Genomic DNA, 129609 nt, shown 5'->3' with positions numbered 1-129609 from the left:
TTCCTGTTTACCTTTTCATGCTTCTCTTGATTCTTGTGTTTGAAAGTCAAATTTTCTATTCAGCTCTGGTGCATTCATCAAGAATGCTTGAAAGTCCCCTATTTCATTGAATGACCGTTTTTTACCCTGAAGTATTATGCTCAGTTTTGCTGGGTAGGTGATTCTTGATTTTAATCCTAGTTCCTTTGACTTCTGGAATATCATATTCCAAGCCCTTTGATCCCTTAACATAGAAGCTGCTAGATCCTGTACTATCCTGATTGTATTTCCACAATACTTAAATTGTTTCTTTCTAGTTGCTTGCAATATTTTCTTCTTGACCTGGGAACTCTAGAATTTGGCTGGAGTTTCTCTTTTTGAATCTCTTTCAGGAGGTGATCAGTGGATTCTTTCAATATTTATTTTGCCCGCTGGGGCGGAGCCAAGATGGCAGAATAGAAGGACACACATATGCTAGCTCTGAACCCACAGCCCATAAAATATCTGTAAAAAAGAACTCCCAACAAATTCTGGAGCAGCAGAAGTCACAGAACAACAGAGCAGATGAGGTTTCTGTTCCAGAGATGTTGGGGTCCCCTAGACCACTTACAGGAACCCCTAACCCCGACCCAAGGCTCTTGTCCAGCAAGAGGCCTTGATCTCGTGAGTAATGAATGGGGCGGGAGACAAAGATGGTGAAGACTCCGTTTTATTCCTCTAAATCACATGCATTTATAGTTTTACCTACGTACATTCCTAAGTACATTCCTAAGCCCTACGTAGGACCTATCACCTATCACCTTTTACATTGAACCTATCACCTATCACCTTTCCTTATATGGGTGTCTTCTCCACTGGACATCCGGAGCCAGGACAAAGAGCTGCCACGTTGCAAACAAGGACGAGACCCTTCCTCCTGAATCCATCTAGTTCCACCCCTACTGACAAGCCCCTAGGTTATCTAGGCAGGCTCTCAGTGTGGCGTCCTGAAAATGGATAGGGGTCGGCTCTAACTCGTCCCGTTACAACTCCCCCTTTTTGTTTTGGTACAGTTGTTCTTTCATAGCCAACACGGTATGTTTAGTGGAGAAGAGGGAATTACGGATTGTTAACAATATCCATTTTAATAATATTGGTATAATAGCAACTAATATAAGCAATGTTAGTACTCCTGATCCTAATGAAATTAGCCAAGTTTTTAGTGAGTGCCAGGGATCAGCATGTTGGAAAAAATCTAAGATATTTTGAGCAGTTTTATGTGGAAGTAGGTCTTCATGGGAAGCCTGATTGATATTTTCTGCCAATTGAATCAATTGTTGGAGCTCTAAGGTCATATTATCACTGATTACACCTTGTAATTGAGCCCGAATCTTTTCCCATGCCATTTCAGTTGCATCATATTGTTTTGGAGTAAGACAAAAAGTATTGTACCTATAATCACATTGCAACTTTGATTGTAATTCTAGATATGCAACTTCATGTCCCAAGAACAGTACTGCTTTCTGTAAAGCACGAATAGCATTGTAAAATTCCTTATCCATTTGAGCCTGACGTTGAAATCCTTCTGAGACATTGCGCATGAGATCACGAAGAGCATTTGCTTCCTGGACACTATTCTGTGTGTTAGAAACAGACATTGCGAGAGCAGTAGAACTAACAATTAGTTCAACTAATAAGGTTATACCTAACACTACACATGAGATACATCTTTTGAATCGCATCATACTTGTTATCTTTTGATCTAATACTGACATAATATTGTCAGCCGGAGTGTGATACCATCCTTGCGTTTTCACTACTGTGAGTGCATACTTTGGCCTAGCAATGATGTAAAGCCTTCCTTTATCAAATTGTGGCCCCATGCATTCATGTACCGAACAATTCGGACAAGTTAAATTGAATATCCCTGTCATATTCATATGTGGCACGAGTGTAGACTGACTTGCATGATCCCACATAAAGGCATGAGATGATCCTAAACACACTCGCGCTGTAAGACTAATATGGTTTGTAATTATTTTACCGTTTGGTCTTACAATAATAAATGGTCCTACAAAACTTTGTACTGTCTGCCCCCCAATAGCGGCAATCACCCGTTCAATCCCTGCTGTATCAGAACCCTTGTTAGTAACATATCTAGGACTAGGATATCCTGAGACATAGCAATCTGGCCTAAAATGCGATAGGTTGTGACATGAGGTAAGACTCTCATTATAATGCTCTAAGAATAACACAGTCTGTTGACATTGATGTTACTGACAATCTTCAAATGATACAAAACCTGAATAATTACGATAAATGGAGACATAAGGATCATTTCTCTTGCTACATTGTGGTCCAGATCTAGAAATCACTTCTCATTTTTGTCCCATGTCTTGTGCCCCATTCATTTTTGTACAATATGGTCTATGTCTCAAACCTATTTCTCGTTTTTTATCTATATCTTGTCCCTCAATGACCCAAGTCCGTAGGCGAAAAAGTCTAGAGTCCCCTCAATAAGCTAAAGTCTCATGTCCCAGAGTTCTATTTGCACACCATGTCGCATCGGCTGCTATATCATTAAAAACCCATGTAGTACCAGTCCATCGTCCAACAACCTTCTTTTGAAGACAGAGCGGTAATCCTGCGATCAATCCAGTAAAGTTCATCCTTGGCTGTGAACTATTTGATTTACCTATAGATTCAAAACCTGTACCCCCAAACATGCGTGATAAACTGCCATGTAATACTAGTGTTGGTATCTTTTCACCCCATCTTATGGCCCTCACCCACAGAGGATTCGGGATGAACGCCCAGTGATGTGCATCCCCACTTGTCTCCTGGATCGGAGTTGGACTTTCTCTGACCCCAAGAGTCACTAATAGAAACAGAATCAACTTCCTCATTTTGTAGACAAAGACTTCTTATTTGTTCTTCCAGCTTCTTTCTCCGCTTTGCTGCTCTCAGTCTCTTGCCCTGTGATTTTCTTCCCGTTGTCTCTCTCTTCTATCAGCCGAAGCCTGCGTACTGGTACCCACTGTTCTTTCTCTTTTCCTGTGGAAACACAAGCATAACCCTTTCCCCATATGATTATTTTTCCTGGACCATGCCATATTCCTTCTGCATCACGCCACATGGCCTGTTTTCCTTCATATGCCTGAGGGCCTTGTGTAATTCCCCCTTTTTGTTTTTGCAAGTAAACCTTGAGGGAATGATTTGGCCTTTCAACAATGACTTGGCCTGTGGGGTTATAAGGTATTCCTGAAATATGAAAGATTTATAAAGAGAAATGTGATATTAGAACTAGGGCCCAAGTACATGCACTCAAGCACCTCACCCTGTTCCCCTTTAAACTGATGGGACCCAACACATTTTGGGATAAGGGATGAAGGTCTCGGCTTCTGAAACTGCTTCCTGCTGAGATTGGACGTAGAGCTGACCCTGCCTCACAGGGTCCCAACATTGGAGGGGTTGTGTCTTTAACCAATATGAGGAACTTGACAATTCAGAGGGTGATAGGTGATGGTCTTGGACAAAGAAACCTAGAAGACACAAATCTGGCACAAAGATTAAACAAACAAGAACCAAAAAGGAGTAAGAATAAAATAACTAGAAGTGAGGTAAGTGTGAGAATACTGTCAGACTTCCTCACACTCTCTTGACATACTTAGTAACTATCTAGGATAGGAGGGGCTTGGATGATTCCCATTTGTCCCCAACATCCTTATCTGCTTTCTATATATTTTGATCACGCTTTTATTTAGCTTTCCAAATCTCTAGAACTGATCATTCAGACTACTTCATATTCCTTTATATTTCTACCATAGACAAGATAGTGCATAAGTTATTAGTGTTCACTAGCATAGCTGTATTGTCTTAAACAAAAGAGATTTCTAAGTTGAATCTCATAACTGAATAGATGATCATCGCTGTTTCATCAGCTTGTTTATCTTTTTCTGATTATATTCACTCTGGAAGAAAAAACTTTAGAAATTAAGCTGTTAATAAGTAGGTGAAACCTTTTAAAATGATAGTTGTCTTTTCACTTTGAAGCACAAATAAACCTTTTAAAATTAAAATTTATTAAAACTTAGTTGGTATAAAAATGTCCTAAGGAATATGAATTCCCAAAGTATTATAACAAAGCACATTCTTAGATATACCAGAATTCCTAGATATCACAAAATGTTTTAATAAAAGTGCATAAAAGAATCTCACATTGGTAACAGTAAGAGACCGCTTACAAAAAAAATTTACTGCTTTAAAACAATAGGGACATCTTAAGGTGAGTCTTAAGTCATTTACATAAATTTCTGAACACGTTCCAGTTTCAGATAAAAATAATATTGTTTTCCAGTAAGATTACACAAAAGGGCTCACATGTTATACTGACTACTTGTAATTGATCATAGAAGTTTGCTATAAAAGGAAAAAATACGGACATGTGATATAGCAAACATGATAGGATAAAACATCTTTGACTCTCTTTGAATTCAGATAGGAGTAAAATTTTCCAATCATGCAGTATCTGTATTATAGCCAGACTCAGGAATAGTCAGGTGGAAAACATTCCTTTATAAAAAGACACAATGGGGAAACTGACCAGGAGGATCCCATCCTAGATTGAGTCTAGAATTGTCCCTTCAGTGTTTCCTCTCCAGATACAAATTTCACCTGATAACAGTACAGGATGCAGGATCACAGTACCTCTGAGTAACTTGTGGCATATCCTTTCAGATACTGATTTAATGCAGACAACTATACCCAAATTCAAACTTAAACAAAAATATTTATGGTCTGAAATGCTTTTACCTTAAACAGCAAATTTCACTACTCCCAAGTTAAAGCCAAATACAGTTATTTGTATTCCCATGGAGTTGCAATAAGCAATGAAGATTAATAGGACTCACATACATAAGAGATTCCATTTAAGATCCTTCTTTCTCAAATTTAAAACTTGTCCTTTTATAAAAGTCAATTATTAAAAATATTTTCTTATCTATTACAACTTTTGTGCAAGTCACTTTCATTGTTTATGAATTATATAAGCCAAACAATCTTCTTTCCACACATAGTAATCAATTAACAATTTTAGGTTTAGCATAAAAACAGCAACTTCAAAAACTTAGTTAACAATCTTACAACTTTTAGACCTGATAAATTATTTTAGCTGTAACTTCTTAAACAGGCAACGGTGAAAATACCTGGTTTTCTAAATGGCAATTACAAAACATTATAAGATAAGGTTAGTAGGACTGATAAAAGTTTTAAATAACATAAATGGCTACACACAATTTTTCCAACATCTTTTAGTTTCAACAAGATTCAGATTACAAATTGCTTTCTCTAACACCATTTCTGGATAACGGAGTAAAATAAAAATCACAATGATTCTAATTTTTTACTCAAGAAAATTTCACATCTATGTCTACTCCTCAAAAATGTTTTTGAAAGAGAAAAAGTTGTAAAACTGCAAGTGGAAGTGAGGGAGACTCTGGAACAAAGTCCAGTGGCGCCAGTCCCCTCCTTTCCACTTGGGGGTTCAAGGCTTGATCTCTGAGGTGTCTTTTTTCATTTTCAGATTTATGCATTCTCAATTTGCCTTAGTGCCAAATAATACAATAAATTCTGACCTGTCTTAAACATCCAATTAGGAGTGACATGTTTCACTTGAAATATTACCAGAATAACTACCTTTTAGTTGTATCCCATACACAAAAACTTTTCTCTTTTATGTGAGGCATGAGATAATTAAAATGCTATTCAATCTGTCTTTCTGATATGAGGGAAAAAATTTTTTCCCCAATTTCATCTTGTCTTTCTCTCCACCTTCATAACTTGGCCAGAGTTAGAATGTAGAAAGAGAGAGAGAATTTTACCAACAACTTTCCAATAAATTCCAAAGCTTTTATGCTTTCCTTAAACTTCATACCCATGTTGTACTCCTAGTGGGCTTTGATTAAAGCCCCTTTAAAACTACACATGCATTATTTCCTTGTATTTCTTGTGTAAAACTGCATTTAGCAATCATATAAATAATATAAGATTAGTTTCTCACTTTCTCTCTCCCATTCTCCTCTCTGATGCTGCAGCCATCAGAGAGAAGGAATGAGGGGGAGGGAGAAGAGATAACATTCCAAATTCCAACTACAATGGAGCTGACCGTAATAACTCACATACACACGCACACAGAACATGTAAAGACTGAACACATACACAGACAATAAAAAAAAATTCAAAAACTGAGAAAAGATTGTCGGAAATCCTCTGCACAAATTAGACCTATGGCTTGATTTCTTTTACTTAGTTCCAAACATACTTTCTGAGATTCAAATTTCACAGTAAGTAATCTCCTTCAAGAGTGATTTTAAACTTGCTGGCTCCACTAGGTGTTTCCCTTGCGCTCTCTCTCCCTGGAGACCGTGCCAATTCCCTTTGTTTCCCACTCACTTTTGCTCTTTTCTTTGTTTCAGGGTCCTCCCGTTTGGCGGGAACTTTGACTTCCTCTTTGAACTTAACTGACTTTTCCTTTTCAACTTCTAAGTCCCGTAATCTACTCTTTAGCTCGTCTATCTCCTGCTGCATTCTTTCTCTCTCCTCCTCCCTCTGAGTCTGCTCCTGAAGCTGTCCTAAATTAGGATAAATTGAAGGTGGACTGGGAGAACTCGGACGGGATGGTTCAGGGGAGGAATCTGGTGAAACGGAAGGCGTTGTTTGTGTGGAGGCTGGGAATTGCCTGGGTTGCCGATCACAACAGCCATCCACAGCCTGAAGGGCTGCTTTTACTATATTATACATAAAGAAACTTGTGAGCTCCAGATCCCCAGGATTTTCCGAGTCATAGCTAGTTAACTGTTCCCCTACAACTTTCCACGAGCTTATAGAGACCGGAGGTCTCTGCTTTGTCCAGGGACAAATTCTTTCTACTTCATTTAAGAACTCCCTGATCACTTTACTTTGAATGACGACCCCCTGTGCCTTAGCTGATTTGTAAATTATCTTAACAAAAGTTTCTCTATCGGCCGTCTCTACTGATTCAACTAGCCCCAGAGTAAGATTAGTCTTACTTCACTGCTCCCGAAGCAGGTTACTCACAAAACTGGTGTCGTCTTTGTCCTTTTCTTCCTGAGGCTGAGTGCACCAAATTCTTCTCAGATTGGTCAGTCTGAGGCACCTCAGGGCACACAGGTACGTCTTTTCCCCGCTAAAGGACTACGCTTTTGGCCCTGTGCTGTGTTCCGTGGATTTTTTCTTTTCTTCTTCTTTTTCTGCCCCGCGAAATGGGCGCCAGAATGTTGGGGTCCCCTAGACCACTTACAGGAACCCCTAACCCCGACCCAAGGCTCTTGTCCAGCAAGAGGCCTTGATCTCGTGAGTAATGAATGGGGCGGGAGACAAAGATGGTGAAGACTCCGTTTTATTCCTCTAAATCACATGCATTTATAGTTTTACCTACGTACATTCCTAAGTACATTCCTAAGCCCTACGTAGGACCTATCACCTATCACCTTTTACATTGAACCTATCACCTATCACCTTTCCTTATATGGGTGTCTTCTCCACTGGACATCCGGAGCCAGGACAAAGAGCTGCCACGTTGCAAACAAGGACGAGACCCTTCCTCCTGAATCCATCTAGTTCCACCGCTACTGACAAGCCCCTAGGTTATCTAGGCAGGCTCTCAGTGTGGCGTCCTGAAAATGGATAGGGGTCGGCTCTAACTCGTCCCGTTACACAGAGAGTCATGAAAACAGACACCAAAGGGCCGTCGCGCTGTGGACCTGGAGCTGAGCCCAGCCCTGCCTTGGCCGCGTGGCTCCAAGAGGAGCAGATCCGAGCAGGCTTCAGGGACGGACTGTCCAGCAGCCACATGGGTCTCTCCACCCACAGGCCCCAAAGGTTGGTGAGAGGGTCTTCTCAGCTTGCTGAGCGGGGAGTGGGTTGCCCCCATAACTCAGGCCCCCTCAGGAGGTAGCGGAGGGAGCAGCAGAGGCGGGAGCAGACTGGGGCTCCCCAAGCAGGCAGGAGCTCAGATCCATTGTTCAAGGTTTCTGCATAAACCCCCTGAGGGAACTGAGCCCGTGAGGCAGCCCTGCCCCCACCTGAGCACCTGAACTTAATCTCACATTGAATAGCAGCCCTGCTCCCACCCAAAGCCCTGAGGCTGGGAAGCAGCATTTGAATTTCAGATCCCAAGCGCTGGCTGGGTGGATCTGGAGGCAAAGTGGGTGTGAAGAGAATACTCAGAAGTCAAGTCACCGGCTGGGAAAATGCCCAGAAAAGGGGAAAAAAAAAATGAGACTATAGAAGGTTACATTCTTGGTGAACAGGTATTTCCTCCCTTCCGTTCTGATGAGGAAGAACAATGCTTACCATCAAGGAAAGACACAGAAGTCAAGGCTTCTGTATCCCAGCCCACTCAATGGGCTCAGGCCATGGAAGAGCTCAAAAAGGATTTTGAAAATCAAGTTAGAGAGGTGGAGGAAAAACTGGAAAGAGAAATGAGAGAGATGAAAGAAAAGCATGAAAAGCAGGTCCACACCCTGCTAAAGGAGACCCAAAAAAAATGCTGAAGAAAATAACACCTTGAAAAATAGGCTAACTCAATTGGCAAAAGAGGTTCAAAAAGCCAATGAGGAGAAGAATGCTTTCAAAAGTAGAATTAGCCAAATGGAAAAGGAGATTCAAAAGCTCACTGAAGAAAATAGTTCCTTTAAAATTAGAATGGAACAGATGGAGGCCAATGACTTTATGAGAAACCAAGAAATCACAAAACAAAATCAAAAGAATGAAAAAAATGGAAGATAATGGGAAATATCTCATTGAAAAAACAACTGACCTGGAAAATAGATCCAGGAGAGACAATTTAAAAATTATGGGCCTACCTGAAAGCCATGATCAAAAAAAGAGCCTAGACATCATCTTTCATGAAATTATCAAGGAAAACTGCCCTGAGATTCTAGAACCAGAGGGCAAAATAAGTATTCAAGGAATCCACAGATCACCTCCTGAAAGAGATCCAAAAAGAGAAACTCCTAGGAACATTGTGGCCAAATTCCAGAGTTCCCAGGTCAAGGAGAAAATATTGCAAGCAGCTAGAAAGAAACAATTCAAGTATTGTGGAAATACAATCAGGATAACACAAGATCTAGCAGCTTCTACATTAAGGGATTGAAGGGCATGGAATAGGATATTCCAGAAGTCAAAGGAACTAGGACTAAAACCAAGAATCACCTACCCAGCAAAACTGAGTATAATACTTCAGGGGAAAAATTGGTCTTTCCATGAAATAGAGGACTTTCAAGCATTCTTGATGAAAAGACCAGAGCTGAAAAGAAAATTTGACTTTCAAACACAAGAATGAAGAGAAGCATGAAAATGTAAACAGCAACGAGAAGTCATAAGGAACTTACTAAAGTTGAACTGTTTACATTCCTACATGGAAAGACAATATTTGTAACTCTTGAAACTATTCAGTATCTGGGTACTGGGTGGCATTACACACACACACACACACACACACACACACACACACACATGCACACGCACACGCACACACACATAGAGACAGAGTGCACAGAGTGAATTGAAGAGGATGGGATCATATCTTTAAAAAATGAAACCAAGCAATGAGAGAGAAATATATTGGGAGGAGAAAGGGAGAAAGGGAATGGGGTAAATTATCTCTCATAAAAGAGGCAAGCAAAAGACTTATTAGTGGAGGGATAAAGAGGGGAGGTGAGAGAAAAACATGAAGTTTACTCTCATCACATTCCACTAAAGGAAGGAATAAAATGCACACTCATTTTGATATGAAAACCTATCTTACAATACAGGAAAGTGGGGGATAAAGGGATAAGCAGGGTAGGGGGATGATGGAAGGGAGGGCATGGGGAGGAGGGAGCAATTTGAGGTCAACACTCATGGGGAGGGACAGAATCAAAAGAGAGAATAGAAGTAATGGGGGACAGGATAGGATGGAGGGAAATATAGTTAGTCTTACACAACACGACTATTATGGAAGTCATTTGCAAAACTACACAGATTTGGCCTATATTGAATTGCTTGCCTTCCAAAGGGAAGGGGTGGGGAAGCAGGGAGGAAAAGAAGTTGGAACTCAAAGTTTTAGGAACAACTGTCGAGTGCTGTTCTTGCCACTAGGAAATAAGAAATACAGGTAAAGGGGTACAGAAAGTTATTTGGCCCTACAGGACAAAAGAGAAGATGGAGACAAGGGCAGAGAGGGATGATAGAAGAGAGACCAGATTGGTGATGGGGCAATTAGAATGCTTGGTGTTTTGGGGGGGGAGGGGACATAAGGGGAGAAAATTTGGAACCCAAAATTTTGTGAAAATAAATGTTAAAAGTTAAATAAATAAAAAAAAATAAAAAAATATTTATTTTGCCCTCTGGTTCTAGAATATTAGGGCAGTTTTCCTTGATAATTTCATGAAAGATGATGGCTCTTCTTTTGATCATGGTTTTCAGGTAGTCCCATAATTTTTAAATTATCTCTCCTGGATCTATTTTCCATGTCAGTTGTTTTTTGCAATAAGATATTTCACATTGTCTTCAATTTTTTCATTCTTTTGTTTTGTATTGTAATTTCTTGGTTTCTCATAAAGTCATTAGCTTCCATCTGCTCCATTCTAATTTTTAAAGAGGTATTTTCTTCAATGAACTTTTCAACCTCCTTTTCCATTTGGCTAATTCTGCTTTTTAAAGCATTCTTCTCCTCACTGGCTTTTTGGACCTCTTTTCCCAATTGAGTCAGCTTATTTTTTAAAGGTGTTATTTTCTTCAGTATTTTTTTGGGGGGGGGGCGGGTCTCCTTTAGCAAGCTGTTGACTCGCCTTTCATGATTTCCTTGCATTGCTGTCACTTCCCTTCCCAATTTTTCCTCCATCTCTCTTACTTGATTTTCAAAATCCTTTTTCAGCCCTTCCATGTCCTGAGACCATGGTCTCCGGAAAGGTTTATTTTATTTCTTTTGAAGGTTTTGGATGCAGAAGCCTTGACTTCCACTGATAGTATGCATTGTTCTTCCTCATCTTAAAGAATGGAAGAAAATACCTGCTCACAAAGAAAATAGTTTTCTGTAATCTTATATTTTCCCAGTCAGTTACTTGATTTTTGAGTCCTTTGTCAAGAGAAGGGTATACTCTGGGGACCTCTAAATTCTCAGTTCCTCTAAGGTAGCACAGTCAGGGTAGAGGAGTTTACTCTTCTTCTGGCCTGTGCTCTTGTCTATGAGGAACCACAAGTACTCTGTTCTGCCCAGGATCTACGAGTACAATTCCCTCTCCACAACTCCCTCCAGCTCCACAATGTCAGCACTCTTCCTCAACCCAGGAGAGTGACTCAGGACTGGGATTCAGATCAGCCACTTAATTCCCCCAGGGGCTTTAGGCTGAGGGCTCCAAAAATGGATGCTGCCATTGCAGTGGCTGCTGCTGGTGACCCAGACTGAGTTCCCTTCTCCTGGGTGAAAGCGTTTTCTCACTGACCTTTGAAACTGTCTTTGGCATTTATGGATTGAGCAATCTGGAAACTGCTGCTGCCAGTGGCTCCCTGAAGCCTGTTCTGGGTCCTATCCCTGCTGTGCCACATGGCCCATGCTGGGACGCACTCTGCTCCACTCTGCGCTCAGTGTGATAGACCTTTCCTGTCAGTCTTCCATGCTGTCTTGGGCTGGAAATCTCTTTCACTCTCCTTTTGTGACTTCTGCTGCTCTAGAATTTGTTTGGAATCATTTTTTACAGATATTTTATTGGCTATGGAAGGGAGCTTCTACAGGTCTGTCTTTCTAATCCTCCACCTTGGCTCCACCCCAAACATTACTTTTCTAATCATGGGGTCATGTGGTGACACCTAGTTTAAACCTTGTGATTCTGATCTTATCAGCAATAGAGCTAAAAGAAAAATGTTAAACTGGGGAATATATAGTTAACCAAAACTTTAGAGAATTTCAATTTTTAAATATCCTTTGCAATTTCTCTTCTTTTCTAAATCCTATACCTGCCATAAATATTGTCATAAACAGACTGAAGAATGTTAAAAATCTTTAAGAATCTGACTTGAAAATGAGTCCTTCCAGCAGGCCCATAGTTTCCCAGGGTTTGACAGATACGTTCTTTAAAGGCTCTTTATTGGGTATAATTTTTATTGTGTTGTTCTAAATAAAGGATCCTTAATATTTCTGCTTTTCTACATTTGTTCAGTGGGTTATCATGTCCTAGCATATCATCAATTTTTGCAAAAGTGTCTTACATGCTAACATACATGTGTGCACTTGTAAATACATTTACCCATATATGTGTACACATATTTGTACATATATGTGCACACATATTTGTACATATATGTGCATATATTTGTAAACATACATCTATACATCAATGTATATACTTAGATATCTGTGTGTATTATTTATATTGTTCCAGAAGTCTTAGTGAATTTTAAGCTACTAAGCTCTAGTTCAATATCTGTTCAGTAATTGCCAGAGATCTGTAATATTTAATTTTTAAAATAACCTATTTAATCTTTAACTTTTTTCATGTTTATTTTTTGTTACATTAGTCTCTAGGTCTTCAAAAGGAACATTGAAGTTCCCAACTATTATTGTTTTTATTGTTTTGCTATTTCTCCCTATATTTGGTTTACTTTTTCTTCAGACATTTAAATGCTATGCCTTCTATGCATATGCACATATACACATATATGTGTGTATGTACACATATATATGTGTAAATATGTATGTTTATGTGTGTGTATGTAGTTAATATTCACTCATTATCTATGGTACCCTTGAGAATAATGTAGTTTTCCTTTTTCTTTTCCTTTTACTGTGTGTCTGTTATTGTTAATTATGACCCTGTACTTTAAAAACTTTACTTGATGCATAATAAATTCCTTATTTAAAAAAATAAAAATTGCCTTGACATGCAATTGGAAAAAAAATAAAATAGCATTAAAAGTTTTGAGTTCCAAATTCCATCCTTCCCTACCTTCCCTCCCCTTTCCTCAGATGGTAAGCATGCAGATATAGGTTATACCTGTACAATTATGTAAATCATTTCCATATTAGTCATTTTGTACAAGAACACTCAAAACAAAAAGAATGAAAAAAGAAAGTGAAAATTAGCATTCTTCAGTCTGTATTCAAACAATATCAGTTCTTTTTTTGAAGGGGGGAAGCATGATTCATCATTAATTCTTTTGGATTGTCTTGGATTTTTTTATTGCTGAGAATCGCTAAGTCATTCACAGTTCTTCATCCTACAATACTGCTGTTACTCTGTAAAATATTCTCTTGGTTCTGCTCACTTCACTCTGCATCAATTAGTGTAAGTTTTTCCAAGTTCTTATGAAACCACTCTGCTTGTCATTTTTTATAGCATAATAATATTCCATTACAATCATATACTACAGCTTGTTTAGCTGTTTCCTAATTGACAGGCATCCCTTCAATTGTCAATTCTTTGCCACCAAAAAGAGAGCTGCTATAAATATTTTTGTACAGATAGGTCTTTTTCCTTTTTTATGTCTTTGAGATATAGAACTATCAATTGCATTGCTGGATCAGAGGGTATGCACAGTTTGGTTGCCTTTTGGGCGTAGTTTCAAATTGCTCTCCAGAATGTTTGGATCACTCCACCAACAGTGCATCAGTGTCCCAGTTTTCCCACATCCTCTCTGACATCCATCCTTTTCCTTTTCTGTCACATTAGCCAACCTGAGAAGTGTGATGTGATACCTCAGAATTATTTTAATTTCCATTTCTCTAATCAATATTGATTTAGGGCATTTTTATATGCCTATAGATAGCCTTGATTTCTTCATCTGAAAACTACCTGTTCATATCCTTTTACCATTTAACAGCTGGGGAATGTCATGTATTTTTATGCATTTGACTTACTTCTCCAAATATTTGAGAAATGAGGCCTTTATCAGAGGAACTTGTTGCTAATTTTTTCCCACAATTTTCTGCTTTCCTCATAGTTTTGGTTGCATTGGTTTTGTTTGTGCAAAACCTTTTTAATTTTATATAAGCAAGGTTATTTCTTGTACAATTTGTAATGCTCTCTATATTTTCATTGGTCCCAAATTCTTCTCTTATCCATAGATATAACAGATAAGCTATTTCATACTCTCCTAATTTGTTTGTTATCACCCTTTATGTGTAGATCATGTACCGATTTTGACCTTATCTTTCTTTAAGGTGTGTCTTTATTTAAATTTAACACAATTCCTTATAAATATGAGGCAAAATGTGAGTAGGACCATGGAAAAGGTACCAGCAAAGGGCTATGGATATATTGAGGAAGTAAAGTCACTTTTAAACTGAAAGTTTTGAGGAGACATCATAGAAAAAGCATCACTTAAAACAGATCTTGAAAGAAAGAATACAGGGGCCATACCAATTAAACTATCAGACAATTATTTTCTAAAGCTGGATAAAATAATATCAAAATTCATTTGGAAAAACAAAAGGTCCAGAATATCAAAGGGACTAATGAAAAGAAATGCTTGGGAAGGTGGCCTAGCGCTACCAGACCTCAAACTGTACTATAAAGCAGCAATTATCAAAACCACTTGGTATTGGCTAAGAAACAGAGAGGTAGACAAGTGCAATAGACTTGGCACTCAAGATGCAGTAGGCAAGGAATATAGCAACCTTCTGTCTGATAAACCCAAGGACCCCAGCTTCTGGGATAAGAACTCATTGTTTGACAAAAATTGCTGGGAAAACTGGATAACAGTGTGGTGGAAATTAGGCATAGACCCATACCTGACACCGTACACAAGAATAAAGTCCAAATGGGTACATGATTTAGGTATAAAGATTGATACCATGAATAAACTGGAGAAGCAAGGAATAGTGTATTTATCAGATCTATGGAGAAGGGAAGAATTCTTTACTAAAGGAGAGATAGAAAGCGTTATGAAATGCAAAATGGATAACTTTGATTACATTAAACTGAGAAGTTTTTGCACAACCAAACCCAATGCAACCAAAATCCGGAGGGATGTAGTAAATTGGGAAAGAATTTTTACAGCTAAGCTCAGAGATAAAGGCCTCATTTCTAGAATATATAGAGAACTGACTCATATGTATAATCATACAAGTCATTCCCCAATTGATAAATGGTCAAAGGATATGAACAGGCAATTTTCAGAGGAAGAAATTAAAGATATCTATAATCATATGAAAAAATGCTCTAAATCACTATTGGTTAGAGAGATGCAAATCAAAACAACTCTGAGGTACCACATCACACCTATAAGATTGGCAAACATGACAGAACAAGAAAATGATAAATGCTGGAGAGGATGTGGGAGAGTTGGAACACTAATTCATTGTTGGTGGAGCTGCGAGCGCATCCAACCATTCTGGAGAGCAATTTGGAACTATGCCCAAAGGGCTACAAAAATGTGCATACCGTTTCACCCAGCAATATCGCTACTAGGACTATATCTGCAAGAGATCATAAAAATGGGAAAGGGTCCCACATGTACAAAAATATTTATAGCAGCACTCTATGTAGTTGCCAAAAACTGGAAGTCAAGGGGATGTCCATCAATTGGGGAATGGCTGAATAAATCATGGTATATGAATGTAATGGAGTACTATTGTGCCATAAGAAATGATGAACAAGAAGACTTCAGAGAGGCCTGGAAGGACTTATATGACCTGATGCTGAGTGAAAGGAGCAGAACCAGGAGAACTTTGTGCACAGCAACGACCACAGTGTGCGAGAGTTTTTTCTGGTAGACTTGGAATTTTGTAATAACGCAAAAACTTCTTATAAAAGAAAAAATCCCAAAGGTGGTTCTCAAGGCAAAATGCCTTCCACACTCAGAGAAAGAAATATGGAAGTCATTCACAAAATGTAGCAGATCATGTTTGTGTATGTGTATGTGTTTGTGTATCATGTTTTGATTTGTTATATGATTTCTTTCATTTATTTTAGTCTGACTACATAGCATGAGTATAGTGATAATATACTCAGTAGGAAAGTATATGTAAAACCTATACAGAATTGTATGCAGTCATGGGGAGGGAGGGGGGTAGTGGGGGGTAGGTGTGGGGGGGATAAAATCTCAATTGTATGGCAGTGATTGTTAAACATTAAAAAATAATAAAAAAAAAAAGAAAGAAAGAATACAGGGAATACTATGAACTACAGAATGTAAGTGCTTGAAGAAATCATAGAATCATGAAACCTATTATGGTCAGAGTTGAAGGTAATTTTGCAAATCTAATCTTACCTCCTTCATTTAAAGCAAAATAAAAGAAATGTCTGTTCAAATTATGTCTCCTGATTCTAAATATCCCATATTTCTTCTATATAATTTTCGGGTTCAGGGAGGCAACCAAGTTTCTGATGAGTTCTAATAATGCATTTTAGTCTGGTTTGACTGAAACAGGAAGACTCAGGTGTTGTACTCCTGAATCTAACCCAGTTCATTCTGAGGCCTTCTTCTCAACAACCTTCAGGAAAGCCTTGCTGTTGTGACCAGAAACCATATTCTGCATGTTTTAACTCTTTCACTTCCAGAACTTCCATCCTAGGACCCTACTAACCTAATTGGTAACCATCTCATCTGGCCCACTATTTCAGGAAAGTTCAACTATGCCTCAATTCACTCTCTATTCCCAAGCGCTCTTCTCAACAGCCTTGGTAGCTATTTGTGGTTCCCCACAACATAAGCTCATCGTCTCCCTTCTGTCTCCCTCTTCCCTTCCTTTGGTATTTACTGGCTAGATGTCCTTTCCTTCCTTTCTTCTTTCCTTCCTTCCTTCTCATTCCCAAAACCTTAAACTCAGTGCACTCTGAAGCCTGTAGGTTGCACAAGTGGTCCCTACCCAAGCTCCACTTAATGGATGGCATAGAGTGATTATCAATAGTAACAGTTTCTCTTTTCCTCCCAGTTTGATTTATTTTATTTTATTTTTTTTGCTCATTGAAAGGGCCATTCCCTACTACTTCTTAAAGAGGCCTATGCATTCAATGGGTGTTACCTCCCTCAAAGTGAATATGTCAAAAGGTTTAGCCTAAAAAGGCCAAGGTCTCCCATTGCATCCTGGGCCATCTCCAGTTATTTTGATGAATATCTGGTCACTGGATCCAGATGGCTCAGGAGGAGAAAGGGAGGCTGGTGACCTTGCACAGCCCTCCCTCATTCAAAATAAAGTTAAGTCCAAGTCATGTCAACATTTCTCTGATGTCATGGTTCTCTTCAAAAATGAAGGAATAACACAACAACAACATACTCTTCAGTTCAGCAGGTGTGTGATCAAACCAACTCTGTCATTTTTCCTGAAAAGAGTTCTTCAATCTGCCTCATTTACTTTACCACTCATTTTTCCTGATTCCTCCTGGCCACTGTTCCTCTATTTGTTCAGTCTCCTCCAATTACTAGCTAAGCTACTTGAAACCAGAGACTATCTTTCTTTGTCTTTTTATATTATCCTTAGCACAGTGCTTGGCATCTATCAATATTTATTATGCTTAATAAGTGCCTTTTCATTTATTCACTCATAAAGAGTTTCCTATGTCCAGGGGCAGGTAGGTGGCACAATGGATGGGCCTCAGTCAGGAAGACTTAAGTTCAAATCCAACCTCAGATACTTGCTAGCTGTGTGACCCTGGACAAGTCACTTAACCTTAGTTTGCCTCACTTTTCTCAATTGTAAAATGGAGGCCCTGGAGAAGCAAATGGCAAATCACTCAGTATCTTTGCCAAGAAAATCCCATAAAAATGGGGTCATCAAGAGTGAGACAAGACTAAACAACTTAAAAGCAACAAATGCACAGGACAGCAGAAGTGCTGGGGAAGATACAAGATGCCTGTGGCAGTGTCAGTCCTCATGAAACATACACCCTAGTAGGACGAAATAAGATCCACATGCAAGTAACGTTACAAAGTGTTACATAAGGACTAGGAAGGAAAAAAGATCATTTCTAAACTGTGGAACACTGTGAATTTTATAGAAATCCTAGCAGGCAGGTAGGAAAGGGAGGGAAGGCAGAAAGGTAATTTGGAGTCAGACTATCGAGAGTCTTGATTTTTTCTTCTCTATAAACGGGAATGATCGTGTTATCAATTACCTAAAGTATTGTCTCTTTTACCCTAAGACTTGTTGGTTCTTTGGCCTGGGACTAGAAACAGGCCACGGGAGCGTGGAGGGGAGTGCATAGGGCATCCGGGAGACTCCAAAGAGGGGCAGAAGGCCTGAGCTGAGCTGAGTCTACCTTCTGACCAGGGTCTAGCCGAAGGTTGGGGCTCTGTGAAAGGCGGTCACGTGGTAGGGCGGGAGCCAGCCCACCTTCTCCAGGGCTACCGCCAGCCTCAGCTCTGCCAGGCCAGCAGCTACGCTGCCCGGAGCCCAGGAGGTGTACGGGGTTCCCGAACCAAACCCACTAAGCTGCGAGGACCAGTGAGACAGCTGTCATCGCTCAGGGCCAGAGACGAGTGAGCCACCACCTCCTACTCCGCCCCTCCAGATCCCAGCAGCTGGAGCTGCATCAGCAGCGGTGACAGTAGCAGCAACAGCAGAGAAAGCAGCAGCGAAGGCGGCGGCGGAGAAAAAAGCCAAGGCGGCATCACAGCAGCACCACCACACCATGGATCTTTCATTTATGGCAGCCCAGGTAATGGGACACTCCCCGAACCCCTAAGGTGGGACCACAACACAGACCCGGAGCCCCCTTTCAAGCCCGTCTCCTCCTATTTTCGCAGCAGCTAAAGGAACAAGTTTTAGTATGTTGTTCCCCCTTTTTCCGGTTCCCTCCACCCCTCCCCCGGCTGGGTGGCTAGCAAAGCTTTTCGAAGAAACCGCCCCTATTCATCCCCAAACCTGTCTAGCTTATCATTTCAGTCCTAATTCCTCTGTCCAGAGAGCTGGGATTTAAGGCAGTCTATAGGGATCGCTAGGAGTTTCAGTCTAGGTCTAGGACCTTTACTCCTTCCTTTTCTTTGTTCTCTCTTCCTCCCATCAGAAGAGGGGCCAAAGCTGGATGGGTGAGGTCAGAGCTGAAAGATTCGTGCCTGTGAGAGTGGTCAGGCGTGGGTTATCGGGGCACCTGAGGATGATCAATGGGCCTCCAACTGTGCACATCTGTGTTTCTCTTTCCCTACCCACCCCCCAAAACGGACGACAAACAAAGAAAGAGGAAGAGGCACTTGGGGCTCTGTATTAGCACCCGTCTGGAGGGAGTCTTCAGCTAGGGAGCAAGATTAAGTGTTGGATAGTAGGGAAAAGGGTGGGGGACTGCTGTGAGTTAAAACAAGGGTCCTTAATCTTTTTGTGTCCTAGACCCCTTTGGTAGTCTGGATAAGTCTATGGATCCCTTTTTAATTTTATTAAGTGTGTAAAATAGAATATATGGGATTATAAGAGAAGCCAACTATGTTAAAATGCAGTTATCATTTTTCAAGTTCATGGTCCCCAGGTTAAGAAACCCTGAGTTAAAGGCAGGATTCATATACATAGATTTCCATTTTGCAATACTCTCTTCATTCCCTAGGGCCAGGGAATTCATTCCACCTTCACTTTTCCCATCTGTCAACTATGAATAATATTGCCTGCCCTAACCCACAAGACTGTGACAAGGATGAAGTGAATGTGAAAACCCAGCAAAAACCAAACAAACCCTCTCTACTTGTGAGGTAATATGATAATAATAAGAGAGAGCCAGCAAGAGGAAAAGAGCTGAAATATATTGGCACCTGCTCTTGTATCTCCTTTTCTTTGAATAAGTAAGCAGAGCCTTCAGGTATCAGGCCTGTGTCTCTGGGAGAACTTAAAATACAGTCACAATGGCAAAAGCCTCTGTTGTAAATATCACTAACTGGCAGCCCATTTTTGTTGCCCCAGCCTCCTGGAGTCGGGTATCTCCAGTTTTGTTTCATGGGGGACATGTCTTTCTGTGCTCTGTGCATGTGGCTTCATTAGAGTCTTCGTTGTCTAGAGCGTATTTGCATGGTGTCTTTAAAGAGATTTGACTTGTTTCTTCTGTACATTCTAAAGAGAAAATATTCCAGACCCACCCTAACTATTATCTCTCAGAGGAAGGTGAGTGGGTATCTCCCTGTTGTTTGGAAGATTAATGTATTTAACAAGGGGAGCAGGGAAATCAGCTCAGAGACTTATTTTGAGTAGGAAGAAAAGATAATCTTTCCTTTTTTAATGGAATTCTGACAATTGGCCTGATGAAAGGCTTCTTTTTCCATGTCTGATCTCAGAAACTAGTAATACTGGGGAAATCATGATGCCTTCTCCTCAAGGTGCTATTCTCAAATAATGCTCTGAGCATTATAATAGGCACTTAAATGTTTTTTAATTGAATTAACTCTGTAATATATTTTTCTGAATAGAATTGGAAGAATTTTTGAGGCAGATATCATGCTAAATATTCCTTTGTATCCATATTCTTTGGTTCCATTTGCTTAATAAGAGCTTTCAGTATTCTAACAATGGATGGTTTGTCCTCCACTAACAAAGATCACAACCTCCCTATGGTTTGGTAGATTGTCTTTGACAGATGCTTTGACCAAAAAAAAAAAAAAATTATCACCTTGTGGTCAACTTTCTAGTGATGAGTCTGTCTATGTACCCTTAGGCTGTTCTTCCATAGAGATGACCCCATCTTTCAATAATAATAATAATGGTACATGAGTAATGACTAGCATTTATGTCGAGTTTTAAAGTTTGTGAAGGGCTTTACAAATATTTTACTTTATCACAGGGTCTTACCTGGGAGGTAAGTGCTATTATCATCCCCATTTTACTGATAAGGAGGGCCAAAAGAGTGGAAGTGATTTGCACAGAGTCATATTAGGCAGTAAGTAGCAGGGTCAGAATTCAAACCTAGGCCCAAATTTAGCGCTTCTCCTACCTGAACTATGTATGGTTATGCCTTTTCTATTGGGAGAAAACTGAAATGAAGAAACTTACTCAACATCCTACATCTGGTTACAATCAAAGGCCTGTTTCATTTGTAATGTTAAGCAATTTTTTTTAAAGTTGTGTCCCTAGCAATAAATGAAGTTGATTGAAACAAATATGGGAAAAAAATTCACCTAATTTCTTTACTTTCTTCTGAAAACAAAACATTTAAATCCAGTTTGCACTGATTGACAAATCAGATGATCCTAGAGTTGTTGCCTTCCCTAGAGTTCTGAAATCTTCAATGAAATTCCAGTTCTTTTGACAAGGATTTCCTCTTCCTAATTGCTCTGAAGAGCAGGGGTTTTTTCCTTCATTTAAATTTCTACCTCTTATTTCCTGAAAGGGAAGTCATTCCAATAGGAAATTATGGTAGTAAGCCACCTTTTCACTGTAAAACCTTTAGCCTATTTTCTGATGGAGAAGAGATAAACAATTACTGCCTCTTTGTCCCACTTTTGTCCCTCTCATACCACAAAGAGCTGATGTTTCCTGGGTAACAAGATAAATTGATTACCAAAATCCTTGGGGATGGCTATAGCAGTGGAAGTTGCTATGGCAACTTTACAAAATAAACTTGTTTTCACACCTGTTGACTTCATAGCCCACAATCAAACTGTTTATCTTAACTCAACCCTGGGGAAAATGAGGTTTCATGAGTTGGCATTGTGCTAGGTATTAAAGGAGTCCCAGAGAAGAATCAGAACTGGACTCCACCCTCAATCAATCAACAAATATTTATCAAATATTTGCTCTGTGTTGAACTGTGGTAAGTTTTGGAATACAAAGATAAGAAGCAGTTCCTTCCCTCAAGAAGCTTGCATCCTACTGAGTGGGGACAACATGTACATAGATGAATAGACCTAAGATATAGACAAAGTAAATAGATAATTTTGGCAGGAGTCAAGAGTAGCTGGGAGAATCAGGAAAATCATAGGAAATGGCACTTGAGCTGAGCTTTGAAGGAAATAGGAATTCTAAGAGGTGGAGGTGATTCTGAAGTTCTTTGCAGGCATGAGGGGAAACCTATACAAAGACATGAAGACAGGAGGTAAAAATCTCTTGTGTGAGTAGCAACAAGTTCATGCTCAGGTTAGGGAGACAAGACATAAATACATGAAAAGTCAAACAGCAGTATGAGGCACGATGAGTAGAGCCCCATGCAAGTTACAGAACTAGATGGTGAGGAGAGAGAGGCTTCACGGAGGACTTGGGACTGAAACTGGGTCTTGAACAAGGAGTAGGAATTGAAAAAACAGTGAGTAATAGGGAGAAGAAGCTAAATGTATGATTATTTTCTTTGTAAAAGTTGGGATGTGAAATTCAAACAAAAGCACAGCATATCAGTTCTAAACCTTTTTCACATGCATGATCTTACTTAACCCTCATACAGCAACCCTGGGAGAAAGGTAAGGCATGAATTATTGTCCCACTTTACAGATGAGAAAAGTGAAGTCCTGAAATAAGTTATTTGCCAAGCTTTTTATAGTTGTATAATTGACACAGAAAGGACTAGAATTCAGGTCTCCTGACTCTCACTCCTATGCTCTTCCTTCCATATCATGATTCATCTTTTCTTTTTCTTAAAAGTTTTATTGATATTTTGTTTTTATGCAACAAATATTTACAAATTGCTTCTATTTGTGCAAGATCTCCTGTAATAAAGTGAAATGGAGAAGTTAAAAGAATAATAAATATCATGACCTCATTGAAAAGTGAATACAATATTTCACATTTGTAGTTCAGTTGTTTTTTCAATCATGTCCAACTCTTTGTGACCCTGTCTGGGATTCTCTTTGCAAAGATGCTGGAGTGCTTTACCAATTCCTTCTCCAGATCATTTTACAGATGAGAAACTGAGGAAATCAACAAGGTTAAATGACTTGTCCAGGGTCACACAGTAAATATTTGAGGCTAGATTTGAACTCATGAAATTGAGTCTTTCTGATTCCAAGATCAGGGCTCTCTGCACTGTACTCCTTAGGTATACTTATTTTTTCAGTTAGCAGAAACACTACCTCCATCCCATTGGAAAAAACAAAGAAAAGAGAAACAAATTTCTTGTAACAAACACCCGTAGTCAGGCAAAACAAATTCCCTCCATGACTATACACACACACACACACACACACACATACATATATACACACACACATATACATACATATACACATGCACACATATGTCTCCTTCTGTGCCCTAAATCTGTCATGTCTCTGCAGTGATAACATATTTCATCACTGGTCTCCTAGAATCATGGATAGTGGCTATATTAATCATAGATTTCAAAGCTGTTTGTTTTTACAGTGCTGTTGTTACTGTATAAATTGTTTTCCCAGCTCTGCTCATACTTCATCAGTTTATTTTCATGTTTATGTTTGTGATGTTGATGTTATAGTATAAATTGTTCTTCTGAGTGTTATTCAGAGTGCTTACTTCACTCTATACCAGTTGATATAAGTCTTTCAGGTCTTTTGGAAATCATCTATTTCCTCATTTCTTAAAGCACAGTAGTTCCTTTAGTCACATTCATATCCCACAATTTATTCAACCATTCTTCGGTTGTTGGACATCCCCTCATTTTCTAATTTGTTTGTCGGGTTTTTTTAGAAAAAGTGCTGTTATAAATATTTTTGTGTGTATAGGACCTTTTCCTCATAATTTGACCCCTTTTGGATAAAGACAGTGATATATCTGCATAATTTCTGAGTTAGGTGTATTCTGAAAACCAGAAGTCAACAAGCTTGCCTGGAATGACAGGTTTATGCTGAGGAAAAACAGTATCAACTTAGCTAACCATAATAGTTGACATATATCCTTAATATTTGCAAAGCGTTTTAGAGATATTAGATCATTTGAACTTTCACAACAACACTGCGAGGTAGGTATGACGAATATTATTCTCCTTATGTTATGGATGAGAGGATTGAGGCTCAGTGACTTGTCCAGGGTCACATAGTAAATATAGAGTCAGGGTTTGAATCTAGGTCTCCATAGCTCAAAGTCCATCATTTATTCCACTATCCCATAGTTTCCTCATGTGTAAAACGAGAGGTCCCTTCCACCTCTAAATACCATTAGTGCGCATAAGGTTGAAGAGGCAGGCTTTGGTTTGAATTTCCCCTCCTTAATGTACTGCATCCTAATTAGATAATTATCCATGAAAATAATTTAAGAAATGTTATTTAACAAAATCTTATCACATTAAGAAATTCTATTTTCACAGTCGAGGCCTTTCTGGTCCTTCCTGCAGTAAAATATTTACTTTCTGTATGATCTAGTTAACTACAGCACCATACTTGAATGAAAACAACAATAAATTTCTGTTACCAAGTGATCACTTAATTTCTACTTCAACACAGTGTTGAAAACAGGATATAAGACAAGAGATCATGAGAGCTGTGGGACTGTTTTGGATAACGGAATAAGCCAGGGGAAGACAATAACAGGTTTCTTAGATTATTTTGGTTTTTGCCAGAAATTTTGTGAATATACATTCTGCCTCCTCAGCAGCATTAAGACCCTTGATAGCAGTCACATCAGATAGATCATTTACTTTTCTGGGTATCATTTTCTTCAGCTGCAAGATGAGAGGACTTGGATTAGGTGAATGAAAAAGTGAATGAAAAAGCTTTTATTAAACACTCACTATGAGCCAAGCACTATGCGTATGCTGGGGATTAAAATAGAAATGTGTCTGCCCTCAAGATGCTTGAATTCTAATAAAGGGGACAAATTATGTAGGCTAGTGGTGGCTAGGGAAGAATGTTTTGATCTGAGGAATCAAGGGTGTATTGCTAATCCATAGGGTAACAGTTCAATCTTCCTTTTGCAGGATCGAAGACATACAGTTAGATGAGTTCCAATAGAGCTAATGTTCAATGATTTCATGATCTTAAAGTTCCTTCCACCTATAATCTTTTATAGTTCTATGACCATTCTTGATGCTTCCTTTGTTTGCCTTCTCTTGGTTGGTTGTGTTATAATTTATAATTCTGTTGTCTTCTCTCAACGGGGTCCATGTATTATCCTACTCCAAAAGGCTGGTCTCATAAAACAACCTTTGCCCATGTTCTTCAAGTTATACAAAATCTGCTAAACAGGTCCCCCTTTAATTTGCTCATGTCTTGATCTTTACATAAAATTCTTCATTCACATCACTATCTGTGGAAATCTTAACCATCCTATAAGGATCAACTAAGATGCTACCCCTTTCAGAAAACCTTTCATTATTCCTCCCTACCCCCTATCCAGAAGTAAATAAATGTTTATTTATTTATTTAGTGCATACTGTGTGCTAAATACTGTGGTAAACACTGGAGATATAAGAACAAATATAAAGACAGTATGTGCCCTCCCACATTACAATGGAGGAGACAACATATACGACATAGAGAATACTAGCTGGAGAGTGAGTACTTTGAAAATTACAGAATGGTGAGTGGGACCATGAAGGAATAAATTCACATAAGTCAGAGTTGATTTAATCATGGTTATGGTGTTGGAGAGGGGAGGGGAGGAAGAAAGTTATGAGCAATTGGCAAAGAAGTTGGTATAGTTATAGAGAAGATGACAGGAAAGGAGAGAAGGTAGTGAAGTAAAATATGATTAAGGCTTTCCTGAAATAAGGATATAAAAAAGATAGTCCACAATTAGGATGGCAAAGCATCAGGGTACAGTTCCTCCAGGGCATAATCCCTTGTGTGAGTAACAGTGTGTTTGGTTCACCTGAAGAAGAGATAGCCAAAGAGGAGAAAGGAGTAGTCTTTTCCTACTCTAGACCCCTGGCAACATTTTCTTTGTGTTTCTCATGCTGCGAATATAACCTTCTACAAGGATTATTGGTGTGTTCTATTCATGTGTTATCACCCTTACTAATCTCAAAGCTTCCTCATGTCAGAAACTGAGACTCAGTTATCTTTGTTACTCTTCATGCTAGAGTATAGTAGCTACTTAATATAGTATTAGTTGACTGAATGGAACTGATAAGCATTAATACTCTTTGTTAAAAGCAAATGAACCAGGAACTGGAAATTAGAAGTCTTTTCTTTCCTATCTGCCAAACCATCATTTCATTTTCCTCATTTATAACTCCCATCACATCCCACTGGACATAAGAAACGTATTCTCATAACGCACATTGTTAGGTCTGCTTGTTTCCCAAAAATATCTTTGTCAAATATGTCCCCAGTCTGCCCAGATATATTCCAGATGAAAAATGAAAACCTAAAACTATTCAATAGAGCAATTGGTTTGAGTCAGTTCAACTGAACATTACTTAATTTGTGGGTTGGGGAAATGCGTCATGGTAAAGCCCTAAACTGGGAGCCAGAAGACCTGTGTTTCTTGTTCTGTTGCTAATACAATAAGACAAACATTTATTAAGATGAAAACTAAATGTTCCCAGCCTTCCAGGAGTTCACAATCTACTGGAGGAAATTGAACATGTACACAGATGAATAAGTACCAAATGTACATAAAGTAACTTCAAAAAGGGGAAGAGAACTGACACTTTGGGTAGGGGTAGGAATCAGGAAAAGCCTCTCATAGATCACAGTACTTGAATTGTACCCTTAAAGCATCAAGGTTGTGGTAAGGAAGAAATATATTCCATATTTGGAGGGTCATCTATGCAAAGGAACAGCAAGCAATCCAATCTCACTGTACTGTAGAGTACAAGAAGGGGAGCAATATATAATGAGCCTTAGGAAATAGATTGGGACCATATTGTGAAGCACATTAAAAGACCCTAGAGGCCTCTAAAGTTCATTAAGTAGGTCGATTCATCAGTTGGAACTTTTAATCACCTACTGTGTTCCAGGTATCATGATCAGCAAGGAAATACAAAGAAAAACAAAATAAAATGTGCTCTCAAGAGGCTCATAGTCTAATGGGGAAGACAATTTGCAAACAACTACCTATAAAGAAGATATGTACATAAATTGGGAATAATCTCACATGGAAGGCAATAAAATTGAGTAGGACTGGGAAAGACTTCTTGTGGGAGTGACATAGATATGAAAAACCACTGGGGTACCTATGGAAACTGTGGAAGAACTCAACTGATAGGGAGAACTCACAACCTTTTAGGGCATGCTACTTCCCTTCTGGATATCTCTGGTTGTTGGGAATCTTTTCTTTACATAGATCTGAAATCCATGCCCTCTTCAGCTCAATCCATTTTTCCTAATTCTGTCCTCTGAAGCCAAAAAGAATAAATCTAATTCATATTCCATGTAACAGAAGTCAGGATACCTGAGGTTCAAGTCCCAACTCTGCCACTAAGATAATTGCTTTGCAAGATGAGCAAGTCATTTCTCTACCCTGGTCTTGAGTTTCTCTGTCTATAAAAATAAAGTGATTGATAGCAGGTTATTTCTGAAGTCCCTTTTGATTTGGTGACATTTCTATGAGTTGATCATGGAATCATTCTAACATTCTAAAGTTAAAGCCATGCAGGTGTCCTCTCCCCTTTGGAATGTACTGCCAACTTAGGAGTTTGGACCAGCAGAACTCCCATCCCCCGGATCTGGCATGATTGCTGAGAGACAATGTTTTTGTCTAGGCAGTAATAATTTTTTTAGCAAGAATAATCATTTGCATACAAAAAGTCTATTTCAAGCATGTACTTTGAACTGGAGGCAAATCTTTCCGCACTTTCAAAGATTTGAATATTTTAGCATCAAATTAGATGGCTGTCATGGGAATTTAGCCCTTAAGTTTAAATATCAATGTAATGTATACCCATTAAGGGGGGCTTTCTTGGTGAGTTTGTTCAACCAAGCTTAGAGTTGATAAAAACCTGCTCATTTTGATTTGATAAAAATTGATTCTCAGTAGATGAAGGGAGCCACACGAAATCAATCAATAGACAAATACTAAACACCTACCTTTTGTTTAGCCCATGCTTTAATTATGAAAGTACAACACATAATCATTACTTCTAAGGAGCATACAAACATAGGCATATGATACAAATGAAGAAAAATATGAGATAATTAAGTAGCATCTCATTAATTAGTCTAGCATTGTTAGCCTAGTATCATCGAAGGATAGCTTTCTGATACAGTGTAGTCTCCGTAAAGATAGGGATTGAGTTTTATTCAGGTATGTTTGCTCAGATAAGATAATGGATAAAAAAGAGCTTTGCACCCTTTAAAGCTCCGTATAAATATCCGTTGCTGTCATTATTATTATTGTCATTATCCTCCAGTCACCAAGCGTCTAGTCTGGTAATGACTTCATTCCCTGGGTCTTCTACTGCATGCCCACTCAGTTTAAGCAGTGTTGATACAAGATGTGCTGGTACATGTTTTAAAAATGGAGAACATGTATACACACTTTTGAGTTTAATCGGAATTATTAACATTTTCTTAAGTCTAGACAACCAAAAAAGAACCAATAAATCAGGCCGTCATTTGTAGTGAAAGCTGATTTCTGAGGTGCAAATACTCACTTTGAAAATTTAACAACTGGGCTTTTGAAGACAGGGTAGACCAGGCTCCAGCACACCTTCCTCTAGTACACATGGAGGCATTTACGAAAATATACAAAAGTTAATTACTCAGAAAACTAGAGAGTCTCCTGTAAACAGCTGGAAGCTTTCTTAATTACTAAATTTTAAGATGCCACCTGTATTCTAAATTTAACAAAAGCCAGAAAAGAACATTTCCATATGCAAAGTAGAAGAGATCATACATGAAACTACACATTTCTGTTTAAATAATGGAAATCTTGTTTTTAGGTGTATAATAAATTTAACATGTTTCTTTCAAAATGGTTCTGTTTGTCTATATTTCCCTCTGAGCTTCCTTCTTTTCTCTTCTGTACATTTAGAAAATGTTTTGGTGACCTTCTTTTCTTATTTCCTTCTTTTTTGGAAACATTATCAACTAGCTCCTCCCCCAAATGAAAAAAGAAAGAAAAAAACATAATCTTTGTAACTAATAAGCATAGTCAAGCAAAAAGAAGCCACATACTTGATTGGTGCAAATAGGTATGTCTCCTGGCACCTCTGTCAAGAGATAACTTGAATGCTTCATGATCAATCCTCTGAAAATATGAGTTAGCCGTTTAATTGATCCAAGTTCTTTCCAAGTTGTTTTTGTTCAAGTGTTGTTTCTACTGTATAAGGTGTTCTGACTCTGCTCATTTCATTCTGCTTCAATTCATATCCCAAATTTCTCTCAAAATATTCCTTTCATCATTTCTTATGATACCAGAACATTCCACCATATAACATAATTTACTCAGCCATTCCCTAGTTCACTGCCTTTGTTTCTATTTATTTTCCACTAGAAAAAAAAGAGCTGCTATGAATAATTTTGTACATGAGTCTTTTTCTTCCCTCTTTGCCCACTTTCAAAGAGTTTCAAGATACCTAGTAGTGGTATTTTGTGGCATAGTTCCAAATTGCTTTCCAGAATGGCTAGAGTCCCAGGGGTGGTGAGCCTGCAACCTTGAGGTCACATGTGGCCCTTTAGGTCCTCAAGTGTGGCCCTTTGACTGAATTCAAACTGATTTGTTATGTGAAGTTTAGATTCAGTCAAAGGGCCACACTTGAGGATCTAGAGGGCCACATGTGGCCTCAAGGCTACAGGTTTTCAACTCCTGGTTGACAAATTCTAACAAAAAGTTTCTTAGTGCATCTATTTTCCCATAGCCCCTCCAAAAATTTTTATTTTTATTTTTTAATCAATTTTGACAATATGATAGGTGCAAGGTGGAAACTCAGAGTAATTTTAATTTGCACCTTTAAAAACTATGATTGATTTGGAGCATATCTTTGTATGGTTGATGACAACTTTTATCTTCAGTGATTATTTCTATACCATTTTTGCTCAAACAGTTTTTTATCCATAGCTACAAAAGTTATTGTATTCCCTCCTCCTCTATTTTGCTTAGGAGGTGACTTTTTATATCTACATCACATATCCATTTTGGAGCTTATGGTTGTACAATTCCCAAACTTGGGAATTGTATCAGCAAGGACCCCAGCATAGACAGGAGGGCTTGCTGTACAGTTTCTTAGATCTGCTTTTCTAAAAAGAAAGCAACTTTTGAGGGGCTAACAATCTACTTTAATCAAGCATATAAATCATTCACCTAGTTCAGGGGGAAAGTCAGCACCCTGAACTTCAGAGAAATAAAAATCAACAAACAGGGCTTCCAACTTCTGACCTTAAGCAATACATATGTAGTTGCCAGAGAGAGAAGCACCAACATCTGAATTTTCAAAGCTGGGGGGCAGGGGTCCCAAGACTTCACTTTGAAAATTGTTGTTTACACATGCTATAATGACTTTGGAATTTTTCTATCTCTGTGCTAGATTTTGTTTGTAAGACATAAGTTAGTTGATGAGTTATATATTCCTATTTTACTCAACTTTTTAACTGTTTCAGAGGTTTTTTAAAAATTTGAATCAGTAGGGTTCTCTTGTAGAGAATATCATCTGCAAAGTGATACTTTTTCTTCACTAAGTTTATTGCCTTAATTTCTTTTTCTTATCCTGTTACCATATCTAACATTGCTAGCACTGCCTCAATCAGTAAATAGGCACTTTTTCAGTACCTGCAATGTGTTATCAGGGATACATGTCTAAAAAGGAAATAACCCCTACACTCAACGAATTTGCATTCTAATAGGGAGACAAATACATATATAAGTACATAAGGAATAAAGGTAAAGAGAATGCAAAGTATATATGTACATATATATATAGAGAGAGAGAGAGAGAGAGACAGAGACAGAGAGACAGAGAGAGAGAGAGAGAGAGACAGAGAGAGAGAGAGAGAGAGGTAGATATCTATATATAGATATGGTATATATAAGATTATTTGAGACAGCTTTAGAGGAGAACTAAGACTGGTGACCTTGCACAGCCCTCCCTTACTCAAAACAAAATCAAGTGCAAGTCATGTCATCATTTCTCTGATGGCATGGTCTTCTTCGGCGTCGAAGAATGAACACAACACAGCAACATATAAGATTATTTATCTTACCTTGTTCTTTTTGTTAGGTTGTTTATTTTCATAGTAAATAGCTTACATTTACTTCTGCTTTTTCAGTTTTTAAAATATTGTTCCAATATTTCTTGTTGTCTCATGGAATCATAGAATTGTTTAGTATAATCTAATTTTCAAAGAGTCTGTTACTTGGATAAGGCATTCTACTTTCTGTTCTCCTTCTAATCTTTCCAACGAGGTTCTTATTTCACTTATAATTTCATTTTTTATCTCATGCTTCATTTCTTACAGGTTCTCTTATAGTCCCTGTAGCCACGGTATTTTTTCTTATATTTTGCTTCTATTTATTGTAGTATCTTTCTGGGTTTATCTCTTGGGCATCTCTGAAACTATAATATTTCTTTATAATGTTCAATGTTTTCTTCTATGGACTCATATAAACAATTCTTTATTTGGAATTTTGTGTTAAGGCCTACATTCTTGGATAGACCCTGACCTCAGTCTCCTGAGTCTGACTTCTAGTTTTCTTGATGTGTTTATACTTATAATGCTGACAACTTTCTCACTCCCTCTAGATCACTAAGTTCAAAGTGCTATGGCCTTCAGGGGTCTTTCTAGCATTACAGATCAGAGTTCTGTTAACTTTTTGTATCCACAGGGCATCATAGTCTGAGCATTCCTGACAACATGCCAAGGGTCAGAATCTTCAAAACACTGAGGGACCACCCTGGAGCTTCTTTACTGGAGCACTCTGGTCTGCTTGTCCCTGTATAAGGAGCGCTACAGGCTTTGGGTGCAACTAAAGCATCTCTGCTACATGCTCTCATGCTACTGTATTAGCAAGCACCCTAGCACACCCAGGAGGGGCTGTTAGCACAGGTTCTTTTGTCTGCTTGATAAAGGAAAGACAGTTTCAAAGGGTTAACAATCCTTTAATTAAACATATATGTCATTCACTAGTTCAGGGGAAAGGTTAACACCCTGAACATGGAGAAAATATGGAGAAATTAGCACAAAGATCAACAGACAGGGCTCCAACTATCTGACAAAGTAATACAACCATCTAATTATACTAACAGATGGGGAAGCACGAATAACATCTGAGTAGTCAGGGGGACTCTTAACAAACAGCTACTCAGTCCTATCCAGGGAATCAAAAGGTCCTTCTCATAAGCAAAGCCCCCAAAGAAAAATACTAACCTCAAATATTAATTAGTTTACACCTGATAGGTTCAGAGCCAGAAGGCATCACAACCCACATGCCTTAGCACAGCTGTGAACTACTGAGGTTCAAAGGGAATGGAGCCTTCAGATGTTTTCAATTTAGCCGGAGCCTAGGAAACTGAACTCCAAAAAGAAAACAACAAAAATCCCACGTTGCTTTCTCTTACACCTGCCTATGGAAGTGCTGGTTTTTCTGGTAAGACTTTTTCCCTAGTGCTTGTAAGCTTTCTTTTGTACAGACCTGGGGTGAGGGAAGATGCCAAACCAGAGTTTCTCTTTAGATTTCTTGTTCACTGTGTTGCTCTTTTTAGATGTTTTCTGGAGTGCATTTTGAGAGCTAGGCCATGCATCCATCTTAACCACAAATGGCCCAGTCTATTGAAGGAAATAGAGAGCAACTTACAGAATTATCATTTGTATTTTGATATATTTCCTGAAATTCGACATCACAGAATTCCAAAATTGGATTTAAAATTCTCTACCAGGCCCCTGAGCTGAAGCTATCTGGGCTTTTTAAGTGTGGTAGGGATGGAGTGGTCAGACCTATGCTTTAGGAAAAATCATTTTGGCAGATAAGTGGAGGATGGGTTGGAGTGGAGAGACACTTGAAATAGAGAGGCCAGTTCAAGGCCAGGAAAGAGTGCTGAGGGCCTGCACAAAAATGGAAACTGTGGGAATGGAGAGAAGGGTTCATTTATGAGAGATTTTGTGAAGACAAATACAATAGGATTTCACCATAGAGCAGATATGTGTAACGAGTACATATGAGGATTCAGAGATGATACTGAGATTTTGAGCTTGTATTACTAGAAGAAAGGTTGACAATGATAGAAAAGTGGAGAAGAGGAAAGACATTTACATTTATTCCTATTGAACTTCATTTTAGTAGATTAAGCCCAATGCATTATTCTAGAGGTTCTTAACCTCTTTTGTGGCTGGAGAAGTCTATGTATTACTTCTTAGAATAATGTTTTTGAATGCATAAAATAAAACATATGGATTGCAAAGAAAACTAATTATGTTGATATTTGTTGTTGAGTCCTTTTCAAGTCAAGTCATGTCTGATTCTTCATGACCCCATTTGGAGTTTTCATAGCAAAGATACTTGGCATTTCCTTCCCCAGTTCATCTTAGAGATGGGAAAATTGAGGCAAACAGGGTTAAAGTAATTTGCCCAGGGCCACACAACTAAGTTTCTAAAGTTGGAGGCACTCATGAAGATGAATCTTTCTATTTCCAAGCCCAGTGCTCTATGCACTCTGCCACCTAATTGCCCTATGTTGACATGTATATCATATATGTGTGTATGTATATATGTATATGTGTGTACATGGGTACATATGTATATATGGGTATATATCTACAAATATGCATATCTATGTGCACACACATACATACAGATATAATTCAGGGACCCTAGATTATTAATCATTTCTCTGGGTTGGAAAGATATTTTTGGATCCTAACTCCTAATAAACTAATGGCCCCTCCCACATTTGTGTCATTCACAAATTTGATGAACATACCATCAATGCCTTTATCCAAGGCAATTATGATAATTCTCAATAGCACAACATCAGGGACTCCACTGGAGACTGCATGGTCTCCATACATTGACATTGAACAATTTAACAACTATTCTTTGAGTACTACTATTTGACCATTTCTGAATTCTTCTAATTACATTATCATCTGTTTCATTTAGTTTGACATGACCTTTTTAAAAAACTTTCAATTCTGAATTTAAATGTCAAATAAAATGGGCATATATGCATTACAGAATAGGCAAAAAGGGTTATATGTTAAATTTTAAGTCTTCGTTTTGTACAAGCATAAGTATGCTTTTTTTTTCAAAACAGTGGCATGGCCTGTCGTTGATGAAATCATGCTTGCTCTTTATAACTACTACTTTCCTATCTAAAAATTTGCAATTTTTTTTTAATGATCTAGAATTTTCCCAGGAATCAAAGTTAAGCTCACTGGTCTATAATTTGTGAAGCTATTCTCTTCCCTATCTTGAGAAAGAGGTAAACATTTATCTTTCACCAGTCTTTTGGTATCTTCCCATTTTCCATGATTTTTCAAATATCATTGACAGTGGATTAGTGATAACATCTACCATTGGATTGTGGCTCATCCAGACCAGGTGACTTACATTCAAGGGCAGGTCAGTGATCTTTATCTCTTTACTTATCTTGGGTATCAACTCCCTGCTATTTTTCTTTGTTCTGCCCTGTCCAGTATAGAAGTAATGGTCCCTTGCAGAGAAGATGAAGCACAATGGGAATTTGAACAGCTCTTCCTCCTCTACATTGTCAGTTATCATACCCACAGCCACTCCAAGCAAAGGGCCTTTCCGGAAGTGGTAAATAATTAATAATGGAGGTGACAGTGGGGAGAAATACATGCACAACACTTTTAAGTTTAATTTTCATTTTAATGTTTCTTAAGTATCAAAAATCAACAGAACAAGAAATCAAGCCTTGATTTGTAGCAATAAATTATTTCTGAAGTGTAAATGCTTCTATTGGAAATTTAACACTCCATCCACACCTCATGGCCTATCATCTCTTTGATCCTTCTTTTTATCCCAATTTAGCTTTTAGGGAGAAAAAGCAGCATTTTTTTACTTCTCCTGCCAGCCTCAACTCATTCTGAACTTTGGGATTCATACCACCATTTTTATAGGATCATATCACAACCTCATATTCATCTTCTTTTTACTTGCCTTGCTTACATCTTTTGTACATTTCTTTCTTTTTAAAAATTAAGTTAGCTTGTGAGTGACTTGGGCAGCCACACAAGTATCTTCCCCCAAAAAATCATTTTTCTTTCTTACTGAATTGTTTTCCCTTGTGTCTTCAGAACATCATTCTCGAACATCTCCCATCATTCCTGGGTTGACTTCCCCATTAGTATTTTAATCTCTCTAAAGATGGGAGCCCTTAAAATCTGCTTTCTCCAAATCTATGGTACATCTCAGATTATGCTCAAATTCCCTCTGGATGGAGTAGTTGATTCCCAGTAGAGTTCCCATCTTTTCCACCTCAGTTCCCACATCCTCCTTTTTCAAGAGAATCAGACTCAGAATAAATTTCCAGTTGTTGGTTCCTATATTTTGTGAAGGATTAAATTATTACATAATCAACGGGGAGTAAGAATTAACTCTGGGGTCCTGGCCTCATAATCTGGCTTTCTATCTGCTATACGACATTTCCTTTCAGTATACTTAGGAAATATTCATCAAAATGAATTGAATTTATATCTTGCCCTTTATGCTTTATGCAAAGTGTGGGCATTACTCACATTTCCAAGTCTTGATTCTCTGTTTTTGTTTCTGTCATCTCTAATTCACAAAAATGAACTAAATATCCTTTCCTCAGGAATATTCAACTTCTCAGTTTGCTTATCATAAATTTATTCTAATTTGCAGCACCAATTCTTCTTGTCATCTGTGATTTATCCAGTACCTTTATCCTTCATGCCAGTTACTAAGTCCTACTGAATTTTTCTGAAAATGACCCTCATAAAATCAGAGTTTGGAAGAAATTTCAGAAGTTTTAAGATTTAAGAGTTAGGAGGAACTTCAGAGACAATGTAACTGAACTCCCACCTTTTAGAATTTAGGAAACTGAGGCAGGGAGGGCATATTTTGTATCATCCTCTTTCATCTCCAGGCAATTGCATAAGGTGGAAGGCTATCTCTTTCCCGGAACATTTACAGCACAAATGAGATTGCACAAAATGTGGCTTAATTGAAAAACATTTAATTCTGAATACACCATCTGAATCAGAAAGAACATTTTAATAATTTGAGGAAAATCAGTTAATTTTGTTTCAATCTATTATGGACATATAAGTATGCATAGTCAGTGTTGCTTGATCAGGTAATCTTTTAAATGGAAGCTTTTATCCTCTGACACTAGAGGATATTGACTAGTTCATGTTCATAATGATTATTTCAACGTTGTAAAATATCAGATGATGCCTTCTCAATTCTCAAATAAAGCCCCAGTTTCATCAATAAAATATTCATATGAAACCCCTACATGACATGCAGCCATCACTGTTCCTCTCTAGGCTGGCTCACTCATCTCAACCTGCCTTCATACTATTATGTCTGAGATTCCCAGACAGAGGCAACCACCACACAGCTATAACTCAAAGGCTCACAGTTTTAGGGTTAATCCTAATGTGGAATTATACTCCCGCTGGACATTCTAGCTCCAAAATTCCTACAAGTGAGCTTCCTATTTACATAATATCAATTACCATGACACTATTAACTAATAATTATAAAACATTTCCTTAATGATAAGGCAAAAGCAAGAATAATTTTAATAACCCACTCATATGCTTGGGTCACGCTTTCCCATCAATGTACATGGAGGAAAGTAGGAACACACATACATCTGGACATTCATGAATGCCGTAAAGGGGGGCACATGGATGAGGAAATACATGTGCTTGAGAAACTCATAACTCTGGACTACAGGCTTTACAGGCTTTAATATTATTGATTCCTTCAGAAAAAAAGCCACTTCACTTACTGCTATTTCCCTTTTGGTCCTTACCTGTTAACTGCTGTTTCTATAGTGCTGTTGAACTGGTGAAGCAATCATTAGTTCTTTTAACTCATAGCTGAATTTAAAAGGGTTGCTGAGAACAGATTGTCCTATTAGAGTATCCTATTAGAGTAAGACAGAAAAGTACAAAGTTTCTCAAGTTGGCTTTCTGGATAATTCAAGAAAGCGCAGTCAGTTCCTCTATTCAACAGGATTTTGCTTCATCCAATCAGCTCTCAGAATCTTGTAACAGCAAAATAGAGGTCATAGCCAAACTCATTAGGCTGATTTTCTGGGCAATGCAAACAAGACCAGCCAGCACTTCACTCAACAGAGTTCTGTGTAGTCAAGTCAGTCAATCAGTGGATCAGTCAATAAGCCTTTATTCGTTGTATTCTATATGCCAGATGCTGGGCTAAACCAGCTAATCAAGCCTGTTTTCATAGCAAAAGATAAGTCTTCTCCTCCTCATTCTCCGTCTCAGACTAGATGGGGCACTAGAGGGAAATAACTCAAGTTGAAGTAATTCTCTACATGGTCCTCAAAACAGTCTATCAGTAAAAACTTCTGCTTGATCAGTTTTTCATACATGAAACAATTTTTCTCCTCCTTCCAGCAAAATATAAAAGGGAAAGAGAAAGAAAGGAAAGAGGAGGTGAGAGGGGGAGAGGGAAAAGAGAAAAAAAGGAAGGGGAAGGGGAAGTAAATTGATGATCTCTTCTATGCCAAGTGATCCCATGTCTGAGGGCTAAGGGATTAGAGTGATATTTTTAGAGAGCAAGCTTTTGGATTTTGAATCTCCTTGGTCCCTTAAAGTTATAACCCAGTGAGGAAGCACATAATTTTGTGTTTGCAGAAATTTAGATAAAGATGAAGACAGAGAATTTTGAGGCAGTGTGTGTGTGTTGAAAGAGCCCTATACTTTGAACCAGAGGACTGAGATTTAAGTTTTGATTCTGCCACTTACTAGTTGCATAACACTGAGTGTCACCTCTCCTCTCTTAGTCTCCTTTTTCCCATCTGTAAAATGGTGATATTAATATTACCCTGCCTCAGCAAAATTTTATGGTTCCAATGAAATTTTATGTACAGCTATAGATAGCTTCACAACCATAACATGAAATGAAATGTAAATGCCAAATATTATTAAGAGGTCCTCAGTTCAATCATTGGCATCTCTCTTTTTTGAAGCAGTGAGAAAAAGGACATTGTGTGGTGAATTAAGAGACCCAGATAAAATATGAGGCTTACATCTCATATATTATGCAACTTTCCAATTACAGGGGATTTGGTATTCATATCTGACCGCTACTCATCTGTCAGGTGTGTGTTCTGAAATTACAGAACCATAGAATATGAGTTAAAAACCGCAGAATGTTAGCACTTGAAACAAATGTCCAATTGTAGATGAATATCTTGAGGGTATCTTAGATGATATCTAGGTCAAGGACTTTACTTTTCAAATGTCGAACCTGGGATTCCAGGAGTTAAATCAACTTAACCAACATCATACTTATTACTGTATTCCATTTACTTTGGCCTGTAGATTGATAGCATTGATTGACAACTGAAAGCATGTACCACAATAAGGAAAAACAAAAATATTTTTGTGCCTCTCTTAACACCTAGTGGAGAATATTTATATAAATAATCATGCAATAAATACTTGTTGAATGAAAGAGCCAAAGGCCTAATTTAAAGTATAAAAATGCCTCTATGAATTAAAGAAAATGCATTGCAACAGCATGCTTCAGAATCTTTGTTACCAGAGGTAAAACCATTAGAGCAGGTTGAGGGCTGAGTACCAGGATGGGGACTCTCTCCTTGAGCATTCTTTCCTTCTATGGTCACTATGAGAAAGTGACTACTCCCCTCCTCCATGGTCACAAGACCTGTGGTTTCCTAGACTTTATAGGCTTCAGCTGTCCTCTGACCTTTTTTTAGGAAGGTTCTTCACTGTGGGAAATCAAATATGACAATAATCCATGTGAGTCCTCAGAGCATGAACTATCCCTCTGCTGGGCCCTTGGTTCAAATAGAGAGGCTAATGTGTGCTCATTCTTCGTTGCCAAAGAAGACCATGCCATCAGAGAAATAATGACATGACTTGCACTTGACTTTATTTTGAGTGAGGGAGGGCTATGCAGGTCACCAGCCTCACTTCTTCTCCAGAGCCATCTGAATCCAGTGACCAGATATTCATCAGGATGACTGGAGATGACCCAGGATGAGGCAACTGGGGTTAAGTGACTTGCCCAAGGTCACACAGCTAATGAGTGTCAAGTGTCTGAGGTGAGATTTGAATTTAGGTCCTCCTGACTCCTGCATTGGTGCTCTATCCACTGCACCATCTAGCTGCCTCTAGAGAGGCTAATAATAACAACAACAATAGCAATGATAAAAATTTTAATTCTTATTTGCATTCGAGATTTACAAAACACTTTATATCCAATAGTTAATTTGGTCCTTATAATAATCTTGTGAAACAATTGGTGTCATGTGTGTTACTTTCCTTTTTGGAGACTGGATCTCCTTATCTCACTGGGCTGGAAGTGCACTGGTGGATACCAGTGCTGATCAGTACAAGGATTGAATCTACTCTGTTTTTCTACTGTATATTACCTTTATAAATAAAGAAACCAAGGTTCAGGGGGTCAAAAAGGGGAATACCATTTTCCAAGGCTACACAGCACAACCAGGACTCAAACATGGTTCATGTGACAAAATTCAGTTCTCTTTCTGTGATACATATTGCTTGTATCTTGGAAAATGCCTCTGATATTTCCTTCTCAGCTGCTGCTACTGTCTTTGAAGCAGCAATAAAAACAAGTGTTTTGGTCAGCGTCCTAAGTGCCCAAAATACTTATGAAAGACAGATTTATTTCCAAAGGAGTTATGAACTGAGGTATCATTGTAGACTATTAAATAAGTCATTATTCAGCAAACACTTGTTAAACTTCTACATTGTGGGACATATTCAACAAACCTCACTTCAAAGTGACTCTAAACACAAATAGAATGACTAGTAATTCTTTTCCTGTTCTGAAAGGCATCTATCATATTAGAAAATGCTTTCCTGAGCCAGTTTTCTACAGTTCTTTGAAGCTTGCAAAAAGATCAGAGAATCACAGGAATGATTTATGCAACAGCCTCGGCTGTAGAACAGATCACAATGGATGGCAATAAGAATGACGATGGCATGGGGCTGCCTTTCTTAGGAGGATAAGATGTGCACTTCTTTGGTCAGCACCATCCCCAAAGAATTTGTGGTGGGGTGATAACCCTCATTGCCCTGGCATCCTGCAATTGAATCACTCCTCACTGAGCAGAATATACAGATTAAAAACAGACCTTTCAATAGTCATATAGTAAAAATGGAGGAAAAGACCTTGAAAGCTAAATTGTTGTTCCTTTATTTAGTTCAAACACCAGTTAATTCTTTAATGAAGTGAAATGTACCTAGATTTCCATCTCACCTTCCTCTCTCTTGGAGAGGATTTGTATTAGCTAAGACTCCAACCACCTGCTCCTTGATGTTAGAATTCCTGGTTGTTTTCATGCACAAATAAAATCTTGAAAAGGACTATAGGTATGCTTAAAACTTTAGAAATCCACAAAGCAAACCTTTCTAATACATCTGCTCTAACCTTTGTCTGTGGCAACATTTAACCAAAGCTACGTCAGGATGAGAGGAGTCTTTGGTAAGTGAGGTTGTATTGTGGAAATACCCCCACTATATCTGTGATGAACTCTAGACCATTATTAGAATTGCCCAGATTCCTAAATCTTTAAATGGGGTGGGGGCACGGTTTCACTCTGGAGAATTTTATATGTATTTGACAAAAAGAAAAACATGATGATAAAGTGGATTGAGAGCAGGCCACAAAAGCAGAAGGCATAGGTTAGAGTCATGCCTCTGACACATACTGGCTATGTGACCACTAGACAAGATTATAAATTGCTGATGCCAATCTGCATGAGTAGAACAAGTTGCTCATACAGTAACTCCCTATACCAATACAATTACAGGTCCAGGCTCTGTCTATAATTTTTTTTTTTTACAAATAAAACATGTATATTTAATATCAGTGTGAATCAATTATTGATTAATTATTGAATCAATTATTTTTAAAAAGAAAGGAGTAAGGAGAAAAATGGGGAAAGGAAAAAAAGAAAGTCATCAAACAAAAAAACATTTAAGAAAGTGAAATAGGGAAGGACAATTTTTTAAAAATCGACACATAAAAGTACTTATTGTGTGCAAGACATTGCTAAGAAAGAAAGGAAAGAGAAATCTAGTTTAAAGAATTTATCTACCCTTTGTAAGACACTGGACTGGGAGAGTTGGGGACAGGAGGAGGAAGGGAAAAAAATAAGGAAAGAGCTAAACAAAAACAAGCCAATCCTGAAATAGCCCAAGACCAAGTATTGGCAGAATTTAGAGCATTTCTCAGCAAGACACCTCAGAGTAAGGTCAGAAGGAAGGAGGTGGGGGTGGGGAAAGAAACCATCTGTTAAGTGTACAAATGGATTTCTAATTAATTGATGAGCTATTTTGGCTCCCTTTTCCTTTCTCTAAACAGGAATTTTACATAGAGGGAAGAATTGTATTTACCATGATATAGTGAGAAGAGTATTGAATTGTGAATCATTGGCTCTAGATTCAACACCCAACTTTCTCATTAACTTTCCACATGACTACATGCAAGTATGTTCCTCTTTTGGGGTTCATTTTCTGAAACAAAACTATTGTATTAGATGCCTTTAGGTTCTTTCCAGCCCTAATGTTCTGTGATTCTGAGGTTCTGCTCAATTCAACCTTTGGAAGACTCAACCTCCAACATCATATTTTATACAAATGGACAAGAAATGAACAAAAACAATATCAGCTTTGGCTATACTACATGAAATCAATACTCGAGAGACAAATGCCATCAAATAGAATGAAGGCTGGTATTCAGAAAACTACTTTTCCACCTATGGGAGTCCAGGAAATGACATTTGTGAAGAAGGGCTTTAGGAGGTCTCTTCCTGACTCTAAGATTCTCAAACTTGTTTAGGAATAGCAATGATCATTGCTTTTTAAATGTCCAAATTTAACTTTAACTCATAGGTCAATGGTTTTCTTCTGTTGTGAACAGACCAGATTACTTTGGCCTCCTTCTACTTCTCTATGACTAATCTGGTCCCACTCAGCAGTGTACTGGTAAATGTTTAGTAACTAGCTATGTAAATGGGTGGAGAGGAGGGAATTTGCACATAACACATTTTTAAGTTTAATCTTTAGTATTTAAGTTTAATCTTTATTATTAACATTTTCTCCATTATTTTCTTAAAGTTTAGAGACAATAAAACAGTAAATCAATCCCCTATCTGTAGCACTTGCCGATTTCCAAGGTAAAAGTGCTCACTCTGAAAATTTAACAATCAGCTTTTCCAGATTGGAACTGGCCCAGGCGTACCTCTAGTCCCACCTAGGAGGAATCAGTCTCAGTCTCATTTACCTCCATCCAGGAGACACATGTGAACATCAATTTGGCATTCCCACCAAGGTGACCACTAACTTTCTTCACAAGTGTTTAAAATTAAAAGACGACAAACACAGCTCAGATTTATTTCCTGCTGTAAATAAAGTGGAAAAGATTTAAACATATCCCATAGGAAGTCCCGTTACCAATGGGCCCTTTCCCTCCCTACCCAAATGGATACCCCATGACTCTTAGTACTGTCCTGAATGAGACTAGTCAGGGTTTGTTCCTCTTGTTAAAGAGACCGCAAAGATAGGCAGAGTGTTAAGATTCTTCCTCTGCTTATACTATGTTGCCTCAAACTCATACTATATTTGATGGTGTCACTGTAGATAACCTTCTTACCTAGACCAACTGTCACTCAAACTTGAACAACCTTGTCCTCATAATTATTCTCTGCCCAGGTCACATTAGCATGCCAGGAACCAGACACACCCAAAGTATTATGGTCTGTTCTCTGAACACCAACCTGGATAGGTGTAGAAAAGCTCATCACCAGAGGGACAGCATCAGGTGATTTTTAAAATATTTTTTTCCAAAATAATCCATGAAAGTGTTACTATCTGTGGAGAGAGCATTCTCACCAATTAAATCACAAATATTTAGAAATGTGGAGTTTAAGTATGCTTTTTCATTATTTCAACCTTCTGTAATGTTGTTGCTATTATACTACTTCTTTCATAGAAACAGATCTCAATCTGTTCATTCAGTAGACTTCAGGAGTCACTCTGGCTGAAAACTCATTATTCTGGGTATACCTGGTGCTCAGCCTACGAACTTAAGCCATTCCTATCAGAGGGGGATGTGTCATCCATCACGAGGTTCAGATGCAAAGGAGATGGTGAAGTAGTTTTTGAATATGGTAACTTTAAGTTACTAGCAGAATATACAAATGGAATTATCCAGAAGGCAAGTGGAAATGTGGGCCTAGAGCTCAGGGTACAGGTTGGGCCTTGGAGATAGAGATTGGGGAGTTGCCAGCATAGATGTGATAACTGAAGTGATGAAAGCAGATCCAATTGACAAAGGATGAAGATGGAGAGAGAAGAAAAGGATGTCAAGGACAAAGCCTTTGCCAATGCCTACATTTAGGGTCAACAGAAGGATAAAGAGCTAAGCGAGCTAGTAGGATGGGATTGCTCAGAAAGTTAAGATTATCTGCTGAAATTTTTGTTTCTGAGACAGAGTTTCCCCAGCACATACCTTAGCCACTTCTACCTGCCATCATTTGATCTTTTCTTCCAGGGAAAGGCATTCTTTCTCTCTTCGGAATATTAATTTTTGTAAAATACAATTAGGCATGTAACATATTGTCCCTCTCCCAAGTAATATTAAAAGGAAATGAAATTATGGATATGAAAGTGTTTTTGACCATTTTGAAGGGTGTAAATGGAAGATAGGATTAGTTATACATAAAAATAGGTGATTTCCTCTTTATAGTATTCCCTCCATCTACATAGACTATTACTAACCAATCCCAACTTAGTAGAGAAGTTTTAAAGAATTGTCTGAGACTCAGAGATTAAGTGACTTGTGTGAGGTTACACAGCTAGTAGGTGTCAGAGGCATGATCTGAATCAGTCTTCCTGATTCCAAGTCCATCATGCTATCCACGAAGCCATACTTCTTCCTGAAGATGATAATGATAATAATGATACCAAACATTAAACATAAAAGAATGATAGTGGGATAGTGAACTATTTCTATTTGAACTCCGTCAAATATAAAACAACAATAATAGTCAGCATTCCTCAAGACTCTGTCCTTAGCATTCTTTTCTTCTTTCTCTACATCTTCATCCTGGCAAAGTAGTCTGCTTTCATCACTTCAGTTATCACATCTATGCTGATGACCCCCATATCTCCATCTCCTGTATCCTAAACTCCAGGCCCACATTTCTACCTGCCTCCTAGGCATCTCCACTTCTATGCCGCTCCAACATCTTAAGCTCATCTTGTCCCAAGTCTACTTCATCATCAAATGGTCCTGCTTATTCTTCCATTCCTCTTTCTAATAATGGTACCATGCTGCACTCAGTTTCTATTTCTTCCTCTCCTTTACCCTCTATACCAGTTAAGTCACCAAATTATGTTACTTCTGTCTCTGCAAGGGCATATGTATCCATTTTGTCCTTTCTGTTTGGACTGACATGACCTCATTGCTTCTGGCCTGGAGTATTGAAATAGCCTCCTTAGAATTCATTTACCTCTAGTTTCTTTTCCTCTCAATTCATCTTTCTTGAGCAGCCAGAATGATCTTCCTAATGCACTTCTGTGTTCACATCACTTATCTCTTTAAAAGTTTTTTATAAGGCTCCCTGTTGCCTTATGGGATAAACTCCTTAGCCTTTCATTTGATCTGCCCCAGCCTACTTTTATTTGCATACCTTTTGTCCCTGTATTCACACTGTATTCTTGTCAGTCTGGATTATTCTTCATTTCCTAAACAATCCATGAACTCTCCAGGCTTCATGCTGTAATACCCTCTCGATTTCCTGTCCTCTTCTCTCATCATTTCTGTATGTATAAATCCTTCAGGACCCAACTTGAATGCCACTTCTGGTACATTCTACTGGGAAGCATTCAGTACCTTAGTGCTGTGTGCTTTTCTTGCAGCACTTTTCATATCCTACATTCTCATATCATAGACAAGAAGTGGGAGGAACATCAAAGGTTTTTCAATGGAAGATGCTCATTTTATAGATGAAGAAACCAAAAACAAAGAGGTTAAGGGACTTCCTCAGCAAGTCTTAGTGGTCTGTAGCAGAACTGGGATTTAGGTTCACATCTTCTAGCTCTTAATACAACTTGTTTTTTTTTTTTTCGCCATGCCACTGTATGCATATGTATACATACATACATATATGTGTTTGAGTATGTATATTTATATATGTATCTGTAAATGGAAATAAATATATAAATTTTTTACCACTCAGACTATATTAGGGAAGGAATATGGTGTAGTGGAAGAAGCATGGGATGGGGAGTCAGGGACCATTTGTTCCAGTTCCATTTCTGAAACTAATAAGTTTTGTCACCTTGGGCTAATTCTTTTCCCAGGTCTAAATTTTCTTGTCCAAAAAAAGATGAAGTTGAACTAGATCAGGAGTTCTTAACCTTTTTTTGTCATAGAACCCTGTGACAGGCTGTTGAAGCCCATGGACCTTATCTAAGAATAACATTTTTTTGAACTCTCATTATTGAAAGCAGTGCTAAATTTCAATTAAAGATTAGTGGGGGGGGAAGATGCAAATTTTTTTTCATCCAAGGTCATGGCTCCCCTAAAATCTATCAACCTATTTGGGGTCCGTGGACCCTAAGAATCCCTAGTTTATATGATCTCTAACAACTCTTCCAACTGTGACATTCTATGGTTCTATGAGGTATTAACTCCTAATAGAACTAGTTTTAAGTTTATACCACTCTTACACCAAACATAGTTCATTGCAACAATAAGAATTTGATAAATGTTTGTTGAATGAATTAGTGTTTAATCCATAAATATGGATGTATTAGAGTATCATTCGTCCTCTTTGAAAATGAAGTACAAACAAACCACATTATTATTAATGGTAATTATAATAATAATCCATATTAAAATGCAGTTAGCCCAGGCCTGACTTGGATGTCATACTTGCTAGATGAATTTGATGGACAGCTACATATTGCAATAGCTCCAGAATGTGGGTGACCTCCTATTACCAGGGTGATATTTGTTCTCCAGAGGAGTAAATTCATACAGATTCAGTGCTAACAATTCAACTAATGTGATTAAAAGCTTCTGGTACATTCTCAGAGCTTGAAATTTCCTGTAGTGACCATTTGTGAGCCTGAATGATTAGAAGAAAAAGCTTTTTTCTCTTTAAAACTAAAATTTATTGATATTTGATAAATCTTACAACATTTTATACATTTAAAAAAATTTTTACTGTGCAATAAATCCTGAAGTAATCACTTGTTTTATAATTTGACAGATTTCGTAAAATTTTGATACATGTTTTCAAATTCTTTATTATGAAATCACACTTTTATCCACCACATATTGAGCATAACTTTGAAGAAAAGTAAATTTTTCTAAGTCCACCCTTGATTATAGCTCTCAGTCTTTCTTTATTTAGAAGTTTTTTTCTCAATCATTTTTTCAGCCTGTCAATCGATCAACATGCATTTATTACATCTATATAATGTGCCAAGCATTATTCCGAGGTTACAAAAAATTTAAACAGTCCCTGTCCTCAAAGAGCTAGCCTTCTATAAGGGGAGACAACATATACATATACATATATATGTGTGTGTATGTATGTATGTATGTATATATAAAACATGTGAAAAATGACTGCAAGGTAATCTTGGCTAGGAGAAACTAGCAACGCATGGAATAAGGAAAGGCATCATGTAGTAAATGGTGCTTGAGCTGAACTTTGAAGGAAAATAAGGATCCTAAGATGTAGAAGAGGAGAGAGTTCATTTCAGGCAGTGCTGAGGTGACTAGTGGCATGGATATTGAAGACATCATCTAACTAAATATTTCTATAAAGAACATTCAAGGTGGCATGGTTTAGTAGAAAGAATACTGGAATTGGAGGGGTGAGCCTTGGGTTTGTGCTCTTGGGGAGCTCACCATATTGCTGCCAGACATAGTGTGAGTATATAATTAGCTCTAGGCCTTTTAAGCCCTTCTCGCTCAGTGCCAGAGAAAGAAAGAGATTATCAGCCCCTGTCTCCTCAGCAGCAGGAAGTAGAGGGCCTACAGTCATTGCAGCCAGTGGGAAGCCATTTGTTAACTTTAAACTGTTATAGAAATGTAAGTGATGAGAAGCTTAGGTTCAGAATTTCTGAGTTGAAAAGGTTTGTAGTAATATTTTTATATTTTTTAGGAAAAATCTATCTTCTCTCTCTCCTGTCCTACCTTTATCGAAAAAGAAAAAATAAAACAAATCCCTTGAAACTTATAGGAAAGATCTTAAGGAAAAGTCTGGCTTTGGCAGTTCATCTTCTGTTTGCAAAAAAAGTGGATTTTTTGTGCTAGAGACAGTTTTGACACTTTTCCCCTTGAAATGGGCAACAGGTTTCCTTGAAGGAGGAAGAAGGTGTGTGATTCAGTGTAAAGCACACATACCTTTCAGCCAAAAGACCCAGGCTTGAGTTGCGAGCTCTGCCATTTAGGCAAATTTTTTCTGCTCTCTGAAACTCATCTTTCTCATATGTAAAATGTAGATACTTTCTTTCATCTGCTTTCAAGAGTTGTTGTGAGGAAAGTGGCTTGTAAACTGGAAAATGACCTGAAATATGTGCTATAATTATTATAAAGTGACTTGGACAGGATGCCATCAATCAACAGAACAATACTGGAGGGGTCCTTGTTGGAGTTTGACCAATAATAAAGACATAATAGCTATCATTTATACAGGAATTACTATGTCTAGGCTTGATTATTGTGATTATGTTAAGGGCTTGATAATTATTTTTTCATTTGATCCTCACAACAATACTGTAAGTAAGTGATATTATTATCCCCATTTTACAGATTGGGAAACTCAACCAAACAGATGGCAAGTGACTTGTTCAGGGTCACACAGTTAGGATGTCTGTGAGGCCACATTTGAACTCAAGATTTACTCACTCCAGACCTGACACTGTATCCACAGCACCACCTAATTGCCTAAAGTGATTGGTTTTAGAGCTTGAAAGGGCCTTAGAAATATCACCTTCTGAAAGAGATCCAAAAAGGGAAACTCCTAGGAATATTGTACACAAATTCCAGAGTTCCCATGTCAAGGAGAAAATACTGGAAGCAGCTAGGAAGAAACAACTTGAATATTGTGGGAATACAATCAGGATAACACAAGATCTGGCATCTTCTACATTAAGGGATAGAAGGGCTTGGAATATGATATTCCAGAAGTCAAAGGAACTAGGATTTAAACCAAGAAGCACCTACCCAGCAAAGCTGAGTGTAATACTTCAGGGGAAAAAATGGTCAGCCAATGAAATAGAGGACTTTCAAGCATTATTGATGAAAGACCAGAGCTGAAAATAAAAGAAAATTTGACTTTCAAACACAAGAATCAAGAGAAGCATGAAAAGATAAACAAGAAAGAGAAATTACAAGGGACTTACTAAAGTTGAACTGTTTATATTCCTACATAGAAAGATAATATTTGTAACTCTTGAAACTTTTCTCAGTATCTGGATAGTTGGAGGGATTATACACACATGCAGAGAGAGAGAGAGAGAGAGAGAGAGACAGAGAGAGAGAGAGAGAGACAGAGACAGAGACAGAGAGAGACAGAGAGAAACAAAGAGAGACAGAGAGGGAGGGAGGGAGGGAGACGGAGAGAGACAGAGAGCACAGGGTGAGTTGAATAGGGAGGGATCATATCTAAAAAAATAAAATTGAAGGGCGAGAGAAGAATACATTGGGAAGTGAAAAGGAGAAATGGAATGGGGCAAATTATCTCTCATGGAAGAGGAAAGAAAAAGCTTTTCCAATGAGGGGGAAAAGGAGAGAGGTGAGAGGGAAAAAGTGAAGCTTACTCTCATCACATTTGGCTCAAGGAAGGAATAACATGCACACTCAATTTGGTATGAAAATCTATCTTACACTACAGGAAAGTAGGGGAGAAGGGGATAAGCAGGGTCAGGGGGATGATGGAAGGAAGGGCAAATGGGAGGAGGGAGCTATTAGAAGCAAACACTCTTGGGGAGGAACAAGGTCAAAAGAGAGAATAAAAGAAATGGGGGGCAGGACAGGATGGAAGGAAGTATAGTTAGTCTTACACAACATGACTATTATGGAAGTCATTTGCAAAACTATACATATATAGCACATATTGAATTGCTTGCCTTCTCAATGGGGATGGGTGGGGAGGGAGGAAGGAAGAGAAGTTGGAACTCAAAGTTTTAGGAACAAATGTTGAAAATTGTTTTTGCATGCAACTAGGAAATAAGAAATACAGGTAATGGTGTATAGAAATTTATCTTTCCCTACAGGACAAGAGAGAAGATGGGGATAAGGAAAGGGAGGGGTGTTAGAAGAGAGAGCACATTGGTGGAAGGGACAATCATAAAGAATGGCATTTTGGTAGGGGAGGGGAGAGATGGGCAGAAAATTTGGAACTCAAAATTTGGTGGAAATAAATGTTCAAAACTTAAAATAAATGAATAAATAAATTTCAATAAAAGAAATGTAACTAGTTCTCTAGGCAGTAGAAGGGGAAAGGGGAAGAAAAGGAAGGGGAGGCTAAAAGGGAGGGAAGAAGTAGTAAGGGAAAAGGGAAGTAAAAGGGAGGGGGCTGAAGGAAGGGAAGGAAGACTGTGGGAGTTGGTGGTCAAAAATTATAACTCTATTGTGGAGGGGAAGTGAGAAGGGAGTACTAAAAGCATAAATGGGGGGAAAAGGAATGGAGAGAAAGGCACAGATAGTAATCATAGCTGTGAATGTGAATGGGATGAACTCTCCCATAAAACAGAGATGAATAGCAGAATGGATCAAAAAACATAATTCAACAATATGTTGTTTACAAGAAACACATTTGAAATGGGAGCATACACACAGGATAAAGGTAAAAAGTTGGAGCAGAATATATTGTGCTTCATCTGATGTAAAAAAAAGCAGGGGTAGCAATCCTAATCTCAGACAAAGCAAAAGCAGAAATAGATCTAATCAAAAAAAGACAAGAAAAGAAACTATATTCTGCTAAAAGGCACTATAGACAATAAAGCAATATCATTACTAAACATATATGCTCCAAGTGGTATAGCATCCAAATTCTTAGAGAAGAGTTAAGGGATTTACAGGAAGAAATAGACAGCCAAACTATACTAGTGGGAGACCTCAACATCCTCCTCTCTGAACTTGATAAATCTTACCTCAAAATAAACAAGAAAGAGGTGAAGGAGGTGAATAAAACTCTGGATAAGAAAGCTATGGTAGATCTCTGGAGAAAACTGAATGGGGATAGAAAAGAATATACCTTTTTCTCAGTGGTGCATGGCACATATGCAAAAATTGACCATGTACTAAGCCATAAAATTCTCACAGTACAGTGCAGAAAGACAGAGATAGTCAATGCATCCTTCTCAGATGATAATGTAATAAAAATTATATGTAATCAAAAGCCATGGAAAGATAAAGCAAAAATTAATTGGAAACTAAATAATCTAACCCTACAGAATGAATGGGTTAAACAACAAACCATAGAAACAATCAAAAACTTTATTCAAGAGAATGACAATAATGAGGCAACCTACCAAATCTTATGGGATACTGCAAAAGCAGTTCTTAGGGGAAGTTTTATATCTTTGAATGCCTACATGAATAAAATAGAGAAAGAGATCAGTGAATTGGGCATGCAATTGAAAAAGTTAGAAAAAGAACGAATTGAAAATCCTCAAGTAAATACCAAATTAGAAATACTGAAAATCAAAGGAGAGGTTAATAAAACTGAAATTGAGTAAACTATTGAACTAATAAACAAAACTAAGAGTTGGTTTTATGAAAAAAACAATAAAATTGATAAACCTTTGGTCAATTTGATTTTAAAAAAATAAAGAAGAAAACCAAATAACCAGTATCCAAAATGAAAAGAGTGAACTCACCTCCAAAGTGGAGGAAATTAAAATATAATTAGAAATTACTTTGCCCAATTGTATACCCATAAATTTGGCGATCTAAATGAGATGGATGAGTATTTTTAGAAATATAAATTATCCAGATTAACAGAAGAGGAAGTTGAATACTTAAATAATCCCATCTCGGAAAAAGAAATTGAACAGGCAAGCAATGAATTCCCTAGGAAAATATCTCCATGGTCAAATGGATTTCAAAGTGAATTCTAGCAAACATTTAAAGAACAGTTAATTCCAATACTATGTAAACTACTTGGGAAAATTGGTGAAGGAGTCCTACCAAATTCTTTTTATGATACAAATATGGTTTTGATACCAAAACCAGGAAGAGCCAAAACAGAGAAAGAAAATTATAGACCAACTTATCTAATGGATGTAGATGCAAAAATTTTGAATAAGATATTAGCAAAAAGAATACATCAACTTATCACGGAAATAATACATTATGATCAGGTAGAATTTATACCAGGAATGCAATGCTGGTTCAGTATTAGGAAAACTATCAGCATTATATTCATTATATCAACAACAAAACTAACAGAAACCACATGATTATCTCAGTAGATGCAGAAAAAGCTTTTGACAAAATACAACACCCATTCCTATTGAAAACACTGGAGAGCATAGGAATAAATGGAACTTTCCATAAAAATAATAAGCAGTATCTACCTAAAACCATCAGGGAGCATTATATGCAATGAGGATAAACTAGATGTATTTCCAATAAGATCAGGGTGAGACAAGGATGTCCATTATCACCACTGTTATTCAATATGGTACTAGTAATGTTAGCTTTACCAATAAGAGAAGAAAAAGAAATTGAAGGCAAAGAAGAAACTAAGCTATCTCTCTTTGCAGATGATATGATGATTTACTTAGAGAATCCCAGAGAATCAAGTAAAAAACTACTTGAAACAATAAAAAATTTTGGCAAAGTTGCAGGTTACAACATAAACCCACACAGATCATCTGCATTTCTGTATATTACTAATAAAGCCCAACAGCAAGAGATAGAAAGAGAAATCCCATTTAAACCTATGGTAGACACTATAAAACATCTGGGAGTCTACCTGCCAAAACAAACCTAGAGACTATATGAACACAATTACAAAACACTTTTTGCACAAACAAATTCACATCTAAGTAAGTGGAAAAGAATCAGTTGTTCGTGGGTAGGCCAAGCTAGTATAATAAAATGACAATTCTGCCTAAATTAATTAACTTTTTCAGTGCTATACCAATCAAACTACCAGATATTTATATCTAGAGCTAGAAAAAATAATACAAAAATTCACCTGGAAGAACAAAACATCCAGAATATCAAGGGAACTAATGAAAAGAAATGCTAAGGAAAATGGTCTAACCCTACCAGATCTCAAATTGTATTATAAAGCATGCCATCTTGGGGTAGGGGAGAATAGTTTGAAGGAGAAAATTTAAAACTCAAAGGTTTGTGGAACTGAATGTCCTATATTTAAAATAAATTAATTTTTTAAAAAAAAAGAAAGCTATTTCAGTTCAATATGCATGTATTAAGTGCCTACATATGCAAGGCCCTGGGCTCAGTACTGGGGACCCAAAGATGGAAAGTGACCATCTCTGTCCATGATGAGCTTCTATACTTCTAGATAGGGGAGATGACATGTGCACACTTTAGTGTGGCACAGAATTAGAATACGATTGGGGTGGAGTACTAGAATCAATGGGCGAAAATTTTACAAGACTAATTTAGGCTTGAAAGAAAGAAAACTTCCTAACAATTAGAGTTTTCTCAAAGTAGAATGGTCTTCCTTGGAATGTAATGAGTTCACTGTCACCCTCATGCTCACTTGTCAGGTATATTACAGGAGGAAATTCTTGTTCTTGGATGGGTGGTCCTAGAAGGCCTCCAAAGCTCCTTTCAGCTCTGAGATTCTGTGGTTCTAAGAAGTCGATTATAAGAGCTATAAAAATTGTTAAGAGAATGATTCAACTTCATATGAGGTAATCATCAAAGACTTCCTAGAGGAGATGTCACTTGAAGAAAGAGAAGGATTTTAATGGGCAGGATTACAGAAAGAAGATTCTAGATTCGTTCAACAAATATTCACTAATGACTTCTATTTGACAGGCACTGTACTAGGCCCTGGAAATACAAAGACAAAAAGGGAAATCTTAATTTGGAGGAGAACTAGAGTACATGGAAAAGTAAAAACAAAATAATATGTAGCATAATAGCAGGAGAACACCAGCAACCAGGGAAATCAGTGGAAGTTTCTGATAGAAGGCAGCATTTGAAGTGACCTTTGAATGACTCTAAGGATTCATTCATTTAAGGATTCTAAATCTTTTTGTATGTCATGGAGTCCTTTGGCAATCTAGTGAAGCTTATGGAGCCCTTCCCAGCATAATGTTTTTAAATGCACAAAACAAAACACATAGGATTAGAAAGGAAACTAATTTATTGAAATACATTTATCAAAGTATTAATAAAAAGTTCACAAACCCCAGGCTAAGAGCCCTGGATGAGATGGAGTCCAATTAGAAGATTGTTAGAATTGTCTAGATGATAAATGATAACAAAGGATGAAATTATAAATAGAGAGGAGGTGGTGATGAAAGAGTTTATAGAAGTAGAACTCAAAGAATTTGCTACCTGATTGTACATAAAGAGATAAGAATGAGTCACAGTTGGCCACATTCCAAGATTTAGTGATGGAGACAAGGGAAGTCCTATTAACAGAAACAGGAATGTTGGGTGGATGAGCAGGTAAGGGTATTATAATGAATTCAAAGGAGTCTAAAAAACCAACAAAGAAGCCTAGGTAGTATCAACCATAGATAGAAGGAGAACCCCAAAATGTTAAACTAGGAAATTAGAGATCCCTTTACAGGTGAAAGTGAAGCATTGAGGAGGGTGAGGCACTATGAGGTTCAATGACTTTTCTAAGGTTATACAAGTAGGAGATTCAGGATTTGAATCCGGGTCCTGATATCCAAATACTAGTTCTTCTTGGCCTAGTTTCTGATGCTGAGTTGAGCCTGTATATTTTTTTTATATCCTTCAGTTCTGAAAAGGTCCTTCAGACTTCTTGGTCTTCACAAAATATCTAGAAATGCTTGTGGATCCATTTAAGTGCCTAATAGAGCAACCCTCTGTCCTCAGTTCCACCTTAGATAATAAGGTCTTCACCTAGCCCTAGGGATTAAATACTAAATAGTAACTGTTTCTCTTTTACCCAGGAATCCTGAGGGTCTTCCCCTCCCAGTTTGATTTTTTTTTTTATTTAAGGGGTCATCCCTTGAGTAACTACTTAAAGAAGCCTATTCATTGAATGGGTATATCTCACTCAAAGTGAGAATGGATTTATTAAGCTTATATACCACATATGAGGAATTGTGGTAAGTGCTGGGGATAAAAATATAATGATTAAATTGTCCCTGCTCTCAAAGAGTTTATATTCTACTGAGTCTGAAGGGAGGTGAGAATCATAGAACATAGGATATCAGCCTATTGCTTAAGATCCTTCAGTGACTGCTTATCCCTCCTTCCTTCCTTTCCTCCCTCCCTCCTTCCATTCTTCCTTCCTTCTTTCCTTCCCTCTCATTCTTGAGACCTTAAGCCCAGTGCACTCTGAAGTCCATAGGTTAGACAACAATAGGTCCCTACCCAAGCTCCACTTCATAAGCTTAGAGTAATTATCAGTGGAAAGAGTTTCTCTTTCCCTCACAGTTTAATTTAGTTATTTTCTTTTGTTCATGAAAAGGAGCATTCCTTGACTATTTCTTAAAGAGGCCTATTCACTCAATGGGTATTACTTCTCTCAAAGTGAGTACATCAAAAGGTCTAGCCTAAAAAGTCCAAGGTCTCCCATTGCATCCTGGGCCATCTCCAGTCATCCTGATGAATATCTGGCCACTGGACCCAGATAGCACTGGAGGAGAAAGTGAGACAGGTGACCTTACACAGCCCTTCCTCACTCAAAACAAAGTCAAGTGCAAGTCATTTTATCATTTATCTGATGATCTTCAAAAATGAAGGATGAACACAATTGTCACTAGCATAAAATGCAAACTTCTCAGCTTGGTATTTAAACCCTTCCTATCTGGCCCTAGGATGCTTTGCCTTTCCAGACTTATTCCATATTGTTCCCCTTCATGAAAGATACGTACCAGCCAAACTGGTCCACTTGCTCTGCCCTATGCTCAACTTTCCATCTCTTGCCTCCTTGCCTTTGCTCACCATTCTATGAGCCTTGAGTGCATTCCTGACTCACCTTCAACCCTTAGAATCTCTGTTTTCCTTCACAGCTCAAGTTAGGTTGCCATCTTCTATGGGGTTTCCCTATCCCCCTTAATGCTAGAGCCTTCCATCTGTTGATTGTCTCCAATATATCTCGTCTATATCTTGTTTGTGAATAGTTAGCATGCTGTTTTCTTCATTAGACTGTTCTTTGAGAACAAGGACTGCTTTTTTTCCCCATGTCCTCACCCCTGACATATTGCTCTTGTTGTTCAGTAGTTTCAATTGCATCTTACTCTTCCCAACCCCTTTTGAGATTTTCTTGGCAAAGATACTGGAGTGGTTTGCTGTTTCCTTCTCTAGCTCTTTTTACAGATGAGGAAACTAAGGCAAATAGAATTAAGTGATGTGCCCAGGGTCAAATAGCTAGTAAGTGCCTGAAACCATATTTAAACTCAGAAAGATGTGCCTTCCTGACTTCAAACCCTGCACTCTATTCATTTTGTCACCTATCTGCCCACGCTTAATAAATCCTTGTTAGCTTGATTTTAAGCATTTCCGATCCTCTCTCTCCCCTGATTAGCAGGAATACACTTATCTATTTATATGTTATATGCTCCCCATAGAATAAAAGCCCCTTGAGGGCAAGGATGATATTTCATTTTATGTTGGTATCCCTAGCATTTGGCCCATAGTTGAATTTAATAAATTATTTTTGGACCCTAGTGACCATCAAGTCTCACTTGATAGTCATTCACTCACATATTCTATATATCATCCATCTATTTATGCAGCTATTTATGTCTATTTATTATCTATATGTCTGTCTATGCATGTATGCATGCATTATGTATATCTCTGTCTCTGTCTATGTGGGCTTCCAGGTGGCACAGTGGTTGGAGTGGTGGGCATGGAGTCAAGAAGATCTCAGTTGAAATCTGGCATCAGACACTTACTAGCTGTGTGACCCTGGGCAAGTCACTCAAACCTATTTGCTTCAGTTTCCCTATCTGTAAAATAAGTTGGAGAAAGAAATAGCAACCCACTCCAGTGTCATTATTAACAATGAACCCATTAAAAAATAATCATACACAGTGCTGTACTCCAAAGGATTTGCTTATTTAATGAAGGTACTTATGAGGTGAATATAGATGTAGATAGATATGTACGTGTATGTTTTATTAGTCTTTCTTGTTAGCGATAAATAAGAATGCTTACACTACTCATTTCACAAGGTGTTCTGGGGACCCAATGAGAAAATATATACAACAGCATTCCTAAAATGCTATATGAATGTCTTGTACTACCTTAATATATATACTATATTAATTATAGCTGATATTTAAATAGCACTTTATGATTACAGTTTGTAAAAGTATTTTACACATACACACACACACACATATATACATATATACATATATATATATATATGTAAAAACACTTGTAAGATGTGTACTGGTACCACGTTACAACATTCCTACTTTAAATGAAAGGAAACCAAGGCTTCTTGAGATAAAGTGACTTACCAAAGATTTCATATTTGATAAGTGGCAGAGACAGTACTCTAACTAAAGTCTTCTTACTTTAAAGACAGTGTTCTTCCATGAATTTGAATAACAAAGAAAGACAGAAAAACAAGTTTCTAATAAGGAGAGATTTTGTCATTCTGTTCAGCCTGAAGTGCTCACTTTAGAAGGGCTTATCTACAAATGGGCAAGTTTAAGTATATAGTCTATTGTGTCTCACAGACTAATAGAATCTCAGAATTTCAAAGGAATTGTGGAGGTCATTTAGTCTTCTTGGTCATCTCCTCACCATACTGTCTCCAGATATCATATCCATCCTCATTTCCCTCCCATCAGAATTTTGGACTCTATCCTTGGGTCTCCTGGCTCTGATAAGTGAGGGATAATTTTTGCCTTGTCTTACCAGAGCCTAGTACTCCACATTACTTCCTGTTCCCTCACCATGCTCTTATGTCCCACTTCCCCCCTTACAGTACTCCTTTATACAGTGTCTTCTCCCATTAGAATGTAAGCTCCTTGTGGGCAGAGACTATCTTGCTTTTATTTATATTTTATCCTTAGCATGGTGCCTAGCACTTGAGTGTTTATTAAATACTTGCTTGCTCTATCTACCTATTTATCTATTCATCTATCTATCTATCTATCTATCTATCTATCTATCATCTACCTATCTACCTATCCATCTAATACAGTCCTTAGTCTAGTCCTTATCTGATCAAAAATCCCTTTTACAACCCTGCCATTAAATGATTACCCAGGTTCTGCTTAAAGGGTGAACTTCACATTTCTTGAAGCAGACAGTTTCCCTTTTGGATGGCGTTAATTGTGAGGAAGTCTTCTGTGTCACCAGGGTCAAACTTGTTTTTCTATACCTTCTATCCAACTCTCCAAGTTCTTCCCTTTAGAGCCAGGTAGAACAAGTATAACCCCTCTTTTACATGACAATCCTTCAAGTACTTGAAGATGGCTATCATGTTCCTGCCTAGTACTCCTCTTTACCAGGCTAAATATCCTCAGTTCCTTCAACAGATCTTCAATTGGCACAATTGTGATGCCCTTCTACTTCCTGTTTACCTGTGCCCTGAATGCTTTCTAGTTTATCACTTTCCTTCCTAACAGGTGACATCCACAATTGAATGCAATATGTCCTATCTACATCACTTGAAGATGACTTTAATTTTTTGAGTGAGATGTGGGGAAATCAGTTTTATAAGTACAAGATGGATAATGTATAGTTAGCAGCAGTTTGTCTGAAAAAAAGACTTGAGTTTTAGGGCTCCACAAACTAAAATTAAGAGTCAACAATGTGAAGTGACAGCCAGAAAACAAACCTAATGGAACCTTGCACTACATTGATAGAGATATAGAGTCAAAGAATAAGTTGATAGGCCCTCTGTACTCTTCCCTTATCAGACCTCAATTATAGAATTGCATGGGTGCCATGGGTGTTACAGTTTAAGGGTAGCAATATACTAGAGGTTGTTCAGAGGAAGGCAACCAGAATAGTAAAGGGCCTTGAGACCATGGTGTGTGAAAATTGGTCAAAGGAACTGGGGGTGTTTTATGAAAGGTGAGATGACTCGCAGAGGACATACTCATATTTAAAGGGTTACCATGTAAAGGGGAATTAGATATGTTCTGTTTGGCCCCAGGGAACCAAAACAGGAAAAGTTGAAAAAGACAAATTTAGGCATGATGATATGAAAAACTTCCTAGTAACTGAGATTTGTGGATGCATAATGGATGTCTTAGGAGGCAGTGATGGCTCCGTCATTAGAAGTTTTAAAGTAGTGGTTGGATATTTATCTTATACCTCATAGTGAGGATTCCTTCTGAGAATAGTCTGAAGTGCATAAATGCTGAGGTGCCTTCCAACTCCAATATTCAATCCCTAAGTGTCATTCTGGATGTGAAATAATTTGGTTTTCCCTGCTGAACCTTTTCCCATATTGACTTCCCTTCCCTGAAAATGACATTTTCCTGAAAATGTTTGCCCAAGATAGGAGTGACTTGGGAGTAGTGAGTTCCCATCTCTGGAGGCCTTTAAGTAGAGGAATACTACTTGTGCACATTGTAAACAGGATTCATGAATTGAGTACTAGTTGGAATAGATGGTCTCTGGGGTCTACTCTGAAACACTATGAAAGAGCACAGAGTCAGGAGATCTAGATTTAAATTCTGATGATGCCAATTACTATCTATCTATTATGTATATATATGTATGTATGTATATATACATGTATGTATACATATGTTTACACATAAAATCATAAGCATTTTGATTCTCAGTTCCTTCATATATAAAATGGATTAATAGTACCTCCCCTTATTATGAGGAAAATACTTCATAAACCTTTAAGTATAATAAAAATGTGAGCATATTATTTTTAAAAATATTATGTATTGTTTTATTTTACTGTGTCTTATGAAACTTTCTGTTAAACATCCTTTTCAAAACTGGAAGTTTTGTTCCTTCTCCAGTTGTGCTTGGTAACTTAGAATTTAAAGTTTTGATGTCTATATTCAGATGACAGAAGCATTCTATAGTTGAGGAAGCCGAAGCTTAGAGGAGAGTAAATGATTTTCCCTTAATCATGTTGAGAGTTAAATGATAATGATTATAATAGCTAATATCTTGCATTTTAAGTGGTATTCAATGTTTTAACCCAGTTCTTCTACCTCTAAGTGATCAAATAATTAATGTTATTGATTATAAGTTTTTCAAAAGAATGTTGCACTTTGCTATTACATAGCACTTTGCATACGCTAACTCATTCAATCCTCATAATGTCCTATGGAATAGATAAGAAAATTAGGGACTAGAGAGGTGAAATGACTTATCCAAAGTCAAACAACTACTGAGCGGCAGAGGCAGGTCTTCTGACCCTAAATCCAATGCTTTTTTCCATTATTTTATCCATTTGAATATTTCTTGTATGTTGGTTCACATGTTTTAGAAGTTTCCAAAATGGCACTAAGAAATAAAATATGCCCATCTGATTAAAGATTCCTTCTGTTCCCTGATAATATACTGTCTGTTTGGAGGCAATTTCTTTCCTGTCTTGAGTCACTCTAAAAATCAAATGCAAAAAGTACAATATTAGAAGTCAAAGGACTTGGATTCAAATGTAGTCTTTGACAATCACCTGTAAAACCTTGAGCAAGTCACTTCTCATTGGCCCTCAGATTTTCATCTTTCAAATGAGGGGATCTGGGCTATCACTTTCCAGAGTAGTAATCTGTTACTGATAGTATTCCCTCCCTCCCTCCTTTTTTGTTCTGAGTGGCACAGAGTGAGTTGCACTGGATGATCAGCCATGGAAAACTTGCTAGCTACATCAATCTCATTTCCTTGTCTTGTCCCTTAAATCCAATCCTCTTCTAAATGTCTGTGATTTCTATAAATGACAGATCCTCCTAGTCTCCCAGTTTTATAACTATGTGTCATTCTCAATTCTCACATACTCAAGCAGTTTCCAAATTCTGCCAATTTGATCTTCCCCAAATCTACCACATCTGTCTGCTTCTCCCTATTCACACAAACACCCTAGTTCAGGTTCTCATCACCTATCTCCTGGAAAATTCAATACTCTCCTAAGCCCAGCTTTCTTCTCTCTCTAATTCATTTTCCACACACCTGTCAAAGTGATTAAAAAAGTGATAAAGTCCACATCTGACCATGTGTCTAAGCTACTCAATTAACCCTAATGTCTCTCTATTAATGCTAGAATCTCTATTTGCCACTTAAAGCCTTCTACAACCTGGCCCCAACCTGTCTTTCCACAATAGCTTTACTGTATGTTGCCTTTTGTAGGCCACATAAGTTCTGGGCACCACATTTAGGAAACTGGAATATGTTTAGAAGAGAGTAACTATAATGGTGAGAGGTCTGGAGAACATGCCATAAATAACTGACTAAAGGAAGTAGTAAGGTAAAATTTAGGGAGATATGATGTCAGTCTTCAAGTTCGTAAAAGAGAATTACATGTGTTGTCTTGGTCTACAAAGGAAAAGTTTGGAGTAAGGGACAGAGAAACATTTAAATGTTGTTAACAGGATTTTACTGAGCCAGTCTCTAACCTGAAAATCATGAAATAGCAGACTAGAGATAAAATGTCAGTAATCAGGTAGCCAATTAATTAATTAGTTTCATTGTGAGGTACAGATGTGCAAATCAGGAATTCTTCTGATCAGAGTTCCACCTTGCTGAAGGAAAGACAGAGATTATATACATAAACCATAATGAGAAGGGAGGGGGAAAGGTGAATTACAAACAATGATTTCCCAGGAATGAAGTTATTCCCCATGACAAGCCCTCAAGTGGAATTCTGGAGTGCTGTGGGAGGAATATTACTCAAATCTTTTGGGGTCATTACTTGGCGGGTCACAGGACCAGAGTTCTGTGATGTAAATAAGTTCTACAAACTAACCCAACTTCTTCATTTTACAAAGGAAGAAACTGAGGCCAAGAAAAGTTAAGTGATGTACTTAATGTCACATAGCTATCTAAATGAAAGAGAGGGAATTTAAATACAGATTTACCAGTTCTGAGTCCATTTTTCCATTATAACACACAGCTTCTCAAACAGAGTATTGATTATATTAGGTTACTTTCCAGCTTGAGAATTCTGTGATTTGTACTTATTTTTCTATGAGTTTGTGATGCGGATTAATCTTAATCATGAGGTGATGTGACTATCTTAACCATTAAACATTGGATTTATTGTGACAAGGAACACTGAACCAAAGGTCAAATTGTCTTGTGTCTCACGTTGGATTCAACTGTCCACTTAAATAAGTGTAAATATATTCTTAGGCAGCTTTCAGAGATATGTTTATTAACTCAATGCTGGCAAGGAATTTCTGAGTCAGACCTTTTGTTAAGTGGAAAAATTGTGAAAATGGCAGAACGCAATGAATGACTGATAGAAAAACAGTTCCAATCCCTCCACATTTTCTATATTTTCTCAGGCCATAGTTCCTACACTAATTTCACATCCTCCTCTACCCAGTCTCAACTCTATAGCTAACCAGTTCAACATCATGCTATCTTCTATTGCCCAATCCCCTCCCACTTTGCCCTATCACCATCACACATCTTTTGCTAAATCCCAACAAAATTTCACTTCTATTATACATCTCCCCTCAAGAGTTGTTGAATAGAGCTAGAGAAAGTCATACAACCAAACTGATGGAGTACACTACAAATTTATTACCTAATCTTTTTTTTGTTTGTCTGTTTAAGATTTAAATTTATTTTTAGTTTTCAACATAACTTTCCACAAGATTTTGAGTTCCAGATATTCTCTCTATCTTCCCCCTCCCCCCACCCTGAGATGGCATGCATTCTGATTACCCCATCCCCCAGTCTATCCTCCCTTTTATCATCCTCCTTTCTTATCCCCTTCCCATTTACTTTCTTGAAGGGCAAGATAGATTTCTATATCCCATTGCCAGCATATCTTATTTCCCCCTTGCATGTAAAAACAGTTTTTTAACATTTGTTTTTAAAACTTTGAGTTCCAAATCCTCTCCCTTCTTCCCTCCCCACCCACCCCCATTGAGAAGGCAAGCAATTCAATATAGGTTATACATGTGTAGTTATGCAAAACACCTCCATGATAGTCATGTCGTGAAAGTAACTAAATTTCCCTCCATCCTATCCTGCCCCCCAATTTTTCTATTTTCTACTTTAAACCTGTCCCTTTTCTAAAGTGTTTGCTTCTGGTTACCCCCTCTCTCAATCTCCCCCCCCCCCTTATCCCTTACCCCCTACTTTCCTGTAGGATAAGATACCCAATTGAGTGTGCATACTATTTCCTCCTTAAATCAAATCAGATGAGAGTAAGGTTCACTTATTCTTTCTCACATGCCCCCTCTTCCTCTCCATTGTAAAACCTTTTTCTTGCCTCTTTTATGTGAGATAATTCACCCCAGTCTATCTCTCCCTTTTTCCTCCCAACATATTCCTGTCTCATCCATTAATTTTATTGTTTTAGATATCATGCTTTCATATTCAATTCACCCTATGCCGTCTATCTATCTACCTACTTATCTGTCTGTCTGTCTGTCTGTCTGTCTGTCTATCTATCTATCTATCTATCTATCTATCTATCTATCTATCTATCTATCTATCTATCTATCTATCTGCTTCAACTACCCTAATAGTGAGAAAGGTATCATGAGTTACAAATATCATCTTTCCATGTAGCAATGTAATCAGTTCAACTTTAATAAGTTTCTTATTTCTCTTTCCTGTTTACCTTTTCATACTTCTCTTGATTCTTGTATTTGAAAGTCAGATGTTCTATTCAGCTCTGATGTTTTCAGCAAGAATGCTTGAAAGTCCTCTATTTAATTGAGGACTTTAATTTTTCCTCTGAAGTACTCAGTTTTGCTGGATAGGTGATTCTTGGTTTTAATCCTAGTTCCTCTGACCTCTGGAATATCATATTCCAAGCCCTTTGATTCCTTAATGTAGAACCTGCTAGATCTTGTGTTATCCTAATTGTTCTTCCAAGACAATAAAATTGTTTCTTTCTGGCTGCTTGCAATATTTTCTCCTTGACCTGAAAACTCTGGAATTTGGCTACAATATGGCTAGGAGTTTTTCTTTTAGGATCACTTTTCAGAGATGATTGGAGGATTCTTTCCATTTCCATTTTATCCTCTGGTTCTAGAATATGAGGTCATTTTTCCTCAGTAATTCCTTGAAAGGTGATATCTAAGCCCTTTTCTTGATCATGGCTTTCAGGTAGTCCAATAAGTTTTAAATTATCTCTCCTGGATCTATTTTCCAGTTCAATTGTTTTTCCAATGAGATATTTCTCATAGTCTTCTATTTTTTTCATTCTTTTGGTTCTGTTTTATAATTTCTTGGTTTCTCATAAAGTCATTAGCTTCAATTTGCTCCATTCTAATTTTGAAGACATTATTTTCTTCAGGGAGCTTTTGGATCTCCTTTTCCATTTGGCCAATTTTGTTTTTTAAGGCATTCTTTTCCTCATTGACTTTTTGGAGTATTTTTTGTCACTTGAGTTTTTTAAGGTGTTATTTTCACCAATATTTTTGGATCTCCTTTAGCAAGCTATTGACTTGATTTTCATAATTTTCTTGTACCACTCTCATTTCTCTTCCTAACTTTTCCTCTACTTCTCTTACTTGATTTTCAAAATCCTTTTTGTGCTCCTCCATGGCCTGCAACCAATTCCAAGCCTCTTGGAGGCTTTTGATGTAAGATCTTTGACTGTGCTGTCCTCCTCTGGTTGTATGCCCTGATCTTTCTTTTCACTAAAGTAAGATTCTATATTCTGAGTTCTTTTATGATGTTTGCTCATCTTTGTAGCCAAACACTTGACTTTCTAACTTTTTGTCAAGATAGAACTCTGCTTCCAGTTGGGGTGAGTGTATTGTCCCAGGCTTCAGAAATTTTGTATCAGCCACTCATTCCTACATCATCTGTGGGCCTAGAGCTCTAGAAGTAGCCTCTACCCCTGTTGCTGCTGCTCCTGCTGCCACTGCTGGTCACTGGCACTACCCACACAGCACTGGGACTGGGGCTGTACCTGGCCAGACTGTATGCTCCTTTCTCACCCAGGTCCTACAGAGTTTTCCCACTGACCTTTTTGGCGTTTGTGGGTTGAGAAGTATGGAAACTGCCACAACCACCAATGATTTAGTCCCATGATGCCTGCTCCAGCCAGCCTGTGCTTTTGTGGCCCATTCTGGACTACTCTCTGCCTAGTGTGAAAGACCCTTCTTGTCAACTTCCCAGGTTGTCTTGGGCTAGGGATTTGTTTCACTCTGTCTTCTTGTGGGTTCTGTTGCTCTAGAATTTGTTTAGAATCATTTTACAGGTATTTGGAGGACTTTGGGGGAGAGGTCAGGGAAGTCCCTGCTTTTACTGTGCCTTCTTGTCTCCACTCCCTCCCTTTATTACCTAATCTTAACTAAGCCTTCAATGCAACAAAGTAATTCTTTTGCTCCTTCCAAATTGATTCCCAATCCCATTCCCTATAGAAGCTCTTCTAAACTTTATGTTCTTTTTTTACAGCCTCCCACACTTCCTCTTCCCTCTCTTTCAGATATGGGGGAGGGGGGCTAACCTTTTACTTTAGAAAGAATTCATTTACCATGTTTTCTCTTCTCTCCCCTTCCTCTTAAAACCCCTTGACATCTTTCTCTCCTCTTTTCCTCCTGATACTGATAATGAAGTGGCTCTTCTTCCTGCCAAAGCCACCTCTTCTACCCATGTCCTTGATCTTGTTCCCTTATACCTCTAGCAGATTCCCTTCTTTGTCTTGCCCATCCTCCACCTTAGATCCAACTTCATCAATCTCTTCCTATTTACTGACTCCTCTGCTCCTTTCAGGGGCAGCTAGGTGTTGAAGTGAATAGAGCACTGGGTCTAGAGTGAGTAAGACATCTTCCTCAGTTCAGGAGTTTTGTATCAGCTGCTCATTCCCACACCATCTGTGGGCCCAGAGCTCTAGAAGCAGCCTCTACTCCTGCTGCTGCTGCTATTACTGCTGCCACTACTTCCTCTAGTAAGTAGAGATACTTACTAGCTCTCCAGGATTAGAGGGTGGTCATGAGCATCAAATAAAGCAGATAGAAAAGCATAAGGGCTAAGAAAAGATGGTCAGATGTGTTGATTAAGAGATCACTGGTAATATTAAAGAATTTCAGTTGAATAATGAAGGGAGAAAGTGGATTGCAAAGGATTGAGAAGTATTGAGATGAGAGAAAGTAGAAGTATCTAGAACAGACAATTTCTCAAGGAAGAGAGGAGAGATACAGGATGACAGCTAACGGATATTATTAAATCAAGTGAAGGCCAAGTATAGAGAAAGCAACACATAAGGTAACTGGTAGATTAGAAAAGAGTAAAGATTAGGAAGAGAGTGGGGATGACAGTAAGAGAAATAAATGCTGCTAGAAAATAAATGAGGAAATTGGACAAGGGATGCATGTAGAGGAGTTTGTCTTGGTAAGGAAAAGTGCTATCATTGTCTTAGGCAAAGGTGAAAGAGGAGATAATATGGGGAAATGTTTGAGTGATGAGATATGAGGAGGAGGACTGAAAAGGAAGCTTTTTGCAAATGGCCTCAATTTTTAGGTGACCTATGAAATGAGGACTTTAGCTGAGGGGGTGAAAGGAAGAAATGTCTTGGGAGGCATGAGGAGGGATGAAAAGGTTTATAATAGTCACTATGATGAATAGGATATTGAAGTAATTAGGGAGGTATAAAAGGATTTCCCTGTTGAAGTTAGTGAGCATTTGAGATTATGTAACAAAAATTTGTAGTGGACTCACTTAGTATGGGTTTTCTCTAGTTACATTCATTAACATTTAAATAAGAGGAAATGAGTTAGATGGTAGGAGTAATCCAAGATTGAGATTCAGCAATGTGTGATCTGTGATAGGGTGAGAGAATGAGAGATTCTTAGAGGAGAGGATAGTATAGGTTGAGTTGGTTCACCAAGGAACTGAGATGAAGGAGCAGAATGTAGACAGAGTCAGGTTGATGGCCCTATCATTTGAGGATCAGGTAAAGAATTAAGAATGTTTAACTTGGTAAAGAAAAGATTCTTGGGAGAAACAATTGCTCTCTTCAGATAATTTAAGGGGCTCTTATGCCCTCTTCCCTATTTAATGCCAGGGAATGGAGAGAGAAGTAAATGAATTCAATTTGGGACAGGTTGAGTTTGCTTTGGTAATGGAACACCCAGGTAGAAATCCCTCATGAGTAGTTAGAAGTGTGTGGCTGGAGTCTGGAGAAAGATCAGCACTGATGACCAAAATATAGGAGTGACCCAAATAAAGATGATCATTGGAATTGTCAGAGTTAATGAGATTGTCAGTGTAGAAAGCATAAAAAGAGTGAGGAGAGAGCTAAAGGTAGTGAAAAAAGGTAGAAATACTCACATTTTGGGGAGAGGGGAGAAGAGGAGGAAGATCCAAAATCAGTGCTTTAGCACTAGCTGTGTGCCATTGGGAACATTACTCAACCTCTCTGATCCTTGATTTCCTTTGCCACAAAATGGGTATAATAATACTTGCATGTATTTCATGGGGTAGATGTAAGATGTCTGTCTCATAAAGGAAAGGTTCTCTTTAAATTTAAATAAAAGGATCGTAACTCATATTTCACAGCATTTTTGGTTCACAAAGCAGTTTGTCATAGCAATCCTAAGAGGTACATAGTCCAATATTGGTTGGCTAGAGTGCTTTAAGGTGTACGAAGCAGTTCAGTTATGCTATTTGAGCCTCATAACTGCACTAGGAGTGCATATTGTATATATTATTTTTATTTTAAGAATAAGGAAACTGAGGCTCAGAGAGACTGAGGAACTTGACCTTGATCATATATCAAATAAGTGTGTTCTAGGAGTAGGATTCAAATCCAAACCTCTCCTAACTCCAAGTCCAACGCATGTTCCAGTACCATCATCATTTTCAAGATGATAAAATTGAGCCATACAAAGACAAAGTGACTTGCTCAAAATGCTTAGACTTTGCATAACTCTTTCCCATCCTTTTCTACAGATTCCTGTTATGGGAGGGGCTTTTATGGATTCACCAAATGAAGACTTTAGTACCGAATACTCCTTGTTTAGTTCATCTGCCAATGTCCACACAGCCACTTCGGGGCCAAACCAACTGGAAGACCCACCTCGTTCTTCTAATGATGCCATCTTATTATGGATTGCCATAATAGCCACCATTGGGAACATTGTGGTGGTAGGCGTTGTTTATGCCTTCACCTTCTGAGTAAAACAAAGATTGAGCAGCTGGTGAGCATGAGGCCTGACCCTGCTAAATGGAAGGAGTACTGGTGATCACATGTGAAACAGAATCCTGCTGGCATGGACAGCCAGTAACTATGCGTGCTTCTTCTCCCTATCCTTGTAGATAGAATTAGGCCATGCCATGCCAAGATGCTGTTTGCCTCATCATTTAGTTCTTACAAAGGTCTAGAAATGAAAGGTGACAAATAGGGCCAGCCTTCAGTTTTTATGTAGTCCTTTCAAAGCCTGGTGGTAGAAACTTGAATAGTGCTAAAAATGAGTATAGTACTTTGAAAATTCATAGTTTGATTTTGATCGGCAATTGCTATGCCTTCTAGAGGCTCAAGGCTTATTTGTAAATTTAGGGAAAATAGATTAACTTGTATATTTTTCCTGCTTTTTTCCCCTTCCACCTGGATTTTCTGAGGTTTTTTGTGGGTGGAGAAGGAAGGTACTTAGAAAATGAGATCTGTCACCAAAAAACTAAGTTATAAAGTACTCAAATACTAGTATTTTATGATAGGAATAAAGATGTTTTCTATCTCCTTTTGAAAATTAGAGATTGTTGTAATCAGATACTACCTTAAATTTGATGTGGTCCAAACCCTTCATTTTCCAGATTAAAAAAGTTGAGGCTCATACAAGTAATGCCTAAGGTCACATAGCTAATCAACAGCACAGAGAATAGAACCCAGGTTTCCTGGTTTCTCAGCCACTATTGTTTTCATTTCCTGGTTCCTCTTTCAGAAAGGAGAACTGGTCCGTGATAAACTGATTCAGGGTTACTTAAAACTCTTCCACATAAAAGAACAGACACTGTAGCCCACTGGCTACATTTCAAAGTTTGAAATGATCGTTATATGATTTGATATCTCTTGAATATACTTTTGCATGCCTCATTTTATTCCCAACTGAGGAAAGTGTGCTAGTTAAAGGCAATTCCTGGATGAAAGAACAGGTCAAGAATTGCTAAGGGCAGAATCTCTCCCACTGAGGCTCAAATCAAAGAGTTCTCTTCCTTCAATAGTAATGCTGTTGCCCCCAACAGCCTCAAGACAGGCAGCACCTCTAGGGAGCCCAGAGAAAATGAAGGGGAGGGGAGCTTCTTTCCAGGAACCTGGAGTTCTTTCTCTCATTATTATAAGTCTACTGTATGGGTACTGTTTGTGATTAAGAAAATTAAAACAGTCTTCTGCCCTTGGGGGTGGCAATTGTTATTACAGAAAACTTAAAATTGCCCAGGCCATCATCCAGGGGAATGAGTGATTTTTAGGACTGAGAAAGGAAAAGCCTAATTTTCTGAGCAACACCATTAAGGGATTGCTGCTGAGAAACTATGACAACAGAATTATCAGTCTGACTGTGCCTGCAGTTTGACTCCAAAAGAGAATTGGCTATATCTCTTTTTTTACAGCTGGACATCCAGGACTTAATATTCAAGTGGAGGTCTCTGAAAGTTTGCAAAGCATGGCTCATGATATCGTTGTACTCTAACCACCAGAAAAATCATCTTTGTATGAAGAAAGAAGATTTGCTAGGCCAGTTTGTGCACAAGATTTATATAGCTATATCTGTGGATTATTCCCTGGATTTGTGGTTGGGTCATATTTACTTACTGTGTTTTTTAAGATTATTTCAGGCCTCTATACTCCTATAAGGGAAGGCTTTCCTGACCACTGAAGACTTTGTTGTAAGGATCATTTATCACCAAACATTTATTTAGTGTCTCCTCTAAGTACTATGCTAGGCACTGTGGGTGCAAAGACAAAAAAAATCAAAAGTGAAATAGTCCCCGCTTTCTAGAAGCCCTTTTGATCTTTGCAGACCCAGAGAAACGGTGCAAGTTACTAATGCCCAGGAGACATAGTATCTTGAGACTGTGGAAAATCTCTCTGGGTTCAGTAAACATTTGTCATTGGCATGGTTTCCCATTCTCCAGGATCACAGAATCTTAGATCTAGAAGAAGTTGAAGAGTCCATCTAATTCAGCTCCCACCCAAGGCATGGATCCAATTCGTAGCATCTTCATTAAGTGGTCATCCATTGGTCTGATGGTCTCTTGGAGTCCAAACGGGGTGGGAGAAAGGGAAATCAGGCAAATCAGGAGAGAGAAAGAGAGAAGGAAGCATTGTATAGCTCACAGCCTTTGGAGGATAATTTGGTGATTCAACACCACCCCCTTAATTATGGTTTTCTCCTGTCTTCTTAGTCTCTGCTAAGTATTAAGGATCCTTAGGATTTTGGAAACATATCAAAATCCAATTCCAAATATGATTCCACAATTTTCAGGTTCACATTTAAGTCCCCCTATTTCCTCAAGTAGATAAAATAAAAATGGTAGTTGTACACTAATAATAATAGTAACAATTATATATAACTGACATTTATATGAAACCTTAAGATTTGCAAAGAATTTTATATGTATTTCATTTGATCCTCACAATAATTCTGGGAAGTAGGTGCTATTATTATTATCAGTGTCCAATTAATGAGAAAAGGAAGTGAGGTATGATTTTCAGAACACTTAAACAAAGTGAGTTAGGGTTAGGCTATGAGGAGTCAGATGGTTCCTTTAGTTCAGCCTGTCACCTTTTGGATGATAAAACATGACCTGTTCTAGCCAGAGAAAGTATATCCTTAGTTCAAATAGTCCTCCATTTTTAAAAGACTAAGCTACCAAGTGATCAGAAAAGGGGTTTCAAAACCATTAGGTCCATGCAGCCCTAAGTTTAGGTAATTTAGAAAATAGTTTTTGGATCTTGGCCTAAACTAAGACTGGATATGCCATTAGCAGCTAATAAACTTTAACTCCAAAGGGCAGAATAGGGCAAGTGAGTGGCATTTCACAGGACCCTATGACTTATAACTAGAAAACATCTTAGAAATCTTGTAATCTAACCTGATAATTTTCCAGGCAGTAAACTGAGGCTTAGGGAAAATAATTGGTATGTTTAAATTCACACAAGTAGTAAGCAGAACCAGAATTTGAACCCAAATTCAGTGATTCCAAATTCATTATTCTTGAATAGGCAGATTTAAATTCAATATGAGGAAGGATTTTCTAATAATCAGAGATATCCAACAATACTATGGGATGCATTAGAATAGGTAACGAGTTCCCTGTCACTGAATATTCACTCCCATTAAAGAATCATTTATTAAGTATTTATGGTGTGTAAGCACTGTGACAGACACTTGAGAAAGAAAAACAAAAATGAAAGTCCTTTCCCTCACATTCAATTGGAAGGCTATAACATAAGTACCCAGACAAGTAAGTATGAAGTAATTGGAGGATGGGTTCAGGAAAAAACTGTAATAACTGAGAAAATTAGGAAAGATCCAAGTAAGGACCTTAGCTGAGCCTGGAGGGGAGTGAAGAATTCCAAGAAGCAAAGATGAAGAAGGAGAGCATTACAAGTACCCTCTGCAAAAGCATGGAAGTGATTCATGTTAAATATCAAGGATGTTCTTCCTTGAGGAGATTCATGCACCAACTGAACCTTAAGTTTTTTCAGACTTTGAGATTTTTATCATGATACACAAAATTATTTATAGGATTGTAAATCCTCAAATGGGATCATAGATCCCTAAATGCTTCAGCTCTCACACCTTGGGTCTTTTAGATGTATGGATCTGTTTCTTCACTTCTGGTTAGAGAATGTTGACTGCCAGAGTCCACTATGGATCCCTTGGAACTTATAGAGGTACTGTAGTCATTCGGATACTCTCCTGATCCTTCCTACTTTGCCACCAGTGCTATATATGGGGTAAATTGCCCCCTGTTTTATAAGATTCCATCACTGGTCCGTCTTACGTATTTTATAAGCTCTGTTTCTAAGGGGATCTTTTTTTTCTTTTCCCAAAGGAATATATTAAAGCATATATTCTTCATACCACTCTTGTATAAATGTGTGGCCATGTTTTTCTTTGTAGTTTCAGATGATTGATTCCAAAGAGTCACTGGCTATCTTTAAATCATAACACTCTGAAATCTTTGAACTTGAAGGGACACCAGAGATCATCTAGGCTAACTTCCTATTCATATTATTAATCATTCACAATAAGTGATCATCTAAATTAAATGACGGTGAACTCACAACTCTTTGTGGCAGCTCATTTCATTTTTTGTTAACTCAGATATCAAGTAGTTTTTATTTACATTGAATCTACAGCTGACTCCCTGTCTTTCTACACACAATTCTCAGAATTAGAGTAAGAGGGTATTATGTTCCCACTACCAGATTTGACAAATTACTCATTGCTAATGGACCAGATACCATTGATAGAGGGGGCAACAATAATTTATTTGACTATAATCTCATAATCTAGAGTCCTTTTTTACCTCCTGAGCTCTCAAAATGCACAAAAATGGTGAAATGACAGTTTCTGGGCTGTGACTACAACCTTCATAATGATCCCCTTTTCTACAATATGTACCCACAAATATTCATTCTTATTACCCTGTTTCCCTTCAAATTAAGGGTCTGCAGACATCTATCTTTTAACCACATTTGCTGGAATTATTTCCATGTTTTAATTCTTCATCAACAGCTTCATCATAACAATGAGGAGCCTCTTCTGCCTTCATCAACAATCTGTCACCCTAATTCATGTGTCTTTTGTCTTCATGTCTCAACCTTTGAAAACCATCTGGAGGGTTTGCCTGGTACCTTTGGTCTGGAGCAGGAGTTCTTAGCCATGTTTGTGTCATGTAGCTTTTTGGCAATCTAGTGAAGTCTGTTGACCTCATTTCAGAATAATGTTTTTTTAAAGAACCTCATAATTGAAAGAACTAAATTTCAGTTAAAGGCCAATTAAAATGAAGATGGAATTGTTTTCCCACCTCAATTCAAAGACCCTTTGAAACCTATCCATGCTTGCCAATCTAAAACCACTATTTACCCCCACAAACATACACCTCCTAATCTGGAAGAAGCACACCAGGGCTGTGATAATTCAGTATAATGGTGTGTTGACTATTTCCTTCTGAACAGTGGGGGAAACCTCAAGAAATCAAGGAGGTCAGCACCCTGCCTCCAGGCAGATTGTTATCTCTTCTTATTCAGGGACCTACTGGAGAGTTCTGTTACCAATTAGCTGGGTTGGCATCTGGTCATTTTCAAAATAAGTTTTAAATGGACTCCCTGGAAGGCAGCCAGACCACTTTAGCATAGGATCCTTGTGCAGGAAATTCATTAGATACAGCCCCCATATTACAGCAGCCTCTATTGTCTATCAGATTATACAGAACAGCTCCTCTCCAGTATTGTGACTCATAACAAAAAAATCTCAAAAATGAACTCTGCTTGTACCAATGCTTCTGAGCATGATAATAAAATATAACCTCCAGGAAGCCTTCAGTCAGCTTCCCAGAAATCTCATTCTTGAAGAACATGAAAGGGAGAAATCTTTTTCTGCACTTGGAAAGTAACTATATTTGTATATGTGTATACATATGTGTGTATATATGTATACATATGTATATTTATGTATGTATGTGTGTATGTCTATAGTGCAGAAGGAATAAACAAGACAGAAGAAAATTATGAAATAAAACATAGTCCCAATCAGAAAGGAGATTGTAGTGTAAATGGTTAAAATAAGACATAATATGTATGAAAATATAACAAATGAAAATAGAAGCAATATGACACCACAACACAAGAGGTATCATAAGGCAAAATATCTCAGCTTTTCAATACACTTACCTATAAGACATTTAAATCACTTAACCTCTCTGGGACTAACTTTCCTCATCTATAAAATGAAGGGGTTTGGGTTAGATGACTCTGATATCTCTTCTAGCTCTAAATCTATGAATCTATGACATGAATGAGTATCACAGACAGGACTATGAGGTCATGGGACACTGAGTTCACACTCATTAAATAACAATTCATAGAATAATTAGACAAATAGCTCACTTTTACATAGAAGTTTGAGGTTTACAGGGTGAAGTTGTTTCAATGTTCCCTGAATAGCCCACCCTATTTTCATTATTAAATTTCATTTTACTGAGCAATGGAAAGACATAAAGTGACAAACAAGAGTCAGGATATTTCCAATGATGACTTGGATGAAATAAGTGGCATAGAAGATGTCATCAAGGGTATGTGTGGTAGGAAAAGAAGTTTATCAGTCATGTGTCAAGAATGAGGTGTAACAGGTAACCAGAAAGTTTGGATGCTGAATTGACATCCTTGAAATATTAAAAGAACCAGAGAAAAGTGTTTAGTACCTTGGACAGCTACTCAGTGGAGGGCTTGTGGATAAAATTAAGGAAACTTTCACAGGATGAGAAGGTACAAATGAATGGCACTTTGCAATAGTAAAAAGAGTATCCACACAGATGAGATCACAGATCCATTGAAATATGGCTGGCATTTATATGATACTTAATAGTTACAAATCTCTTTACCTCTATTAGCTTCTCTGGTCTTCATATTAAACCTGGGAGAGTATTATTATCCCCATTTTACAGGTGAGAAATCAAGGCTCAAGAAGATTGAGTGGTTTACCCAAGAAACATAAGGAGGATTTAAACCTCCTTAGACTAGTGTATACTTGTTTTTATACTATAGGGTACATTATAGGGTTCCTCAGATCCTTTAATTATTATCACTGAGCTGATCAATAAACCCAGGACATGAACTTGTAGCAAACTGTGACATAGTTGCGTTTCTCCTAAAATTTCTTGTAATTGTTGCTTAATAAGAGCAATTGTAAAATTCTAATTCTGAAAAGACAGATTTGAATCAATTGTTGAGGTACTCTATACCAAACAACAAGAAAATCTATAATGAATAGGGTTTTTAGTTATATCCATTAGTTGTATAATTTTGAAACAATATGCATTTTTATGTAGTTGTATAATTATTAATATGATATGGATTTCATTGAGTCATTGAATCTGGGCTTCATTTTTTTTAAAACTTAATTTTTTACTGAAAGTATTGCAAATGGAGTAGTGGCCCAAACTTCAAATGTCCACATTTCTCACTCCACATCCTCTAATATTATACTTTGTCCCCATTGCCTTCATGTTCTATTTGGCACAAGGGCAGAGTCCCATAAAGCAGTAATTCTTATGCAATTGAAGGCTATGAGGCTTTAGTTCACCTCACTCCCTCCACTAGAAAGTCGAGACAAGAGTACTTCAAGACTGGGATTACATTTCATATACCCACATAACCTGTCAGAACTGGAAAGGGTCTTATAATTACAGAACATAGAATGGTAGAAATTTGAGGGTTTCCTAGAGATCATAGAACCATAAAATATTTAAGCTTAGAAGGCGCTTGGACCAAAGAAAAGAATGCTAGATGGAGTTGGAAAGTACTTTGGAGATCATCTCACTTAATCCCTTTGTTTTAAAGATGAGGAAACTGAGTCTCAGGGATCAGAAGTCATTTTTCCCAAAGTCACTTGTCTTCTCTGGGAATCATGTTTATGTAACGTCGGGCCAACCTGTGAATTCAATCAATTGGTTATTTCATTGGGAAAAACAAATCCGACAAACAATATTTATTTGGCACCATGTTGACCCTGGGGTGGATAGAAGAAAAACTCTTCAAAAGAGATCCTGTTAGTATAATCCTCCCAGAAATGAACAGACCTTTTTGTATCACCCCAGTGTTTCTGAAACTGCTTGACATACTCTTTGCTTAGTCTATAAAAGGGCTTAAGTAGGGGAGTCAATATTTGTTAGCAGACTATCTCACTCACCTGTTAATGACTTTTATGCATAGTGTATGCTGTGAATGCTAAAAAAAAAAAGAAAAAAAAGTACGTTAATACCCAGTGGCCATGAATTAGGATCATAGAATACAGCTGGGATGACAAAATTCATAATGAATGTAAAAATATAGCTAAGGAATCAACACAGTAAAAAAAAAAACAACTAATAAGTAGGTTAAATGATATAGGAGTTCTGGATAGTGAAAGAGCACTGTCAACCAGTAAGAATTTAGAGGGCTTGAGAGTTGAGCTGGGTCTAAATGGATGGGTAGGATTTGTGTAGGCAGAGATGGTTACTTAACTGGGGAAGAGGTATGGAAGTTGGAGGTAAAGTGTGGAGAATCATTTAAGTGAAGACAAAAGGGATAAAGTACTAATGATCTTAACATAAAAGGTTGTCTGATGCATTTTATAAATGTCTGTAGTTACTCAACAGCAATAGGAAAGGATCTGATAAATGGACACACTGAGAATCAGATTGGTGGCTAGAGCGTATGTAAGCTGGAGCCTGAACAAACTGCTTGCTCACAGTTCCCCTATCTATGACCCTTTGAGAAATTCCTTCTTCGGTCCTGCAAGTCTGAGAAACATTCAGGAGGTGTGTATAGTTTATTTATTTACAAATATACAGCTAGGTATCATGGATTGAAAGTCAGCCTCAGTCAGGAAGATTTTGGTTCAAGTCCTCCCTCTGACACTTACTCTGTGACCTCTGCCAATTCATTTAACCTCTCTCCACTTCTATAGGCATGTCTCTAAGACTAAATTTGCAGAAGATTTGTTAATCCACATTAGCAGAAGTTTTCTCATTGGGAGCTACCTAGATCTATTAAATTCCAGGTCTAGGCAAAAATAAAATAAAATAAAATGACTCGTTGCTATTAGTTTCTTTTCCATGGCCATGGATCTTTTGTGGTTTCGAATGGGTCGAGGTGATATCTGTACAGATTGATATTCTACTGAAACTTCATTCCTGATAGGAAATGTGACTGATACATAAGGCAAACACTGGGATTTGGTATTTCTTTGGAAACTTTACTAGTTTATTGGATGAAAAGATATTTTAACAGTTTTTGAATGTCCTTTCCTACTTAAAAAACCAGGGAATTTCCCTAACAGTGTAAATATTCTCTCTCTTTTCTTGTCTTTTTAACTTTGTTTAAAAATAATATTGATTAAAGTAATATTTACATGTGCTTTTACAGATCAAGTTCATAAAGCTTAAAGGTGGGGTTTTTCAATGTAGACTATTTTGCTTAGTTGGATTTATATGGTGTGCTTATTATTCTCCTATTATTATCATATCACAACAAACATTTTCTTCATAAATGCTTGGTACTAATTTGTCTGTAGATACAGAGCTTTCAATAAAGAACATGGTCAAAAAAATATCTGATGCCAACAAAAATGTAGTTGAATCAATAGGGTTGTACATTTCATAAAAATCAAGCATTGCCCAAGGACTCTCAAGCATCCTGACTTCTCCATTAGTGAATACACAAGTTATGGAATAACTATATTTATCCATATCAGTTTGGAATAAGCAGTTTAGGTATCTAGATCAGCCAGAGATTCAACAATTTGGGAAAATACTTATTGAGCACCTATACTTGAGAAGATCTTGTGCTCAGCAAAGGAAATACAAAGGTGCATAAGACTTGATCCCTGTAACCAAGAGGCAAATAATATAGTAAGAGAGATAAGACATGGATACACATAATTGTAATTTAAAATGTAATGTGGGAGGAGCACAACATGCTATGAAAATACTGAGATTGGAAAAGTCTCTCCCAGCTTGAGAGGGATGACTTCTTGAAAGAGGTGGCATAGGAGTCAGGCCCATCTGGCACTGGAGGTAGGCCTTGGAAGATGGGAAGTATTTCAATTCAAGAAGGAAGGGTTGGTGGAGGTGGAAGGTTCTCTAGGTACAGGATAGGATGACACAAAACAGTGTTGGATAAGTTCAGAGATAAGTGAGTTTGGCTGGAAATACGACAGGTGAAAAAGAGGAATGGTAAATGTGACTCATAAATTAGAGTAGTTTTATATTTTGGAGGGCCCTGAACTCTAGGAAAAAGAATTTGGACTTTTTGTATAGGTAGAGGGAATCCAGTGAAGATCTTTTTTTTCATCTTTTTTTAAAGTGTTTATTTATTTATTATTAGTTTTCAACATTTATTTCCATGAAATTTTGAGATCCAAATTTTCTCCCCATCTCTCCTCTCCCCCACCCCAAAACGCCGAGCATTCTGATTGCCCCTTCCACCAATCTGCCCTCCCTTCTAACACCCCTCCCTTTCCTTATCCCCATCTTCTCTCGACGTGTAGGGAAAGATAAATTTCTATACACTATTACCTGTATTTCTTATTTCCCAGTTGTATGCAAAAACAATTCTCAACATTTGTTCCTAAAACTTTGAGTTCCAACTTCTCTCACTTCCTCCCTTCCAATGCATCCCCACTGAGAAGGCAAGCAATTCAAAATAGGCTATATATGTGTAGTTTTGCAAACGACTTCCATAATAGTTATGTTGTGTAAGACTAACTATACTTCCCTCCATCCTATCCTGCCCCCATTTATTCTGTTGTCTCTTTTGACTTTGTCCTTTGTCCTTCCCCCAAAATGTTCACTTCTAATTGCTCTCTCCTCCCACTTTCCCTCCCTTCCATCATTCCCCCCACTCTGCTTATCCCCTTCTCCCCTGCTTTCCTGTAGTGTAAGATAGGTTTTCATACCAAATTGAGTGTGCATGTTATTCCTTCCTTGAGTCAAATGTGCTGAGAGTAAGTTTCACTTTTTCCCTCTCATCTCTCCCATTTGCCATGCCACTTTTATGATTTCCATTTTGCCCCATTCCATTTCTCCCTTTGTCCTCCCAACATATTCCTCTCTCACTCCTTAATTTTACTTCATAAGATATCACCCCTTCCTATTCAACTCACCTTGTGCTCTCTGATATATGTGGTGTGTGTGTGTGTGTGTGTGTGTGTAATCCCTACAACTACCCAAATACTGAGAAAAGTTTCAAGAGTTGCAAATATTATCTTTCCATGTAGGAATGTAAACAGTTCAACTTTAGTAAGTCCCTTATGATTTCTCTTTCCTATTTACCTTTTCATGCTTCTCTTGATTCTTGTGTTTGAAAGTTAAATTTTCTTCTCAACTCTGGTATTTTCATCAAGAATGATTGAAAGTCCTCTATTTCATTGAATGACCATTTCCCCCTGAAGTATTGTACTCAGTTTTGCTGGGTAGGTGATTCTTGGTTTTAATCCTAGTTCCTTTGACTTCTGGAATATCATATTCAAAGCCTTTTGATCCCTTAATGTAGAAGATGCCAGATCTTGTGTTATCCTGATCATATTTCCACAGTACTCAAATTGTTTCTTTCTAGCTGCTTGCAGTATTTTCTTCTTGACCTGGGAACTCTGGATTTTGGCTACAATATTCCTAGGAGTTTCTCTTTTTGGATTTTTTTCAGAAGGTGATCAGCGGATTCCTTCAATAGTTGTTTTACCCTCTAGTTCTAGAATATCAGGGCAGTTTTCCTTGATAATTTCATGAAAGATGATGCCTAAGCTCTCTTTTTGACCATGTCTTTCAGGTATTGCCAGAATTTTTAAATTGTCTCTCCTAGGTCTATTTTCCAGGTCAGTTGTTTTTCCAATGAGATATTTCACATTATCTTCTATTTTAAAAATTATCTTCTAATTTTTAAAGAACTATTTTCTTCAGTGAGATTTTTGAACCTCCTTTTCCATTTGGTTAATTCTGCTTTTTAAAGCATTCTTTTCCTCATTGGCTTTTTGGACCTCTTTTGCCAATTGAGTTAGCCTATTTTTAAAGGTGTTATTTTCTTCAGCATTTTTTTTGGGTCTCCTTTAGCAAGTTATTGACCTCCTTTTCATGATTTTCTTACATTGCTCTCATTTCTCTTCCCAATTTTTCCTCTACCTCTCTTACTTGATTTTCAAAATCCTTTTTGAGTTCTTCCATAGCCTGAGGTCATTGCATATTTATTTTGAAGTCCTCTGATGGTAAGCATTGTTCTTCCTCATCCAAAAGAATGGAAGGAAATACCTGTTCACCAAGAAAGGAACCTTCTATAGTCTTACTTTTTTCCCTTTTGGGGCATTTTACCAGCCAGTTATTTGACCTTTGAGTCCTTTGTCAAAAGGAGGGTATACTCTAGGGACCTGTAAGTTCTCAGTTCCTCCAAGGTGTCACAATCAAGGGAGAGGAGTTTACTCCTCTCCTGGCCTGCACACTGGTCTGGGAGCAACCAAAAACTTTTCTGCCCAGAATCTGTGAGTAGTAGAATTCTCTCTCCACAACCACCTCCAGCTCCACCACGCCAGCATTCCTTCTCACTCCCAGGCTGGGAGTTTCAGATCAGTTGCTCAATTCCCTCAGAGACTTTAGTCTGAGGGTTCCACAAATGGGCACTGCAGCCCCCACTTGCCTGGGGCCAGGCTTAGGGGAAGGCCCTGCTCTCTTTTTGCCTAGTTAAAAAAGTCCTCTCACTAACATTTGGATTTGTCTTTCGCATTTGTGGGCTGAGGGATCTGAGAACCACTGCTGCTACTGGGGATTCTGCTCTGAGGCCTGTTACAGTCCTGTTCCTTCCAGTGCCATTCAGCCAAGGCTGGGCTGTGCACCGTTCTGTGCCCGGTGCAATAGACCTTTTCTGTCAGCCTTCCAGGCCACCTGGGGCTGGAAATCTCTTTCACTCTGTTGTTCTGTGGATTCTGCTGCTCTAGAATTTGTTAAGAGTAATTTTTTACAGGCATTTTATGGATTGTGGGGAAAGAGCTAGAGTATGTTCATCTTTATACTCTACCATCTTGTCTCTGCCCCATGAAAATCTTTTTAGTAGGATAAGATGACCAAATTTATGCATTAGAGGGATTGATCTGGAAGTGAGATATAAGATCAGTTAAAGGTGAGAGAATAGAGAAGAGAGACAATGAGAGAACATTAAAAGAGTCCAAATGAGAAGGAATGACTACCTGAACAAGACTGGTAATAGTGGAGATGGAAAGCTAGGGAAAGATGTGAAAAATAATGAGGTAGAATCAACAGTATTTGACAAACAGATGTAAGGAGTGAGGGAGAAGGTGGAAATCTGATTAAAGAAGGATTGTGGGTTAAATGAAATTGCAATGAACACTGCTGGGGATCTCAGCATAAAAGTTCTGGAGCCTATCAAAGTATAGATTATAACAGATTTCTAAAAGACTGACTACTATGCACAATTGTTTTTGTAGATCTACTTACAGACCAGGCAAGCCATGGGGATGTACAACACATATTTGGGGTGAGGTGGCATGTGGGAAGGGGACCTAATTATTCCAAGAAGTCTTGAGGTAGTTAATCTGGTTCTGACCCACCAGAACCAGGAACCAGCTCAGTCCAGAGATGTCTGTGCATGGCCCTGATCCCAAGAGGGTGTGAGGAGAAACAGCTTCCATCTTTATTTTGAGGCTGTCTCTGTTGGAACAGTCATTCCAGCTTTTGCTTGGACTAGCATGATGGAAGAGGATTTCTCTTAAGACACCAAGGGATCATAAAAAGCCCACAGGACATACCATCTTCCTTCCTTGCTGCCTGCTACTGCAGTTAGCTGAATTAAGGTTATTTTCTACAAATCTACAGAGGATGAGCTAAGTCTCAATGAGTGTGAATGATGAATCCCCTGAAGTTGTCATGTGTTCTATTTCACTCTAGTTGAAAGCATAATTATGTTAAAATGTGATCATTTTTCCAGTTCAATGGAAATATATTATGTGAATTTGTACAATATGATCTTTTCAGGAGGGAATCTAGTTTTTGTCCTAATCAAGAGCTAGCTCTGTATCCTACTATTTTTTCTACCACAAATAAACAATTATTTTGTCTGCTTGCAATGTAAAAGAATAATAACAGCATATGGTGAGTTATCCCTGAATCCTTTCAATCTGAATTCCATTGAAAAGATGGGAAGAACTTTGATAATAATCATAATTATCATAATAACTCATATTTATGTGTTGTATTATGGTTCATGAAGTGCCTTGGGAACAGGAAGTCTATTGGGCTTGTTGATTCAGAAGAGGGAGGGAGGAAGGGGAGCTGTTTATTTATTTATGTGACACGTAGTCATTTTGTGTCTCAAGCCCACACTGGGTATTTTTCCATCTTGCCTAAAGCAGACTGTCTGCCCTAATTGCTCTGAATTAGCCCCATTTGATTTCTGAAGGGCTGCAAAAAGAGCATTGTCTGTTCCACAGTTAATATTTATCAAGCATCCTCTGCTCCATGGTATCTGGAATCACATATTACATTATCCTTCCATTAAGCAAAGGGATAATTATTCTTTTGTGAAAACAGTTTGCTGAAACCAGACACTTTGTGTCTCACACTGTGCTCACTGGAAAATAATTTCCTAGGATAACATTTTCCTTTGTACCATCCTGGCTCCCCCAAGCACATTTCCTAGGAATTTATTCAAAGAATTGGAAATAGATCTTGGTGTTTCAGGACTGTCCCTGGGATAACTACTGAGTCAGCCAGAGGCAGAATCATTGTGGAGTGGAAAAAGTACTGACCTTAGGGGGAAAATACTTGGATCTGAGGCCCAGCTCTACCACTTACTAGATGTGCTGTCATACATGTTACCTTCAAACCTCAGTCTCCTCTCCCCAACTGTAAAACAAGAATAAAACATGTCCTTCTGACACAAGTGGCATTCAGGATTATAAGAGGATTAGAGACCATATCTTATGAGGATAAACTAAAATAAGTGATGATATGTAACTTGGAGAAGGGAACACTTAGAACACAGACAATCTTTGAATATCTGAAGAGGGATTAGGCTTATTTGGCCCAAGGGACAAAGCTAATGTCAATAGGTAATAGTTACAAAGAAGAAGTTTTTTACTCCATAAAAAGAAAAAAAATCCTAACAATTTCAGCTGTCCAAAAATAGAATGGTCTTCCTCAAGAAGTAATGAGTTCTCCCTTACTAGAGTTCTTCAAGTGCAGATCATCTAACCAATTATCAAAAATATTCTTCCTACATTGGGCAAGGGTCACATTTTATACCTCTGAGGTTTCTTGCAACTCTGAAGTTTTGTTATGCTATGAAACTGATCATAAGAGGTTGTGTGGGGTAGTGGGTAGAAAGCTGGCCTTAGAACCAGCAAGAGCTGAGTTCAAAGCTTACCACAGATGCATCCTGGCTGTGTGACCCTATGATGATTACTTAACCTCTCAGTGTATCAAAGGAAATTGCATTCAAATTCAAACAGAAATGAAGCTCTCAGACTGCAAAGATCCTTGTGACTATGTATTGACTTAGAATAACATATATTTTTCTATGTTCTATTACATTATTAGTTGTCTTGTTAAACATCTCTCAATTATATTTTAACATAGCTCTGGCTATTGCTGTTCCACGTGTTTGACAGTTCTGCTCAGACAACTCTCTAAGACTATCAGGTGCTGACTTGCGCTAAGATAGGGAATTTCCTTTCATGGGAGCTTCATATAACATATAACAATGAAATCACAGGTTCCGTCCCTGTCTCTATAAAATCAACCACATACCACTTTGCATACATCCTCTTAGGGTTCTAAGGCTCCACCCATATTTACCACTATAGGGAATTATTCAGAGAAGAATGCTCACACCAGTTTCTGGAATCCTACCTCCCTTTAATTCACTAGTCTGGGTCCTAATTATTTGGAAATGGGAAAGTTTATTCTAAGAGTCGGCTGCAAATAAAATAAATGAAAAAAGTTTCTGACCATTTCATTAGACTAAAGCATTACAAATAATAACAATAATAGCAACAAGAATAGTAACTGTCACTTTCGAGTTACAAAGTGTTTATTTAATCCTCACAACAACCCAGTGAGTGAGCTAGGCAGGATAAATGAGGAAACTGAGAATAAATGAATAAATCGGTTCCAGTTATTTAACAGACTTGCCAGATCACACATATAATAAATGGCAAAGGCAGAGCTAGCTTCTTTCTCACTTCCTTGGTTTCTGAAAATAAATCATATTTTTGTAGAAAAACTCACTAGATTATGTTCTGACTAAAGATCAAATTGAAGCATGAGAAAATAAAAATCAACAAATCCATAAACCAGTGTTTACATAATTACAGTGAAAGATAATCTTTCTTTTAGTTTAAATAAGATCTCAGGGATGGATTATAGCTTAAAATGATAATGTTGATCAACTCAATTTAACATACATTAAGCCCTTTGATGCAGGGAACTGAGCTCTAAAAATCAAAAATAAAATAAATGTGATGCAGGATTGCTTTTATCAATCTAACAGGAAGAAATGCATATATATATATATATATATATATATATATATATATATATATATATATATATATATATATATATATATATATATATATAGTTATGATAAATGTAAGGGAGAATGAGGTTGAGTGTGAAGAAGTCCTGATAAAATGTTATGGAAAATGTGTGGAGATAAAAATCAGTTTCAGCGGGAGAGTTAAGGGAGAGGAGTAAGGGAAGTGTGGTTTGTGTGAAAAAGACAGTACATGAAAGACAGTAGTATGAGATAAAGTTGAGTAGGTAGTTTGGAGTCAGATTATGAGGGGCATTAAAAGTCATCATGGAGTCTGTGATACACACACACACACACACACACACACACACACACACACACACATACACACTGCAAGGCAGATATCCCAGCATAAAACTATCCCAGATTTAAGTAGGCCTATTCCACTAAAATAAGCCCCCATTACATGCTTACCTTAAAACTCAGAGGACACAACTAATACAACACAAAACCATATGATGAAGTGGCAAAGAATGAAAGACAAACAAAAAATTTCCCCAACAACTAGGTGTTCACCATCCCATAAACAGCATTAGTGGAAAGAGGAAACACATCCATGGAACATGTGCTGAGAAATCCAAATGTAGAAAACACATGTAGCAAGGCATACATGTAGTAAGGCATGCATATAGAAAGATTCATACTTCTGCTTTAGAGCTGAGATCTTCTAGTGGTGTTATCACAAAGTTTCCACCTACTACGAGACTCATAATTTTCCTTCTGGATGCTGTCCTGAAGGAGCTGTCTCAATTCCCAAATGCTTCTCCACAGGACTTGTGTGCTTTGTGGGATGCTAGTCGACTTTAGTCTCCACTGTCTCTAGCTATTGGGCCAGCTAAAATCACAAGCTATTTTTTCCTCAGGAAAGAACAGATGCTGTCATGTACTTTTAGCATAAATGAAACCTACATGATTTTTTCTGACTCTTTTAAAAAAGGCAGAAGATCCTGACCTTACGAAGACATGATTTTTTTAAAAAATATTCCCTTCTTGTTTCCTCTGAAACTTGATTCCTGAGGCCTCTCTCTACCAAGAGATTCCCCTTCCAAGTGTCAAGCCACCCTTTAGAACAAAGAGCAAGGGTCTTTCCAGGTAGCTAATTCCCTTAGGTTTAGTCTTTCCTTTGGACTTCTCTTTCTGTAGAGGAGTCTGAGTCTCTCTAAAATAATAGTAATATCAGCTAGCATTTACATCACATTTACTATGTTACAGGTACCATGCTAAGTGCTTTATGAATATTATAACATTTGATCCTCCCAATAACCAGTCAAGGTAGGTGCTATTTTTATTCCCTTTGTATACTTGAGGAAACAGAATCAAACAGGGCTTAAGTGACTTGCCCAAGGATACACAATAATGAGTGCCTGAGGTCACATTTGAACTCAGATCTTCCTGGCTCCAAGTCAAGTACTGTATCCAATGAGCCCTGTTGTTGCTGAAGAGTTGGTGTGCAAGACTGCAACTAAGCTTGTGTTGCACTTTTAACATACTTCCCAAATTTTCTTCTCTGAAGGCTAATCCGAAAATCGGTCATGGTTATTTGCTCAATGACTACCCAATAGTTCTGGTGTTCAGGGTTCCCCAGTTTTCAAACCCAATGGCTCTTCTACTCTCCTATATAGGTGGGATAGATAGATAGATAGATAGATAGATAGATAGATAGATAGATAGATAGATAGATAGATAGATAGATAGATATAGATACTTAGTCATGTAGAGGAACTAGTTCCAAAGGACTAGGTCACTGATTTTGCTACTTGCCTAACCACATTCCTGGCCTTTTCATATGCAGATATATCATGCTCACTGATGAGTCAAATTCCCAAAATGTGACCATTCTATCTCCCCTCCAAGTTGCAGGTAGTCTTGAGACTACAGTTTTCAAATCCCTATTGGGTGTACTTATACACACACACATACACACACACACACGCGCACACACACACACACACACACACACACACACACTCACATTATCGGTGATATCAACTAGTAAGCCAGACCTAATTAGCCTTTAGAAAGAGATTTTATTAAGGTGGCATAGTTAGAACAATTAGTATAAATGTCCCACTAAGTCTTTGACACACTTTCCTACATAGCCCATACAGAGTCCAAAGGAAAGTGGATTAAACTCATACAGCACATGCAACAACGGGAAACTCAGAGATACTGGAAGTATTGTTTTGGGTTTGGTTTGGTTTCTATTGAGGTCCTCAAGATGGTCTTCCTTAGGCATGGTGTAGCTTTTTTTTTCTTTTTGTTTTGCTTTTTTTGCTAGACTCTTTATAGAGCCTTGAATCTATTTCTTACTTTCATCCATTGTGAACTTTACTCCCACTCCAGTAGCTGCTATCCCTGAGTGAGACAAAAGGTTGATGAAAAAGTCCAGATCCTCTGGTTTTCTGAGGTACTCTTCTAACCAAGGTGGGAGGAAGAGATTCAGGCTGGGATCAAGGTGATCTTCTCTCCCCTAAGAAATCCTTCTGAGGGCTGACTAGAATACCCTTTCCTGCCTCACCATTCACTCTAATCTCCCTCTTTGCTGGCAAATGATCAAATCTCTGATTCCCAATAACTCATACTGGCCCCAGAGACTGTGATCAAGTCTCTCTGCTGATAGGAACAGATTTCTTTTGTTACCTAAAGAGATGTCTAGGATTAGTTCACAGTTATTAAAAAATGTAGATATGTTCTGACCTGATAAATATATCAGGGTCAAGTGGGTTAGGGTAGTTTTGATCCCACGATTATAAAGGCAGCCAAAATCTCAAAGGGGATTTGGGGGAACTCCCTTACATCAGGAGGAGGAGTTTGTACTTTATTTAATAGGCAATAGGAAGCCACTAATGGTTTTAGCCATAATACTAATAGTAGACATATACCATTTTAAGTTTGCCAAGGTTATTTACATATCATTATTTTATTTGATTGCTAATAGGAAGTAAATGCCATCATTGTCCTCATTTTATGGATGAGGAAACTGAGTCTTACAGAGGTTAAGTGAACTTCCAGAGTCAAAATGCTACTAAGTATGTGAGGTTTTCTGGTCCTGAGTCTATCTTTCTAGCCACACTACCCCATAATGTTTGGAAATTCAGAAAGATTTTTGGTCATCATTAGGCACTAATAAGTGAAATGAGGATAAGAGACTTTATCACAAAGGATTAGAGTTGATAATAAGAACTAAAAATAGACATTTAATTAAGGAACTCATTATTTTTCCCACTACAGATATTAATTTCTGTTTTAAATAGCATAGCTACATTTCAGAAAGTTTGACATTGTTTACCATGGATTAAATGTAGCATTTACCAGCATTCTTAAAACAAGCAGGGTGTCAGATCCTTGGGTACGAATATTCTCCTTTACCATAGCATTGATTCAATCAGAAGAAAAAAAAAACAATTCAACTTCAATTGCTATAAGGACCTCTCTTCCAGGAACAGATGCCATGTAAGTTCAAGGACTATTTGCTATCCCCTAAGTGCTCTGCTGTTCATCTCTCAAGATAGCTGGAGATGCATGTAGTGTCCTCAACACCACAGCCAAGAGAATTCAACTAAGTAGCAGGCAGGTTACCCTACTGCAAAATGTAGCAAATGTGTTTGGGGGGATAAATATTATTTGGCCGAGAGGCAGTGTTGTGCAGGCTTAACTTCAAAACCAAGACACCTGAAGGATTGAAGCTCCAGGTTTCATAGATCTGGTTTTGCGATTCTGGTCGACACAACCCGTCAGCGATTGAGGGAATTCTCTGAGACTCCTAGCTGCAGAGAAGGCACTAACCAGCATCGGTAAAGGGACATTCCTCATCTGGGAGATCCCTATATCCAGGAAAACAGAGACCCAATCTCTATCCTCCATTATTTTAAACAAAAAAATAAGCGAAATTCAAATATACAGGTTTCTCACACAATTACTGAATCTCCAACTTGGAAGAGAATTGACTGTGTAACTGAACAGGAAGCTATTACACAAGTTAGCCTCCACTGAAGGCAAAATCCCAGACAGTCCATGCTATTTTTGAATAGTTCAATTATTAGGGAGTTTTCCCTTACATTGAGGCAAAATCTCCCTAATATGAAATTTCTACCCATTGCTCCTAATTTTGCCCTCTGGAGCCAAGCAGAATAAATATAATCTCAATAAGACTTGAAGATAGTGATTGTGCCCTACCTATGAATGAATTGTTTTGTGTTCTTCCTTCATTGCTGAAGAAGACCATGCCATCAGAGAAATGATGACACGACTTGCACTTGACTTTGTTTTGAGTGAGGGAGGATTGTGCAAGGTCACCACCCTCACTTCTCCTCCATAGCTATCTGAATCTGGTGACCAGATATTCATCAGGATGACCAGAGATAACCCAGGATGCACTGGGGACCTTGGTCCCTTTAGGCCAAGGTCTTTACAGGTACTCACTTAGGGTGAGGTAACACCCATTAATTGAACAGGCCTGTTTAAGAAGTAGCCAGGACATGGTCTCTTTAATGAGTCCAAGAAAAAGAAAGGCATCAGGTTGGGAGGGAAATAGCAACAGTTACTATTGACAATCACTCTAAAGCCAGGAAGGTCCAGAATAGCCCTTAGGTAGGGGCCCATTGGCATCCCAGCTTCAGAGTGCAGTAGGTTTAAGGTTTTGGGAAAGGAAAAGACAGGGAACGACAGGGAAGGGAAGGGAAGGAAAGGGAAGGGAAGGGAAGGGAATGAAGGGAAGGGAAGAGAAGGAAAGGAAAGGAAAGGAGCCAGTAAAACCCAAGTCAACTGGGCATCTTTTGGTCATCCAAATTTACCTTCCTTTAGAGAGAAGGAAAGGGAGGGGGAGGCAGACAGGAGAGGAGAAGCTGAGTGACTCAGCTAGCTGGGTCACTCAGGAATAAAGAAAAGGATTTATTAAAGGAGTAGGCTATTGGAGGAGAAGGGAAAAGATAGGACCAAGGGCACATACAGGAGAAGACCACCTCTTCCTCAGACACAGAAGTGAAGGAGAAGAATTATAAACCTGTATAGGAGTTTTGAAGTATGAAGTAGAGGGGATGAGGAAGTTCACAATACATTAGATGGGTTTTATCTGAAGTGGTAAGAGAGGTTGTTTGCTTTGATAAAGGGAGTTGGCATGGCACTGGGAACTTGAGAAGTGAAGAAGTCTGGAACAGCAGTTAAAGGGAGTGGGCTAGTCAATTCAGTGAGAATTAAAGGATTGGTATATCCCATGAAGAGCCAATTGAGATTTATAATATGAATTTCAGGGCAGCTAGGTAGCTCAATGGATAGACTGCTAGGCTGGGAGTCAGGACCTCAGACACTTACTAGCTTATGACCCTGGGCAAGTCACTTAACTCCATTTGTCTCAGTTTCCTTGTCTGTCAGATAAGTTGGAGAAGGAAATGGCAAACCACTGCAATATCTTTATCAAGAAAACCCTAAATGGGGTCTCAAAGAGTTGGACATTACTTAACAATTACATGAATTTGCAGTGTGATGGAGTTTCCTCCAGGAACATTAGCTCCTGTGGTGTACATGGATGTTAGAGGTGACTCAGGGTTTAAGAGTGGCATCAATGACATGGCATATAGATACATCACATAAGGCATGTGTAGGTGAATTAGTCAAGTTAAGAAGGTTATGATTTAAGGGAGGAAAATGAGGACAGATGAGAGATAGTCAACTGCAACAACAACAACAAAAAAAACATGGACGAAACTGTGAATGAATAAAGGAGAATTAGAGAGTAGAACCTCATAATGAGAAGGCCCAGGTCTTACATAGCATGCTCAGATTCACCCTTCCTAGTGGATCATACAGATCATGTACAATATTCTCTGACTGATTTCAACCCAACACAAGGAGGGTTGGTGAGCCTACTTTCTGATGTGAATGACTAGAGAGGTGGTGCTACGTGGTGTCAAGAAGTTTTCTATTTGGCTGAGGAACTAGAACTGAGTATAAATACAAAAGGATCTATATACCTTTTATATTTTTCCTCTCTATTCCTAGGTTATTTCAGAGTGAAAAAGATTACTGTAAGTCAGAGGAGCAATGGTAAGCTATATTCTCAACAGCTGGCTGCCACATGTTCCAGATCTTTGATAAATGAATATACAAAAAGACAGTTCGCAAGTGGCCAATGAAATTGGGAGCACCATCAGATCTTCACAGACAATGGAGCTAGTAGTAGCAGCTATCTAGTCTTATGAGGAACCAACATAGCAATCAAGTGTCCTGTTTGAACCAGTCCAACAGTAGAAGGAGCTGTCAACAAAGCCACCATATCATGGAAGGAGCCAACCCAGCTGAGCAAGAGAATAAGGTATCCATTGACAAACCAAATGAACTGAATGAATCTATGAAGATATAAAGACTCCCAGGACCAGGAGTCCTGAGATACTCCTTGGTCTTGTGTGTTCCCTAAATTTGTATCTCACTACCTTTGTATGTGTACAAATAGGGCTATGTGTGTGCAGAAGGGAGAATCTCCCTGGATTAAGAGACATTTTATGCTTTCTGTTTCTGCTGTACCTTCTCAATCAATAAATATTCCTTTGTAAACACCAACTGATGCCAACTGATTGATTGATATTGGGGAGAATACTGGCATAAGAGTTAAGTAGCAATAGTGTTAGAAACCCTAGCACCTCAGGATTACCTGATAATAAAACCCAGGCAGCTCAGTGGATTGCTGGACCAGGTCAGGAGTCAACAAGATCTCAGTAAAAATCTGACTTTGTATATTTATTGGCTGCGTGACCCTAGACAAGTCACTTAACCTCTCATTGTCTTAGTTTCCTCAACTATAAAATGGAGTTAATAACAGCACCTACCTGAAGGTTTGTTGTGAGGATCAAAGGAGATAGTAGTTGTAAAGCACTTCACACAGTGCCTAGCACATACTAGGTACTATATAAAGGATTAATCCCTTCCCTCTCTTCTCTACTTCTCAGGGAAGAAGTAAGTCAACTACCCTCTGGGGTGGATCCCAACTCATCAATGCAAGAAGAAGTTAGGGAAGTAGACAAAAGGGAGGTCATTAAATCTGAAGAGGTAGACTTAAGGAGAAAGAGAAGAGAGTTGGCAAGGCTACATGTTAACCTAGCTGGTGAGTGGGATAAATGGGTGAAAAAGATAAAAAGTTGGTACAAGGCCAAGGGCAAGAATATGTGTTTGTGCCTCTGGATTTGTTGAGATAAAGGAAAGGAATTCAAGTGACTTATCCAGTTATTAAGAGATGATTTTCATCTGTAAAGGTTTTAACCAGATGCTTAGGGTTGAGGTGTAAACATATAGAGATGACAGGTCATCTATTAAGGGTCAGAGGAAGGAGAGAGGAGTAGCTGTAGTGGGTGATTTCTTGCTCAGAGGCACTGGGGCATCTCTTCATCAACCTCATAACAAAGGAGAGGTCTATTTTTGTCACCCAGGGCTGTATTTAAGACAAATACACCAGATGTTTTTCATACAAATGTTGTCTAACCACTATATATGTGTAGTTGATTTTTTAAGATCCAGAGTCCCTACAAAATTTCATCTAATTAGGTGAAAATAGGATATAAAGAATTCATTAAGATATTCGTAAAATTCATTAAGATATGATGAAATTGATGAGTGAGAGGATGAATGAAGAAATAAATGAAAAAGCATTTATTTAGCATATACTATGTGCCAAGCACTGTGATAAGTGCTGAGGGTACAAATACAAAATGGAGATGGTCTGTTCCATAAATGATTTTACATTCTTGCAGGGGAGAACAACACACGCAGGAGGGCAGTGGCCAGAGAGAGTTGTTTTGTTTGAGAAATCCCAGGAATGGTGAGTGAAACTCTACAGAAGTTGGTTGACATACCCTTTTCAATAACAACAACAGTATTGATTTAATTAAGATTGCTGGGCTGGAAAGGAGACTAGGATAAAAGAAGATGGCCAGGAAAAATGTGAATCATAACTGGGGCCATCTATATATAGTGGGCCATATGACATATTCAACAATATTGGACATTAAAGTCTGGGGAAGAGAGAAAGGGTTCTAAAACTGAAAAAGTACAGTTCACCAGGAAAAGGGAATCATCCATGAGTTCAGAGCTTGCCAGGCCTAGAGGCCTGTGTGGGCTACCCGAGTCTTCTTACCTCACTTCCGAGGTCTTCGGTTGACCAAAACCGGATGCTCATATGAGAGAAAGGACGTTCCAGAGTCGAACAAGAGTTGAGCTTTATTTCAGGGTCTAGTTACAAGTGCAGGGGAGTCTTCCTTAGGAGGAAGAGGGGGAGATTTCCTAAGGAGGCTAAGATCTTAAGGGATTGGAAGTAGAAGTACAAGCGGGGAGAGAGGGGGAGGGGAGAGAGGAAAGAAGAAAGTGGAGCCTACTGTCCTCTTGGCTCCTCACGTGCTAAGAGAGCTTTCAGGCTTCCTCAATCCTACTTAACCTTCAGCCACACAGTTTGCATCTCAATACCGTGCTGTTAGATAACAATAGTGTGCCCAGATCCGGGACCATCTCGAGGGCGGGGAGATCTCTCTCCCATCACGTTTCTCACGGGAAGAGGCGGAATTACTCGAGATAGCTCGGTTCACCTCTATTCCCTGCCGTTTCCTGGGAGGGTCTCGTGAGAGCTCTAAGATTTAGAAGCTCCCACCTTTACCCGCCCGAGACTGTCCACACGGAATTGAGCTTCCAATCCCAACAAGAGCTAAACGAAACTTAGAGATCATCTAGTCCAGGGCTTCTTAAATTTTTCCACTTGAAACCCCCTTTCAAGTTGAGGCAGCTTTCAGTAGGCATTACCTGACCTCAGGGCATGCAGAGTGAAAAGTGTGTATGCTTTGTGTTCAGAATCAAGGCTCCAAAGAAGCTGCCCAATGCAACATGGGCAAGCACTGGCCGAAACATCTCAGATTCACTTCATGTTTGTTTTTAATTAACTTTTGTTCATTGCACATTTAGAAACCTTTTATTGCTGCCAAATATTTCACGACCGATATAGGGTTGTAACCCATAGTTTAAGAAGTACTGACTAGTCCAACCATACCGTTTTACAGAGTAAATTAAAACCCATATGGAATATGTGATTTGTCATGGATAGCAAATAGCAACTCAGTCTCAGAGAGTTGGTCCCTAATGTTATTTGCAGTGTAACACTAGGTATTCCTATAGAAAAGCACACATTCAGCCAGCCAGCCAACCATCCATCCATTCATTGATCCACCTGAAAAGGGCTGGAAAGGGAGTGTGAGACCCCCTCACAAAGACCAGGATACCAGGAGCAGGTTGTCTGGAAAAGCATTCACAGACTCAAGCATTGTGGAAATCAAAATAAAGATTTATTATGCTTTTCAGCAGGCAAGAGTTCTTAGGGAGCCTGCATCCTTAAAGGGGTACAGGGAAAGTTTATATAGGATATTCTACAGTATCACTTGCACCAAATATGCTAACTAGGTGTTTTGGGGTGGGATTAGGGAGCGGTTAAGCAGTGGTCAGTTCTTAAAGGAACATGCACTTTTGGTATCTACTGAGCAGATATTTTACCCAAAATTCATCAGGAAATAGCCCAAGCGGGGGTCAGGGCTACTTGGAGGTGTGGTTTCAGGCCTGAAACATCACTAAATCAACCAAGGCTCAGGGCTGACCAGGAAAAATCAGGCTTCTCTCGCCAATGCTTTGCTAGAAAAGATTAATGTAAGGGAGTATAGATGTTTCTAAGTCCAGGATACATATGATTGGTGAGTGAGTAGTAAACCTTGTTATGACCCAGTACATAGCCCATTAAACCAGTACACAGCTGGTTCAAACTAATGAGTTCTATAAGAGCAGCTGGCTACTATAGCAGGGAGATAAAGGTTCCTGCTGGGACAGGCTGTCCTTGGGCTGAGGAGAAACTGCCTGAGATAGTATTTTGAGGCTAAGGAGAAATGTGATTGTTAAAGAAAAATGTGATTTTAGAATTGGGGCCCAAGCACATGCACCCAAGCACCCCATCACATCCATCAATCTAGGCCAGGCCAAGTCACATTCAAAGAGGCCTGCATACCTTCCTAAATGAGGCTGGAGAGGGGAGTGTTTGGCTTAGGTGCAGGGGCAGCTCTGGAAGGGCCCTTGCAGGAAGTCCAAGTTGCCCAAGAAGGAAGGCACCTAAGCTGGTTAAGCAGTGGGTAGAGGGAGCATAGGCCAATAAAAGTAGAGAGCCTGGGGTGAAGTCCCTTCGGTATCCAGAGCTAAGCAGAGGGTTGGGCAAGTGACCTGCCATTGCAAGCCCAGCTTTAGGAGAAGATCAAAGTCTCCAGTTCGTGTCCTTTGGGCCTCCTCGTTGGGCTGCTCGAAGCCTGAGGGATTTTGCCCCCTTCAGGCAATCGTAAGGACAGTGAGGGAGACAGCCGCCCAGCCCGCGCACTTCATTGCCCAGCAATCTAGGGCCTGAGGTGCAGGAAGACTATGAAGGCGTCTGTGGAAGAGATAATCGCTGATAGGCAAGAGCCTGGAGAGTGGGCGCTGCCGGCAGAAACTTCCGGGGCTCCCCCACAGTCTCGGTGACCCAGCTTTTCGGTGTTTGGGAGTTCAGAAGACGCACTCCAAAAGGCACGCCTTGCCAGGCAACGAGCCTCGGGTGCCAGAGGACTAGAACTGCCGAGGCGGGATGAGGGACCTGCGAGGAGGCTACTTCTACCTGCCCGAGCTGGACGAGTGCTCTGGCGGAGCTGAGAGCGAGCCCAGAAGCAGTTTCCATGGGGCAGCAGGCATGACCGGCGCGTCAGGAGCCACGCTGTCCCAGGGTGTCCCCTGCTGCAGAGGCCCTGGCGCTGCGGGCGCCGGCCAGGGCCCGGCTTCTCCCAGTTCCGGCTTCATCTCTCAGCCGTCCCAGGGCACTCTGTCCCTCCCAAACAGGCACGCCCACCCTCTGCTGGAGCAAGGGCTTCTTGTGGACAACCTTAGCTCAGCTGTCTCTGGAAAATTCCACATCGTCCTCGTCAACCATTCCCCCTGGTTCCAGTGTCATAGGCAGCAGAACGAAATGATCCTGACCAGGCAAGGCTCTGCCATGTTCCCCTTCCTGGCTTACTAAATCCGTGGCAGGGACCCCAAGTCCCATTACCACGTCTTTGTCGACGTCATGCCCATGGATCAACATCGCTGGCGTTATCACAAGGGCAAATGGGCTCAGTATCAAAAGGAAGACAACACCCCCACAGGCAACCACTTCTATATCCACCCAGACTCACCCAACACTGGGGCCCATTGGATGAAGAAGGAGATACCCTTTCAAAAACTCAAGCTGACCAACACCCACACGACTTCCAAGAATGCCAGCCAGGCCATCTTACTGAAGTCTCTCCACAAATACCAGCCCAGGCTTCACATAGAAGAACTGAGGGAAGGACAACAGGAGGCACTGCCTGATGCTGCTGCTGGTGCTGCTGCTGGCCGCTTTAGCCACATCTTCATCTTCTCAGAAATGGAGTTTATTGCTGTGACTGCATATCACAATGCTGAGATCATTCCCTAAAAGTCAACCACATTCCCTTTGCTACTTCGAAAAGGCTCCTAGCCAGGACAAAGCTTCCACAAGGATCCTCCAGTGGCAGGAGCCAGTGCCCAGCCCTCCCCTCAGGCAGCTTCTATGAACTCAAGCTGTCCCCTAATCGGAACAGATGTCACTGCCCAAGACCAGGGTGAAAGGATCCCTACTCCTTGCTATCTGATCCATGCCCCCCAGCCCACCTTGCAGCAGACTTATGACTCCACTCCCAGAAGCAGCAACAGTAGCACCATCCTGCCGTTTGACCTGGATGCTATTAATCCAGGCTTTCTTCCACTTCTCCACCTGCCATGATTTGTGACTGAGGCTATAAAGCTGTGGTCTCACCAGAGCAGGGTCCCGTCTCATGCCGCAGGGGAATAGTTTGAATTGTCTCTCCTCTTTGCTCCTAGAGTCTATGGACTTTGTCTCTGGAGCCCAGGAGGAGGAAAGTCTTCAAGAGCAAATCAGGACCTATCTGACACAGTCAGATTTGCATGTCTCAGCAGTGAATGAAAGACCTTGGAAGAAGAGATACTTGTCTCCTCATGATTCAGGCAGGGATGCAATGTGCTCCATGAAGAAAGTTAGGGAACAATAGGACTCATGCCATACAGCTGTGGAATCCAGCACCAGCACCTGTTGGGAAGCAACGTCTGAGGGCTCCAGGTCTCTGCTAGGGTTACAAGAGGATATCAGTCAAGACAAGGATAACAGGTACCCCATTCCCTGGTACAATATTCAGGGCTCCCAGTTACCCTTGCAGCATACCTATGACTCCATTACCAGCAGCACCAACAACCCCAGCGTTTTGACCTGGATGCCATGATCCCAGGCCTTCAGCAATCCACTCTCTAACTGCCATGCTTTCTGACCCCAGACAGGATCCTCTGGTCTCAGTATGGGAGGGGCCTACTTCTCTCTCAGGGATCACAGAGAGGAATGATGTGGACTCTCTCCAATCTGTACCCCCAAAGATGATGGACCCCATCACTGCAGCCCAGGAAGAGGAAAGTCTGCAAGAGGAGATCTGGACCTCTCTGACCAAATCAGAATCTGATGTCTCAGCACTAGGTCAGCAACCTCCAAAGAAGAGACGTTTTTCTCCCAACCATTCCAGTAGCCATGACTCTTCTTTCGCCTATCTAGATTCCCTCTGGAAATTCCTCTTCTGATTAGGAGCAGCCATCTGGATACCTACTGTTCTCTTTCATATATACATTCATTCATTCATACATACATACCCACACATACATACAAGTTTTAAGTGAGAAAAGGAGCAATTGCTTGAACTCTCAGTGGATGGGGTAAAGGATAATGAGTAGTACTGACTCTGACAAATGGACCTAAGAGCCAATGGGCCAGTTCCAACTCAACCTTCCATACCTTCATGCTTTCTGCTCAAAGCAGAGCACTTACCTTAAGAAAAAAACCTGATGGGGTTTAGACCCCCCTTTTTCTCTTGACTTTCATGTCTCTCCATGGAAGGCAAAGTGTTGTGGACATGAGTTCTGCAGTGCCTTTAGGTGTACATTAAACATGCTAGAGTTCCCCTACTTCAGCAGGACAATGCAGTTACACAACAAGCAGTCAATTAGAAGGAATTCTGGAGCTTAGTGGTGTTTCACATACCAGTGATCCTTTGGCAGTCAGCTTTGGCCAAATTTGGAGATGCCTCTAGCTGCCAAAAACCTGAGAAGCAGCCTTATTCAGCTCAGGGGAAACCTTGAGCAGAAGCTCAGGCTCAGGACCTTGATCAGGACTTTCTAAACACACTGTTCATTCTGTGGTCTGTCCTCAAGCTTTGGACTCATGGAATCATCGTGGTTATCTCAAAGTATCAAGAACTCAGGGCCCCTCTCCCAGGAATTCTCCTACTCATGCCTCAGTTTACATCCATAACATGCCATCAACTGAAGTAGGTTCTGTGGAGCACTTAGGGCTAGATTAGACATTGAAGACACTAAATTCATCCATTGAATCCTAGAACATTGCCACTTAGCCTGAATTTTGTCTTGCCACTGGACCTCAGTGATTATTGTAGAGAGTAAAGCTGATGACTTTGTTCAACTCTGCCTCACTTGAGTCCAATTCAATCATGAGTCAAGATATCACCCGTAATGTCATTCATCCTTTTTAATTTTATTTTTCTCATATAAATTTATTTATTTTCAGTTTTCAACATTTACTTCTACAAAATTTTGAATTTAAAAATTTCTCCCCATCTCTCCCCTATCCCACCCCCTTGGACAGTATATTCTGATTGCCCTTTCCTCCAATCTGCCCTCCCTTCTATTCTCCGTCCATCCCTATCCCTTCTATTTTCCTGCAGGGTAAGATAGACTTCTATATCCTATTGCTCACATATCTTATTTCCTAGTTGCATATAAAAAACCTCTAACATTTATTTTTAAAGCTTTGAATTCCACATTCTCTCCCACCTTCATTGAGAAGAGAAGCAGTTTTGATAAAGGTTGAGTCAGACAAAATGAAGACTTCTCAGGAGACACACTCATCTAAAGTAGAGCAGACATTAGACCTGAGTTTCAATTTCTCATAAATCATACGATGTGAAGAAACTTAAAGGTGTAAAACCACCTGCAACTCCTCTCCCCTTGTTTGCTTAATCCATTTCCTTATCATATTGTACAATCAAGACCCCTTGTAGAACAAGAGAAATGTTTGTTCAGTTTCTTTCTTGATTCTTTGTATTTGGGGCAGACTTTCTGAGAATAAGCTGCTTGCTCAAAATATTAACCAATAGAGTTAAAGGTTACATTAGGGGGGAGGGTTGTGGTTTTTAGCTATATAACCATGCATCTGCTTCTGTAAGGTGCTTCCCCTCCTCCAATCTGCTTGGGGAGGGGGTGAAGTCCGATTCTTGCTAGAACTGAATAAAGGACTTTTTGTTTATACTTTGAGGTGCCTCTGAGTAGTCAGTTTGAGTAGGGATCTCACCATCCCACACAAGGTTGAACATGTGTGGTCATGTAAAACACCCCCATAACAGTGATGTTGTGGAAGACTAACTATATTTCCCTCTATTCTGTCCAAACCTCCATTTATTCTGTTCTGTCCTTTGATCTATCCCTCTACCAGAGTGTTCACTTCCAATTACTCCTTCCCCCAATTTTCTGTCCCTTCTGTTATCCACCCTCTCTTATTCCCTTACCCCCTGTTTTCCTGTAGGGTAAGATAAACTTATAATTGAGTGTGTATTTTATTCCCTCCTGAAGCCAAATCTGATGAAAGGAAGGTTCACTTATTCCCTTTCACCTTCCCCTTCTTCCCCTCCATTGTATAAGCTTTTTCTTGTCTCTTTTATTGAGATGATTTATTACATTCTACCTTTCCATTTCTCTTTCTCTTAGTACATTCCTTTCAAACCTTATTTTTTTTTTTTAGCCTTTTATGATTTTTCTTTCCTGTTTACCTTTTTATGATTCTCTTGATTCTTGTCTTGGGAAGTCAAATTTTCTATACAGATCTGGTCTTTTCCTCAATATGAATGATTGAAAGTCCTCTATATCATTGAATGATGATTTATTCCTTTGAAGTATTATACTCAGATTTTGCTGGGTAGGTAATTCTTGGTTTCAATCCCAGTTCCTTTGACCTCTGAAATATCCCATTCTAAGGCCTTCGATCCCTTAATGTTGAAGCTGCCAGATCCTGTGTTATCCTGATTGTATTTTCACAATACTCAAATTGCTTCTTTCTAGTTGCTTGCAGTATTTTCTCCTTGATCTCAGAACTCTGAAATTTGGTCACAATATTCCTAGGAGATTCTCTGTTAGGAATTGATCAGTGGATTCTTTGAATATTTATTTTGTCCTCTGGTTCTAGAATATCAGGACAGTTTTCCTTGATAATTTCATGGAAGATAATGTCTAGGCTCTTTTTTTTATCATGGTTTTCAGGTAGTCCCATAATTTTTAAGTTGTTTCTCCTGGATCTATTTTCCAGGTCAGTTGTTTTTCCAATGAGATATTTCACATTATCTTCTATTTTTTCAGACTTTTGGTTTTGTTTACAAACTTCTTGATTTAACTCATAGTCATTCATTTCCCTGAACTCAATTCTCTCTTTCAACAAATTATTTTGTTCAGTGAGCTTTTGAACCTTCTCCTCCATTTGGCTAATTCTGCTTTTTAAAACCTCCTTCTCCTCATTGACTTTTTGGACCTCTTTTTCCAATTGAGTTAGCCTCTTTTTAAAGCTGTTATTTTCCTCAGCATTTTTTTATTCTCCTTTAGGAAGCTGCCAACTTGTTTTTTAAGGTCTTCTATTGCCTGAGACCAGCTTAAGTTCCCTTTGGAGGCAAAGGCCTTGACTTTCTATGACAGTATGCCTTGTTCTTCCTCATCCAAAAGGATGGGGGGAGACACCTGTTCCCCAAGAAAGTAACCTTCTATGGTCTTATTATTTTCCTTTTTGGGGGCATTTTCCCAGCCAGTTACTTGAATTCTGAGTTTCCTCTCCACAATCACCCCACCTCTAGTTCTGGGGGCTGAGATTCAGATGAGCTTCTCCAAACTCTCAGGGGCTTTAGGTGGGGGCAGGGCTGCTATTCAGTGTGAAATTAAGATCAGTTGCTCAGGTGAGGACAGGGCCAACACACAGGGCTCAGTTCCCTGGGAGGGGTGAGGGGGGGTTTACGATGAGACCTTCAACAATGAATGTGGGCTACTGCCTCCTTTGGGAGCCTCCCATCCACTGCTGCCTCCATTGCTGCCACCTGAGGAAGTCCGAGTTATAGGGATAGCCTGCTCCCTTCTCTGCCAGCCAAAACGACTCTCTCACTGACCTTTGGCACCTGTAGGTTGAGAGATCTGTGCTGCTGTTGGAGATTCTGTCCCTGAAACCTGCTTGGTTCTGCTCCTCTCGGTGCTGCATGGCCAAGGCTCTGCTCCGGGTCCAGTGGGACACATCCTTCCCATTGGTCTTTCAGGTCACTCTGGGCTAGAAATCTCCTCCTCTGCACTGTTCTGTGGCTTCTGCTGCTCTAGAATTTTTGATAATTTCTTTTTTTTCATACCAAAATGAGTGTGCATTTTATTCCTTCCTTTAGTCGAATGTGATGAGAGTAAACTTCATGTTTTTCTCTCACCTCCCCTCTTTTTCCCTCCACTAATAAGTCTTTTGCTTGCCTCTTTTATGAGAACTACTTTACCCCATTCCATTTCTCCCTTTCTCCTCCCAATATATTTCTCTCTCACTGCTTGATTTCATTTTTTTAAGATATGACCCCATCCTCTTCAATTCACTCTGTGCACTCTGTCTCTATGTGCGTGTGCGTGTGTGTGTGTGTGTGTAATCCCACCCAGTACCCAGATACTGAAAAGTTTCAAGAGTTACAAATATTGTCTTTCCATGTAGGAATGTAAACAGTTCAACTTTAGTAAGTCCCTTATGACTTCTCTTTGCTGTTTACCTTTTCATGCTTCTCTTCATTCTTGCGTTTGAAAATCAAATTTTCTTTTCAGCTCTGGTCTTTTCATCAAGAATGCTTGAAAGTCCTAGATTTCACTGAAAGACCATTTTTTCCCCTGAAGTATTATAGTCAGTTTTGCTGGGTAGGTGATTCTTGGTTTTAGTCCTAGTTCCTTTGACTTTTGGAATATCCTATTCCATACCCTTCAATCCCTTAATGTAGAAGCTGCTAGATCTTATGTTAAACTGATTGTATTTCCACAATACTTGAATTGTTTCTTTCTAGCTGCTTGCAATATTTTCTCCTTGACCTGGGAACTCTGGAATTTGGCCACAATGTTCCTAGGAGTTTCTCTTTTTGGATCTCTTTCAAGAGGGGATCTGTGGATTCTTTCAATATTTATTTTGCCTTCTGGTTCTAGAATATCGGGGCAGTTTTCCTTGATAATTTCATGAAAGATGATGTCTAGGATCTTTTTTTGATCATGGCTTTCAGGTAGTCCCATAATTTTTAAATTGTCTCTCCTGGATCTATTTTCCAGGTCAGTTGTTTTTCCAATGAGATATTTCACATTATCTTCTATTTTCTCATTCTTTTGGTTTTGTTTTGTGATTTCTTGGTTTCTCATAAAGTCATTAGCCTCCATCTGTTCCATTCTAATTTTGAAAGAACTATTTTCTTCAGTGAGCTTTTCAACCTCCTTTTCCATTTGGCTAATTCTGCTTTTGAAAGCATTCTTCTCCTCATTGGCTTTTTGAACCACTTTTGCCAATTGAGTTAGCCTATTTTTCAAGGTGTTATTTTCTTCAGCATTTTTCTAGGTCTCCTTTAGCAAGGTGTTGACCTGCTTTTCATACTTTACTTGCATCTCTCTCATTTCTCTTCCCAGTTTTTCCTCCACTTCTCTAACTTGATTTTCAAAATCCTTTTTGAGCTCTTCCATGGCCTGAGCCCATTGGATGGGCTGGGATACAGAAGCCTTGATTTCTATGTCTTTCCCTGATGATAAGCATTGTTCTTCCTCATCAGAAAGGAAGGGAGGAAATACCTGTTCACCAAGAAAGTAACCTTCTATAGTCTTATTTCTTTTTCCCTTTTCTGGGCATTTTCCCAGCCAGTGACTTGACTTCTGAATGTCCTCTCTACACCCACCATGCCTCCAGATCTGCCCAGCCAGAACTTGGAGTCTGAGATTCAAATGCTGCTTCCCAGCCTCAGGGCTTTGGGCGGGGGCGGGGCTGCTATTCAGTGTGAGAATTAAGTTCAGGTGCTCAGGTGGGGACAGGGCCACCACACAAGGCTCAGTTCCCTCAGGGGGTTTATGCAGAGACCTTCAACAGTGGATCCAAGCTCTTGCCTGCTTGGGGAGCCTTGGTCTGCTGCTGCCTCCTGAGGGGCCTTGAGTCATGGAGACACCCAGCTCCCCTCTTGGCAAGCCAAAAAGACTCTCTCACTTACCCCCAGCACCCGTGGGTGGAGGGACCTGCACTGTGGCTGGAGATTCCATCCCTGAAGCCTGCTCAGATCTGCTCCTCTCGGTGTCACACGGCCAAGGCAGGGCTGGGCTCGGCTCTGGGTCCGGGGCACTACAGACCTTTCGTCGTTTTTTCAGGGCTCTCTGAAACAGAAATCTCTTCCGCTCTGTTGTTCTGTGGCTTCTGCTGCTCCAGAATTTTTTGGGAGTTCTTTTTTACAGATATTTTATGGGCTGTGGGTTTGGAGCTAGCTTATGTGAATCTTTCTACTCCACCATCTTGGCTCCTTCCCCCAATAATTTCTTAAAAGATGATGTCTAGGTTCTTTTTTTTAATCATGACTCTTAGGTAGTCCAATAATTTTAAAATTATTTCTCCTGGATCCATTTTTCAGGTCAGTTGTTTTTCCAATAAGATACTTCACATTGTCTTCTATTTTTTTCATTCTTTTGGTTTTGTTGTATAATTTCTTGATTTCTCATAAGGACATTAGCTTCTATTTGCTCCATTCTAAATTTTAAAGAACTATTTTCTTCAGTAATCTTTTGGACATTTTTCCATTTGACTCATTCTGCTTTTTAAGGCATCCTTCTCCTCACTGACTTTTTTGGATCTCTTTTGCCATTTGAGTTAGTCTGATTTTAAAGTTGTTATTTTCTTCAGCATTTTGGGGGGTTTCCTTTAGCAAGATGTTGACTTTTCTCATGATTTTCTTGCATCACTCTCATTTTTCTTACCAATTTTTCCTCTACTTCTTTGACTTGGTTTTCAAAATCCTTTTTGAGCTCTTCCATGGCCTGAGACCAATTCATATTTTTAGAGGTTTTGGATGGAGGAGCTTTGGATTTGTTTTTGATCTTCCTCATCACCACTGATGTAAGAAAATACCTCTTCACCAACAAAGTAAGAATCTATGATGTTTCTTTTTCCACCACTTGCTCATTTTCCCTGTGAATTACTTGACTTGTGAGGTTTGTTAAGTGGAGTATTTTCCTCTGTTTCAGCAGTGGCTTCAACCGCACTGTGGCTGAGACTGAACCATGCTCCCCTCTCGGCCAAGTGAGAGACCCTTACCACTGAACTTTGAAGCTGTCTTTAGTGTTTATGGGTTGAGAAGTCAGGAATCCACAGCAGCCACTGGCAATTCAGTCCCCTAAGACTTGCTCCTGCTCAGTCCTTGCCAGTGTGGGTGAACTATGCTCTGCTCCCAGCCTGGTACAATAGGCCCTTCCCGTCATCCTTCCAGATTGTCTTGGGCTGGAAATTTGCTTCAGTCTGTCGTTTTGTGACTTCTGCTACTCTAGAATTTGTTTAGAGTCATTTTTACAGGTTTATTGAAGGGTTTGGGGGGAGAGCTGCAAAAGGTCTCTGCTTCTACTCTTCCATCTTGGCCAACATCTCCCATTGGTTCTTTTTGAAAAGAAAGGACCAGCAACAACAAGACCTCCTATTAGTTGGCAATTTCATTGAGAGTCATGATTGTGCCATGTACATCTTCAAAATCCCAACATGGAGCATGGTTCCATTTACAAAGTATTGTAGATTTAGATTTGGAAGGAACCTTAGAAACTATACAATCTAATCACTCTTATTTTACATAGATCCCGAAAAGATTAAGTAACTCTACCAAGGCCAAAAAACTGATGAATAGTAGAGATAGGTATCAAAGCCAAATCCTCTAGCTGAAGGCACTGAGGTTCTTTCTGCTTAAAATGTATATTGCCTCCCTACTATGGGCAATTGATGATATTAGTTGACTTGTACTGTCCCAAGGTTACCACTCTTTTATTTTAAGTTTCTTACTCTTTAAATAGTGTTTCAGGCCTTCCTGGCAAAATGTAGAATGTGACCCATTACGTTTGGACTTGTGTTTGGCCTGAATTCGTTTCGTCTTACCGGTCTTCAGCTTTAGGAATTATTATATAAAGTGTATATGTATGTGTTCATTTGTGTGTGCAGGTGCATTATTGTGATTTTATATGCTTCTAAGTTGGAAATAGGGAGTATAATAGAGGGAAGGAAGAAAGAGATAAATATTTCTCTCTTCAAGAAAACTCAAGATTCCAATCCAGTTTACCTTAATCATAGTTCAGTTACTAAGTTTGCCTTTAGGTGGCACCAGCTGTACTCTCTCAGGATTGTCTTTAGAAAAACTAGATGTAGAAAACAAAGCAGAGAGAAATGTGAAGCTCCCCACAACAGAGTTTGTTAGAACCTGTAGATCCAAAGCTACTGGGTCATTGATCCACTTGATGCAGTAAGGTTGTATACTGGGCTAATTAAAATTCTAATGTATATTCTATAGCATAATCCTGCAGAATGCAAAACACATCCCTGTTTCTGATTAGATCTTTCTGAGGGGGAAGGAATCTATATTATTGCTGTTATTGTTAGTCAGGATAAGTTCTGAAGTTCAGAAAATTCAAGCCACCCAGATAGATATCAGTGATAGAGAAGCACTGATTTTTAGACTGAAAGGATGTCAGCAAACCAACCCAAGCCTGAAATGAATCCCTACTATCCTATCCCCAGCAAGGGGTCATCCAGCCTCTACTTAAATACTTCCAAAGATGGAAACTCTAACACCTCCTGGGACAGACCTTTCCTTTAGGATAGTGCTAACTGCCAAGGAGTTTTTTTTTCCTGACTTCAAACCTAAAATGGTCTCTTTGCAACTCTCATCCCTTGCCCCTGGTTTGAGGCCAAATAGAACAAATCGAATCCCTTTGTCACACAAAGTTTTCAAGTATTTGAACCAGATATTTATGCTTCTCTTGAGTCTCTTCTTTTCCAGACTAAATAACCTCCTGGATTCCTTCAATCTAACTCCATGTGATGTGGACTTGAGACCTTCCACTATGATGGTGGTCTTTATCTGGATGCTCCCTATCTTATTAATATCCTTCTTAAACTGTGGTGCCCGGAGCTGAACGCAATATGTCTATTATGTCTGTTCAAGGCAGAATATAGAGTATGTAGACACTCTACTTCTCTTAAGTCTGCCCAAGAGTGGATAGGCTTGTTTGGCTGCCATTTCATGCCCCTGACTCATACGGAGCCTGTTGTCCACTAAACCACCCAGATTTTTTTTTCAGACAAACTGCTGCATAACACTTCTACCCCATCTTTTATTTGTAAAGTTGATTTTTTGAACATGAATTCAACACTTTACATTTCTCACCATTGAAACTTATCTCATTAGATAAAATAAATCTTACTAGATTCTGTCTGTCACAAACCACCTTTGTGACCTTAGACAAGTAACTATCTTTCTGGGCTTCAGTTTCCTAAACTGTAAAATTAAGGTGTAGTGTTAAGCCTCTGGAGATCCTTATCCCAACTCCCATTTGTAATTGTAAGCCAGGTCATCAGAAAATGGCTGGTTACATCTCTCCCTTCAGGGCTCTAGGGGAACCCCTTGAGAGATTGTGGAGTTTTCTAATGCAACAAACTTAATTCCTCATTCTGGTATGCTCCTCAGTATCAATCACCATTGTCATTTCATGTTTCTTCAATACTAATTAACATCAATTAACTTTACAAAGTGTTGATTATTAAGAAGATATGGCAAGAAGTCACACTTCCCCTAAACTAGGGACCACTATACCTTCTATGCCCTTGCTCCCTGGGGATAGTGATCTCAAAGTGGCTGCTACAAACATTTCTTCCACCACCAAACTCACTTCCTGGTACAGCATAGCAAATGGAAGAATCTTTTCCTAGTATTCACGATGACACAGGGCCTCAAACTGCCAGGTTGATCCACTGCTGGGCTGAGCTGCTTCTTAGGGTTGTAGCTGCTACAGTGACTGGCAAATTCTGCTGGCTTTTCCCACCTTTCAAAACTGTCTGTAATCCTCCATCTAAGAATAGGAAAAAATAGACAAAATAGGGGGAAACTGAGGCATCAGCAAGGTGACATATTCGAGGACCATTGCTAAAAAGGAAGAGGGGTTAATTTGGCCAGTTAGTGACTTTTGTCACTACTTAGTTTCAGATTAGGAACCAATTAAAAGGCTTTTCTTTCCCATACACTAAGTACATGTGAAATAGTCACAAAACACCTGCCCATGCTTTGAATTGGGACAGAACTCCTCCATTCCATTTAAGCATGTACTCAAGGAGAAGATTAATTCCCTTCTGCATGCTTCTTATTTTTCTTCCTCATTGGAATTGTTTCCCTTTGTATCTTTAGAAGTTATTCATAAGTTGATGAGCGCATAAGATGAGCTGTCATCTTTTGGAGAATTTTAGTCCATGGGATCCTTCCCATCTCCCTAATGAACCTTTTGAAGTTGGTTTCCCTAATATTTAGGATGCATTCCAGGCCATGACAGACTTCCTTTCCTTCTCTATCACAAGTGATCAATTCCCATCGCACTCTTGTCAAAGTTTCTAGCATTTTCACCCCAGGGACCACCTACTAGTGAGAATCAGATCCAGGATAGAATTTCCTTTTGTTGATTCCTCCACCTTTTGACTTCATTAAAGGAAGGCAAGAAGTTGTTGATTCTTCTTTTCTGAGAGAGAGAGAACCATCATTATATAGCACTTTAATACTTGTAAAACACTTTTAAAAACATTATCTGATTTTATCCTCCTTATCTTGAGAGGTGGGTGCTATTATTATCCACAGCTTAGAACTGAGAAAATTGAGGCACAAAGTGGTGTCTAGCTAGTAATTGTCTGAGGCCACATTTGAACTCAGTTTTTCTTGACTTCAGATCTATTGCTATAGGGTTGTATTCACTGTACCCCCTTTATAGGGAGTGGGGGAGGGGGAAGATCAACAGTAACAAAAATTTTCTTGTTGAAAATGTGGTCACAAAAGGTCAAGAACAGTTTATTTTAGGTAACCATGACTACACCAAGGACTGGAATTTTTAATAGTATCTCTTGAAGAGCAAAAAGATTTCCACACCCAAAATAATGAATCTATGTGGTAGGAGTAAAGTCCTAAACCCTTCTCCCATGCAAGTTAGGTTAGTTTGATTTTCTTAAAAGGTATTGAGATCTTCCTTAGGACTTAGTTGGAGAGAGAGGATTCTAGGAAGGTGACTGAGTAGGTCAGAAATTCCTAGCTCTCCAGATTTCCCCTTCCAAAAAAGAAAAAACAAGATAAAAGGCACCTCAGGGGGAACTTACAGCAATAAAAATAAACAAGAGTTGAGGCAAAACTGTGGTTCTCCTGGGGCAATTAGAGAAGATCTGAAGAAAAATTCCAGGACCAAGATTTGGTGCCTGTGAAGAGTAAAGACCTCCAGGCTAGTTCCACTGACACAGCAAGAAGCAAACTCTGGGGCTAGCTGGATTAGGAGGCAGCCTCCACCCCAGCCACAAGAGCTTTTAGCTCCCTGATATTGTGGGATCAGGCATCTGAGCCTGAGAAGATTAAGGGAACCTCTACTAGTAAGGAATGCCAGGCCTAGCTGTGCTGGGGAGATGTGGACCTGGACAAGAACTAACCAGCAAGTGCCCAATGAGGGCAGAAGCAGTGGGGCAGGAATGCCCTGGTTACCAGCACTTACAGGAGTGCAGAGCTCTTGGTTCTCTTCCAGGCCAGAGGGGAGAACTGAAGGAGGATCTGAGGCCAGAGGTATCATCCCCCAGATTTGATTTTTTTTTAAACTGCTAAAGAAATTAACAGGCAAAGAAGAAATAATCCAATCACAGCAATTTATTGTTGGAATGGAGAAGACTGGGGTTCATCTTCAGAGGAGAATACTGAAGCAAAAAGTAAAAAAAACCCTCTCCTACCCCATAGAATAATGTCAAATGGTCACCTTCCCAAAAAGAATTCATAGAAGAAATTTTTAAAGACTTGAGAGAGACTGAAGAATTTTTTTTTAAAAAATAAGAACAATCCAAGAAAATCAAGAAGATTATGAAAAGAAATTCAGCCAATTAGAGAGGGAGGTCCAGAATCTTAAGGAAGAAAACAACTCCTTGAAAATTAGAACTGGGCAAGGGGAAACCAGCAAAGCTATAAGAGACTACGAAATAATAAAACAAAATATAAAGAATGAAAAAATACAAGAGAATGTGAAACATCTCATAAGGAAAGCAACTGATCTAGAGAACAGATCAAGAAGAGAAAACACAACAATAATTGGATTATTTGAAAGTTATGATCAAAAAAGAATCTAGATATAATAATAGAAGATATAATTAAAGAATATTGTCCTGAAGCATTAGAACAAGAGGGGAAAGCAGAAATAGGAAAAAATCCAATAATTACCACCTGAAAGAGATCCTATAAGGAAAATCTACAGGAATATCATAATCAAATTCCAAAACCCCCAGTTCAAGGAGAAAATATTATGAGCAACAAGAAAAAAGCTATTTAAATGTGGTGGTGCCATAACTAGAATTACACAAGACCTAGCAGTGGTAACTCTAAAAGACCACAGGCATTGGAACATTATATATCAAAGAGCAAAAGAACTGGGTTTTGTGGCAGAAAATATCATATCCATCAAAGTTAAGCATATCTCTGAATAGAAAAAATGGATATTTAATGAATTCCCAGACTTTCAGGATTTTGTTTAAAAAAACTTGAACTTAATAGAAGAGTCGACAAATAAATCCAAGAGAAATATAAAGCATATATCAAAGACTAATTACAAGGGATTCAATAGGTTCAGACTGTTTACTTTTTAAATGAGGAAATGTAAAAATATGTCTAAGATTGTTATTAGTAATTGATAGTTCAAAACATAGACTAGGGTAGATCTGAATATGATATGATTCTAAAAAGCAAAATCATTTAGAAAAAGGTAAGAACAGTAATTATTTTATACACATGAGGGATGAGGGCTGGTAGTTCTGGAGCCCTATTTTCATTAGGAGTGGGTTTAAGGGGAACAATAGATAGATAGATAGATAGATAGATAGATAGATAGATAGATAGATAGATAGATACAGAAAGAGAGAGAGAGAGACAGAGATAAAAGTCTTCTAAATTCAGAAAGAAATAAAAAACTAAGGGGATAGGAAGGAGGAAGAGGATCTTTAAGGGGGAAAGAGGGAATAGGAATAGGAAAATGGGGGGTATTGAAGAGTGTTTAGATTAATGAGAATGGAAAGATAAGAGGGATCCTTGGAGTCCAGGTAGGTTAAGTAATAGGAGAGCAAGGTAATGGGCAGAAGTAAAGTAGAAAAGTCAGGAGGGATAGGAAAGAAGAGATACACACAAACATAAAATAAGTTCAGGAGTAGAATTTATTAGCGGGAAAAAAGCAGGGGCACTACTCATGATCTCAGACAAATTTAAAGCTAAAACAGATTCAATCAAAAGAGAAAAACTGGGAAACTACACTATATGTGAGCTATATTAATCAGTATTATTTTAGACTATTAAACAATATTAAAACAATATTGTTTTAGTTATTTAAAATAACTAGACAGTATAAGGTTGGAATATTGATTAGTTGATGGACTTAGAAAAATATGGAAAGACTTAAACTTATGAAGAAAGAGTTTAGCTACCCTCAGAGAAACAGAGGACAAATAAGTATAGTATAGTCTTACATAGATAGGTATGTAGGTATATGTATATCTATGTAAGTGTATGCATGTATGTGTATAAGTATGTGTGTATATATATGTGCGTGTGCATTTATATATTTATATGTGTGTATATATGCGTGTGTGTGTGCTTAATTATAGCATTCTTGGGGGAAGGAGGGGTGGAGAACAAAGTAAAAAGTGCACAGCAAAAAACAAAAGAAAACTTACAAGGAAGCAAAGAAGAGATGGATAGTATAGTATTTATTGTATATGCTTTCTTGAAATGGAAATTTATTGCGGTATATTTTGAATCCTCTCTGACATTCTGCTGTGCATTTGGCAATTTTTTTCTTTTCTTATTTTACATTTTTTTTAATATTTAAGTTTATGTTTCTTTTTCTTATTGTGCATTTAAGTTTTAGTATTTGTTTAAAATAAATACATTTTTTAAAAAAGACTTGGTTGGCTCAGAGGACTAAAGGCTACTAACCCTACCTCCTGGTCACTTGAGTACAAAGCAGCCATGAAGAGATTCTGGGGTGTTTTGATGCTTGGCTAGTGAATCATAATGGGGGACTCGAGCAAAGGAGCCTCATTCAATTGAATCAACTCAAGATATCTTTAATGCCTGTGCTTGCTCAATATTCTTCTTTTGCTATGGCTCAATGAATCTTTTAACTGTCAAATGACTTACCAAAGACTCATTTTGTGCAAAATCAAACCTAAACTGCCAACTACCTCATTGACAGAAGGCAGGCTCAGCTCAGACTAATCTATAGGCATTGGAATGCAGGGTAGAGTGTCACATTTAGAAAGCAGGTGCTTCTCAAAAGCACTTGTAGTATTCCTCCCTGAAGTTGGCATGGAGCAGTTCCCTGAAGGACATCCTTAAAATCCTAGATTCTCTGTTATCAGAGGGAGACATGACTGGTATAGAGATCTCTGAGCCTCCATTGCTGAGTAAATGTGGGCAGACCATGGAGAAAGAAGTGGGGTGGGTGGTTAAAGAGAGAAGGAAGAGAGGTAAAGTACAAACTTTTGAATGACTGTTGAGAGCACCCAGTGCCATGGTCAAACAGGGAAAACTTCCCCCAACCAAAATCTTTCTTAATTCCCAGTTCCTGAACCCTCAGAGACTAGTAGGAGTAGATTTCCCTGATTAGCTCATTATCTCCTTGTTTGAGATGAAATTTTATCTTGCTCCTGAGTAGAAGAGCACGTTTACTCTCATATATTCTTTCATCTAGTCTAAACTTCCTGATTTCTGTTTACTATTTGCTCTGACAAAGTGGATTTGCTCACTAAAAAAAACTATTTTTCTGTGTCCCAAGCATTTGATGAAAGAGAACCAAGTGGGAAGAGTAAGATAACTTTATCTTCCACTTCAGAACAACCAGGAAAAAGAGCTTTTATTCTACACCCTTAAAAAAGAGCATCATCTCTTAGGCTAAAATATTTGAAGTATGGTAAATGAGCATAATTATAACCAGGGGTGGGTAACCTGTGGCCTGGAGGTCACATGTGGCCTGCTAGATCCTTAAGTGTAGCCTTTTGACTGAATTCAAATTTTACAGTTCAGATTCACTCAAAAAGCCACACTTAAGGATCTAGCAGGCCACATGTGGCCTCAAGGTCATAGCTTCCACACCCGTGCCCAGTGGTCTTCTTGGAGACAGGGGAATACATGAACAGAGCTACAGTCATCTTCTTGCTCCTCAAAAATATAGAAATTAAATTCCCCTTTGGAAATGAGGTGGATCAGGTTCCAGGTTAGATATTTATCTAACCATGCCACATGTGGGCCAGCCCATCTATCTTAGATTGTCCATTCTTCTATGTTACACATTCAAATGACCCCACTGTTGGTGAATTTTACTGGCAAATTCCTACCATACCACCTTCCTTACTCTCACTTGTATCTAACTCAACCCTGTCCAGCTCATCTCTATCCCTCTACTAACTACTTCCTTTGTGCCTGTAATGCTATTGATCTACTATGAGAAAACACCACTCTGTTCTCTCCTTTTTCCATGGTCATTCATTCTGCCTTATCAACTTAAGTGAAACTTGGCTTTCCCCTGTTGACAGCATTCTTCAAACAGCCTTGATGTCCCTGCCTCCCAGAGCTAGAAGAGATCTTTCTCCTTTTGCCCCAGTAACATTCTTAGACCACTGTCCTCTAACAACAAGACTAGGTCCAAAATGAGCAGGAGTCCCCTTCACCATCTTTTTAGGATGTCTCTAAGTAACTATGAGAAACAGATAGGTGGCACAGTAGATAGAGTACTAGACCTGGAGTCAAATTTGGCCTCAGACATTTACAAATAACCCAGGGCACATCATTTAACCCTGTTTACTTCAGCTTCTCATCTGTAAAATGAGCTAAAGAAGGAAAGGCAAATCACTGTAGTATCTTTGCCAAGAAAACTCTAAATGGAGTCTTGAAGAATCAGACATGACTAAAACAACAGAATATCAACAAAAAGCAGCTATGAAAGTTATAGATAGAAATGCTTGTTCTCTCCATGATTCAGTAGTAGCTCCGATATTATATGAATTATTTTCTGGGTTATGAATTCTCTTTTATCTAGTTTTTGGAGGTTTGCAACACTGTTGTGCTGGCTAAGAGGCAGTCACTTTAGAGAATGCTGCTTGTTGCCATGGTAACCTTAATTGGTGTACTTTGGGTTGATTGAAATTTGTTTCTTTTTGGGTCACAAGGCCACATTAGGCAAATATGGCATTAGTCTTCAGTCACTTCTGACCTTTTGAAGCTCACAAGGCTACTGCCATCTCCAAGACTCCCTCACCTAAGAATTGGAGAGAATAGACACATTAGAGACACAAGCAACAAAAGAACCACACTCTCATGGTTTTGTGACAACACAGGCGGGGGAAAGTATGCCTGAGGTCTACTGCTATCTATACCTACTGCTTCCTCACCAGAATACAGCAAACAAGAAGCTTGAATTGACCAAGCTGGTCAACAGGTCAACACTCAATTCTGACTCGGTAGCCCACCAAAAGGTCTTTTCTTCAGCACTCAGTAATCAACAGAAAACAGTCATAGAACACCCGTGCCTGTTGTAGATAGAATCCATGTGAGGAACTGCCTCAGGCTAAGTACATACTCATAAGGATTGGGTTCTCATTGGCCAGTCTCCTGTTCTACATTTGTGCCAGCTTTCTCCCATCCTTATCACCATTATGTACCATCCTTTATCTATCAATCACTCAATGGAATGTAAGCTTTTTGAAGGTTGGAACTTCCCTTTTATGTCTCTATATCTTGATCATCTAGCATAGCACTTGGCATGAAGCACGTGCTTAATAAATGTGGGTGGGGAGGATCAATGAATAAATGAATGAATATCCAGTACTCTCTCCTACCTTTCTCAGAACTTCAGCCCCTGCTTCAGCAATGTATATCTTCTACTCAAATTAGGTACCAAAATCTTTATCCATAGGGGTGGTGATAGTACACAGTCTTTGACAATTAATACAAAATCTCTTTCTTTACAAAAAAGAAAAATCCTGTCCTTTGCAACATTAACTTCTCCTTAAAAAAAAAAAATCTTAAAGAGATAGTTTCCCTTACACAAGAAAATAGCAGATACTGTCCCGACTCCTCAAAAAGAAAAAAATCTACAGTGAATAAGATACTGACTTGGCACTGGAGTTGGGGAGGCAGAGAAAGGGACATTAATGAAGCCAAACATTGCCCTCAAAGAGCTTACAGTCTAGTTGAGAAGTTAAAACAATTTCATGGGAAGTTAAACAACAGTACAAGGTAATAATTAAAGATGTCATAAAGAAGCATATGGTTACCACTGTGTGGGATGGCTCAGGTCCCTACATAAATCAATTACTCAGAGGCCTCTCAAAGTGATGACAGAAAAGAGTTTTATTCGATTCTCGAGAATCTGGACAATCCTACAGCAGTTCACCTGGAGTAGGAGAGCCGAAGACAAAGAAAAGGCAGTGATTTATATAGACTCTAACGCAAGTCCCTCCCCCCCCCCCCCACTGACCATTATTCTCATTAGCTGAGAATATGATCTTACATTCTAGACACGAAATCTAACCAATCCCTTTTGAAATGAAGATATTGAAGAATTAGGTAAACTTTATCCAATCATTGAGACCCTAATGTACTACACAGTTTTATATCCTTATATGGAATTATTCTGTTCTAAAAATATAGTAACCTTGAGCCTCTCAGTCTTACCTCACCCCTGGGAGAAGAATTACAATCTGAGAAGTCTTCACTAAACCTATCCCACTCACCACTAATAATGAAAATAGTAAATGATTATATCACATTTTAAGATTTACAAAGTGTTTTGTATTATTATTTCATTTGACTAATTCAGAAAACTTGTACATATAATAAATACTGAGGGAAGCAAGATGGTTATGACCTAATGCAGTCACAGAAGGCTTCATGGAGGAAGTGGAATTTGAGCTGAATCTTGAAGAGTGAGTAGATATTTTAGCTTGGAAAGGGGTAGGAGAAGGAATATCTAGGCATATGTGACATCATGACACAGATTTATAAAAGTGAGGCTTTGAGGGAGGGAGAAGAAGAGATTAACTAAACAAGTTTGACTAAAGGTTAGGATTTGTGAAGAGGAATAATGACAGATCAATCTGGAAAAGTAAGCTTGGATCCAGATCACTGAAGACACTGAATGGTAAGCTAAGGAACCTGGACTTTGGCAAAGGGAAACCCTACCTATACAGGTGCTTATTGACTCTTACTTTATATAGAGTTGTTAAGTTTCATTATCCATTTTCCCAGGCAACTCAGATTTGGAAGAACAAAGACAAAGAGCTTAGGAAGGATATTAGAGGCAGTCAGCTAGGCAATGCAAGTGACTACAAATAGAGAAGGGGAGGAAAAAATCAAACCCAGAGGTACTATGTATCATTGCCCAGCATACTGATATTAACCATGACAACTCTGAATGGAAAAAGTTAAACCATACTCAGTTTATTCCGTAAGTAATCATGTGATACTTCTCCAAAAATCCTCTCTCTCAAATGGAATTCTATTAAATTCCATTGAAAGATTTGTTACTTAAGGAAAAGCTGAGTTATTTTGAAAATTCACTCATAAACTCAGAAAGCTCATTCTCTTGTAATGCTAAGTAAATGAGTCAACAATAAAGGCCGTTTCATAAATACTTTAAGTTTTTTTGAATAATATGGATGAAATAGGCAAAAGTACTCAACCTGACATCAGCAGAGATGTGCCTACAAATCCTGCCTCTAATATTTATTAGTTCTGTGATTATGGGTAATTGATTTGACCTCTCAGTATCAGTTTCTTATATGTCAAATGAAGGTGATGATGCCTCTAGTACCTATCACACTGAAGGATTGCATGAGTATCAAATGAAAAAATGTATATAAAACACCATCCAGATGTCAGCTATTATTAATACCTATTTGAATGTTATTTACCAAAAAAAGAAATAGAATTAACATGCTGTTAAGCAAAAGAAATCTGAGGACTGATTTTTATCAAGTCATACTAGAGGTTTAACACATAACTCTCCTCATTTAAAACATATCAGAGGTTGCTCTGATTTTGTAAGACAGAGAGCTGAGTGAAGAGGGAAAGTATTTAGGGAAAAAAATTATGCAATTGGAACAGATTGCCAGACTCTTGCGTTAATTGAGATTATGTAATGCAACACATTGCTCATGCAAAAGAGTTTTGTCTCTGAAAGAAGAGAAATATAAACAAATGTCAGAGAAGCATGGTCTGCACAGTGTTAATCTTTAGCCTTGAATGAAAGAGGCAGCATTGCCCAGTAACAAATGCAGTAGCCAGGAGTTATACAACCTGGGTACCAGATCTAGCTCTGAAACTTCCAATGATATTGAGGGAATTTAGGCACTTATTAAGGGCCTGTTGTATGTATGACACCATGGGCAGTGGAAAAGACATAAAATTTAGACAAGATAGAGTCCTTGCCCTGGAGGGGAGGAGCAGTCTAAAAGGAAGACAAGATACCCACACAGAGAGCAGTTTGTACACACTATTCTATGCTAAATACATCAAAGATGTACAAAATCAATGCTATACGAGAGCTGGAGGATAAAATCCTTAACCACTAGTAGCAATAGGGGAGGCTTCATAGAGATGGTGACCATAGGATGGATAGGTTTTCAGCAGATGAAGGTGAGAAAGGAAGGCATTTCAGTTATGTGGGCAAAGGTATAGATGAAGTTATGAGAGGACAGTGTGTGTTGCAGGGTTAGAAAGTTTGGCTGGAGCATAGAGGGTCTTGGGAGGCTAATATGAGATAAAACTAGGAGGATTTCATGGCACCAGATGATGAGAGTCACGGGCTCCAGGCTGCATGGTTTGAATTTGACAAAGGACTCAAATGGGAGCCAAGCATAAAGATTTCTGAGAAAATAACTGGAATGTCTATATTCATCTGAAATAAAGATTATTTCAGCAACAGTATGAAGGATGGGGTAATGAATAAGAATTTAATGTCAGAAACAAGAAAACCTGGCTATAGGTTCCTTGGCAACTCATTTAATCTCTTAGTGTTCCCAGGCAACTCTAAGACTATTAGTTGCAGAATAGGTGCAGTGGTAAAGGGAGTTTCTTCATTGGGAGTTCATCATACAAATGAAACCAAAAGGTCTCATCAAAAAAGAAAGAAAGAAAAAGGACGCTCTGCTCCATTTATGGCTGATGGGTCCAGTGAGGTCATTTCCAATTTCCTCCCAGATAGCCTTTTCCCAAGCAGAACTCCCTTAAACAGCATGCCAGCAAGAAGTCCCCCAAACAACTTCCTCCAACTCAGTCCTTCTTTACTCTTTCTTTGGCCCCATGGCCCAGAAACCTTTTTCTTATATTCCCTCCAGTGCTGCAGCTAGAATCTGTAATCTACATTGTGTGGGTGACTGCCATCTCTGGCTTCAGGCTGACATCACCCTCCTCTTCCTCCTTCTGTCTCTTCCTTACCTTCCTAGTTATTAAGCAACAGTCCTCATTGCTGTATAACTCAGATCCTTCTTGACATCACAATGGTCTTAGTTCCTTTCATAAATTGAAGAGAGGAGAAAAGAAGAAGAAAAAGAAGAAAAGAAGAAGAGAATATTGTCATGTTATAGTCACAGAATCAAAAGATTTCAGAGTTGGAATTCACATAATCAAAATTATATCTGAGTAAAAATCCCCAATAAGTGATCATCCAGCTTCCCTTTGGAGGCTTTCAGTGAGAAAGGGGTCCACTACTACCCCATGTAGCCCATTCTCCTTTGAGGTCTATTAGAAAATTTTACCTTATAAAAAGACTAAATCTGCCTCATGTAACTTTCACCTAGGGCTCCTGGTTCTGCCTTCTTGGTTCAATGAGAGTGTCTATCATGAAAGCAAGGTCCAAATTCTTGGTGAATACTATCCCTTGGAAAAGGTTTCTTTTCAATCCTAGGTGGACTTAAGAGAAATGTCTCCTCCACTAGATCCTTCAAATATTTGACAGACTATCATGCAGAAGAGAGACTAGACTTACAGAGAGACAGCACAGCAGAGTAGACAGAGTACTGGGTTTGGAATCATGAAGACCCACCTCAGATACTGACAAGCTGTGAAATCTCAGTGAACCACTCTCAATCTGTTTCCTCATCTCTAAAAAGGGAATAACACTTGTGAAACGTGTCTCACAGGGTTATTGTGAGAAAGAGAAAAATAAAAATGAAAAATGTATGTAAAGTGCTTGGCAAACCTTAAAGCATTGTGTAAATGATATAGATGTTTAGTTAGTATCACCACTGGCCCAAATAAAAGAACTGGAACGAAAAGATTCGTGTCACATAGGCAAATGCTAGCAGTGTGTTTTCATAAGGCTACCTAGAGGGCTGCTGATATGATCAAAGAACACATTGCATGCATTTTGCAAATTTGATATCTCTAAAATGTTGTTGCCACCATCATCATATTCATTATCCATGTGAGGGTTTGATTATAAAATATCACCACTGTTACTGTGAAGTGACTATCAGTCTCAAAGAATCTGGATGTGAGATATAGCTGAATAATGTAAGACAAAACATACAAGACAGAAAAAGATAAAGTCTTGTTTCTCAGGGAGCATAAGATGCTTTTCTGAAACCTGACAGAAATAACACCTTTACTTGAAACATTTCAAATCTCTTGGTGCATCAGCAAAGAGATTAGTCACTGTAAATTCAAAGCGTCTGAGACTGAAGGATCCTTAAGGCAAAATGTTCACAGGATATGAGGGAGACTGAAAAGGGTATTAAGCATAAAAATAAAGGACATATTTTGACATTTGCTAAGACAGGTCACAGTAAGATTCTAGGATTAAAATTTAGCTAGGAGAGCAGCCCACACTTTGAAACAGCAACTAATTCAGTGATAAACTGTATGGTACCGAGTGTGAATATAACAGTAGTTCCGAGCATTGAAGAGGACCCTATAGGCTAGAGCAGTCAGGAAAGTCTGCATGAAATATTATAGCTCAAGTAAGCTTAAAGCAGCTCATTTAACTTGTTTTTAGCCTTAGTTCCTACATCTGAGAAGTGATATAATTAGAATAAATGACCTCTAAGCAACTTTCTCACCATTATATGACTTTATAAGGTAGAACTTATGCTATAACTCAATATCCTCTGTAAAATGAGATTAATTCAATTAAGGGAACATTTATAAAGTGTTAGGCAAGTGTTGGGCACTACAGATACAAAGACCAAAAAGAAATTGTCCGTGACGTCAAGAAACAGGCTGAATACAATACACAGGAAGATAAATGCAAGGTACATATAAAGTAATTTCAAGAGGGGGAAAGTACAAATGTAGCATTTATTCTGGGCTGCTCTTCAAAGGATAGGTATCAGGCCACTGGATCCAGGTGACTCAGAAGAAGAAAGTGAAGTTGGTGATCTTGCACAGCCTTCCCTCACTCAAATCAAAGTCAACTGCAAGTCATGTCCTCCTTTACCCGATGTCATGGTCCTCATTGAGAATGAAGGACAAACACAACAACCACAACAATTAGCACAAGGTCCATTCCTAAGAGTATAGCTCATAAGTTGCCAGTTGTGTATTTCCCACTAACAATGGACCAGTAAATACTAATAGCTTTTAGCAAAGACATTAACTAAGATGGTATTGTAAAAACAAACAAAATCCATAAAACCTTCCTCCTATAACCTAAGATGCCTACCACCTACTACTACCTCTTACTACCACCAACAACACAGCATTTTTGGGATAAGTGGACTTAATCTTATAATATAATGGTGGTGAGATGTATATGAAGGGACCGTGGAGAAAAGCAATTTATGACTTACTTCAAGTGGCACAATGGATGGAGTATTAGACTTGAAGTCAGGAAGATCTGAGTTCAAGTCCTCCCTAAGACATTTGCTAGCTATATGGGTATTTACCCTCTCTCAGCCTCTGTTTTCTCATCAATAAAAAGGGTATAATAATAGCACTTATTTTATAAAGCTATTATGAGGATCAAATGAGAGGATTTTAACAACTCTATAAATATTACAAGGTAATTTAAATGTTGGTTGTTGTTGCTGTTGCTGATAATAATGATGATGATGATGTGATGATGATGATGATGATGATGATGATGATGATGATGATGTGATGATGATGATGATGATGATGATGATGATGATGATGATGATGATGATTGATGTCCCTTTATTGTCTTTAGAGTCTTCATAAAACTCCCTCCTGAGCACAGGATCTCAGTTGGGCAGGCTAGTCTGAAGGTTCATCTCTCTTCATAGTTCAGTTCCATAGTTCTATCTTAAGTACATAGGCAACTCTCTTCCTTACAGCCAAAGGTCATGCTCCTTGAAGCTGCTTCTAGCCCCAGGTGGATGCTTCTCTTTATTCTTGTTTTTCTGGAATATGTGTGTATCTCTTTTCCCTCAACTGTTCTTCATACCCTTATGCTACATCCCCATGGCTGATGGAAGAGTGTAAAGGAGAACAGGAGAGAAAATCCCTTCCATCTCTCTTACAGGAGAATAACTGACTCTCTCTTCCTCTGATTCAAACTGACTGAACTTTTTCTTTTCAGATTATCTTGGGGGAGAACATGACCAATAATTGCCAGTTCTATGATGTGACTCCCTTCTGAATCAATCAGAAAGAGATGTTCATACTTTATAAGGGTATAAAAGATTATTAGCATATTAACAGCTCATCATATGTGGTTACATTCTATTACTATATCAGGTGAGCTGGTGGGGCAATCAAATCTCCTCCCAACTCCCTGTCTTTATGTTATTAGCTAGAAGGATCAAGAAAAGCCTCATATGGGAAGTGATATCTTAGTTATCCTCTGATAGACACTAGAGATTCAATGAAATACAGACAAGGAGGGAGGACATTCTAGATAGAGTGAGCCATTTATGCAAAGGCAGTAGATGTAATATCATGTTAAAAAAGAGGAGTCTGGTTTGACTGGAACAGAGTGTGAATGAAGTGTCATGGTATAAAAATTAAAAATATAGCTGGGAACCATATTTTTCAAAGCTCTACATGCCAGGCTAGGATTTTGCATTTCATCTCAAAGACTATAGATACAGATAATTTGGCAAGGGGCTGAGGTAGTGTCTGTGATGGAACTTTTAGGTGTAACTTTTAGAAATATCAGTTAGACAGTTGTTTGAAAAAAGAACTAGAGAAAGGAGAGACTGGAGACAGGCACCAATTGGGAGGCTATTGTGGCAGTCTAGTTGAGAGGTAATGAGGACTTAATGATGACAGAGACCTTGGGATGAAGAGATTACAGGGATGCAAGACACTTATTTGTGGAGGTAACATTAACCAGATTTGATGACTGATTATTACAACTTCGAGGATGTAAATATAGGTGATTAGAAAGATGGTAGTTCCATGAAAAGGAACAGGAAAATTTGGAGGAAGGGTGCACTGGGGAGAAATACTACGTGTTCTGTTTTAGGAATATTGAACTTGATATGTTTATGATACAATCGTGTGGGGTTATCTAACAAGCAGTTGGTAATATACTACTAAAGTGCAGGAGAGAGATTAAGGTAGTATGTTAAAATTTTGGAGTTGGTTAGGTAGTGTTGATAATTAAACCCATGGAAGATAATGAGATAATGAGGAGAGAGTATAGTGAGAGAAAAGAAGAGGCTGCAGAACGGAACCTGAGGGGATGCTCATAAGGAAGAATGATAATGATTCAACACAGAAGACTGAGAAAGAGGATTCATTCAGAAAGGAGGAGAACCAAGAGAGAATAGTATGTCATCAAGCCAACAAAGGAGACAGAGTCCAGGGAAGGAGATAGTTGGCAAGGTCAAAAATAGCGGGCATGCCAAGAAAGGTGAGGACGGAGCAAAGTTTACTGGATTTAGTAGTTAAGAGATCATTTGTAACCTTGGAAAGAGACATTTCTGTCCAGTGGTGAGGTCAGTCTCATTTATGAGACTGAGAAGTGGGAAGTAGGAAATGGAGGCAATGAGTATACAAGTGTACAAATATTCTATTTTAAGTTAATTTTGAGGAAAGTATTTCACAAACCTTAAAACCCTATGCAAATGCAAGTTAGTATTACTTAGTATCTTAATGGATATTGAGTATGGAGCTTGAAGGTAGAGAAACTTATCTGGGGCTAAGCTTTTGATTTGAATAACAAAAGAATTAATGGATAAGGTTGCAGAAGTTCATCCAAGTTCCCCAACTGATAAATGGTCAAAGGATATGAACAGCCAGTTTTTAGATGAATACAAGAATACAAATTTTCAGATGAAAAATTAAAGCTGTCTAGAGTCATATGAAAAAATGCTCTAAGTCACTATTGATTAGAGAAATGCAAATAAAAACAATTCCAAGGTACCATATCACACCTATGAGATTGGCTAACATGACAAAACAGGAAAATGATAAATGTTGGAAAAGATGTGGGAAAAAATTGAACAGTAATGCATTGTTGATGTTGTGAACTGATACAACTGTTCTGGAGAGCAATTTGGAATTATGCTCTTTGAGCATAAAACTGAGCGTAAATAAGCTATAAAACTGTGCATACTCTTTGGCCCAGCAATACCATTTCTAGGGCTATATCCCAGAGAGATCATAAAAATGGGAAAATGACCCATATGAACAAAAATATTTATAGCAGCTCTTTTTTGTGATGGCAAAGAATAGGAAAATGAGAGGATGCCCATCAATCAGAGCATGGCTGAACAAGTTGTGGTATATGAGTGTAATGGAATTTTCCAAAGGAAGTGATGAGCAGAGCTTTTTCACAATGAGTTTGCCACCAGAACACAGATGTTGTGAAAACCATCACTAAACTTCCACAAAAATGGGCAAGGAAAAGACTCACATTGTCTTCATTGGCCATGTAGACTCTGACAAGTCCACCACTACTGGCCACCTTATCTACAAATGTGGTGGAACTGATAAGAGAAATGAGAAGTTTGAGAAGGAGGCTGCTGAGATGGGAAAGTGTTCCTTTAAATATGCCTGGGTCTTGGGTAAACTGAAGGCTGAACATGAGCGTGGTATCACTATTGATATCTCCCAGTGGAAATTTGAGACCAGCAACTACCATGTGACCATTTGATGCTCCAGGATACAGAGACTTCATCAAGAACATGATTATAGGCACATCTCAGGCAGACTGTGCTGTCCTGATTTTTGCTGCTGGTGTTGGTGAATTTGAAGCTGGTATCCCAAAGAATGGGCAGGCCTGTGAGCATGCCTTTCTGGCCTACACACTACGTGTAAAACAACTCTTTGTTTGTGTAAACAAAATAGATTCCACCAGGCTCCCCTATAGTCAGAAGACATACAAGGAAATTGTCAAGGAAGTCAATACCTATATTAAGAAAATTGGCTGCAATCCTGATACAGTAGCTTTAGTGCCAGTTTCAGGTTGGAATGGTGACAACATGCTGGAGCCAAGATCTAATATGCCCTGATTGAAGGGATGGAAAGTCACTCATAAGGATGGCAATGCTAATGGAACTACACTGCTTGAAGCTTTGGATTGCATTCTGCCACCAACTTGTCCAACTGACAAGCCCTTTCATCTATACCTCCAAGGTATCTACAGGATTGGAGGTATTGGTAGTGTACCTGTTGGTCAATTGGAAACTGGTGTTCTAAAACCAGGAATGGTGGTCACCCTTGCCCCAGTCAATGTTACAACTGAAGTAAAGTCTGTCCAAATGTACCATGAAACTTTGAGTGAGGCTCTGCTGGGGGATAATGTTGGTTTCAATGTCAAGAACGTGTCTGACAAATGTGGCTGGTGACAGCAAGAATGACCCACCTATGGAAGCAATTGGTTTCACTGCACAGGTTATTATCCCGAACCACTCAAGCTAAATCAGTGCTGGCTATGCACCTGTTCTGGACTGTCACACTGCTCACATTGCTTGCAAGTTTGCTGAGCTGAAGGGGAAGCTTGATAGTAGTTCTGGTAAGAAGCTGGAAGATGGCCCTAAATTCTTGAAATCTGGTAATGCCGCCATCTTTGACATTGTTCCAGGCAAGCCCATGTGTGTGGAGAGTTTCTCTGATTATCCTCCTCTGGGTCATTTTGCTGTTCATAATATGAAGCAGACTGTTGCACATGGTGTCACTAAGGCAGTTGACAAGAAGGCTGCAGGAGCTGGCAAGGTCACAAAATCTGCCCAGAAGACCCAGAAGGCTAAATGAATATTCTGTACAACACCTGCCACCCCAGTCTTAATCAGTGGTGGAAGAATGGTCTCAGAACTGTTTGTCTAAATCGGCCATTTAAGTTTAATAGTAAAAGACTGGTCAATGATTACAATGCATCATAAAAGCTTCAGGAGGAGAGGAATGTTTTTGTGGACCATTTGTTTCATGGCAGTTTTAAGTTATTAGTTTTTAAAATCAGTAATTTTTAAATGGAAACAACTTGACCAAAAATCTGTCACAGAATTTTGAGACCATTAAAGCAGTTTAATGAGAAGAAAAGAAATGATGAGCAGACAGACCAGAAAAATCTGGAAGGACTTACATGAACTGATGCTAAGTGAAGTGAGCAGAACCAGAAGAACATTGTACACAGTAACAGTCACATTGTACAAAGACTAACTTTAAGAGACTTAGTTCTTCTCAGAAATGCAAGGTTCCAAGACAATTCCAAAAGACTCATGATAGAAAATGCTATCCACATCCAGAAAAAGAAACATGGAGTCTGAATGCAGATCAAAGCATCTATTTGCTTTTTTTGGTTTTGTTTTGTTTCTTCTTTCTCATGGTTCCTCCCATTGGTTCTAATTTTTCTTTACACCATGACTAATGTGAAAATATGCTTAATATGAAAGCATATGAAGAGCCTATATCAGATTGCATACTGTCTTGGGGAAGAGAAGGAAAGAGAGGGGGAGAAATTTTATAAGTCAAAATCTTATGTGAATGAATGTTGAAAATTAAAAATTAACTAATTAATTAATTTTTTAAAAAAAGAAGTTCATCCAAGAATGTTCCCCCAAGGTCAGTATGAGGAGCTCTTCCACCTCTTCAGCTAGTAAGACAGGAAGAGGTATTTAAATTAATTTTGCACTGCTTGTATACTGATATAACCTAGTCAGACTTGTCCAACATTTGGGCATATAACCTTTGTGTAGCATATAGAAGAGTGAGGAAGTTTGCTGTAGCTTGACTGTGGTGGTCCATCCAGGGCTTTTACTTCCTGTCTTTCTTGGTGCTTTATGTGAAGTTAACTTTGAAAACCAAGCAGTCAAGAGTTTATGTGTCCACATTTGTGCACTACACTACTTGGTAACCAGGATGCTGAAAAAATAAAAGTAGGAATATGAGACATTATGACATCCAGCAGATTCAGTCTAAGAGCTGTGTATATGAACCTTAATTGGGGAATAGTACCCTGCTGGGCATCTACCTAAGAAACATTGACTGAAGGCAGGAGAGAAAACTGCTTCTTTCCTTCTCTGTTTTTGAGTGTGGTGATTTATTTAAAGCATGGGCCACATAGAATAGACTACTACAAGTCAGTCAAAAACCTGACTTCATTTTGCTGAACTGCTACACTTGAAACAAGTAAATAGAATATGAAATCTGTAAACAATGACTTCATTTCTCTTGTTTTGTTTTTGTTTTATTTCAGTGATTTAGCAACACCAGCGGGTCGGAATGATATCACAGCCATCTCTCCTTTCTGGGCTTCCTTTTTCACCTCTCATATTTGGTTTGGGGTCATTTCATAAAATACTTCTTTATTGATACATCTCTTACGTATCTCCCTTCCTAGAAACATTCTTAAGTATGACACACGGTCTGGACCAAGTAGAGGAGATAAAGCAGAAGGAAAGTGATCTTCCTTTCGGATGCATTCTTTTTTCTTCTGATGTAAATTCTCCATTTGAGAATGAAATTTGGGTAAGAAAAGGAAGATATTACACAAGAACTTCCACCAGACTTTCCAGTATCTATAAATGAACCATTATTATGAATGGATTCTTTTGCAATATCCCCCTCCCTAAACATCTAAAAGCAAAGAAAATTGGAGTGTGGGAAGAATAGTTCAGAATAGGACTGAACTGTGGTGTAGTTCAGAATAGGATATAATTCTTTCTTATCTAAGGGTAAGATAGTACCAGTCTTGAGAGAGCGTCATGCTGTGGGGTTAATCCCATAGGCATCTCAAACTCTACATGTCCAAATCAGAGTTCATTATCTTTCCCCTAAAATCAATCCCCCTTTTAAACTATTACTGTTATTCTCTAGAGTACCACATCCTTTTAGTCATACAGGTTCACAACCGCAGCGTCATACTTGACTCTTCACTCTCATACCATTTAATCAGTTGCCAAATCTTGTCATTTTTATTTCTACATATCTTACTCAGCCTCTTCTCTCATCTCATACAACCACCACTTAATTCAATCCCTCACACCTGTCACTTGGGCTATTTCAATAACCTCTTACTGAGTGTCCCTTCCTCATGCCTCTTCCCACCCCAGTCTGCCCTTCATACAGTTGCCAAAGTGACTTTCCTGAAGCATAGGTCTTATCACATCACCCACTATTTAAAACATCAGTGGGTCACAATTACCTCTATGATCAAATATGTATTTCTCTGTTTGACATTTAAAGTTCTTCCCATGTTGAGACTGCCCTGTCTACCCAGCCTTCTTAAACTTTACTTCTCTCCACATTCTACAATCTAGTCATAGGGCTGTACTCACATAGAACATTCCATATTCTGCCTATATACCTTCTCACTGGTGGTTCCCTCATGCCTGAGAATATTCTCCCTGTTCATGTCTGCCTCTGAATCTCTGGTTTCCATCATAATTCAGCTGAAATATCACTTTCTGTATGAAGTTCTTCTCAGTTCCCCCAGAAACCAAATGGGATTTGTTCTGTAAAGTTTGTATTCAGTCAATGCACCACACTTGAGGATCTAGAGGACCACATGTGGCCTCAAGGCCATAGGTATCCTACCCCTGCTCCAAATACTAGTGTCTTTCCCTCTAAAGTTATTTTGAATCTTCTTTATTTATTTATATGTTTTTAATATACCCATAAATGTTTTGCACATAATTATTTAATGAACTAAAGAACTCTTTCCCGGTAGTAATTGCTCTTAGTTTTCTAAATGAATATGAAAATTACTGAGCATATATGAAACACCCACTGTGGGTAGTTTCCCCATCTATCACTTAAATTGGTGGGCTGTGCCCAGAAAGCAGCAGACTATTTCTTTTCAAAGGGTAGACTTAAAGGGCTAGAGGTATCTAATATTGTTAATCATTAACTCCCATCCAGTTTGTTCCCCATTGGTCAGGATGAATTAACTTTTAGAAAAGGTATTTACAAAACAGGGATAGCAAGGATAGTTGTTACAGAAATGTTATCTCTATATGGGGGCGCTTTCTTTCCTTACATGCACAACACCCCTAACAAGACTGAATTCAAACTTGAAGAGTATAAGTGGCCAAAGAGTAATCTCACAGCTTTTGGTTAATGAAAATTGTTTTCTCCTTTTTGATCTTTCTTCCTGATTATTCAGCTATTAGAGTTCTTCCTTCCAAACTGCCTTCTATTTAATCACATTGTATTTATTCTTTTTATGTTTATTCTGTGTTTACATAATAATGTTTTTCCTTTTAAAATATAAACACTTTGAGAGTAGGGATGGTTTCATTTTTTGCATTTTATCTCCAGAACTTAGCACAGTGACTCGTACATAGTAGGTATTTAATAACTGTTTATTGATTAATAAGCTAGCTTTTCTAGTTTGTAAGATATATACAAATTGGATACACATCTATGCTTTTATCCAAGTGACTGATAAAAATGTAAAGAGCACAAGGCCAAGCACTGATCCCTGGGTCCTTCAGCAGAGATCTTCTGCCAAGTTGATCATTAATGACTATATATTAAGTAGGTCATTTGACCATTTCTAAATATATACAATTGTTCTGTTACCTACCATATTTTGAGTTCCAAATTTTCTCCCCATCTCTCTCCTCCCCTACCCCAAGACACCATGCACTCTGATTACCCCTTCCCCCAATCTGCCTTCCCTTCTATCACACTCCTCCCTTCTCTTATCCCCATCCCCTCTATTTTCTTGTAGGTCAAGATGGATTTCTATACCCCATTGCCTGTATGTCTTATTTCCCAGTTGCATGTAAAAATAATTTTTAACTTTTGTTTTTAAAACTTTGAGTTCCAACTATTCTCCCTTCCTCCCTCCGCACCCATCCCCACTAAGAAGACAAACAATTCAGTACAGGTTATACATGTGTAGTTATGCAAAACATTTCCATAACAGTCATATTTTGAAAGACTGACTATATTTCCCTCCCTCATATCTTGCACCCCATTTATTCTATTCACTCTTTTGACCCTATCCCCCCTCAAAAGTGTTTACTTCTAATTACCCCCTACTCCCTGATGTTATTGCCCCACCTCCTGCTTATCCCCTTCCTTCCTACTTTTCTGTTGTGTAAAATAGATTTTCATACCAAACTGAATATGCATGTTATTCCCTTCTTAAGCCAAATACTATGAGTGAGGCTCACTCTTTGCCTCTCACCTCTCCCTTCTTCCCGTCCATTGAAAAAGCTTTTTCTTGCCTCTTCTGTGTGAGACAATCTGCCCCATTCTATTTCTCCCCTTCTCCTCCCAACATATTCCTCTCTCACCCTTTAATTTTATTTTATTAGATATCACCCCTACCTATTCAACTCACCCTATACCCTCTGTCTATATGCACATAATACCTCCAACTACCCAAATATTGAGAAAAATCTCAAGAGTTACAAATATGATCTTTCCATGTAGGAATGTAAACAGTTCAACTTTAGTAAATCCCCTATGATTTCTCTTTTCTCTACGATTTACCTTTTCATGCTTCTCTTGATTCTTGTGTTTGTTTGAAATTCACATTTTCTATTGTTTCTATTGTTTCAACAAGAATGCTTGAAAGTCCTCTATTTCATTGAATAACCATTTTCCCCCCAGAAGTATTTATTATACCAGTTTTCCTGGATAACTAATTCTTTTTTTTTCATTAATTTATTTAACTTTTAACATTAATTTTCACAAAATTTTGAGTTCTAAATTTTCTCCCCATTTGTCCCCTCCCCCCACCCCAAAACACCGAGCTTTCTAATTGCCCCTATCACCAATCTGCTCTCTCTTCTATCATCCCACCCTTCCCTTGTCCCCATCTTTTCTTTTGTCCTGTAGGGCCAGATAACTTTCTATACCCCTTTACCTGTATTTCTTATTTCCTTGTAGCAAGAACAGTACTCAACAGTTGATCCTAAAACTTTGAATTCTAACTTCTTCATCCCTCCCTCCCCACCCATTCCTTTTGGAAGGCAAGCAATTTAATATAGGCCATATCTGTGTAGTTTTGCAAATGACTTCCATAATAGTCGAGTTGTGTAAGACTAACTATATTTCCCTCCATCCTATCCTGCCCCCCATTGCTTCTGTTCTCTCTTTTGATCCTGTCCCTCCCCAAGAATTTTGACTTCTAATTGCTCCCTCCTCCCATTGCCCTCCCTTCCATCCTCCCCCCCACCCTGCTTATCCCCTTTTCCCCCACTTTCCTGTATTGTAAGATAGGTTTTCATACCAAAATGAGTGTGCATTTTATTCCTTCCTTTAGTGGAATGTGATGAGAGTAAACTTCATGTTTTTCTCTCACTTCCCTTCTTTTTCTCTCCACTAAAAAGTCTTTTGCTTTCCTCTTTTATGAGAGATCATTTGCCCCATTCCATTTCTCCCTTTCTCCTCCTGATATATTTCTCTCTCACCACTTAATTTCATTTTTTTAAGATATGATCCCATCCTATTCAATTCACTCTGTGCTCTCTGTCTCTGTGTGTGTGTGCGTGTAATCCCATCAACTACCCAGATACTGAAAAGTTTCAAGAGTTACAAATATTGTCTTTCCATGTAGGAATGTAAACAGTTCAACTTTAGTAAGTCCCTTATGACTTCTCTTTGCTGTTTACCTTTTCATGCTTCTCTTCATTCTTGTGTTTGAAAATCAAATTTTCTTTTCAGCTCTGGTCTTTTCATCAAGAATGCTTGAAAGTCCTCGATTTCACTGAAAGACCATTTTTTCCCCTGAAGTATTATACTCAGTTTTGCTGGGTAGGTGATTCTTGGTTTTAGTCCAGTTCCTTTGACTTCTGGAATATCCTATTCCATACCCTTCAATCCCTTAATGTAGAAGCTGCTAGATCTTATGTTAAACTGATTGTATTTCCACAATACTTGAATTGTTTCTTTCTAGCTGCTTGCAATATTTTCTCCTTGACCTGGGAACTCTGGAATTTGGCCACAATGTTCCTAGGAGTTTCTCTTTTTGGATCTCTTTCAAGAGGGGATCTGTGGATTCTTTCAATATTTATTTTGCCTTCTGGTTCTAGAATATCGGGGCAGTTTTCCTTGATAATTTCATGAAAGATGATGTCTAGGATCTTTTTTTGATCATGGCTTTCAGGTAGTCCCATAATTTTTAAATTGTCTCTCCTGGATCTATTTTCCAGGTCAGTTGTTTTTCCAATGAGATATTTCACATTATCTTCCATTTTTTCATTCTTTTGGTTTTGTTTTGTGATTTCTTGGTTTCTCATAAAGTCATTAGCCTCCATCTGTTCCATTCTAATTTTGAAAGAACTATTTTC

The 129609-nt window shown here is 38.6% G+C and overlaps 1 protein-coding gene and 1 pseudogene across 1 annotated transcript; both read left to right on the top strand.

The window, feature by feature from the left end:
- The first annotated feature begins 18407 nt into the window (after window positions 1-18407).
- Window positions 18408-68013, top strand: C1H14orf132 (chromosome 1 C14orf132 homolog). Its single transcript, XM_072630314.1, has 2 exons — window positions 18408-18617; window positions 67127-68013. Exons 1-2 carry the CDS (start codon window positions 18591-18593, stop codon window positions 67349-67351), a joined length of 252 nt encoding a protein of 83 aa, XP_072486415.1. The 5' UTR covers window positions 18408-18590; the 3' UTR covers window positions 67352-68013.
- Window positions 68014-121749: 53736 nt separating this feature from the next.
- On the top strand, window positions 121750-123397 carry LOC140525893 (elongation factor 1-alpha 1 pseudogene; annotated as a pseudogene).
- The last annotated feature ends 6212 nt before the right edge of the window (window positions 123398-129609 follow it).

Source organism: Notamacropus eugenii, chromosome 1 (genome assembly GCF_028372415.1).
Source record: "Notamacropus eugenii isolate mMacEug1 chromosome 1, mMacEug1.pri_v2, whole genome shotgun sequence".
Classification (NCBI taxonomy): domain Eukaryota; kingdom Metazoa; phylum Chordata; class Mammalia; order Diprotodontia; family Macropodidae; genus Notamacropus; species Notamacropus eugenii.
Note: the sequence above shows the minus strand (reverse complement) of the source record. Positions and strands in the feature narration are given on the sequence as shown.

What these genes read in the sequence shown, in the direction of transcription:
- C1H14orf132 (XM_072630314.1), top strand. Translation starts at nt 18,591, where the DNA reads ATGGATCTTTCATTTATGGCAGCCCAG. An exon ending in TTTCATTTATGGCAGCCCAG is followed by an intron (nt 18,618 to 67,126) that starts GTAATGGGACAC and finishes CCTTTTCTACAG; the next exon opens with ATTCCTGTTATGGGAGGGGC.